Here is a 118,877-nt window from a genome sequence, read left to right on the forward strand (position 1 = left end):
AAACCACAATTCAATAATACAGCAGGTAATAGTGATAGTTACATCAGGATGTGATTAAATACAAAGTACTACAGGTTAAAAACTTGGCAGATTACAGTATTCTGAAGTACAGGATTAAATGCAGTAAAATAGGGGCTGATAAGAGCAAAATAAAGCACATTTACATGAAGGGTGATAGTGTCCCAGGATACAAACAGAGGAGTTCTACAGGTGCTCTTTGAAGAGGTGAGTCTTAAGGAGGCGCCGGAATGTGGACAGGGACTGGGCAGTCCTGACATCTGTAGGAAGGTCATTCCACCACTGCGGAGCAAGGGTGGAGAAGGAGCGGGCTTTGGAGGCAGGGGAGCGTAGCGGTGGTAGAGCTAGTCTTCTAGTGCAGGCGGAGCGGAGAGGTCGAGTGGGGGTGTAGGGAGAGATGAGGGTCTGGAGGTAGCTGGGTGCAGTCTGGTCAAGGCATCTGTAGGCTAGTACAAGAGTCTTGAACTGGATGCGAGCGGTGATCGGGAGCCAGTGGAGCGAGCGGAGTAGTGGAGTAGCGTGGGCGAAGCGAGGCAGAGAGAACACTAGGCGGGCAGCAGAGTTCTGGATGAGCTGGAGCGGACGGGTGGCGGACGCAGGGAGGCCAGCCAGGAGGGAGTTGCAGTAGTCTAGGCGGGAGAGTACCAGGGCCTGGACCAGGAGCTGGGTAGCATAGTTGGTGAGGAAGGGTCGGATTCTTCGGATGTTGCTCAGGAAGAATCGGCAAGTGCGTGCCAGAGTGGAGATGTGCTGGGAATAAGAGAGGCAGGGGTCCAGGGTGACTCCAAGGTTCTTAGCTGAGGAAGAGGGAGAGAGTGTGGTAGATTCCAGAGGAACAGAGATGGAGAGATCAGAGGAGGGGGAGGAGGAGGGAAAGAAAAGGAGGTCAGATTTAGAGAGGTTGAGTTTGAGGTGATGCGAGTGCATCCAGGAGGAAATAGCAGACAGACAGGTAGAGATACGGGAGGAGATGGTGGAGTCAGAGGTGGAGAAGGAGAGGAAAATCTGAGCATCATCAGCATAGAAATGGTATGAGAAACCATAGGATGCGATGAGGGGGCCCAGGGAGCGGGTGTAGAGAGAGAACAGGAGAGGACCCAAGACTGACCCTTGGGGGACTCCAGTTAAGAGAGGGTGAGGTGTGGAGGTTGCTCCACGCCAGGTTACCTGGTAAGTGCGGTTGGAGACGTAGGAGGAGAACCAGGCCAGAGCAGTGCCAGAGATCCCCAGGTCAGCAAGAGATGATAGTAGAATAGAGTGATCAACAGTGTCAAAGGCAGCAGAGAGGTCGAGGAGAATTAGGACAGAGGAGAGAGAGGCAGCTCGGGCACATTTAAGTGAGTTGGTGACAGACAGGAGGGCGGTTTCAGTAGAGTGAGCAGAGCGGAAGCCAGATTGGAGAGGGTCAAGCAGAGAGTGGTTGGACAGGAAAGCAGAGAGCTGGCGGTGTACAGTCCGCTCGAGGGTTTTGGAGAGGAAGGGTAGGAGGGAGACAGGACGGTAGCTCTGGAGGGAGGTGGGGTCGAGGGTAGGTTTTTTGAGGAGGGGAGTGATCGAGGCTTTTTTGAAGGCAGAGGGGAATAATATACAATATACAGTTTGCCCGTGGATAATATACAGAAGACCTTATGTGTTTAATGTCCCTGTCCTTAAGAAAAACAGCGAAGGCAGCTGACGTAAACTGCCGTCCGTTGTCACTGACCAGTTCGTACGGGTTCCCTTTGTCGCTGAAGACAGAAGTCAGAAAGGAACAAATGACATCTGATGTAACATGCGATGCGAAGGCAACCTCAGGCCACTTGCTATAATAGTCAAGTAGGGTAATCGCATAACGACAGTCCCAAGCGCCAGATTCGAAAGGGCCTACAATGTCAATTACAAGCTTTTGCCATGGCCCCTCAGGCAATTGTACTAGTTGCAAAGGCGCAACGTGCGTTTTAGCAGTCTTGTCATTCAGCTGACAGGGTTGACAGGACGCAATTGTAGCTTGAACTAGAGCATCCATCTCGGCCACCAGTAAAGATCACGTAGGTGCTGTTTAGTGCGCACGACCCCGATGGCTTTCGTGAGCCAAAGCAACAAGGGTCGGTCTCAGTGCTGTTGGTACAATAAGGCGGTTCAAGCCTCTAAAAATGTACTGGTCTTTTACAGCCAGTTTGTGTCGCATTGGAAAGTACGGTGCCATTTCTGGCGTAACAGTCTTAAGTGATTTTGGCCATCCGTGTGCAATCTGGTTACGTAAAGCACTCAGTTCAGGGCAAGCTGCACAAGCCGAAGCAAAATCAGAGACTGAGAGCGAACTATGCACAGTGGAAAGTAAAGCAACGAATTCAGATTCCATGTCCGGTTCCGAATCAGGAGCAGCAGGTAAAGGTAGTCTGGAGAGGCAGTCAGCAGTTGCATTCTGAGAACCTGGATGGTACATGACGTCATAGCTGAAGCACAGCAACCGTGCCGACCATCTGGCAATGCGCATTCCTGCGCGTCCTATGCCTTTAGTGGCGAGCAATGTAGTCAGAGCTTGATGATCCGTGCGAAGAGTAAAGCGGCTGCCCCACAAGTACGTTCTCCATTTTTCCACTGCCCAAACACAAGCAAGCGCCTCTTTCTCAGCTGTTGAGTATTTGAGTTCAGCAGCAGAAAGCGTGCAGTTCCATCCGTGTGTATCTGAGTTAAGACTGCGCCCAAGCCGTAGTCAGAAGCATCGGTAGAAACTAACGTTTGCAAAGCAGGGTCGAAAATAGCAAGTGCGGAACTGTACACAATCAGGTGTTTAATTTGCTCAAAGCTGCGCTGTGCATCATCAGTCCATACGAATTCCATCTCCTTTCTGAGACAAGCACGCATAGCTTCAACCAAGGTGGCATAATTTGGCAAGAATTTTGAGTACCAGGAGGTAAGTCCCAGAAAAGAACGTAGTGTAGATGCATCAGTTGGGGCAGTTGCATTAAGGATAGCAGCGACATGTTCAATGTCGGGCAGTAGTCCGTTTGCAGTGATCACATGACCGAGAAAGCGGAGACTGTCCTGGTGAAAAGTACATTTCTCAGCATTGAGTTGTAATCCTGACTCTTTCAGTCGTTGTAAAACAGCCTGCAGGTTACGGTCGTGATCAAGTGCACAAAGCCCCGCGCATCCCACCGTCTTAGGGTTGCTGGAACTGGAAGCAGACAACTGTAACACAGGTGCAGGCAAAGTAGATTTGGAAGACTGAATATTCCCTGAAATTTGTAAGTGTAAAGCAGTTACCAAGTCCATGCCTAGTAAGGGAGTGCCTAGCTTGACGATATAGAAAGTTGCTGGAGCAGTTACATCATCGTGCAGTACTTGTGCTGAAAGACAACCGAGCACCGGTAAGTTAGTTTTTGTGTAGGTGACAAGTTTCACTGTGGTGTCAGGGGAGAGTCACTGAAGTAACGCAGGTAAAGGCTTTCAGGCAGGACTGATACAGAAGCGCCAGTGTCAACAACAAGGTCAATAGGGTATGCGATTGCATCCGACGTTTGAATAGTAATAGTGCACACTATTTTATTTTTTCTTTGCGCGGTGTCATGTAAGCACAGAACTGTAAGCTCTGGAACTTCCACTTCATGCACTGGGAGTTTCTGGGCAGAACGGCACACTCGAGCAAAATGTCCCGTTTAAACACAGTTCTTACATTTAGCTTTCAGAGCAGGGCACCCCGGAACATTTGCCAGGTGATTTGCAGAGCCACAGCGGAAACAAGCGCGAGATTGCTGAGTTTGCTTTAAAGCAGAGTCAGAGCTTGTATTTGGTGTATGATGGAACTGCTTGTCCCGATGTTTATATTTGTAAGGTTTTGCCTTTATAATTTGCACTGGTTGCTGACGCGCCGGTACGATTGACTGAGCATGCTCTAAGGCGGACTCAATCTGGCATGCTAGTTGTATGGTTTTCTGTGAGGTTTTGTTCCAACAAAAGTCGTTCGCGAATTCGTGTACATGAGGACTTCTCAACAATCTGATCCCGAAGCATTTCGTCAGCCTTATCAGCAAAGTCACAAGAAGTTCACGTAATGCAGCAATGTATTGCACTATGCTTTCCTGAGGCCTCTGGGCCCTTTGTCGGAATGTATGTCGTTCGACCACAACATTCACTTTAGTGTTAAAGTAGGTTTTTAATGTAGCAACAGCGTCATCATACGTCGTACATGTATCTGGCAACGTGTAAAAGATCCACTGTCCTTCTGTCCCCAAGCAGTGAAGCAGGACTGCACGTTTTCTTGTCTCAGGCCAGTCATCCCCCATAGCATTGATAACAAGTAGGTAGTTATCAAACATCTTCATCCATGTCGGGAACGGTATTGCAGGCTCCCCAACACACGGAAGAAATAAAGCAGGTAGCGGAACAGCAGCCGTAGCCATCCTCATTGCCAATTTGTAGTGACCGAGTAAGTAAGAATTAGACAGAGCCAGGAGTACGAAAAAGCAGACAGACGTTTTATTCTCCCGCCATCTTAGCACTATATCTTTTCACAACGCTCGTTACATTTTCATATCTGATTTTCTACTAGCGCCCTCAAGCGGACGAAGCTGAATATTATTATTTACGTTTGTAGACACAACAAAGGGTACAGCGGCAGTGTCCCCCACCTGGGATTGAACCCACGACCCTCCGGTCAAGAGTCCAGAGTCCTAACCACTACGCCACACTGCTGCCCTGTACAATATTTAGATCAGAGATGCTGAAAAGAATGTCCATGAACATATAAACATTGAACCGTCTTGATTAAAGGGTATACCGTGTCTTTCCTGAATGACCACAAAGATAAACGCGATATCACTGTTTAGCTCTGTCACTGTATGCCTGCAGACACAGACAGTACACGTTATATTGTCGAACAGTACAATGGGGGAGGGACGAGTTGAATGTTTCTTGTCAAATAAATAAATGTTGTTTTTTTTCCCCAGGCTGGCAAGTATAGCTGTGTACAAAGTTGATCAGAAAGCAGGGAAGAACTTTTAACGCTGTCTGCTCCAGTTTCCTGGTAAAGAGGCGTTTCCTTAGGGGGCTTGTGCTTTAAGATAGTTTCTTTCAGAGACGTGTTGGGAAAGGGAGCGACATATTTGGACATGGATACCTGGCTAAAGCTGGTCCTGTTTGTAGCACTTCACCTTTCTTCTACCGATGGATACGACGGAGGTAAGGAATGCGTTTAGTTCTCCTGACCGTATTGCAAAAATCTCTGTTATTTAATTTTAGTTTTTATATAAGCGCTGCTTTACTATAGATTCTGCACAATCCACACAATTGTGTTATTATTTGTAGTACATTCCGGTTGTCCCTTACGCTTTTTCTACTTTCAACATCGCAGTATTTCAGGCTCCTGTTGGAATCGGTGGTTTTTTTTGGAGTTGTTTTGCAAAAGTTTCTACCAACCAATCTATACAATGTTTGCCATCATTCAGCTCAATTAAATGCTCTATTTTTTAACTCGTGCATTCTCAGCAATTTGTTGACGTGGGAGGAATTTTGACAGGAGTAGGGAGGTATGGAAAGTTGAATATTTTCTGGCGCGCGCAACTACTGTGAAATGACAACCGTATTTTCTTTGGATGGTGTGAAGATTACACAATTAAAATATGGACACGTTTAACAACCATAATAAGCTAACCATATACAGTAACACTGAATATTTAAGAAACTCCAGTTAACCCAATTTATACTGGATAACACCGTTGTGGTGATTCTGGCTTTAAATTAACTTAACGAGGCATTTGTGTGGTTCTTTGTATACAATCTGAATGCGTTTCTTTTAGTAGGTACGTTTAATATAATCTATGAACAACCACAGTATTATGGAGTGGACAAAATACATTTCGATATATCGAAACATTTCAAACATACATTACACTATGTTTTCAATGTGTAGCACTCTATGGGCTAAGTCGACCACCAATTTAAGTTAGAAATTGTAGCCCTTCCTATCTCCCCTGCACAGAAAATAGATTTGCATTATTTAGAAGGCTATAATTGACTGACTTTTTATCAAGATCTTTAACTAGCGTTAACAGTAAAATAAAGGTGTAAGCTGTGTTTCAGCTGGTTCAGGAGTCAGATAAATTGGTCCTTTAAAAACCCCTTTACTGCAAAGTCAACTGTATGCTGTCTAAACTCCTAAATGAATCTATTTGTTGTAAATTTATATGGGATTGTATATACCTGCTGGGTGCTAAGTAAGTGTAAATGAGGATTTACCACTGTTGCTTTTGCAAAAATCTAGACAGACTGTATTACACTTTGTAGGATTATGAAGTATGTTTCTGGATAGGTAAAGGACAGGTGCTTTATAGTATGGATGCTTTAGGGGCCTAAATACTGTTTCAAAGTTACTGTATATATATATATATATATATATATATATATATATATATATATATATATATATATATATATATGTCATGTGATTGTGAGATTTATAAGCTGTGGTTACTAATAAAACATTTTGATGGCTCTCCTAGATTTTGGGGTCTATTCCGATGATATAAACAATCTGCATTAACTCCACTTCATTCAGAGGGATGACAAGAGGGAAGCAAGCTACAGTTACAAGGCTGGCTCCTGTTGTTAAATGAAAAGTAATCCTCTGTTCCAGTCAGTTCTACTGGGGAAGGGTAGTCCATCATATCTGTGTCCTTAAGCTTGCCACCAGCATCCATCATGTGGAAACGAGTGCCAGGAAAAGAGTCACCTTGTGGTAACTTTCCACTGTGGAGGCCCGCAATGTTTTATATGACAAGCCAGTGAGAGACATTTTCTTGTAATTTCAGCAGATTTTCCTGTAAGTGAGGTGCGTAATAATAGGGCAATGGTGGCACAGCAGATGGTCATTTAACAGATTTAAAGAAAAATAATAAAAAAATAAGGGAATTGCGGTCCTGAAGTGCCATTCTACACCAGGTTGAACAGGTACAGTGTAATTCAATATTTAACTGCTATGGGACCCGGATAGAGGTTTAATTGGTTCAATTAAACAGTTAAGGACATGGTTTGTACAACTGGAAGGGTCAGAGTTGCTTGGACAAAGTATAAGGGAGGGATTGTACAGTACTGCAACCAATGCAGGTTTTTAGAAGATCAGTAAGAACTTCAGAAGCAAAGTAAATGTATGTCTGGTTTCCAGTAGCTGTTTGATCTAAATTTTGTCAAGTCGCTGTTTAAAGGATCCCAGTGGTTCAGCATTAAAGACATGGCTACTGTAGGTAACCCTTTCCATACCCTCACCACTCTGTCTGCACTTCATTTCCAGCTGTGTCCTCTGGGTTCTGGTTTCTGTTCTGTGCTTAAATTGTTGGCTAGGGTTAACTTTATCAACTCCTTTTAAGATTTTAAAGGCCAATTAAGAACTACCTCATTGAAATGTGTTCCCTGCTACAGTAAACCTCATAGTTACCTGAATATTTACCTGCATTAATTACGTAACCAATTGAAGACCTCCAGACTCAGAGTTTTTACTGGGTGAGTAACTCCTGTATTAACCGTATAGTCAGTTCAGAGCAGAACTATCAAGACCTCCAATTCACAGATTGCTGGAACCTGATAATGTTATTCCTTGGCTGTGTTTTCTCAGAGCAGGTCACATTTACATATTTGCTCCATTTATCCGTCCGCCATTTGACTGTTTGTTAGATTGGCACGGAATTAGGTTCTTTACTGTACAGGCTTTGTGAAAGGAAAAGAAAAGGTAATACAACTAATAACACACTAGTAACAACATTACATTTGAACAGTTTTATTTTCCTTTCAGAAGACTAATAAAGGCTTTGATTAAATTTGTCCACTGTGTACTAACCCTTTATATTAATGAAAGTGTTTTTTTTTTTCACCAGAAAGTCTTTGTGCTTGTAAACCCGTCTCCACATGCATACTGTATGTTTACGTCTGGGAAACCTCTTCATGATTAAGTTGCTTAGTAACCTGTTGCCATAGTAAATATCAAGACAGTCGGGGCTATGATTTACAAAAAAAATATTTTACGATCTAAAGATTTAATTCATGAAGGTACCCATAGTTTCAAAGAGGTAAAAGGGTAGTTAGAGTACATATAACTAAATCAAAGACAGCCCAAACAATACAGAGTGGCATTGACTGCACTTTTGTATATAATATTGATTATACGTTGGAGGTTTTAAAGAAACAGGAGCTATTGAAAATGTATTATAAGTAAAGTAAAGCTCATAGTTCAAATGGCACTAGCCATCCTCCTTGAGAAAACTGATGATATGACACTTACATGCTGGCATATGAACATAATAGTTGTGTCTGCATTAAAAGTTTATAAGTTCTTTATTGTGCTTCTAAACTCAGACAGAATGGGACATGGGTTTGGAAGTGATCAAAAACATGGGCTCAGTGACAGTGATGTGAGCTTCGTAACGCCAGCAAAGGAAAGCATCAAAAGAGCTGGCTGTGCCGCCTTCTATCATGACAGATGCCTTTATTCATGGTAGATGAGTATTTGTGGTATAAACATGCCTGCAAACACTGTACTGTGCTGAGACCATCACATATTTATATCTTTACCAGCAGGGAGAATTCTGTGTTAAGGCTGGAATGCACCTAGACCTTCTAAACTGCATTGTTTATTAGCAAACTCTTTTTGAAGTTCATGTCTCCGATATACACGGTACACGGGTTTTGTCAGTAGGGTATAAAACCAGCAGTAAGAAAAGGACTGATTAGATGTAGTGAGTGTGCAAGGCGTTACAGTTGTTCTGGGGGATACAATTACCTTCTCTAATTTCTACAGCAGAGTTGGGGCTGAATATGCAGCAAAGTCAGTTCTCCAAAATGACTTTTTTTTTTTTTTCGACTTTCCCTATAGAAGTACCCAGCAATCGAGAACCTGCAATCGACCTTTTATCAAAGGTTTGTTGTTTTTCACTCATGACTGGAGCTGACCCCCAGCAGTGAGAAGCAGCTTTTATAAAGGACAGTGTATGTGTCAGGGGTGCCTTTTGCGGTCATGTGAGGGACAGCCATTTCCATAAAAGTCCCTTTTAATAATTTTTTATCCAAATGCTGTACAGCCATATTGTGGTTGTTTAAACAGGTATGCATTCATTATTATGCATGAAAAACAAAAGTGAAACTGCCCGATTATTTTTATTTATTTATTTATTTATTTATTTATTAATTAGCAGATGCCCTTATCCAGGGCGACTTACAATTTTTACAAGATCTCACATTATTGTAGCATTTTTTGATGGGGAGCTTTTTGTCCTCTAGGCTCTAGCTTGCAAACGAGGCGGTGCTCCACAGAGTAAACTAAAACCACACCAGTCACTTTGCAGAGCAGTGTGTGTTAATTTGTCAACATGGATCTGCCTTTGATGGCTTGTCTGCGTGTTGCAGCAGGCCTTGCCTACAGTGTAGAACTCGTTTCTCATAAGTAGTGCTTGTGTTTGTTACTGTAGCCCAGCAGACCCTTTTATTCATTTAAAGTAATATCCAGTGTCTGTAATGTTTAGATGTATAGTACCTTCCCCAACCTGTGCTGGAATTGAGCCTGGAGTCGAAAGGCTTCTATTCCCATTACTGATCCAAAGAGCCACTGATCCTTTTATCCCTTATATGGTTAAATTGTACAATATTGAGTTATTCAAGATGCAGACTCGCTCCCCTGATACCCAAAAGCCAAAGGCACACAGCATAACCTCAGCTTTGTGTCATCGCCAAACCCTTAGGCAGCCACATCAGAACATGTTTCACTCTCCTTTCATCCACTCACTGCAGATCAGAATGAATCACACCGGGTCCAAACTGTGGATTCCTATAAAACCTTAAATTCATGTTTAAAAAGAAAAGAAAATATATGAAAATAAACTTACAAATGACAGCTCTAAATCTGGTCCTGGAGCACCATTATACACCAGGTTTAACAGCAATAATGAAGTATATAACTGCTGTAGGACTTGAACGGTCGTTTTAATTCGTTCAATTAAGAACAAGGTGATGATAAATTTGTAATATATATTTTGTATTATTATTTTTCTCTCTTTCATTCTTTGATATACTGTCTCAGATGTATTTCGATAGCAGTGTGGAATTGATAAGGAGATTAAGTTAAACTGCTTGCAATTACTTGCAGTTGACTGTGGATTAATTTACACGTTGAGCCTTCTCCGATGGGTGTCTGTAAATCTTCCTTGTTGCTTTAATAATCTAATCGGCAGCAGATTGTAATCCCCTTTGCCGCTTAGACAATGTAATTGGGCCCTTGTGTATGTTCTGAAACACACATTTAACACAATTAAAATAGGGGCCTGTCAGTCAGTTGCATTCTTTGTTCAACAAATTAAAACCTTGACATCTAAGTTTGAAACTGAACTTCCATAGGGTTAATACATAAAAAGGCCAATCTGTTAGTTGCAGTATACTGTTGGCATATTAGTAATTAATGAGTAATAGCCACAATAAAAAACAAAACAGCATAACATATAAATCAAGTTTAAAAAGAATACTCAACAAAAAAAATCATTGTATCCTGAAAGTTTAGAGTATCTGAAATCTACTTAAGAAAAACAGACCAAATCACAATACTTGGCACCACAACAGTCACTGGTGTTGCTTGCCAGCATCAGCTTCATTGGTAAATGGAAACAGATTTCAGCAGAGCTGAAAAGATTTGTTTAATTTCTTTGACCTTATTGGCTTATGCCTTGTTGAGGTACAGTAATCATATGCAATAAAAGCAGTACCGTATTCCTTCGAATTTCAGACACAGACACAGACTTGCAATCCTAACTCCGGGGCAGGGAATAGCTACTTTATCTTGCAGAGACTGGAGCAGCACAAACTGTCCCTAAAGCTATCATGGCGCAGCTGAATGTTACAGTCGCCAGGCCTGCAACCTGCTTTTCTCCCTGCCCGACCGCTACGCCCTATTTATACCCCCCGCCTATTCACTAAACCCTGTTTCGGACATGACCAAACCCAAGCAAGTTCACCACCTTACTAACCACACCTGTGCTTAACCTAAAATCACAGTAAAACAACCTATTAAACCTATTTTAGCAGGGGAACCTGTGAATTATTAACATGCATTTATACATTCCTACAACCCAATCCTCCGTTGAGAACTAGCTAGAGCTGTGCTGCCCATATGCCTGATTGTAAACATTATTGGGGTACCCTCCCGACATGCTACAATATTGAATTATATTGGAGCCAATTGATATATGTTAGTTCCTGATTGCTTAGGGGCTGGGGGTGCTGGACGTTGATTGAGGCCTGACGCTGGTGGCAGGATTGTGTTGCATGCACTCAGTTGACAACTAAGAACATTGCATTGCTTTTTATTAAAGTTTTATTTGGTGGTTTGCTATAGCCCTACAGGGTTTTTTTGTGTTTCGTGTTGTCACTTCAGCATTGCCCTGTGTACAGTACAGTGAGGCTCTGGCAGTTCTGTATGCAGAAGGCACTGCGTACACCACAGTTTACCTTTACTGTAAATGAAGAACTGTTGGAATGTTATATATCCCAGGTTGTTATATGCATGTGAATGATGACCAACAGCCAGAGTGTATTGGGAGGGTAGACCAATGATGTAACAGAGTGGGGTTCAAGTCTGTAATAATAGCTGATGATAGAGGGTCTTAAACGGTCCATAACCTGAGGATGTAATAGTTGTGACACAGCATCCGCATGCTTTAAATCCTCTTGCACATGGAGTACAGCAATCTGACTGGACAAGGGTAAAGGAACATAAAGAACATAAAGAATAAAGGAAATAAAAAGGAAAATACTGCATCCAAAGCTTGTCGAAGTATCTGCCATTTCCTTTCTGATCAGTTTTGCTCATGCAAAGAGCACAGGGAGGATGGTGATTGTTTTTCCTAGTGACAGGTGAAATGAAAGCAGAATGAAATTTAGGGAAAAGCCAGAAAATGCTGTACACCTTCCATATTATCCATTCTTGAAGATGTAATACAAGTACTGTGCTGCATGCCCTCTGCTGGAATTGAACCCTACAGTAATTGCTATATTTCATGTTTCATTCTGTTCAATTTATTCATGTGGCCTAAAGAAGAAAGGTGTTTCTGTGTAATAACTATGTAACAATTAAATCACATTACAATGGTGGCACAGCATTGTAGCTGCAACACAGTTAATATAATTGCACTGTTTATTCACAATACACCTTTAAGACATTTTGAACCACAAAAAGGCGATTCATTGACTCCATGTTGCTGGTTTGGACGGAGAATCCACGGATTCATTGTCAGGCATGTTTTCCATATTATACGATATATGGTCAAACCAGCACACCAGCACACCACACGCTTCTCGCTCTGAGCTCTGCCCTGTATTGTTTTAGGTTCTAAAGCTGCTTGCTTGTGATGCTTTTTTTAATGCTAATTCTTTTGTTTCTAGTTTCTTATTTATTTTGTGTTGTAGGATCTGGATATACAGCGCTAGAAGATGATGAAGATTTTCATGTGCGTATACATGAAGGTGAATGCTTTTACTAATCACTAATACGCACCTGTTTAAGAAGACAGTAAACTAAACCTGCATGAAGCCTGCTGTTTCTCCATAGTTGCTGTTTCTCCATAGTTGGTTTGAACCAAACTAGGGCAAGGGGAGTCGAACAGAATACAATTGGTCAGTATGGACCCTGCAACAATTAAAACAACCTGCTCCAGGATCATCTACTGCACAAAAACTGATCCCGTCATGTCCGCTCCAATAATCTCAGTTTTTAGCATTTTGCAATTACACATAGTACCAGGTTGGCATTGTAAAATGCAGTACTCATACCTGGTTAAATAAAGGGTTGATTGATATAACTATACTGTACCTACATGGTGTAGAGTACATGTCTAAACACAGTATTTAAAGGGTGTACCCAAACGTCTTCAATCTAACAAATGAATGTAGGAAGTGTTATTGGGCTGTAGGCCTTTGCTTGTCTCAGGAGAGAGGTGTACAGTTGTTTAATTTTTATGGTATCGATGTCTATTGTTTACAGCTCTCATCTTTTTGTCTTTTTACAACTGATTCCTTCAAACCAACTTCGCCACTTTTGTGAAATGTTCTATAGAAATGAATCTACTGTATATTTGTGTTTGAACTGTTTTAAATAGTTCTTGTTATTTTACATACCAGTGCTTTTTCACTGTTGGTTTCTTAGCTAACTAAAAGATCATTAGACTGGCAGCAAATATTCAAGCACTGTAAGAAAAAGAGTTGAAGATAAAAAAAACCCCAGCAGATTCTGACAGAGCTTGAAATTTGAGGTGTCTTTTGGCATTGGACTGCACACAGTCTAAACAGAGGAACTGTACAGAGTGGCAGCCAAGTAGCCAGACCACAAGGACTTACTTTCACAAATCAGAACTATAAACAATTATTATGCAAAAGCAGCCAAGAAATGAAGCTGTACGGGCAGTCAACCAGACACCAGAAACAGTTTATTTTCACTTTATACAGCAAGTAATGCAAAGTGTACTATTGACTTCTAGCCTGTTTTGAAGGCTTGACTTTGAACAGTGGGGAATAATGTATGGTGGAGACTATTGTTCCTATTGGGATTTGATCCAGCTTGAACTGGACAGCAAGTGGAGAAACGTGACTAGATCAGCCTTGGGTGTACATTAGTGGAATTTAGATGTTGCTGTAGCGAAAAACTCAGAGGTATTAAACAAAAAGTATATTGTCTGCTGGGTGTATTTCAATTACTCAGAAAGCAGTAGTGGTACAGAAAGATTTGAAGTAGTAGTGCTTTTTGAAATGGATTGGGTTCTGCTTTAACACATTGGGGACTATCCTAATGGTCTGAAAAGTGGTGAATCAATACATGACTGCCTTCAAACTTAAATATATTTCCATGTGATTTGTTTTAAATAAAAACTTTGAACAATAATTTAACCTCTATGAAAATGCTTGTAAGTATACAATCAAAAAGATTGTGTTATTTAGATGTGCCGCTGTTTATCATTAAAATAGACCCTATTATAATTAATTGATCTAAATCTCTTTATATATATAACTTGTTTATTTAGAAAATATCATATTATTAATGTGGTAATAAACTTATAGGGAACATCAGTTGTTTTTTTATTGTTTTGAGAACATTCCTGCACATTTTATAACCATTTATAAATGAAAACATATATTTTGAATTAATTAATAATAACCTCAAAGTTTGCTCTTGGCATGCTTCAGAAACAAAAATAACAGAACAGGTATGATACATTCAAGCCCACCTCCACAATATTATTCTGTTTGCTTAACTGATACTGTTTGGAACTGCAGTATGCAATGAGAATAAAGCTTATCAGGTTTGATATACTGTATTAATACAAAGAATTACATCTTGCCTAATTAGTATGAATTAGTCCATTTGAAATACTGGAGAATTAACCTGGAGAGCTAGTGGAGAAACTGTCCTTCAGAACAGATCAATGGGAATGAAGGCTCCTCCTGCTTCCCACTGTCCTGAACAGAACAGGTGGTATTGATCCTAAGTCACGGATCACACATTGTCTTCAAGAGGCTTTTTTTGCCTACTATTTATTGCAAAAATGGAGGATCTCCTTCTCACTTGACCTTGTTTTGTTCCTGCTGACAGAGGATCCTTGGTGCGCTCCCATCAAGGTAAAAAACGGTCAAGCCAGGTGTCGAACCCCCCGAGGAGAATACTACAAAAACGTCATGGGATCCCGGTGTAACATTCACTGCAACAAGGGTTACGAAATGCAGGGGCACCCGGAGGTCCTCTGCATGTTGAGCAAGCGGTGGTCAGGCAACTACGCATGCAGAGGTGAGCAAGACAAGCAGCCACTGCTGGCTGTGTACTGTATTATCATCAGAGGGATACAGTGCAGTGGACTGACTGAACTCTGAACCTTGCTGATTGATGCTGAGCTGATAGGATTGGTTTTTCAAATCTTACAACTGGACTGTAAGTTTTGTTTTCCGTTATAAAGTTGGATATTCAACACAAGACAATTCAAATGTTATACCTTGTGTAAAAATAACTAAATGGTTTTGGTTTAAGGACAAACGAGATTGATCCTGTCTGCCCCAAAACCAAGAAACAGAAGCAAGGCCCCACTGTACAATTTGAAAACCACGCCTTGTATCTCCCTTCTCTCTTTGGTTTATATCCTACTGATACAAATGTAAAAAGCAAGTGATAGTAATACTGGAAAGCTGTAAAGTATCTCTTGCAACAACAACACAAGGAGTTAAGCAGATGTCGGTATGTTCACAGACTGCACACTGCCCCCTATCTGCTTCCTCCGGCATGCAGCTCCAAGACTAGATGCTTAAATTAAACAGGGGGCACTGATTCATTCAGCTAGTGGGGAATGCAGTAAACCGCTGAATGTTTTAGAATCTTCGCAGTCACTAGTTTGAATGCCTCCATTCATTTGATGGTAATGAATGACATGAATACATTTGCCGCACAGACTTCTTCAAAACTGTACTGAACAGAGATTCTCTTCTAGGATTCCCCAATCCCTTCCCCAGCAATTCAAGAACTGGGTTTAATCTTTAAAACAGGAAGTTGGGCATCAAGTTCCCCTGTTACCGGCTCAGAGCAATTTCCTATCTTTCTTACCATATAATCTTGTATCCAGGGATTGGAATGTTGTTGTCACATTTATAAAATAAGCGTGTTCCATGTCTCTGTGTAAATAGACTTCAATTGAGGTTGCATTAGTACCCTTATAAAAGTTTACCACTGTATTTTTGCAGTTTTCCTATGCTTGTTCCCATGGTTATACCATAGTTTGTCATGTTTATTAATGTAATTTGCCATACTTTGCTGTTCTTTACAATGCTTACCTATGCTTTACCATGCTTTCACCAAGCTTTATTACACTGTGCTATGATTTTACTATGGTAAACTTTTGTAAAGGAAGATGCAACAAGGTATACTGTAATATAAAACTGCCCTACACTTGAATTCCAGACATACTAACTCTTTAATATAAAAAATATATAATAAATATAAAATATGGATCCCAGGATGCTGTTGTAATGTGTCCCAGGTCATTGTTTCTGACATAAAACAAGAACATAAGTTGACAAATGTTCTGGCTAATACTGATGAAGGTGTAAGCCAGAAAACTTGCCAGCTTAATTTCTTCTACTGTAGTTCACCTCAGGATTCGTGTATGGGTGGGTCTTTTGTAGTTATGGATGCTCCTGGGTCTGATATTGCCCCAATAAAAGTTTACCACAGTCACTTTATGCACTATGCTTTTACCACGATGTTCCACAGTACAATTTACTGTTGCTTGGTTTCAGAAATCCGCTGCCCAAAACTGACTTTGCCAGCCAATGGAGGAATCAAGTGTTCCGACGGTTCATATTTTAACTCCAGGTGCGAGTTCTTCTGCTCCCCTGGTTATCAGCTGAAAGGAGAGCGCTTTGTGACCTGCATGAGTAGCAAAGCCTGGACAGGGAAGCACACATCGTGTGTGGGTAAGTTACAACACAGCGCAGATGCTTCTGCTTACACACTTCGATTACCTTATTTAATTGTCTTGTGGAAGTTCAGAAGCTTTCATGATGACTAGATAATTAGCTGTAATTTGTTAATTATATGTTTGTTCCAGTGGTTTATCAATGTGAGTTTTAAATGTAACTGTAATTGCTTTAAAGTGTGCTAAAAGCAAGGGTGTAAGCAGACAATTAGAGCTTAAACAGATCTTTTTAATTCAAATTTGCCTGAAAAGTAAAACCAGCTTGATTGTTACAGCTCAATTTCACTGTAGACTTCATCAGACGCCTGTGCCCCACTCAGTTCAACACACATTGGCTCCTAAATGAATTACAGCACCGTCTCCTTCCACATTATTGTTGAGGCTTCTAGACTGTGAGGAAATCTGGCAGGAGATCTAGGCTGTAGATTTAAAAGACATTCGGATTAATAGAGCTCTGTGTTCAATTCAAGGATAAAACAAGCAGACAGCTGCAATTACATACAATGCAAAAACAATGCTAATGCAAACCTGACGTAATGGAGTTATTTTACTAATTTTTATTTTTATTTTTTATATATATTAAGAAAAGCATCAAAGTCCTGTAAGTCTGAGAGGAATCTCCTGAGCATCAATAAAATCATTCACAGTTTTTTTTTATAATACAATGGCACATTTAAACAGAGTTTTGAGGAATCCATTCTGAGTTGTTTTAACAAGGGAACATTAGTAATATGGAAATATTCTCCAAAATCAGTAACATTACACTTTTTAATCAAGTTGAACTCATGTTAATTCTAGTTCTATAATAAATATACACTCAAAACAATATTATTTCCCAATAATTAAATACATCAATAAGTAAAGACTTATTGGATCAATAAATGGGCCCTTGAGTCCTTGAAGAAATCAATATTTTTTTATTTGCAGACCTGGCCATAAAAAAAAGTAATTCCAAGAAAGGCCAGCAGGTGGCAGAAACGTCACAGTTTTCTTCAAGGCTGCAGTGTTCCATTTTAAAATTAGACTTTTTTAAAATCCTTATATAAATTTATATGTCGAATTGTATTCTAAATATATCCGTGCCTCACCTCATTCTCAGACAGAAGATCTGATTATACCATGGTAATATTAGGACACTGTTTTATCACTCTATCAAAACTCCAAGTCCTCAGCTGCTGTGCCCGTTTTGTATTACTGCTGAACTTGAGCAGTAGTGAAATGTTGTATGAATAGTATAGCCAAGGTAACTAGCAGCACTGACCTGGAGTGTCTGTCTGTCTGTCTGTCTGTACTTTATCAGTACACCAAGTAAGATATAAGCTAGAACAAACATGGGCCAACTGGACCAAAGCAAATAAGATGCTAATTAGAGGATAAAGACAAGATGCCAGTCTGATCTGGAAGAGGAGAAAATGACCTTTGGCATAGAAGAGTCTAATAAGTAAAATTCAGTAGACAATTAGAATGTAGGAACAGCTTTTGACTGAATCTCTCAAGGGTTTTTTTATGCCAATAAATCTTTTCTCACCTAGAGCCCAGAGTACTGGGTTGTAAAACTGACCTAACACAGTTTTGCACAATGGCTAGGTTAATGAATAAAAGGCTGAGATGTCTTGGTGACATTCCAGAACTGGTAAGCTGTCAGTTAAAACCCAGAGCAACCAAATTGCCTTCTGTGAACGAAATTACATCAACTGCTGAATACCAGTGTTGAACAAAAAACACAGCAGGTATCATCTGTTTCTTAATGTATTAAAGTCCATAAACAGATGACATTAATGTGTGTCATACAGTTGTGTAATACAGAAGTGAAGTGCTCTTGAATGTACCCGCTCCTGATTCGTGTGGTGAACACCCACCATACGTTGTCCTGCAGCTGAACTGCCTGATTTTGACACTCTTGCAATGCAGTTGACCTACGTATTGCTCACAATGCATATACATCCACAACCACTGCAATACAGGTTACTAGGACTTTAGTCTGCACTGAAAAGGTATACCGCTGGTGAGCCCACGGCTCCCTCCACAAACAGTGTTTCACTTCCAGAGAGAACAACACCTGAGTACTGGTGGCTTCCAAGGGAGGAAATATCTTCACACACGTTTCCTCTGTCGTGACTTCTCCTGCCTGTATGCAGACTAGGTATAGAATTTAATCGTTTCAGTCAAATTTGAGAAACAGTTGCTGGGTCATTCTTCAGGCTCTAAATGTCAGATATTTCCATATCTTTGCACAGCAGGAGTCTGTTCAGAATTGTACATTCTGTAGGGTAGCCTAAATAGCAATTCACTTTTGAAAGCTACCAGAAAAATCCTTTTTATGCATGTTATCATAATTGATCTGTTCTGTCTCATTGGGTTATACCTTGAGAAGAAGTGTTGAACAGAGATCATTTCCTCTGTCTAAATACAGAATAAAGTGTGCCACATGTTCTTATGTTGGTCCTTCACTGTGGAATTTCCTAACTTTTGATATAATTTGATTTAAAGATTTAAGGCACGCTGGTTAGACCGTTACTCATTTGTTTACACTGAATTATTATTTTTTTTAAATTCTGGGTTTGTATTATTTGTTGTCATTTGCCCCAGGATGTTTGTGGAAATTAGACTTTTGGTTTGAGGGACTTGGTATCTTTGGAAAACTAAATTGAAATGGAATTAGCTGGTATGGGCCTCCCAGACCCAATGCATACTGTTATTAGATGTTCCTTTGGACCAAATTATATATCATTACATAATCATTCTGAGCCCCCTAGATTAGAAGACAAAATAAATCAACAGCCTCAGTGGACTCGACGAAGGCAGCTCAACAGTGCTGGAAACACTCCATTTTAAATGGCAGATCTCTGTTTGTCATTTTTGTCTTTTCTTTTCCCTTTGTCCAGATGTGGAACCGCCCACTATCAAGTGCCCCAGTGTGAAAGAGAAGACCGCTGAGCCAGAGACGCTGACTGCCCGAGTGTACTGGGAAACCCCTGAAGGAAGAGACACCGCAGACGGCATTTTGACCGAGTCAGTCCTATCTGTTTGCTAGTCGATCTAGATAAGGAATACAGTATGGTACAATTCTGACAAGTCTGACCCTTTGAAAGCTGGAGGCATAAACAAACTTGGCATGTGTTGCTGCATGATAAAGGTTGAAATGCGCACCTTCCTTGTTGTTAGGCTTTCGACTGTCAAATTCCCTGACATGGACCTGTGCTATATAACCATTTCCTTACTAGCAAAAGCCATCTAGCTGCAATATCCAGACAAGTCTGAATTGGACCCTATGAAATATTCGTAATACTACACAACACTGCATATATACATGCATACCCATTTCAAATAATGTGTAGATTTTGTATCATTCTTGTATATGATACCCTTAGCAGAAGTACCACCATAAAGCCATGTGACCTGCATGTTTATTTGGAAGGGCAACCCACATACAGACCACAACTTCAATAACATGTCTCTCGCATGTAAAACCACATACAGGCCGTATCCACTAAATGTGGTTTTGCCTTTTTTAGTCACAATTTGGTTTCTTATTTCAGTTCCACATTTCTTTGGTAAAGGTGACCAGAACTCACTTCCTGTTTGTTTGTTTAGGTGCTCTGAGCTGGTTCTAAATGTTTCGTGGAATTTAAATCAAAGTTGTATTTGACAACAGTCAGTATGGGGCAATATAATGCTGCTTTCACCAACTTAATTAAGATATTATAGTGTTTAAAAAACATATTTATTTGTTTTAGTTTCCAGTTTAAGACACTGAAACTATGTATTACTTATCCCTGGGCAGTTATTTTGCTAACTTACTGAGCGCTGAAAGAATTACAAATAGAAATCTTTTTATAAAATGTCTTTGAAATGTCCTGTATTCTGACTGGCTGCTGGCATTCCAAAGCTATACTTGGCTTCACCTTACTGTCTCACAACGCATCCAGGGCCTGTGGTGATTTTATAACTACTGCACACTGTGCCATGTGTTCTTGCTTACATATCCTATACCCTTTGACTTGACAAGCATTGGCTAAGCTATGTATGTATGAGTTGTTTCCACATTGTAACACCCATAACTTTAGTAACTCAAATTATACAGTACATTTGTGTGACATATTGCCCTTTTCAGAAAGTATAGAAGCAATGCTTGTCCACAGCTCTTTGCTGTTGTGTCAGTTCTGCAGCATGAATTAAACATATCCTCAAAGATAACAACTCTTATTTTATATACAGCACACACAGTCTGTATTTTATTGCATGGTGAATAGTTGAAGAATGTTAACAAAGGGAATGCAGTGGTTTATTTCTAAAGGCTTTGTGTCTGATAATAGTTCTTCTCTTTTCCAGTGTGACTTTGAAAGGCATGCCGCCAGGCTCTTACTTTCCAGAAGGAGATCACAGAATCCAGTACACTGTGTTTGACAGAGCAGGAAACAAGGGCACCTGCAAATTCGCAGTGAAAGTGCGAGGTGGGTGTTCGGTCAATCGCAAATGAATATCCCTATTCAGGTATGCTTGCATGATGACTCAACTGTCCCCTTTGCTGTCGTGGTCTTACAAGAGTCTGTGTCCAAAACCTGAGCTGTCGAGGCATGTTGCAAAGTGTTACTGCGTGTGTTTGTTATACAATCAGGTAAAAACAAAAGAAAATAGGTGTTCACAATACAGGCGATAAAAAATGTAAAAATTATCGTCACATGGCAACACGAGACAAAAAAAGCATATGTACAAACAATAAGCAAGTACAGGAACTAGTGAAGCAGAGTTGCATAGTTCATGCTGTACAGAATATTTTCATAGATTTTCTGCTATCGGCCAACCAGATGAATTGCTAAGAAATTCATTCATTCTGAAATTCATTCATTCTAATTGAAAAACGTCTATGTTTTTGTGCCATCACCGTGATTATCTTTAAGGCAGGGATGTTGGTGGAACTGGACTACTTCAGAAAAGCTGGGGGAATTGAAGTTTGTTTGTATATTAAACTTCCCTGTAATGCATTTGGAATGTCAAAAAAATCCTTTCAGTTTCTTTTTCAAATCCATTTTGAATACAGCTATGAAAGTCGTCTTGAATTTTTTAAATTTTTTTTATTCAAATCTAACAGTGGCGTTAACATTAAACTTTAAACTAAGGTGTTTATTATTTTTATTAAGTGTGTTATCATTGAATTGTATTAGATTAAGTAAGTACAGTTTCAATATCATTTGAGATACCAACAACAATAAAGAAACCGAAGTGCATTGCTTTGAGTCCCAGTCCTGTTGTTTGAAAGTGACACTGCTTGTCCTGCAGCAGCTGCCTGGTGGTTCAGTTCTTCACATATTTGTTTTATATTTTGCATGACCTTAATAGTTTTGTGTCTTCTCACCTTTCATTTCACATCATAATGATAAACCATAGGTGAGAACACTGTCTGCTGTCTAAATGCAGTGAAATGAGATGACAGTCTCAGTAATTCAACACCTGGTACCTTGAAAGCTGTTTTTTTGTTTGTTTGTTCTCGTCTTGTTTGCCTGAGGATATCAATGAGAAAGCTTGTTTGTGCAAAACCCCTACATTCAAATGTATGTGATGTGGATATTAGAAATGCATTAATGGTTGGAATTCTAGCTTGTTTGTGTGCTTACTTCTCTAGCTTTATACTACTCATGTCCCCAATCACCATATTCTTTTTTATTTTAACTTTTAAAATTGTAATACATTTCTGATTAGGATTACCCCCTCCTTCCAATCTCTGGATTCACCTGTACAATACAAACCAAGTATATTTTAGAGCAAAGGACCATGTGTGTGTATCTGTGTGTGTATATTACACGTATGTTCATGCATTTCTGTGTATACACGGAACCCTATGGTTTGTTTTCCCTTATTCTCATTTTTTTACAGTACAGATGAACCCGCTTTATATCATAATTGCCGTGCAGGCATAATTTGTGATATAAAGCGGGTCATGATATAAACCGAGTTTCATGTTTGCCACGTTACGAGTGCAAGAAAAAAAGAAAGAAAACTAACTGAATTAAAGAGCAGTATTTTAACAATGTGCATTTAGTCGTTCTTTACATTTAAACAAATGCATTTTACTACAGGACTGTCACAAAGACGGCCGGAGTGGGTGGCGTCAGACCAGATGGAGGAAATAAATAAACAGAGAGATGGGGTTTTGGTAAAGCTGAGCGCGTGATTGCGCTCAGCATTTAATAACAGACAGAAAATAAAAGGTTTGAAACAACAAAACACAGGACACGGCACTTGTAGCCAAAATAAACAGACGAACAAAACGGACTAGACAGTGCACAGACAGACGAACAAAACACGGTGAGCAGATAACACTAATATTTACGTTCTTAACGATTTACTTTACTCCTTCTCTCTCTCCCGTTCTCCACTCACCGAACACCTAACCACGAGTGACTAAACGTGCATCTATTTATACTGTTGTGCTGGGATTCAATTACTAATTAATTACTCACTTGAATCCCAGCACGTGAATTCATTACGTGAAACCCCGTGTTCACATATTATATTTTAAATGCACGTGCGTGATGTGCAATCCCGTGCCTAAATACAAATATACACTTTTTAAATACACGTGAAACACAGACCCGTTTATATCCCGTGTACCAATGACTATACACCAACATTTACACACGCAACATACATACACATAACACAAATGCACACAGGGGCGGGGCGCTTTGCCACATATACCCCCCCTTGTGCGCAGCACACATGGCCTCAATGGCCACCTCCCCCCTTAAAAATCCAGCAGTCCAGGACAAAGTCTCGGGCTGGGAAGGGAGGCTTCAGTGGGCCCATGGCTGGCCATGCTGTCAGCACCCCTGCCGGTAGTGGCACGGCTGACAGCCTGTTGGTCCCGTCCTGCAGCGAAAAAGCTGCGGGGGCAGGTGGTCCCCCGACCTCCCCCTTCTTCGTAGCCGGCAGCTCCCTCCTGTGGGGCTCCGGCCACAAGAACTCCTGCAGCGAAACTGCTGCTGGGGAAAGTGGTCTCCAGACCTCGTCCCCCTTCTTTGTAGCCGGTAGCTCCCTTTGGTGGGGCTCCGACCACAGTACTGCCGGCAGCGAAGAAGCTGCAGTGGGAGCAGGTCTCCGGACCTCCCCCACGATCTCCGGCAGCGAAACTGCTGCAGTGGGAGCAGGTCTCCGGACCTCCCCCACGATCTCCGGCAGCGAAACTGCTGCAGTGGGAGCAGGTCTCCGGACCTCCCCCACGATCTCCGGCAGCGAAACTGCTGCAGTGGGAGCAGGTCTCCTGACCTCCCCCACTTTCTTCGTGGCCGACAACTCCCCTTGGTGGGGTTCCGGCCACAGTACTTCCTGCTGCGATGCGGAGCAACTAGCAGCCCCAAGCAATGCGGCACGGCTGGCAGCCCCAGGCGAGGGTGAAGCGTGGCAGGGAGTCAGGACCAGCCGGGATGCGGGTGTTGGCCCTCTTCTCGGCCTCTGCGACCAGGCGATTCTTACCCATGCTTCCCTCAGCAGCCTATGCAAGGGCTGCGGAGGGCCGCCAGCTTCACGCCCTGGTCTTTCTGGTGAAGGGAGAGGCAGCTCCTGCTTCTCTCCCCCTGATGGTGATGGAGGCAGAGGCAGCTCCCGCTCCTCTCCTCGTGATGGTGGGGAAAGTGATACCAGCAGGCATTCATCCTCTGCTGGTGGGGGAAGTGATACCAGCAGGCATTCATCCTCTGCTGGTGGGGGAAGTGATACCAGCAGGCATTCACCCTCTGCTGGTCGACAGGGACCCAGCAGGCATTCACCCTCTGCTGGTGGACATGGCGGAGGCAGAGGCAGCTCCTGCTGCTCTGCTGCTGCCGGTGGAGGTGGCGGAGGCAGAGGCAGCTCCTGCTGCTCTGCTCCTGCCGGTGGAGGTGGCGGAGGCAGAGACAGCTCCGGCTGCTCTGCTCCTGCCGGTGAAGGTGGGAGCAGCGTGTAGTCTCCTGGCGACGGAGGTAGGAGCAGCATGTCGTCTCCCCCTTTTTCAGGGGACTGGTGCTGCTCTGCCTCTCTTGCAGGGGACTGGTGCGGCTCTGCCTCGGAAGGGGAAACCAGCAGGCATTCTTCCTCTGCTGGTGGAGGTGGGACCAGCAGGCATTCTCCCTCTGCTGGCAGCTTGGTTCCTAGGGTTATGGAAGCCCCGACTTTCCTCTCTTTGGGCTGTGGACGCACCGACTCCTCCCTTTTGGGTTGTGGACGCACCGACTCCTCCCTTTTGGGCTGTGGACGCACCGACTCCTCCCTCTTGGGCTGTGGACGCTCAGGCTCCTCCCGCTCAGGTACTGGAGAGGGCAGCAGCTGCTCCTCTCCCTCTTGCTCACTGGAAGGCATCCCTCCCTTGTCTGCAGCTAGGTAACCCAGCACCACAATGGTGAGGTCACGAACGGATGCCGGGTTGTGCTGTTGCTCCCAGTCCTCCCATCGTTTCCCATCTCGCATCTGCAGTGCGTGAATAACCATGGGGAGGTCACTGGCGAAGTTCCCCTCGGGGTGCACCAGCCAGTCCCATATTTCCCGGGACGGTGGGGAACCCGGTGGCAGTGGGGGTAGAGGGGTGGCTACTGCCCCGTTGTGGCTGTCCTCCTCCCAGCCCGGCATGCAGGATGAGGGCTGCAGCTGTTGTTGTTGCTGCTGCTGCTTCTGCTGCTTCCTGCAGCTCTTTCTTCCCATCCTCGCTTTACTATTTTTTTTTTTTTTTTCCTCACAAAACCCCCTCTCCTGGTCTGACGCTTGGAGGCGCTATTATCCCACGATGACACCACGTGTCACAAAGACGGCCAGAGTGGGTGGCGTCAGACCAGAAGCAGGAAGTAAATAAACAGAGAGATGGGGTTTTGGTAAAGCTGAGCGCGTGATTGCGCTCAGCATTTAATAACAGACAGAAAATAAAAGGTTTGAAACAACAAAACACAGGACACGGCACTTGTAGCCAAAATAAACAGACGAACAAAACGGACTAGACAGTGCACAGACAGACGAACAAAACACGGTGAGCAGATAACACTAATATTTACGTTCTTAACGATTTACTTTACTCCTTCTCTCTCTCCCGTTCTCCACTCACCGAACACCTAACCACGAGTGACTAAACGTGCATCTATTTATACTGTTGTGCTGGGATTCAATTACTAATTAATTACTCACTTGAATCCCAGCACGTGAATTCATTACGTGAAACCCCGTGTTCACATATTATATTTTAAATGCACGTGCGTGATGTGCAATCCCGTGCCTAAATACAAATATACACTTTTTAAATACACGTGAAACACAGACCCGTTTATATCCCGTGTACCAATGACTATACACCAACATTTACACACGCAACATACATACACATAACACAAATGCACACAGGGGCGGGGCGCTTTGCCACAAGGACAATTACATTCTGTGTCATTAATTGGAATGAAACAGTTTGTGTCATTATCTTAAAAAGGCATGCATTGTTGACTGATGAGAGCTATCAATTAGGAATTGCAGTTGGTCTGTGCATTTCTATATCGAAGACTGACTATTAAAGAAGAAAAATTTGGCAACGTTGGTGTTTTGGTAACTGAACTGTATCCCATTAAGACCGCCCACGCAGCATTTGACAGGCTGCAGAAAATGTCGAGATGATTATTGGTTGTTGGTTGCGTTGAAAACTAACTTTACTTAGTAAAGCTCAGCCACACAGTATTTGACAGGCTGCACCAAACATGTAAGCGGGTTTGTGAGGTGATATTAAGAGAAGTCATTTCTCAAACAACATATGGTGCATGGTGAGTGGCTTTTGAAAAATTGTGATAATAAATGGGGTATGATATTAAGCGAGGTGATATGAAACGGGTTCATCTGTAATAATAATAATAATAATAATAATAATATGATAGGCACTTTAGTGTGTCTGACTTTACTCTATAAGAGCTCAATCATTCAACCCACAGATTAACATCTCAGCAGGGTTAGTGATTAGATTGCGAGGAGTGTGAACAGTACCTTGCGTATTGGTGGAGGAGTGTGTGGAAGCTCACACTGATGCTTTTGTGCTGTTGTACAAATTATAGGAAACAAACTTCATTAGACAAACGTTTTGAATGATGATTTAGTCGACTTGACCTGGTTTCTTATGCGTTTAACATTAGAATTCTGATTGAGCGTATTGAAGTTGCAAATGCTCTCTTTGCAGAATTTACCAAAGATAAATACAATAGGGGGTGTGTTTGTCATTCACTATGTCTCCATCTCATTTATGGATAGGGTCATAGGAAAGGGATACAGCTTTCAAATAGACTCTTCCCAAGCTGGCCTGTTTATGAAAGGGTTTGCAGCCTCAACACACAACATGCACCTGCCTTATTAATCAGTAAAGGGCTTTCCTTTTGTTACACATGATGCATGTTCATTTACAGCTAAAGGCTTCCCTCAGTCTAACACCCAAAACAAAAGGTGGATGGTGGATTTCATTTGCCAAATGTTCCTGGCCAGTTGCCGAGCTCAATTTGAACAATGTTGACATGGAAACACAGTCTGCATTTAGTAACCTGTATCTATTATCTTCTAGTTCGCCGCTGTGGCCGTCTGCATCCCCCAGAAAACGGCTACATGAAATGCAGCAGTGATGGAGACAACTACGGGGCCACGTGCGCGTTCTCCTGCATGGGGGGGTTCGAGCTACAAGGAAGCACAGCCAGAGTGTGTCAGTATGGATTGACCTGGGCCGGGACTGAGCCATCTTGTGCACGTAAGTATAACAGATATGATGAATGAACTGCAGGAAGAACTCTATATGCTATGGCATATACATTGTGTAAAATGATATTTTTTCTACCTTAGAACAAGATGAACAAACATTCTTATTTATTGGTCTGTGAAGAACATACTTCATGAATGTGCTTTTGAAAGGTTGCAGGCTCCATGGACAGCTCTGTTACTGAAATAGATTCTTTTAAATTGCTCACCATTTCAACACCAACATATATTTATACTACTTTGGCTTTTAGAAGAATGCCAAAAAGTTGATTTTACCCAATAACGGTACAATATAACCTTGCAGTATGTAAAATATAACCTTGCAGTCTGTATATATCTATTTCTATCTAGGCGACTTGACATTGAGTGTCATCTCATTACCAGTCCATGAGTGATTTTGACTGCCCCTTGGCATAGATTTAAACACCGTTGCATGTTTGTCTTGATCACTATAAAGCAGACTAGGCAACCATTACTATTCAACAGAGACGCAGAATGGTGGTCTCAAAGCATAGAACCAGATTATTCCAGTAGATCATCATTTACCTACTGCATCTCCCAACTCACTCAAAGGATTTCTTTGACTTTAGATTACAAGGTTTGAATAACCATGTAGTGTAATTACCTTGATTCAAAATATTCATAACATGTTCTTCACTGTAACTATCAATGGTTTTCATGCTCTTACATGGTAGTGTATTTGTGAAATAAGTGCATGACATGGAAACATGCACAAATACAACTACAAACCTATACCCGTATTCGGAGCAGCAAAGACGTGTCTTCTCCAATAAAAGATTCTATTAATATTAGTGTGACAGTGTAAAGAGGACATTGAGAATATGTAAATACTGAGTGGTCTCCCTTTGTTCAGTCAATGACTTCCCAAATATACACACATCCTTTTGATATGGTTGGTAATGCCGTGCTCTGTGTCAGGAAGATTGATTGAATAGTGCTGTTTCGCAGTTCTGTTCATTAGGAATAAATCCATTTCTACGAGCAATTTGTCTGTTCACAGTGTAAATATTCCAGAGGTGTTTTTTTTTTCTTCTGGTAAGTAGATGGAATCATAATTTTAGTTTTCTTTACAAGGAAAAGTCTGCAGGCGTTTTCATGCAAAAATGTTTAGGATATTGTATTATACTATTTACAGCATACAATATTAAACACACCGGACCCGATTGATCAAAATACAATTTTCACAGATTTTTTTTGGGGGGAGGGGGGGGGAAAGTAAAATAAAACTGTTGATTTTATATTATGTAACAAGCAACGCTGGAGTTTAATTAAAGGATGCAAAAGTGTGCCTATGTTGGTTGATACTAGTTATTTTAAACAATAACCATTTGGTTTTCCTTTGACTAAAGCAGATTTAAATTGTATTTTTCTGTAAAGACCTTAATGAATCTGGCCCACTAGCTTTTGAGATCACAGAGATCCTCTCTTTAGGTGGTAAAGCAGTAATCGCTAAAGCGCTTTCAATTTCATGCTGGCTTGCTAAAAGATATGATCTTTTGTGCCTCACCACTATTGTGTACAATAAGGCTGTGTGAAGTCAAGAAGCTTCAGCTTTCAATTTTTAGATGGCGATTAATGTACGATTGGGTTATTTTGCTGGGGAACCAGAAGGGGGTATTGGCAGTCGTTTGATTTTCATTAGGTGGTTAGGTAATGGTGTGTACTGCAGGAGGGATTTGGTGAACTCTACGTCCTGCTTCATTGCAGCTATGAATATAAACGTGGCGGTCAGGTCTGCGGCAGCCCTGCTGGATCAGTTCTATGAGAAGAGACGGCTGCTCATTGTGTCTGCACCCTCTGCTGCCAATCATAATTACAGGTTCCAAATGGGAATTCTTCAGGTATGTGACAAATCCAGCTAGTCTCTCAGTGTAGATAGAAAACCAAAATTCAACCCGGTTAGAAATAAAAATTGTTAGAACTATTTAAATTTTGTCTTGTAAAATTATTTTTATACTAATGATTTTGTCGTTATAAATGTGGAGCAGATTGGTCATTGGTTTCTAGCTCAAGCCAATGTTTTTTTTTACTACCTTAAAAAAATCAAACACAAAAAAGCAACTACAACTGAAACCTATAACCTTTAAATTCCATTCTTGTCAGAACAAAGTATATATAGGCACCACAGATTTTATAGCCTTGAGGTATCTATTGAAATGAGAAATGAAGTCCATCTTTTGCTTAGTTTGCATAAAATCCAACGTTTGTATGCAGCAAAACATTGTTATTTTATAACAAAATATGAAACATCTGTTCTATAGTGCTGTAAGATACATGCTGGTTTTCAGAAAGCCCATCGTGAGGTGGATATCTGCTTGTAATATACAGCACTTTATATGATAATCTTTAGAACTTGTTCCGTCAGTATTGAGTGGGCTCTCCTGTTTATCCTACTGTTTCAGCAAGCTCAGTGTGGGGTGGACATGAGACACATCACCATCATTGAACTTGTGGGGGTTTATCCAGCGCAGATTGGCAGGATCAGACACAGGCTCATTCCACCAGGCCTCGCCTTGCAATTGAGGTATGCAAATCTGTATTACACCTGCCACTGGGAGATTACTGATTGTATCAGAAACAAGATGCACCCTCATTAGAAGGTAAGCCTTATAAATGTGGCTTCCAACCTTAGTGTTTTAAAGAGGGAGCACTGTACACCCCTGTGAGGAAAGCTTATGTGTAGTTGCCATTCCACCAGCACTACTTAATCTGCTAATATGCCAAAAACCATTTGAGATGCTGTGGCAGGACGGCTGCGTGGTGACGTCCCCAGACCAGGAAGCTGACAGAGACACACAGGTACTGCGAGTGAAAGTGCTGCTGCAAGTTTTTATTTTAAATAAAAGGTTTGAGGAAGAAAACAACACAGCTCACAGCGCCAAGTAAGAGTTTAAACAAAACACACACGCACAACACAAAAATAATCCCTCCACCCAAACAAGTACTGTGCTGGTGCTTCCAGCACGTGTAGCAATCTTTTTATTTTCGTTTTAAACCTTTCTTCTCTCTCTCGCTCCCTTTCCCCCTCTTTGAACACCCATCTTGCTGGTTAGCATTTGTTAAATAAATACAGTAAATAAAGAGTGTTTCTATACATATGCATTTTCCTACTGGTAATACAATCAAAGGGTTAAAAGAGCTTCATTGTATGTAGATCCTGCTCTGATAATACACTTGTTCCGATCGCTTTCTATTTTGTTGTTTTTGTCATTGGCGCACATCCATTGCAGAATGGGATGGAAAACATACTTCATTATTCATAATGCTCCTGCCAGCTATCCATCTCTTTCCATCTCAGTAAACACCAACAGTCAGAAGCATTTTAATGACATTGCCTCATATTACCATCTGAAACAGGAATCTTAAACAAACTTGCAACTGCATAAACATGTAAAACAGCTGGCAGAAATGGATGGTGTGCATTTGACTCCCTAATAGAAATGCTTTACTATGATCTCAATTGAGTCACACTGAACCCTGTGATCTTCTAATCTATTGCAGTATACCATGGTAAAAGAATAGCAAAGTGTAGCAAAAGTACAAGCACAGTGAAAGCATATTAGACACCTCAGAACTTCAGAAGCACCAATCAGAAAGCTCAATTTCAGCCCACTTGCACATATGAGATAGAATGTCCAACTTTCATACTGACAATAAGAAATATTCAAATCTAGTTTCTCATTGAGAATGTATATATAAATGAAAATGATATATAGCTAGCGTATTAGCTTAATGGCAGTTTGCACACAAGGACAATATTTAGCCTTAAACTCCTGCTCTTAGTAACCTGCTTCTTTGTGTCTTCCAGGTTGTTGCTGCAGATCTCCCATACGAGTTACACCATGGTGCTGATTGACAAGCATGGAATGGACAAAGAGCGCTACGCGTTCCCCGTCACTGCGGCAGAACTCTTCACACTGATCGATACTTTCCCTCTCAGAAAGGAAGAGATGAAAGTGCAGGCAGAGGCTGGACAGACCTGTAATTAATTCCATCGTCCACTGTGCCCCGCACTGGGATCAAGTCGTCTACCTGAATTTACTCAAAGAAGCATGCCTTTTTTATATAAATATGTACAGAAAGTTATATACTCATGTTTGTCAGTATGCATGATAGGCTTAGCATTTTGGTTTTCTGTTATTTAAATGCTGCGACCAATCATTTCAGTTTTTTGTTTTTTTATAATGTGGGAGAAAATCTCATCATCTATGTGGCCCAAACAAAATGTTTGTTTTAATATTTATGTTTTGAAATATTTCAGTTTGTGACTTGTCTGATTTTTATACTGCCATTTATATCAATCCAATTGCAAGCAGTTGATTGGGTATTTTCTATTGGTATATCAGTAAATGTGAGACATTAAAATAACCTGCTTTCTTGTATTCCGCGGTAATGGCATCTTTCTGTGTATACACCATATTTAAAAAGTAAAGTTTTTTTCCATCAGTAAATATTTTTTGCTCAGTACATCACTGTTCTATGAAAAATCACCAGAAAGTAGCAATGGAATTTCATATTCGGAATAGGGTCTATTCAGTTGATTTGTACAGTGGATAATCTTAATACCACCACATTTTTAATCCATAAAAACAATCTTGCTTAAGTTTTATATTTGTATATGTAGTTACTGAAAAACATGACTTTACACTATAGTTTTGGTTGGCATAAAATAACAATGTTCTCACAGTGGTGGCGGTATTCAAATGAAACCCATGGGCCCTCTGGGCTAGATTCTCAAAGCAATTTACTCCAAATCGTCATCAGCACATTTTTTCTGAATGGGGAAAAAAACCCAATTAAACATCTAAAGTAAATAAGAAATGACGTGATCCTGCATTCAAGCCCGTTGGCTGAATTGTGTATTTCTGGTTTATTTTATTGGGTTGTTTAACTTTATTGGGTGCGTTTCTCCTTGCGGATAAAAAAAAGAGTTCAGCCCTCTGGTGTTTCAAAAGCACATTTTAAAGAAAACTGGATGTTTTCTGTATGCATTTTTGTTGTCATTTTCAAATGGTATTTCAGCTGCATGTTTAGTAAAATTCACATTTTTGGACCTTGTTAAACCTAAATCATCATACGTCAACACGGCAGCAAACAGTTAGGCAGAACACGTGGATTCATTTCACGTGTACACAAACTTCAACATGAGTTTAGAAACTCGAGCCATTAACGTTTCATTTTCCGTGAAATATATTTAGCTCTTTTTGTTATCTTATGAGAAAAGCATCTTGCACTTTGTCATGCCAAGAGCTGTCAGTTCCATATTCTGAGTGGAGTTGGACTGACGATTCTGACAGCTTCACTGACTCATGAATATGTTCATTGAAAACTTAAACTAATTTGCAGCTGGGCACTTCGGGAGATATATATATATACTGTATATATATGGCGAAGTGCCCAGCTGCAGCGGGCAGATGCTGAATTAACTTCGAATTTTATGTCATTTCGGCATCTGCCCTGGCTGGTCAATTGCCCACAGCCACCCGGGCGAAGAAAGATTTTTAACAGACACAGTATAATACAAATAGAGAGTGAATTACCTTTGTTGCCTTTAAGCGCAAAAGAGCACTGCCACCAAGCCACCCTTTGCAATGTTTATTTAAATAACTTAAATACTTTCTGAGAACGTTATAGTAACGGAACTACACAAAATATCAATGCACAGTTTGTTTTTATCATGGGTTAGATATAGAGGTTACAGTAAGGGGGGGGGGGAACGAGTCTGGAATAAAATGCAACAATGTTTTATTTTATTCTTATTGCAGTAATACAATACAAATTTCTGAGCAGAGTTGTGTTGATCATTCAATATCAGCAAAAGACTAATAATCACAGTTAAGTTTAAACATATAAAAGCCACCCAGTTAAACATAGTTACGTGAAACTCACTAAGAACACAGTGCCAAAACTAATTTATCATAGCAATATTAATTAATCATTAATCAACAGCATAAAGTTTGTATTTTTCTTATTTAGAAATACGAATGACAATTTGACTCAGAAGAAAACGTTTTCTTATAAAAAGTTTAGTTTTCGTTCTGTTGACATCAGATTTCAAACAATTAGACATTTGCCTCAACATTTCATTAAAATCAATAAATACAAATTAATATAAATGATTCAGTAAGTAAAATTGATTAAATAAAGATATTAAACTAACAAACTATTATTGAGAACTGCAGTAGATACCCAGAGGATGAACACTGCTGTGTTATTTTCCATTAGCCTTTCATTTGTTACAACAGGGCACACTAAAGTCTTTCTTCGCTATCAGCCCGGGTGGCTGTGGGCAGTTGATGAACTGCCCGGGCCGATGCTTAAAATTCAAAGCTAATTTGGCATCTGCCCGCTGCAGCTGGGCACTTCGCCAACGGTCCATAACATACATTTTATATATATATTGTGAGATGGCAGGGAGGGGGTTAAAACCTCTCTGCAGAAAAAACATGTGCGGAAGGCACACTTTTGTTTTGTTAATTGTCTTTTGTTAATTGATTGATCATTACCTGCACCTGGCTACTATTGAAAATTGGAGCCAGGTGCAGGGTTTATAAGGAGAGCAGTCAGTCTGCTCTGGGCAGCTGCTGAAGAGGGTAGAAGCCCGACTGTGCTGGTGTGTGGGTACAGCCGTAATTAAAAGAAAAGGTAGTGTGAAGCCTTTTTGTGTGTGTTGTTCTGCTTTGTTTTTGTACAGGTAAACAGCTTAGCTGTCCTGTTTTTAGTTAGGGTCCTGTTTTGTTTAGTTATTGCTCAAAGAGAGCGAGGTGTTTGTTTTTTTTTTTTTTTTTTTAAAGCGCGGTTGCGCAATTTTTAATGAAAACACAAAAACAAAACAAACAAACACCTCGCTCTCTTTGAGCAATAACTAAACAAAACAGGACCCTAACTAAAAACAGGACAGCTAAGCTGTTTACCTGTACAAAAACAAAACAGAACAACACACACAAAAAAGGCTTCACACTACCTTTTCTTTTAATTACGGCTGTACCCACACACCAGCACAGTCAGGCTTCTACCCTCTTCAGCAGCTGCCCAGAGCAGACTGACTGCTCTCCTTATAAACCCTGCACCTGGCTCCAATTTTCAATAGTAGCCAGGTGCAGGTAATGATCAATCAATAAAACAATTAACAAAAGACAATTAAACAATTAACAAAACAAAAGTGTGCCTTCCGCACATGTTTTTTCTGCCGAGAGGTTTTAACCCCCTCCCTGCCATCTCGCAATATATAATTTTTTTTAATGACGATAGTGATCTTTTTACCTACTTTATTCCATAAAACGTTGACCGGTCAATGAAAAGGGCTCTAATTCCTTTTTTAAATGTTTTTAATTCATCGCCTCTATATTTGAACCAGTCTAGGGAAATGAACCCAAAGGAGTTGGCTGTATTTGATTATGTATTTTAAAACCCAAAACACACAATTAGACTCCTGCAACAAATTCTTGTTAATAACCCTAACAAACACTTGTTTAGGCCACTGCTATGCAGTGATCTGGCTGTGGTTGTCATGGGATACAAACAAAGAGCTCATATTCCAACAAACAGCATGGAACACATGACATACCATATGTGCTGTAGACAAATTCCACTCCAATTTGGTACATTTGGTGCATATTTTGTTTTATATTAATCTGCAAACAGTTCTTTTTTCTACTACATTCCTTTAAAAATGAATGAGGTTTGCTGCTGCAAGATTAACACAAAAGCTTTAAAATGATATGCCTATTATTTTAAAATACAATAAACACACACACACACACAAAAAGGTCAAATTAATTATTTCCCCAGCCAGGCAACAGCACAGTATGACTGCAACATGAAAGCGGTTTAATGCTGCAGCTTTTACCACCACTATGGCACTAACATTAGTAACACTGGTCTATAACCATTATTAGGAACTTTACAATACAATCTATCTACAGTAGTAATGAGTAAACACTGCACATAGGAAAAATACATGTGCAAACTGAAGACATGGCTGCATCCTGCACATGGCTTTATATTATGTTATGTGCCACTCACAGGGACCCAAAAGAAACTAAACCTGCAGAAACTAAATCTAAATCCATGTATCCACTCAGTCACAGGTAAAGCATACACACATTGTGTTTTGTGCATTCCTCAGTGTTTTTACAATGTTTAAACACTTGTCTGTGTAATGGGCAGGGTTGTGTGATGCGCTGCCATTACGGATTCTGTCCCAGCTCTTTTGCATTGTGGTGAAGACTCTCGCTTGCGGTGTACGTGGGTCATCGGTTCGGACCCAGCCTCCACTCTGTTAATCAGCTTGACTTAGGGTTTGATTAGATCAACCTTCACACAGGCTTGTATAAGCCACAGCTGAATTCTTCTGAGCATTTTACAACATACCAGGGAATCCAGGTGAATAGCAGTATCAAATTATTTTAAAGGTAATCTTAAAAATGATACAGGATAGGTAAAGATAGATCACCTTTCTTATAAATCTACTAAACTAAAGCAAACAGGAGCTGCTATACTGGCTTGCGTCCCTAGGCATGGACCAAAAATAAAATATAAATATAAATAGACAGCTGCAAAAAAAATCTGATTTGAGGTCACGCAAGTCCTGATACAGTAAATAAACATATACACAAATAGTGAAAAGAGGCCACTGAGATTTTATAGCTAACAAACTCAACAAAAAGGTTCAGTGACACAGTGTCGCTTTTCACTAATAGCTCGTCAGGTAACAACTTTTAAAATCCTCTAAGACATTTTGTATTTCTTGGCATTTCTTCTCATCCCATAAGACAAAGTAATTGCAACATGTCTGGAACAGTCCAATGAATCCACAGTGAGATAAAGCTGCTGTCACTTCTTCTTAAAGGGAATCAGGGTACAGATCAATACTAAATCCTAGAGTCACAGTCATATTGGCTTGTCTATGAAATATATGTCTTTATTAAAAAAATAAAACAAGATGCTTTGGAAGGTATATTTGTACCATGTTGTGCCTATTAAATATTTCAGTGTATATACCCTAATGGAAAGGAAGAAGACCAAAAATGAACCTTGAAATAATAATCTAATCGGGCGACTGTTTATGTATATGTGTTATGTTCTCTATAGGATTTGTAACTATGATGTACAGTATATAATATGGTGTCTATAAGCATGCAGCATTTCCTTGTTGATAGAATTAAGTTACTGCTTGTGAATCCGGTATGTGATTTGCATTAGATTACAGTTGTCAAGTTTATGTGAATATAGATTTTTGAGTGAGAATTGTACAGTTGGTGCTTGAGTTGTGCACCTCATAAAAATGTGCTTTGTTCAATTGATTTTGCAATTGTACAGTATGCTGTAGTTTACTGTAAACCCACCTGTCCAAATGTTACATTATCATTCTTTCAACAACTAACCTGCATAACCTGAGAAGCAATCAATGCACTGTAAACCTTTCATTCGATATCACACCCTGTCAAATGACGTGTTTACTTAGTAATCAGTGCATAGTCACATTAGGCAACAGAACAGTGTTGCAGATGCATCTGTGCTTATTGTGTCTTACCAGTACATACTGGTGATGGGGTTTATATAACAGGGTTTATAAAGATATATAGTGTATGGTACATAATCCCAAACAGTATATTGATGGGTATGTCCGCAATATATATCGTTCGGATGAACGCAGTAACAAACTACCAGAGACAAGCACACACAGGATCTTCTCAAAGATGGGTTTGTATAGTATTGCAAGAAACGCTGGAAATGAAAAGGAATGGGTTGAAGTTTTCAAAGCTTGCGTTTCCCCATGCTCGATCTTAACATCAGTGTGCTCTCCACGAAGGCTTCGGGCTGGTCAAGCATGCATTGCCATAGATGCTGCTCCTCCCCTTGAGAGTCCATCCAATCCACTTCATTCCCGTAGCTCAACCCTGTCAAGCAGATAACAATAGCCATAAGCAATACAAATGACTGTTTTCATTACTGTAGATAGCTTTCTGAAAATGAGGAAGGAGGGACTGTATTAACAATCAACACAGCCGATGCTTGAGTTACCCAGATTCCTGCCATGTGACTATGCAGAGGTAAAACTCTGCAAACCCCAACTCCATTCCACAACACTAACTGAAGTGGATGACCAGTAGTTCATTTTCGTGGTCTTCTTTGGTCTTTTTAGCTTGTTGGAAGCTTAATCTTCCACTATTGTGAAGTTTTCAATCACAGATCCACAAATGGTAGAATACTAGTGTAATATTATATAAGATCTAGTATTTTTGATCAATTTAGTATTTTAATACACTTTTAATAATCATTTGAATAGCCTAGCTCTTTCTTGCTGAGAACTGAACTTTGTATGCATGTATTGTATGCATGTATGCATCACCAGCAGGGCCGGATAACACAAGTAAGCAGGTTGGTGATTCCCAGTCCTTACATAAAATATGCCTTTACCGTTAACAGAATGCATTATGCTACATTAATTATTTTTTACTGAACTTCAATATGAAATCACAGAAACATCATAATTTATAACATATTTAAATGCACAATAATTGAAAACTTTATTACTACCTGTAATTTTAGGCTACTTGAAAACTGAATAGAAATTGTTATGCATGTACCTTACATATTGTTAATGCTGTGCTCCTTTTTGCACAGCACAGTCCTTTAGTTCAGTATCTTATCTTAACCGTTTAGCTGTCACTCGCTGAAGCTGATTTTACAGGAAATCTACAGATTCTAGTTACTGACAAATACAAAGCTGACACTCATCTATATCAAATATAGGCATATAGGCCTACATTGCTTTAATTGCAAGTCTACAGAACGAAAGATGTTAAATGTTTATATATGAACATAGAAATACTGTATATACAGACGTGCTCAAATTTATTGGTACCCTTACAGCTCATTGAAATAATGCTTCATTCCTCCTGAAAAGTGATGAAATTAAAAGCTATTTTATCATGTATACTTGTATGCCTTTGGTATGTCATAGAATAAAGCAAAGAAGCTGTGAAAAGAGATGAATTATTGCTTATTCTACAAAGATATTCTAAAATGGCCTGGACACATTTGTTGGTACCCCTTAGAAAAGATAATAAATAATTGGATTATAGTGATATTTCAAACTAATTAGTTTCTTTAATTAGTATCACACATGTCTCCAATCTTGTAATCAGTCATTCAGCCTATTTAAATGGAGAAAAGTAGTCACTGTGCTGTTTGGTATCATTGTGTGCACCACACTGAACATGGACCAGAGAAAGCAAAGGAGAGAGTTGTCTGAGGAGATCAGAAAGAAAATAATAGACAAGCATGGTAAAGGTAAAGGCTACAAGACCATCTCCAAGCAGCTTGATGTTCCTGTGACAACAAGTTGCAAATATTATTAAGAAGTTTAAGGTCCATGGAACTGTAGCCAACTTCCCTGGGCACAGCCGCAAGAGGAAAATCAACCCCAGATTGAACAGAAGGATAGTGTGAATGGTAGAAAAAGAACCAAGGATAACTGCCAAAGAGATACAAGCTGAACTCCAAGGTGAAGGTACGTCAGTTTCTGATCGCACCATCCGTTGCTTTTTGAGCGAAAGTGGGCTCCATGGAAGAAGACCCAGGAGGACTCCACTTTTGACAGAAAAACATAAAAAAGCCAGACTGGAATTTGCTAAAATGCATATTGACAAGCCACAATCCTTCTGGGAGAATGTCCTTTGGACAGATTAGTCATAACTGGAGCTTTTTGGCAAGTCACATCAGCTCTATGTTCACAGATGAAAAAATGAAGCTTCCAAAGAAAAGAACACTATACCTACAGTGAAACATGGAGGAGGCTCGGTTATGTTTTGGGGCTGCTTAGCTGCGCCTGGCACAGGGTGCCTTGAATCTGTGCAGGGCACAATGAAATCTCAAGACTATCAAGGCATTCTGGAGCGAAACGTACTGCCCAGTGTCAGAAAGCTCTGTCTCAGTCACAGGTCATGGGTCCTCCAACAGCATAATGACCCAAAACACACAGCTAAAAGCACCCAAGAATGGATAAGAACAAAACATTGGACTATTCTGAAGTGGCCTTCTATGAGTCCTGATCTGAATCCTATCGAACATCTATGGAAAGAGCTGAAACTTACAGTCTGGAGAAGGCACCCATCAAACCTGAGACAGCTGGAGCAGTTTGCTCAGGAAGAGTGGGCCAAACTACCTGTTAACAGGTGCAGAAGTCTCATTGAGCACTACAGAAAACGTTTGATTGCAGTGATTGCCTCTAAAGGTTGTGCAACAAAATATTAGGTTAGCGGTCCCATCATTTTTGTCCATGCCATTTTCATTTGTTTTATTATTTACAATATTATGTTGAATAAAAAATCAAAAGCAAAGTCTGATTTTTATTAAATATGGAATAAACAATGGTGAATGCCAATTACTTTTGTCAGTTTCAAGTTATTTCAGAGAAAATTGTGCATTCTTCGTTTTTTGTGGAGGGGTACCAACAAATTTGAGCACGTCTGTAAGTAATATTTAATACTGTATTATGTAATAAATTATTGAAAACGTATATTTTCATAATTGATAACATGTACCGAAGTATGAAGTATGAAGTATGAAGTATTAAGGTAAGAAGTATGCTCTGTGGTTGCAAATACATTACATTTTGCTGTGGAATATACAATTTTTGCATTAGCTGCCATGGTTGTTTTGACCACCAGTATGTAGCCTGCTGGGGTCACGTGACTGCATGGATATGTTCGTTGTCTTCAGCATTATTCAAATGCTGGGGACAAAGTAGAATGTACAGATCAGCACAGAATAGTACATTTCTAATAAGACAGTGGAAAGTTTAAGCAACTAATGTATGTCAATGAAAATATTATAGAAAGGTTGGTGTTTCTTATGAGTTTCACTTAAAAACCGGACACTAGGGCGTCCAGGCTTGTTAATTCCTGCCACCCGATCACAGATGCCAATTCCCGGACTGTATGGGTCAAACCTGGACCTGGACAGGTGGCAACCCTAGCTCCACCCTTTTACAACAGGTATAATCAGTGGTGTTATGTGCTGGTTTATTATGCCACATAATTAGTTTTGTCTTGTTTACAATATGTGTTGCGATCTGCAGCAGAACTAAATGGTAGTGTTTGAGAACACAGCAAGGCTCAGAAATATCGCGTGTCCAGCGATCTTTGAAAAACTACATCTGCAAAGGCAGGGAATCATGCAGGGCTACAGAATTCTATGGAGTACAGAACTCTGCGTAACACCTGTCAGAACAATTTGATTTTGAGATACATGTCTCGGTTCGAATGTCAGTGAGTGAAGTGTTTTCCAGTTTAGGCGCATCTGTATATGTAAAAAAAAAAAAAAACCTGAACCCATAACCGTTTTGGGCCCCCCCTTTTCGGGCCCTAGTCACATGCCTAGTTTGACTATGCGTTAATCCAGCCCTGCTCAAGAGCTTTTCAAGATAATGTTATGGTACATTGAATTCTATGGGTATGTAAATCAGGAAACATAATTGAAAGGTCAGCGCAACCCGCTGGTGTCTGTTGCTTTTTCTCAGCCAATATACTGCCTGAGGATGAAACAAATTAGGAAAAGAGTTAAAAGAATAAAAGGTGAATTAGCGAGCATGACAGTGAAACTCGGCTCAGAACAGAGAGAGAGACTCCAGCTGTCCGACTTCCCAAGGAGAATGTGTAATATCTATTCTCTTTGACTGTTATGGCTTAATATAGGCTTGCTATTGTATTAGAAGTTAGAAGTAATACAATTTTTGTTGTTGACTACGATTGTGTCTGATTATTCCTCATACCTTCCAGGCATATTGTTAATAAACATTGGTGAGGTTTGAAATCTTACAGTTATTTGTGAAGATAGCTGAAGTATCTTCCAGTCTGGTGAGGAATTGTGCTTCTCACTGGCAGCACATTTTCATTATGAATCTCCCAACAGCTGGGAATGCCATGCTGTTGAACAGGAATCACCAAAGGGGATATTTCTATTATGTTTGTTTTGCAGTGTTTAGTTTCTTCCATTTTTACCAGGTTTTATGTGGTGTTGCCATGCTTGTGATACACCAAACAGTGTGGCAGGGTCTTGCCTTACTGTACACAAGGCAATGGTTGCACGTCAAATACACAAATCCTGTATAAACTTCATATATATTAATATACTGACCAGTGCCGATGTTGAGCCGCACTCCTCCCAGGAAGACGTTGCTGGAGAGGGACTCCTTGTCCCAGACGGTCAGCTCCAGGCACACGTTGTTCAGGTCATTGGGCTGCAGGCCGCTGTAGGTGAAGGTGTGGTTCCAGCTGGGGTTCACGCTCTTCTTGACCACAGGAGTTTTGTGCTTTGAAGACTTGCTGTTGTCTGGCAGCATGTAGCTGGTTTCATAAAACAAATACATAATTTATTATTGATAATACTACTACTACTACTACGACTACTACTACTAATAATAATAATAACAACATAAAGAACAAAGTCAGATTTTTGTATTTAAAAGTGGCAATGAACACACTAGGGTTTTATTACTAGTTTGCATGCATTAAGAACCACTTCAAATCCTTTCTGAACCCCTTTAATTAGTTTTGCCTTGTGTGATAATGGCAGATTCGTACACAAATTCGACACATACCGTTTAGAAAGTATTTATAATGGTTTTGTAAACATATCTGCCCTAAAATGCACTGTATTGTTAAAAACATATTCACCTGCAAGTGAAAAAAATAATTTTGAGTAATAATGAAATACTTACTGGAATGTATTTGCTGATGGTCTGAGTTTCAGTTCAATGAGTCGTATCATTAAACTGAAAGGTGTCCATGTTTAAAAGTGACACACTTACCCTTTCACAAACGCGTCAGACGTTCCTCCGGATTTCACAGCAGTCAAGTTTTTGGCTTCCTTAATCTGCACCTCCACCACGCCACCCGTCGGCAGCTGGGTGTTTCCTTTCTTTCCTTTCATGAAACTTTTTTTAGCTGCAAGAGAAAAAAAGGATGACAACTTCCAAAAGATCCAAAAAATATCTGATTTTGCCAGGTGTGGTTTGTTGAAGGCAGTGTGTTTATTGAGGGGACTGCTGCACCTGTATTTCACAGGAGGTAGCAGATGCTCATTGAGTCCCTGCCCATAGGCACAGGCCTGTGCCAAGCAACGAGTACAAATTAATATTCGTAACAAGTATGCCAATTTTTCCAAGTAATACACAAGTAGTTTTGCTATTGAAAAAAATAATTATAATATACATATATATATATATATATATAGAGAGAGAGAGAGAGAGAGATAGATAGATAGATAGATAGATAGATAGATAGATAGATAGATAGATAGATAGATGTAAGAAAATGCATTGAATCAGCTCCTGGACAGTGTAAGAGGACTGTGTTTTAATCCTAATAAAGCTAAGAAATTGTCTTTCATTGTTTTTGTTGTTGTTAGGCGTGGCATCTCAAGGGGAATCAACAGCCATTAAGAGTGTCTTGTAAACGCTTTTTTTTTCGCACACAAAGAACTTACTGTTTTATTACACATTTGATTGAAAATAAAAGACAATCTATCACCCTGTAAGAGGACAGGGCTTTTTTGAGTGGCATGTGATGTTAAAAAAGCTTTGGTTTTTTACTTGTGTCACATGTCTTTAAATTTAGTCTTCTTGCTTTAGTTAAACCAAAATAATCTTTAACATTACAAACATATAACCCTTTTCAAGGAGGCGTTTTTTCATGGGCGTATTTATTTGTCATTTCCCTTGTTATTGTATTTGAAATCAGGTGTATGATTTAATTTTGTACTAGTAGTTAAGGCTGCCACCTTAAACGTGTAAATGGCTCAGTTTAGTTTGCTACTGATAAACGTTTATAAAATCCATAAACTATTAATAACATTAAGCATCTGCATAGTCTGTATATCACTTATCCTCGACATATTCTTAAACAGCCTAGCTTGCAAAGACTGGCTGCAGATGTAGTTTTATATATACTTGTGTACCATGACTGGTATACTGTCTCTGAACAGAGAGGGGATAGGAAGAGCGGCATACCCTGAAATTGCTCCGGTGGCAGCGTGAGGTTTCTTTCAGGTGGAATAAACCGCATTGCCACTCTCAGCTCCCCTTTATACTGCAGGACTGCATCTGCCATAGAATCCGCCTGGGAAAAGAAGCAGGACCTTTTATCACAGAAAGGACCCAATGGTTGCTATTATGGTATTAAATCAGTGACTGAAGTACAGTTTTACAATGGTACTTTAGCAGCCAGTGGTTGCAATGACAATGTATTTACTCAGCTAACAACAGCCATGAATCCAGTTTATTATACATACAATGAATATATAAATTAACTTTAAGTTTAGGTTAGGTTACGTTTAACAAAAACAAGAAAAACAAAGAAACGCACCCTGTATAATCTCTGGGGATCCAAAATTTGTTATAAGTTGCGTCTTACTTGGACTGCTACAGCCAGAACAAAAAATACATTTTTACATTTTAATTTATTTCTTTATAATCCACTGTGGTGAGCTAATGTTGGTTTTGTTTAGGCCACCTTGTCTGCCTGGTGTAGCTAACTCTGCTCTAATGTTGCTAACATCAACATCAGACCTAGAGAGCTGCAGACCTGGATGTAGCTGTGGCATTGGTGGTATCCCTGGAAACAAGATGTTACATCTCAATGAAATCCTCCTGTACAAACACAGTCCTGTATTCTGCACTGCTGCCCTGACAGCAAGTGGACAAGTTCTCTACCTTGGGCTGCAGCGCAAACCACTCTTCAGTTTGGTTCTCGAACTCCCAGGACTCAAATGGGATTTCCACCTCCCCTAGGAAGCTGTTATGCCCAAACCTGTCGTAGTGCCAGACTGACAGCTGCAGAGTCCTCGTCTCCAGCTGCGAGTGGCTGATCACATACTGATAAGTGACAAGAGGAAAGATTGGGGCCATTATTGTTTTATGGCTTCAACACCAGACCTTCTTTTCCAACTAGCTTTGCTTGTACAGATGCCCTCCGGCCTTGTCTCATGTTGCGGCAACATCATGGCCATTTGTAGAGCTACATTAGCAGATTGTCAAGAAACGAGTCATTTAGCATTGCCAATTTACACCTGGTGCTAAGAATCATTGGGAAGATTTATTCTTTGCTAGTTTGATTTTGCTCTTCTGAGAGTCTATAGGAGATCTCTCCGAGGAGTGTGCTCAATCTGCTCTCAATTTTTGTTTGCTTCCTCTGATACAGAAACTACTGTAGAATGGACTATTTATGCTCTTTGTCAACTAACATTACTGCCACCATTCTGTCATCAACAATTTAATGCAAAGTAAATCAGAAAGGAATGAACTACAAGAGCAGTACCCATTTATAATGAACTGAAGTAAATTCCAAATGCTATAAATGAGCAAACGGAATGCTGAAATTCATTTACAGCACTAGGGAATATGCCATGACCCAACTGAAAACATTGCATTTATATTACAGTAGTCTCCGGCTAAGAGTGTGTTCTTACAGCTGAAGTGAAAAGAAACGAAAATATATATATATATTTTTAAATGTAAAACACTGATTGGAGACATGAGTAAACACATGATATGTAAGTATTACTACTCTACAATAATATACCACTAAATTTATTTGGCCAAATAAAAAAGCCTATTTTAATATTACCAGGACTCTAACTCCAGTCTGTGGAAGTTATTGACAGCAGAATACCAACACTCTGCTTGTGAAGGTATGTGAGATTTACTTACAACATATCTGAGGTGAAATTGCAAAAAAGCTACTGTACAGTATGTTTATAATGTAAAAACAATAATATATGTTCAAAATTCTAGATGCTAACCTTAAAATTCAGTTTTATTATAAAATGGTTTCCTCTGATTTCAACATGGAGCCACATATTACTCATCACAGCACCTCATTAGCATCTGAATAAGGTCAAAAGGGATGAAAAAAATACGCGTTTCGGAGAACATAACATGAACTTATCTATGAACTTCCAGTGTCATCCCAATTAAAACGATACCACGCTAAGCCTTCCACTGGCATTCTAACTCGCTTTGATGGAGGGTTCCCTACCTTTAAGGTTTCATTGTAGACTGGATTCGTTGTGTTGGCTTTAAGCTTTGTTTTCCTCTTGCTCTGGCGAGACTTGTCTGGAAGGAGGTATGCCTTCACGTAGCTGCAAATAGAGAAAAATGAATAATAAAACAAAAAATAATATAAAAAGACATGTACCAATTCCTGTGGGCTGTATAAATATTCTAAAATACAAATAACAAACAAACACACTATTTCCTAGTTAAGCCTTCGGGCCTTTTAATTTGAATGGGGCCAGATACACCCCAGAACCCCACTGTAGACTTGTGAGTTAAATCCAGTAAATTGTCCTTACGGGTCGGTTTTTTGTTTCTTCTCATCGGCGATGGCCAGATTGCGGCACTCTTTCACTAGTATATTCAGAGCCCCAGTTTTGTAGTTATAGGTGATGTTGAGGAGGATTTCTCCACTAATGCTCACATCCCCATAGTCACCAGTCTCGCTGTACACACTCATCATGCTGTTCAGACTTGTCTGCAAGGCAAAAGGAAGCGTGATGAATCATGTCAAGCTACATAGTTTCTCTGCTCAAAAGGAAGGGCAACCACCTGTAAAAATCACAAAATAAAATTCAAAATGACAATTTCACTCTCCAGGTGAAATGACCAAGAAAGTGCATGTTTATGACATGGAGATAATTTGCTGGCTATAATAACTTAAAGAATGAACACCAAAAAAGCGTAGTGTAATGACACATATGACTCTGAAGACACACAAAAAGAAGAACTAATTAAATTACACAAGCGAAAAAAAAAACAAGACAAGAGGACACAAACACATTTGTGCCTGTGGGGACATGAAAGGTGTAGAGAACGAAAGATTGTTCCAGAGGACTCACAGTTTCTCCGTCACAGTCAGGGACATTAAGGTAACTCCACTTTCTCTCTGAATCAGACTGGACAGCCTTGCAGCAAGCGAAGCAGAGGTCAGAAAGGAAGCAGAGAGGTAGAGATTGGAAAGACACAACATGATAATAAAAGCCTCTTGTGCAAGCTGGCTCAGAGCGAACCCCTTTGACCTCAGATGTCAACAATGGTAGCAAACCGAGTTTCTGTTACACTCTGCTGGCAAAGAAGTGAGATAGGTCAGAAGTAACAGACACAGCAAGCTGTTGTAGAAGATGATTCTCTTAAATGAACTGCAAAGGAGCTGATAAACAATGCAGCCACCAACAGTTGCTTTTATAGTACCAGCCATGTGCAAAAACTATTGTATTGAATTTTTATTACTTCTGTTTTTTATTCACATTTATTACACATGTGTTACACAGGCTCACAGCGCAGTTGATATTTCTTGATTTTACATTCAGTTTCAGGTTTCAGGGAAGTTTTGTATTTAAATGTTTCAGATGTTTTTTGTTTCTTTTGGTGGCACCACCAAATACTAAAAGCCAAGATGAATTTTTACGAAAATAAAACGTGATTCGTGATTCTTGGATTCTTGTATCAAACAATAAAATCCAGTAAGATTTTCTAATAGAAACTGCATCCCTTGAAAATAAGAAATACTTCCAGGAGTATGTTGATTTGGTCATTTTGGACACATTTTGTGTTTCCAGTTCCACTTCTTCTACAAACAAGTAAAAGGCAACTTTATTGGGTGGTTGTGTTTTTAAATTCTACCAATGTTGTTAGTTTAGCTAAAAGTTAGAAATGACAATATGAGGCAGGCTGGCTGCCTGTCTGGTGGGGAGGTTACTCCTCTGACTGGGCATTCTACTCATCCTGTTTCTGAGTTCATTCAGCATGAAAATAAACGGTGGCACTGCAATACATGCTCAGCTTTAAATCAAAGTGGTTTAAAAAACAGGACTTGTAAAAGGAAGACAGTTACATATTCTTGGGGGAAAAAAAAACTAACGATGAAAGTATTAATCAGGAATTAGGGTTACAATTAGTTCTGTGAATTTGCATGACTAAAAGCCAAGCTCATGGCGCACTGTACACTTATAGTATCAGGTATGCGTTGGGACATTGTGCTGACAGTTACAACATCATGAAGAAGACACTTATTTGAAAGTAGGATTGATTAAGCAGCTCAATAATATATATTTCTAATGGTCCCTTTTACAGTATATCTGTCTTTGTCTAGATTTACACTTCTTTGTTCCCTGCATTACAACATAAGAACATTGATCACAAGGATTTATCAGAAACAATATATATTGGCTATGTATAGTCACTTCTCACTTAAGAATGAACTGTTTCCAATGTTTAAAATCCACTGTTATCAATTCAGAACATGCACGCTGTTTTTCAGATTGGTGGCTTTTTATTGCTATTGGTTGGTTCTGATTATAAAAGCACGGCAAAGTCAGGAGATTAACCAGAGGTATAGTCTGAGGATTGTCTGAGGTGAAAATAAAATAAACTAGATCAGGTAGACAAAGGTTTTGGCTAAAGCGTTAATTATTCTTTCTTTAAAAGTTGTACCTCAGAATTTAAGATTGCGCGGTTAAAGCCAATAATATTAGTGCTTACATCACTGTAACACGAGCAAAAAGGACACAAAGACAGCAGCGCGAAAAATCAATCTGTGATCAATTTGACTTTTTAAAAATAAAAACTTTTTCCCTCATTTGATAGATACTTTGAAACCCCACATTCATGATCTGCCTTTTGAGATGGTACTGTAAAGAAACACAAACACTCCATCTGTTCTTCGTTTGAACTAAAGGTCTTACTGTGGAGATTCCACCGATCAAACTGCCTCTGCTGGAAGGTGGGTTTAGTGCCATCATCCTATCTAGGTCATCTTCCTCCTAAAAACACAAAACAGGAGAGGTACAGTGTGTTAGCACAGTCAGGCAGTCTGGCAGGAGACATCACAGCCTCACCTTGTTACTCTGCCAGTGTACCTAACTCCCACCCTGAACACCTGTCATTCTGTATCTTTGTGCTGGTTTCGTAATGTGGACTAATGTTTACTGGAGTCGTATAATGTTTTTTGGAGTCGTATTTCAAAAACTGTAAATATATAGTATGTTTTCCACTGGTGCTAATAAAAACAGTAACACAGCTGAATGTGTAATAATAAGAAACAATGAACACTAAGTCATTCTAAAATGAATGAAACAAGGAATCTAAAACGTAAACATTCAAGAGGGGTTTTGCATACAGGGATTACATATGATAGAAAGTTTGAGTTGTAGCAGCTGGGAAGCATGACCTACACAGATAATGAAACCACTACCTATGCAAACAATCTTTAATGGCCCCAGGGGTGCTGACTGGTGAATACATATGCACGGAGCACATGATTTGGAAAACAAATGTTGTTTTCTTGCAAAAGTATAAACCTTCTTTTCCTGTAACACACCCGTTTGCTCGAGGGAGGTAAACCGGGTGCATGCAAAAAGGTCAAGCACTAACTGAAAGCCAACCTGAGATGCATTTTTCTATAACAACGAGAAGGGAAAGAAACTGAAATAAATGTTTGGTTTTTTTGTATTGGAACTACTGGATATAGCGTGTGTTTACATCAATGACAGCTAATATGACATTCATATCAATGTTTTCAGGTATGTCCTGTTGACAATAAAATAAACTCCTCACAGGTTCTTTCAATATACTTTCAATATGTAATTGAGACTAAGTGTTATTCATTATAAAACTGAGTGAATCAATAATTACTTAAAAACCTGATTATGATGTTTTTTAGTTTGAGATAAAGGTATTCTAAATAAAGGTTCCATTATTCAGCTTCAGGTGCAACATTTCCTATTGGGTAGCCTTATCAAAGCATATTGAATGCGGGGGCTCCCAAGTGGCGCATCCGGTAAAGGCACTCCACGTGGAGGTCGCTGGTTCGAGTCCAGGCTATTCCACTGCTGACCCTGGACGAGAGCTCCCAAGGGGCGGCGCACAATTGGCTGAGCGTCACCCGTGTGGGGAGGGCTCAGCTCACCGCGCACCAGCGACCCCTGTGGACTGGCCAGCGCCTGCGGGCTTGCCTGTAAGCTGCCCAGAGCTGCGTTGTCCTCCGACGCTGTAGCTCTGAGGTGGCTGCATGGTGGGTCTGCAGAGTGAAAAGAAGCGGGCGGCTGACGGCACACGCTTCGGAGGACAGCGTGAGTTCGTCTTCGCCGCTCCTGAGTCAGCGCGGGGGTGGTAGCGGTGAGCTGAGCCTAAAATAATTGGCTATTACAAATTGGGAGAAAAACGGGGTAAAAATGAATTGGCGACTACTAAATTTAAAAAAAAAAGAAAAAAAAGCATATTGCATGTTAGTAATTACTCACACATCAACCACAAAAAACCCTGTGAGGAAAAGATTTTTGATTTGCAAATTGGCTGTGCGCCAGGAGGAAGTCACAAATAATGGCGTGATTTCAAGAAGCATGGCAACTGAAGAGCATTTAACAACACATTAAATAAAATGCTTTCTTTGGACATTTTAAACAGAATTTTATGTGCAGGTATAGTGAGGAATGGTCTGATAAAGATTTTTTTTATTTTTTTTTAATTTAGTCATTGCCAATTAGTTTTTTTTTTATTATTATTTTCTCCCCAATTTGAAATGCCCAATTATTTTTTAGGCTCAGCTCACCGCTACCACCCCTGCGCTGACTCGGGAGGGGCGAAGATGAACACACGCTGTCCTCCGAAGCGTGTGCCGTCAGCCGCCCGCTTCTTTACACACTGCGAACTCACCGTGCAGCCGCCTCAGAGCTACAGCGTCGGAGGACAACGCAGCTCTGGGCAGCTTACAGGCAAGCCCGCAGGCGCCCGGCCAGACTACAGGGGTCGCTGGTGCGCGGTGAGCCGAGGACACCCTGGCCGACCTAACCCTCCCTCCCCCGGGCGACGCTCGGCCAATTGAGCGCCGCCCCCTGGAAGCTCCCGTCCACGGTCGGCTATGGAATAGCCTGGACTCGAACTCGCGACGTCCAGGCTATAGAGCGCATCCTGCACTCTAGCGAGTGCTTTTACTGGATGCGCCACTCGGGAGCCCAATCTGATAAAGATTTTGTCTTAATATATTTACTGTATTTATTTTACCCCTAGTAATTACAGTATGAAGGACACTGCAATTAAATTCAATCATCCAAACAGTAAACCAGAACTCTAGGCATTCAAGCTGAACAGGAAAACAGTATAGAGCCATTTCAAATGCAATTCACAACACACAGGCATAAGGAAGTAGAGTCATCACTTACCAAGCTATCATTGAGATCGTCTGGCACTGACTTACTCCTGATGCTTATGGAGTCCTCATTCATCTCTCTGTAAGGTCCACTAATATCCAACTCAGACCTGCTGCGATCTGTGACAATGTTACAAAATGAACAAGGCACAGTTATATATGCTGGGATGCACAGTCCAGTGGTACAACAGTGTATTAAATGGACTGTCAATTAAGGAGACCACTATGAAATCCCAATAAGATAAGTTCCTTTTTTTTTTTTTTAAATATGAATGAACTCATTCGGGTTTTGCAGAGTAATGATGTTCATAACTGGCAGCATTGTGCTTTAAAGCAGGCAAGCTTTAACACAAAAAATGTTGCGCAATGTAATTAAAAAAAAACCCACACCACTGAAGGCATTAGTGAACGGCAAACTGTTTTAAACATGGGGAAACATTTTGCTTTAAAAGTAAGCAAACGCAAACAAGATTAATTAGGCTACAAATACACAGTGTTGCTATGCGGTTTGCTATAAGCCATCTCCACGCAAAGCTTTAAAAAAAAAAAAATACAAAACAAACAGTAAATGTACAGTAACCTGCAACTGATGGCTTCTTTCTTAACTCTAGAAGTCTAGACAATCAGTATTTCTAATTATAGCACTATTGAGTGTTTCATAAGGATAATATCATACTGCGTGTTTTGTGGATAACTCAGGTTTACTAACTATTCCAACTCTGGTGTTCGTGCACAACGTGTGGCTTCAGCGCCTAGCTCAGCTTGATATGCTTTGCTGCCTATCATCAGAGTCTAGCTTTTTAGTGGAATATTTTATTGAAACGTCACAGCTACACGCAGCTGACTGACACACGCACACAGCCCGTCTCTCTTAAAGGGGAATGCACCAAAAGGCTGATTGCTATAATGCTTTCTTTCTGTTTCCTTCGCGGAAGCTGCATTTGCTGCCAATGCCATTACTCTCATAGTCTACTTTTAATATTTATTTATTTATTTAGCGAGGCCGTCAACTGATCAGGGTGGTTATGTGACGGTCGGATATGCGACATTCTACTGTAGTAATCCTGGTAGTCATATTGAAGAATACTCGGATCGTGTGGTAGAAATAATGAGCCATATACTGTACCCGAGGACAGAGAGGCTCTGGAAATAGCTATTGAAGGCGCTGCATATGATTTCGTGTGGTTTCTATTTGACTTGTTGTCTGTGAAGCTTTCACTGCAATGGAAACTGGCCACACTCTCTGCGCCATCAGCCTGGAAGAAAGAGGAAAATGAATGCCTCATCATCATCATCATCATCATCATCATCAGTGATTACTTCTAATGATCTGACGATCATTAGAAGTAGTCATAGGCCCTTATTCTCTAATCTTCTTTGACAGTCAATTACAATCAATGCATTTATTTATTGTCTTATTTTAAATGTACTTACCTGCCTTGCCTTGCTGTAATGTTTATTTCTAAAAGGCCTACAATGATTATATAACAAGCAATACTCTATTTACATAATTATTACATGAGAGGTAAAACAGAACGTATTCTTGAATTTCGAATTCTTATTCCACAACAGGGTCTACAGTACTGGGTTCCAAACAAAAGTGCCCTGGAATGCTTGCACATAAAGGGCGCTATATAAATTTTTTTTACATTATGCAGTGCCCCCCCTTATACAGTGGCCCTTTATTAAGTGGAATCAGTTAACTTATAAGGTGACATGGTCGCGGCTTATTGGCTCCACGATGCCATTACAGTAGCGCTTTTGTACTCATTACAAGGTGGAACACAAATAGCATGGTCTTGTATCAATGGCTCCTGACTATAGAGTTATAAAGGGGGAACACTGTATATTCATTCTCTCCCAGACATGATGTTGAAAAGTCTGTGAACCCAAGTCAATTGCCTTTTAGGAAAAAGCACTTTCATTTGATTAAGACATCATCGATAAGGTATCAAAATAAATATATCTCCACATCCACTTTATTGATTGCGTAATTTCATATTGTCAGAACACTTTATTTCCCAGCTACAAGTTCACTGTTTATAGGACATACCCTTCTGCTATAGCCGGAGGCTGCGCTGCGTTTGCTGAGAGTCGGTGATTTCCCAGGAGCAGAAGATCGGAGATTATTGGGGATCGTCTGCATCCCTGAGGATTCCAGCGCAACAGTGCCCCCTCTATTGATCAGATAAAGAAATGCACTCAGTAAACAGGCATACTGTATTTTTGATCACTTGTGTTGCAGGATGCATAATGCATTCATTGCATTGCTCAACATCAGGTCCAACATGAGGTGTTACTATGCAGTCTCTGCTGTGACTAATAAAGTCTAAAAACTAACCCCTGTGTATTCTGTGCTCCTATCAATTGTGTGGCTTTGGGAATCACCTAAACAGTCCTAGTAGGGGGGTAATGCTCAATTTACAATCAAGTCTAATCCCTCCAGTATAAAGTACAGTACTAATGATTATTACTGGTAATTGCATGTTGAGGTAACACTAAAGTCTGTACCCTCTTTCCTTACAACACATATTGATTTACAGTTTCCATGTGGTTTGGTGTTTAATATTGCCTTATCCCTTTAAGACATGACACTCCAGTAGCAAAAAAAAGTATAAAACAAATGATTCAGTAACATTGACAAAGATACTAATCTCTACAGATTTAGTGGAAATCACTCAAAACAGTAGATCAACGAAGATTTGGATACTTTGACTCGTCATCTTGTGCATGGAAAACAATCAATAATCAATGCTGTGAACTGTCAATTTGAAATGTACAGTTGACCATGCAGTCTATTTAACTGATACAGTGCTAGATTTAGATACATTATTGGGCATTTCAGGAATAGACTGGTGATCAGTACATACTAATTTACACAGTGCCTATCTGAGAAATTACTTGCAGAATAGATTCTTATAAGGCTCAAATACAGTATGTGGAAAATCAGGTGATCCATATCACACTGTAAACTTAGTATCTGAAATAAAAAGAACAATGGATTTTAAGGAGGGGTTACACTCTGGTTTAGCTAATACAGTACACTTCAGTTTATACATGATTCTAATGTGAGCTGTTTGGAGACAACAGGGCTCTTTAGACTTCTAAGCCATCAGGATTAAACCAGAATCTAAATAACAGAATACATTGGTTAAAACAACTGTGCTATTTCATACCCACACCAAGCTGAACTCTGAAAACAGGACAAGAGCAATCAACCAGGATTCAATATAACAGCTACTATCAGAAGGGATTATTGTGAACTGAGCCATTAAAAGCAAATTGAATTAAAAAGAGCTTTTAAAAGTGCCTTCTCTCCCAAGGCACTGTTTTGTTCTCAAATTCATGTCAAGTCACGGTTCAATCCAAGGTCAGCAGAAAGGCAAAATGTCAATCTCAGGGGTAATGCGGAGAAAGCTAGGGAGTGTTGGGGGTCTCGGCTCAGATTCTAGCAGATGTGTCTGTATCTGTCATCACAAGACCAGCAAAAACGCCTTCATGATTTGTCTATCTCTCAGCGAGGGATAAAGATGGAACAGTGCCTCATTCCACCTGGGTGACAATGCAAGAGCCTGTAGCTGTTATTTATCACACAGCTCAGTACTGTACAACCTATCTCCAAGCACCGTGACAAACCTGCCTAACACAAATCATCTCAATTCATGCTATTAAAAAACCCTGAGGGGACATTTGTGCCTTTCTAACTAACCATCACGCACCAAAAGTCAGGGTAATTCTAACTGTAATGACTGCCTTATATAACTTAACTATTCCCCACCACCACCACAATCCACAGGCACAGACACTGGAGGCAGTCCTCACACACTTTCACTTATCGTTTTAGTAACTCCAGGAGTATCAGCGGAGGTTCTGACCCTAAAAATGCCATTGCTATGAATCTGTTACACTCACTAAACATTGCTCATGCAATCAATATCATTAATGCTGGATACTGATTGCTTGTTATCTTTTTTCTTATCCAAGGTGATTTCTTTCCCCTTTAGTTTGAATGTAAAAGACAGTAAGATGTCATCACAATAACCTATAGGCCAGGCTGCAAGGTGTTCTTCACATTAAATATTCATCCAAATTGGACTTCAAGGATGCATTGTTCTGTATTTCTACTGTATATTGCTGTTTTGTATACTGCGTGCAAATCGGGCACATTTCACCTAGATTATGGATACAGTTGCAAAGGAATCATAAATATTAATATTTATTAAGAACTATCGGCCTGTGAAAACCCCACTGGGCTTCTCATATTTACAGTGAGCATTTAAATAGAACACATAAAATTATATTTTAAATACTAATAAAAAGGCCTCTGTACTGGTACTGTTCTCTGTACTCTGAGCAGTGTACAGTGCTCTGAGCTCCATATTTTGGGACCATTTGCAATGCTTTTTACACCTGGTGAAAAAAATAGGAAGATAAACCATATGCATTCAATCAAAAAAGTCTTCTTTGACTTGGTAATTTTAAAAGAGATTTTGAATAGGCCATTTCATAAAAATTCACAAAGCACTTTACCACAAAGTTTGAACCACTTTTTCTGATGCAAAAATGTAACGGCTAATGTTAATGAATTAGTAAGAAACAACTAAGGTGCAGTTTTTGTTTGAAATTGTTTTAAAACATTTTTAACAACTAATTTTTCATGTTAACTTAGCATGGTAGTAAATGCTTTGTGAATATAGGTCATAATGTTCAGAGATTACGTAACAAATAATAACGAAAAACATACAGAACTTACAGGATACATGTGGCAAATACTGTATGTCTAGGATTAGTTGAAATGCCTGAGATCTGGCTACACAATGTGTAGTTGTAAACTAAACTGAAATGTATACATGTGTAAATGATGGCATCCTTATTTATCAGGATCTTCCCTGGTACTGTGTCCCTCATTATCCGGAGCTCAAGAGGGTCTTGCCTAGGACTCTCTGCAGGGTTCACATTGCCAGATAATTCATTGTCAAGAGATTACATTGTTTTCTGTTGGAAATTCCAAGTGGTCATTACCATGCGTGCCTGATCCACACGAAGGCCCTCCATAATGAAAGTAATTTCCCTGATTCACTGTGGCTGTCAGACATCAATCTCAGCTCCAGTAAGTAAATTACACATAAAAGGCGAGCATTTATATTTCCAGAGCGGTGATCCATTACTGATAGCATACCTCCATTGTGAATATTTACTTTCTGTACCTTTGTTTTTCAAAAATGCATAGCAGATTTGAAACTTTGCATATCTGTCTGTCTATTTAAAACAAATCGAGGTTACTGATAAGAGCTGTTGACATACTTCGCGCATGATTGTTTATTTTCATAATTTTAAATCATAGACTTGTTAAAAGGAACAGGCTTCAACATACACAATACAATACTACAAAGCACTGTACACTATGTTGAGTAAGTCTTTTTACTTACAAGTAAATTGTGTTTTGTGCAAATGTACTTAATTACAAATTTAATTTGCACACCGCTGAACCAAACAAAACAGAAAATGACATTCAAAATTAAATTAAGTCAGGTTTTAAAGTACATTTACACAAAGGTATCCTTACTACAGCTTAAGTCCACTTACTGTAGCATTGAAAACTAGACCCACTGATATTTCTTACCTTACCCTTCAAAAGAAAATCCTCTATTTATCTCACTTTATATTTTTAATTTACAGTGCCCTATTTTCTCCCTGTTTTCTCCCCAATTTGGGTGTCCATTACCAAGCCAATTGCCCCTTTCCATTGAGCAGCTCCACAGCAAAGTGTTTCCTCACAGCTTACCTTGCAGAGCGACTTGCTGAATGCGTACTGTGCACACTGTGTGCGTCCAGATCCGAAGCTGAGCCAATGCTTCTTGAGTCCTCTGGCTTCAGGTCTAAATTATTTCCATTCCCAAGTGTCAACCTACTGCCTTTCTTCTCTGCTCTGAGCCTATACCGGAGAAAAGAGACAAAATTGTGACAAATTAAAAGGTACATTTTCACTGATTGTCCTTGATCCAGAACCGGTTGTACCAAAACAGTTCCACAAGTTGGAATCCTTTTCAGCCAATCAGAACACATGTTTTACCTTATCCATTTTGTAAGAATAACATCATTCACAGTGTACTATGTCATACATAACTTCATATATAAGTTGTATATATACAGTATAGCATCCTTAGCGTGCTGAAAGTAACTGCTGGAATAAAAATAAAAAATAAAAAACACCTGTGTTTCTTACCCTCTGTGCCTCGAAGCATCTATCACATTTCTTAGGGCACTTCTGGTGGAAGTGGGGGTAACAGATCTCTCTTGACCATTCTGATCCGACTGTGCTTTCAGGTTCACCTTTTCATCTTTGCTTTTGCCTGAAACCACAGGAGAAGAATACATCAGCACCCAGAGAGGAAATAACTTTCACAACCAAACCATAATGCACAATGCAGCAGATTTCACAAGTGAGTTAAATCTTTGTGCACGCACCCTTTAACGCACACTTCATTTAAAACGTGTGTTTGTAGATTGTGTTGAAAAAAGGTTAATAAAACCCCTCTTTAAGAACAGCCCAGAAGATCTTTATAAAACAAAAACTTGTCCACTCGTTATTCATCAAAACAATCTTTTAAATCAGGTGCAAGATAAAAGTTTCACGAGCAGGGCCGTGCAGGTTACAACCCTGCACATTTGAATTCTGATGAACTGTGACTGCAATGAAATGCCCTCAGTGTCTGCCACGTTCTGTGAGATCTGGAAGCTCGCATCACCTCTATGTGATCAGCAAACCCTAGGGATCCAGGCTTGCATTTTTCTATTACAGAGGGGAAAACCTCAGCAGAGCACTGCTTGATAATTATAGAGACCCCATGGCAATATTCTAGGGGTTCAAACACAATCTGCAATGCAGTATACAGAAGAAATTCAATATCAAGAGCAATATAATCTAGGCAGAAAGTATTGAGGCTTAGAATGATCATGGTGCCATTCCGAGGAGAGTGGCATCTTGGTCTGAAATGACTACTGATATTTTTTAATTGCCTTTATCTGTGGTTTTATGTACATAGTGTGTTGTCTAGTTATTGGGAATTGTGCACAATTTTGAAGAACAATAAAATCATTATAAAGTCTTGGGTAGGGTTAAGTAGGAGAGTAAATAGGTAGTGAATGCGTGTTCCACCAACTATAACTAATCAGAATTCTAAGTAAACAAACGTTTCAACTAGTGCCTTCTTCAGTGTATTAGATGCATAATGTATTACAATTTGGAAATGTATTGTGATTTTGTCAAGAGTAATTTAACAACAGCATTTCTAACTAGTACTAGTTGCTCAATTGAAAATCACAGTTGAAAATCCCTGATAAATTTTCTTTTTTTCCTGACCAAACAGGATTTTGGATTTTATTGACCTGACTATTGACCTCAGTCTGTTCTGATCTGACTTTCCAATCCAAAATGGAACTGCACTAAGCCATTTGTTGCTTGATGGTAATTTCTAAATAAATAAAGAATACTTATTGACTTAAGCATGGTTTCCTGTTGATAAGCATGGTCTTAGAAAAATACATATTTAAATTCCACTCTCGTCTGCGGCTTTGCTTTAGCCTTATTCTTTGTAGTTCAGCCTCATTTTTAATTCAAGGTGTATTATGCTGTTTATTTATTTTTTTACTTTTGCTCTGTTGTGATCTCTCTCCTTCCCTGCTGAACCTCCTGAGAGTTTAAAGATGTCACTCATGAAAACTGCAGAGGAGATCACCCCACACCCTTAATTGCTGGTATTTTTCTAGAACTTCTATAAATGATTATCGCCTTTAATTCCTTAAGTGAAGCTAGGGGAGAAAATCTGCAGCAAAGTCTCTTCTTCTGAATGATCTACTTGGAAGTGAAGCTAATAGATTTCTGAGACGATTGCTGACATTGTGTTATGTGGAATTCTAAATGAAAATTCCATAGAGCGGAATGTTTCACCTGTGTCAAGGTATCTCAATGTTAGAGCCAGGTGCTCCCCAGCTGGGATAGCTTGTCTCATTCCCGTATTCTGCTTTTCAATAAGGAGCAAAGCCCTCTCTTGCAGCTCATTAAATGAAGCTGGATCCATTCTCAACCATCTCCTAAAACTTATGACATCTTCTCTCTGTAGCTCCATCATTACATTATTATAGCACCCCAACTTTTCATGTCTCCTAACCCAGGCCCGAACCCAAAACTTTCTATTTTTCTACTTTCCTATTCTTCCTCATCTAACATTGCTATGAAAGCAGCGGCAGCAACCTTCCCTTGCAGCATGTCGACGTCTCGTGACAGAAACGTGCATTACGATTGGGTTGCATTACGTTGTTGCCTGTGTGTTGCCAGCTTGTCGACCGCATGCTTGTCTCCCGTGTGACCACCACAAAATGCAAGGCAACACGCAGGCAATAAATGTGTTCCTCTTGTTACCCTGGACAAAAGTCGCCCGTGTGACCAGGCCTTAATGGAGAGCTTCACATGATGGCTTTTTTAATTGTTTACAAAACTTCCCATTATGTTAAAGTTGAAACATTTAAATGTTTTTAACACTACCAGCACAGTTTAAACATTTAGATATTTAAATTGAATATAATACCCTAATTGCAACTCGTTCCACCAGTTTATTTTCTCAAATTGACGCTATCACAAAAAAAAAAATTCTCCTTTTATCTTCAAAACTCCACAAAACCCATTCCTTGACCCCTAAACCCGGAAGTTAATTCTGCTCACCTGGCGGAGCCCTAGCGATGGACTGCTTCACCACTTCACTCCCCTGGCTGATCCCCTGCATGAACCGCTTTGATCTCTCCTCGTAGAACCACTCCCCAGTCACCACCCTGAGTTGCCTGGAAAGCAAAGAGAATTCAGACTCCAAGGAGACTGCATAGCACTCTTTTGGAGCATGCAGAAACCAAACTGGTTAAAGCAGTATTCCTGGCTTATTGGTCACTGTATTGCTATGTAGTTAAAATACAAAGGTCAAATTAATGGTGCTGATCAGAACACACCACTGCAAAAGTGCCGGGGAAATAACACCTGTCCTGTTTTTATTGAGTAGTGGGGTTCTGAAAATATAGTGTTATATGTCCCCATGTGTTGCTAGAACTGTTTAAATAACGTACCTGTCATTTTTGTTTTTATTGTTAACTTTAAAATCGATTTCAAAGCTCTTTTCAAAATGGCCATTCTAGTTCACTGGAGTTTGAGATCTGTCCTCTAAAATCATCATGGATCATTATTGCTGTGTTACCTGTTTGACAATGTGGGCAATAATCCTTACACTATCAGTGCACTAGAGCGGCCATTTTGAAAAGAGCTTTGAAACAGACTTTAGTTATAAGTGTAAAAAAGTCGTCAGGATGTTAACAATAAAAATAAATAATTGCAGGTACGTTATTTAAACTGTTGTAGCAACACGTGGGGACGTGTAACGCTGTATTTTTCGGAACCCTGCTACTTACTCTTTAAGTTCATAGCAAACACCTGGAATAGCTCAAACTGCTATTCAATGGGACTCCTATATCCATCCCTTCTGTACAATATCCTGGCACACGGTTTTCCTGTTACAAACAGCAACATTTAATCCTGATCAGTTGGAAATGGATCTATTTAAAATATATCTCTAAAGTAAACAGAAGATTCTATCTTCCACGCAGTGCCTCAGAACTAAAGGAACTGCATATATTAAATAATGCAGTAAAACTACACTGTACAGATATTATATAGATTAACTGCACTTAGTTAAACTGTAGTCACTGGGAGAAACTCACAGAACGGGGGCTTTCAGAACTACAAGCCAACTGAAAAATTTACATTTTAATTAACAAGCACATCAACTACAATAGAAAGGTCTTTACACAATAGCTAAGTAAAGAAATAATCATATTTATATATTCTGTATACCAGCTGCTAAAACCAGATAAGTTTAGTTTTTAAACCAACATGGAATGAGACATGAAGCCTATAATGTAAGTGTCAGACTGTATGGCACAACAAAAGCTCTTGCAAAGGAAACAATATTGATTTGTTGCTGGGCTGTTAGAAGAGACTCACACCTTTTTTTGTGACACAGAACAAGATACTGTAGCTAGATGTACTGTGAGACAAAAGTGCAAGTAATTGTTTGGATTTCAAAGAAGTGTTGATTCAATAGGACTAAGTCATACTGGAGTCTCTACTCCATATAGGACTCTTCTGCTTCTTTTCAATACAAGGATAATACTGAAGTAACAAGGACGAATTTTAAATAATGTGCTCCACTGTGACTCTGTGTTCACAATACTTTTGGCATTTTATTTTATTTTAATGTTTTGGCAAAGTTCATGTTTTTAACATGCATACTGCAAAGACAATGGGCCCTATTTTCCGCAGTGTTGTCATGTAAAGCATGACTTGTTTTGTTAAATGACATGCATTTCCACATTGGATGTGCCTTAAACAAGGATGCATAACTTAAACGAAGGGGCACTTTCAACACAGGGGGAGTGGAAAATCCAGCCTGAAAACTTTCAAGATAGTAACTATGAAACACTAGCCATTGCTCAGACAGCTACAAAACTCTTTACTGTACGCAGTGTGCTGTCTTTAAAAGTAAGTAGCTTCAAATGTCACTTTAACTGCTTTTTCTTACATTTCCTTTACAATTATATGTTGCTTATGCAATGGGCAGTACTGTGTGACACACTGCTGTTACTGATTGTGACCCCTGTTGGTGAGATGAGATGAGTTTAAAAGCTCTAAAACCATGAATGCAGACGAGCCCGGCACTTTTGCACAGTGGTTAAGACGTTTGCGGTTTGTGTGGGGTCGCCAGTTCACTCCCAACCTCCATCCTGTTGAATTTATCTGGCCTTGACCTTGCCTAGAGATTCTGGCTACCCACATCTACTCTCTCCCAATCCATACAGATTCACCCCTTTAAGTTGCTTATCCCAAAAAGCCATAGCAATTAAACATTGCTATTCCACCTCTTGTTAGAAACATGTTAACATTTTGACTTTCAGATAGGAAAACAAGCATTTGACAACTGTTGTTCAGGTGACTGTTGTTTATTTGATGCAGCCACAGTTCTTTGTGTTCTCTTTCCACCGTGTTCTATTGAACTGGAAAATAACCAATTAAAAGATCAAACAATGTTTTTTTTTTATTTAGTATGTCCAATTATAATCCCCCCCTCCCGATTTTCTCCCAATTTGGAATGCCCAATCGCTTTTCTCCTCACCGCAGCAGTTCCCCACATGGCTCAGGAGACCCGAAGATTCAGTGGGCGTCCTCCGATCCCACGACCAAGCCAGCTTCCTTTTTCACCCAGGAACTCAAGAGTGGATTTCAGCGAGCTACCAACGTGTGGAGGACAAAGGCCAGCACTGCAGGTGTCTGCTCTGAGCTCACTGGGCACCTGGCCAGCAGGGTTTGCTGTAGAGCGATGAGGAGAAACAGTCCCTGTCGGTTTTACTTCCCTAACCCACAGGAGCACCAAAGCCAATGCGTCCCCAGCGAAGACTGGCCTACTTCACACAGCCAGTACGCAAACCTGTGCTGTATGACTCACCCTGCGCAGAACGCGGCTGTGCTTTTAAACTATGTTTTTTTTTTTAATATATACTTTATTCACTGCAGATGACCACTGTTTACAGAGCATAGTTTATTTCCCTCAGTGAAATACACATCAATGGTTACATAATTGTGCTGAAACCACTGACAGAAAAGTACCATGTACTGCCCGGTTTGGACAACTCTGTTGAACAATTCAAACCCAAACCTGCTGTTTAATCGTCTTATCTTGTAAAGCGCTTTGTGATTGTGGTCCACTATGAAACGCGCTATATAAAAATAAAGATTATTAATATTATTATTATTATTATTATTATTATTATTAATGCCTCCCAAATCATGAATATTATATTGTAAACTGCTACATTATATTGGAATACAGAAAGTGACATTAATTACAATGAACATATGTAGCTGTACAGTAAATACTTTGCTAAATACATGTTTCGTTTCGTAAACCAGTTTTTAAAAACGTAATTTCTTTCTACTGACACGTGAAGTTAAATAGTGAACACAGTAGCAAGTGCACTTTGCTGTATGTGATGACAATGTAATCAAATATATCATTAATGCCACTTAATCCATTATTTGTTCCCACACATTAGAGTACAATGTCTTAACAAAGTTTGTTCCGGCAGCAGTGTGGAGTAGTGGTTAAGGCTCTGGACTCTTGACCGGAAGGTCGTGGGTTCAATCCTAGGTGAGGGACACTGCTGCTGTACCCTTGAGCAAGGTACTTTACCTAGATTGCTCCAGTAAAAACTCAAATTGTATGTAAACATAATGAGATATCTTGTAACAATTGTAAGTCGCCCTGGATAAGGGCATCTGCTAAGAAATAAATCAATAATAGTGCAAGCGAGCGCCTTAATTAATATGCAAAAGAGCCCAGCTCGTCAGCATGGGGATATAGAGCTCTCATTTCACAGACAATGGTCAGAATCCATAACGGCCTGTTACACTTGCGCTGTAAATGTCTTTTCCTCCTGTCCTTACTTCCCTTGTCTGTTCATGAGACTTACAAGATTTTAGCGCAGATGGTGCACTTCCACTTGCTGTTCTCCAACACTACGCGGCATTCCTTGCACACTCTGAGCTGGCACTCCTCACACACATCCCCTCGGTCGAAGATGAGGCCCAGGCTCTTCTGGCAGCGGACGCACACCCGCTCACTCTGCTGCTGGTGCTTGTGCCGCCTGGTCCCACCCTTCCTGCGGATCTCCAGCAACTCGTTCTTCAGCTTCCTGCGAAAAACAAGCAAACAAACACAGTCCCTGTAAGATACAAACACAGATCAAAACCTTTGAGAATGTAAAGCTGCATTTCCATCTGCCACCGGAATTGACACTGATTTTCATCACCAGCAGATCATGATCAAATCGATTTCAGCTGGAACTCTGGCAGAACTCAATAGCTTGATACATACAGGTGATCTGTGACTTTTGTGTAATTTCCGGATTGTAGTGTAGATTACAGATGAAACCAACAGCAGCCCCAGTTTGATATTGGAACAAGATGAGATTAAGTTTTACAGAATGGTTTCATGGCATAGATGAAAATTATAAGGTACTGACAGGTATTAACCTTGAAGTTATTGGTTAAGCGTTATAACCTGTGACTGAATACAGAGAACCTGCTTGCAATATGTGTGTCTGACCATTTCAATCTCCCAGTTCAGACCCCGGACAAGGTCAAGAAGGTCCTGTACAGTAATATATAGCCACCTGAACAGAAGGAAGAAAAAAGGGCCTTATCGATGAAATCTCCTTCGATGTCAGAATCAAAGACAAGTTATGCAGTCAGTAGACGCTGCACAAAAAAAGCACCCTCCTACCCATCCACTCTTGATTCTACAGAGACATAAGATTTAATCCTCACTGCCATCTTGCCATAAATATGGAAACAATCAGTGACAAATAGCTGCCGTATTCACCAGGTCAAAACCAACTGGATGATTCCATCTAGAAGTTCTAAGAGGAAAGAGATATGAAGAGCTTTAGCTTCTAGATGCGGTAGAAGCAGAGATTTCTAAGAGTTTGAAAGGGATGTGACAGCGAAAGTCAGACTACTCACGACATCTGCAACTGTATCAGGTAAAGCAGGGATCATTGTGCCATGCAATTTGAAGAGATAAAGAGGGGAATAGGACAGCTGCAGACAACTGTGGCATTAGTGAGCAAGCATTAGTATGCACCAAAACAGTGCACAGGGAAAAAAATACTTAATGTATTTACACACAGTGAGGCACACTGACTAAAGCTCATAAACATCTCATGCAATGGACTGTAAATTATCTCCGGAATTAAGTGCACTCTTCTCTTTCAAGAGGTTAGTGAAATGCTTTCTCACATGGTCGAGGTGTTTCATTTGGACTGGGGAAACTACATTTGCAATATGAATGCCTTTGTCGCCATCAGAACTCCCAGTCAGGGGCATTTAATGTCAGGGGATCTGCCTGTTATTTGCAAGTAATAAAGATGAGTCTACCTTGTTATCTCAGTGATCGAGATTCTACATGAATGCACTTGTCTACTTGAAATTGAAATTGCCATTGTTCCTAAAACATTATTTTATTAAATAACACCATGGAGCTTACACAAATGTGGGTTTTAAAGTGACGTTTTTTTTTCCCAATCCACTGAGATTTTAAACATCTTAGTAAAGAAAGTTTAATTTCCGTAAGCAAAAGCATTATTTAGATGGGATGTTCTTGTGTGAAATATTAATACAAAAATAACTCCAACCATGTTAACTTGTCTTAGGTGACATTTTAATATACATAGGTAGCTGATGCTCGTTATGCAAGCAGAAAGAAAAAGGATGGTGTTACAGTATGCAGTGAATTCAAAACAGGCGTATTCTTCAGGGCGCCGAACAGGTCCAGGATGCTTTGGAAGACACTCAGGTTTGTCCCCAGAAAACACAGAAAGTACTTTGCAAAACTACAGGATATTAGAAAACAATTTAGTATCATCAGCCAATCAGCTTCCAGCTATAGCGGGCATTAATACACAGTAGATACCTGCTGGAACGTCACCACATCACCTGCAAATCAAATTTGAAATCAATCTGCGCAAGTACTGACCTTTCCATTTTGACTTTCTGTTTTTAAGCTTAGTTCACATCTATTGGACAGCAAATACTAAACAAAGAGGTAATTGGTGCTAATTTATTTTTATTATTATTATTATTATTATTATTATTATTATTATTATTATTATTATTATTATTATTATTATTTATTTATTTATTTATTTATTTATTTATTAATTAATTTATTAATTTTTTTCTTAGCAGATGCCCTTACCCAGGGCGACTTACAGTTGTATACAAAAAAAAATACATATCAATAATTACAGTACAATTAAGAGCAAGATACAAAATACAATGACTTCAGTCCTAATAAGAGCAAATACAAAATTGGGGGTAGTTCAAGAGCAGATAACAGTGTTGATAGTTACATCAGATAGTTATTATCCACCAAAACCAGCCAAACAATAATTTGCACTGACAAAAGCAATCAACCCTGTACCCGCAACTGCCGCATCAGCCAATCACAGCCAGTTTACTCGGCTAGGGCTCAGCATTTTTCAACAGCAACAAACCGATGCATGGACAATTCAGCAAAAATCCTTTTCTAATCGCGATAGCGCCCTCTTGATGAAGGCTCTACTATATGGCCTTGAATTTCGTTAGCGCCCTCGCCTTCGGCCCGGCTACGCATAACTCCAGTCGTGGTCAACTACCACGCAGTAGAGTCTTCATCAACAGCCCCTATCGCTTAAATACTGTGCTTTTATTAAGAAACAAATCAATTCCCATTAAAATTTAGCAACAATAAAGTGGATGAGAGCTACTGTAATGTAAATCAGTTAATCATTAAACAGTTTTAGATACTGTAATGTAAGTTTTAAAATATCTGTGATCTTGAGTTGCTTTTGTGCCTACTTATTTTAAAACACAGTCCTTTCAGCTATGTATTTTTGACATTGTATCTTTTTTGTGATCTCTGAAAAATGGGCAAGGGTTGGAACGGGCCAAAATGAAATAATCAAGATATGCGTCACACACGTTTAGTCAAAATTTTATAGGGTCGGATATGTGAGTGCTGACTGTAATATCATACCAGTACCCCCAGAATCTTATGTAATATACATTTTCTCCACTGTTTCAGTTAGGAGATTTTTGTTCAAGTAACTTGTAACTGTAGCAGATTACTTTTTAAAAATAACTTCCCCAACACTGTCCATAACTATCCAATATATTTTACTAACATACTACATGGCCACAATTACATCACCACAGTTTTGGATCACAGCATCCTTCCCGGATCCTCTTTTTGTTTAAGTAACTTGCAATTGTAACACATTACTTTTTAAAAGTAACTTTCTCAACACTGTCCATAACTATCCAATATTCTACTAATGCACTGCACAACCACAATTACATCTCCCCAGTATTTGGATCACAGCATGCTTACCGAATCCTCTTCTCTTCCCGTTTTCTTAGGTTTTCATCTTTCTGCAGAACTCCAAGAATGATCTCCTTCTCGTTATCCAGGAGGAAAGACAGGTTGATGATCTCCGAGGTTTTAGCCATGTTTCTTTACTGTTTATCCAGATAATACAGCTCTCACAGTATACAGAGATGTCAGGGAATCAGAGAACCACAGATGGATCGAACCAGGAGATACTAAAAGGAAGTCCAAAATGTTACATCATTTATTAAAAATCCTGAAACGTAGGGTCTAGCTGCTTTGTCTTTGGCGATGTCATCAGCGTGGGGTGCACAGAGTATAGGTTTCTGCTCCTGGTCAGTGTATTTTAATCCAGTCTTTGGCTCTGGTTGCTGGCATTGTGTTCACAGTGGGCATCGTGCTCTAAAGACTGCTCTCGAGCTGAGCCGTGTGGTGAGTCTTGGACCATCGGCAACTGTTATTGACAAAAAGAAAAAGAAAACAGAATTAATGAAGCTAGTATAGATAAAGAACTAATAACAATCCTTAAAATTATAATAATAACTACAATGAATATAATTATTAAAAAAAAAAAAAAAAAACCACTAACAAAGCCATTATTTTTTGGCAACAATTAATTGATACACTTCTGCTTTCACTTCAGTTTCCAGATTAATAATAACCTCTTGCTGAGTCCTTTAACAAAAACGTTTACCCAAAGTGGTATTTCATTTTCAGAATTCCACAGATAGCTGGCGTAATGCCTGCATTGCTCTGTTTCTCTTAGTGTTATGTCAGAGTGCTCTCCTCACATGTAAATTGTGGAGGCAGCCTTTCATTCCTTGATGTACTGCACTGTACTGTACATGTATGAGGCACACAATGCACTTGGATTTGGCAAAACAGACAGAGTGCACACAGCCGCCAAAATGTCCCCGCCTCTCACTGAGTGATGAGGTGGAATGAAGACATTGAGGATAATGAGTCATACATTGCATACAAATGAAATGCAATGACAACAATATCAAGGGTTTTGTAGCTTTTGCTAATGTGTGGGAGTATTTTATTAAATGTATTATTTATTCATTTGTATTATTTTCCTAATTTACAATGCACTTCCACTTTAAATACGTAAATTACAAAATGATATATGTATAATATAAATAATTAATGTTGTACATTCTAGAAGGAAAACAAGCAAAGCTTATACATTTCCTGACCAAGACCAAGTTTCCACTGCAGTCTCATGAATTTTTGCCTCTGTCATATTCTAGTTGACAACCTAATAATTTAAATATGGCCTGGTCATATTTGAGACGCTGCGGGCCTCAATTTGGGAAGGAATGAAAATATCAAACTAAGGCAATTATTAACAGGAATTTGTTATGGCCCTCTACAGTGTTGAGATTGGACATAGAAATAAAACAACTTTTGCAGTGAGTTATATCAAAGTAGAGAGAGTTGGTTATTTCTGAAATCTACAGCTGCTCAACACATTCAGGTGTCACAGCGACACTGAAAATAGTTTCTGTTCTTTGACAATATAAATTACACTCATTTGTTGTTTTCTGCATATTTTACAAATTGCACACAGTGGGTCTTTTCATCCTTGACGCAGTTCTGATTTAGAGCATGATTCTTATTGTATTACTTGTATTGTAACGCTTGAAATGTTTTTGCTTACGATTGTAAGTCGCCCTGGATAAGGGCGTCTGCTAAGAAATAAATAATAATAAAATAATAATGATGAAATAACGTGTGTAATAGATGACAACAAATTGCATTACCAAACAAAACTGACTTTCAGTGACATGAAAATAAATGCTTCCACATGCATAGTACATGCCAGATTCATGGAATAACCAGGCAAATAGTGTGCTTTTCAGGTAACATAATGCAGCTGGGGCCTGCAGCCCATCATGTCACATGCTGCTACCAAATGCCCCATGAGATATCATTTTTAATTGTCAAGCAGGCGATGGGAGACATTATTTGTATTTAACGATCAGAAAAGAGGCCCGAGGGGTCAGACGTGAGTCATTCTTTACTAACGTTCCATCAGCTGCACCTCAACCCGGGTCGATTTAATGGGGTACATTTTGTACACTGTACAGGTTGGCTGAGTTTTTTGGTATAATACTACTAACATACTAACAATTGTAACATACTAACATACCAACATGTTATCATACTAACACACTTGTTAACAGTGTCTGTTGATTTTGTGGATTCTGCTGCTGTTGTGACATACTAAACCCAAAGCACAACGGGGAGTAAGTCTTACAGGTAATGAAGGAGCAAGACTTTTAAGGTAGGCGTGTGTGACAGAGACAAAATGATTCCTGGTGATAAACCTCCCTCCCAACCTGTGAGGGCGCTGTGTAAAAGGAACAGAGTGCCCTGGACTGGATGGCCAGACAATTCGTTCCCAGGGTTAGACGGAAGTCAGCCATCTAGAAAGGGGGCTGAGTTACGGTACACTAAATCATCGATAACCAAGGGGTCATGATTGACGGTACAAAAGGGGACGTAGCGAAGTGATCTGTTCCTTTATAGATGATGTGTCAATTATAACAGCAGAGTTGATAAGGATTACATTGGCATTGCAATGGATTGGAGATGTCAAGGTGAATACAGCAGTCATCTTTTCAGATTCCTTATCAGCATTACAGGCGATTAAAAATGGAGGGGAAGGTGCAGGAAATAATGTATTTATTTTCAGAATGCTGCTATTTAGGTTTATATGTAGTTTTAGTATGGATTCTGGCTCATATATGAATAGATGGGAAAGAGAGGGTGGATAAGTTAGCTAAAATAGAAGTGAAGAAAGAGGAAGTGGGATATGGATGTGCAGTATGGTTTAAATGAATATTATAGAATTATTGAGAAACAGATTATTAATGAATGGCAGAATAAAGGGGATAAAGATAAAAAGGTAGGACATTTTATAAGGCTCAAAGTAAGGTTAAAATAAGGGAAGGGTGGTACGGGTGGAATAGGAAGGAGGATGTAGCATTAATAAGGCTTCTTATAGGGCATTCAACATTAAAGGAACACTTATATAGAATTGAAGAGCATGAAAATGGGTTATGCATGGAAAATAGTGCAAAGGAAACCGTGGTGCATCTGATGCTTGTTAGATATAGGAAGGTGAGAGAAGATATGTGGAAAGAATTAAGGGATTGCAATATTTCCAATCATTTTTAAAAAAAATGGTATAGGTGATGGAAGAAAAATAGAAAAAGGTATTATTGGCTGTATTGCAAAATATATTAGGAAAACTGGAAGATTCAAGAATATGTAACATACCGGTACAGAGATTTTAAAAGGCTAAGTGTTCACAGCAGTTTTAATAGCCAAATCTGAACAGTAGGTGGCGACAATAAATTTCGACAGAAACTTGGTGGCCATTAAAGGGGAACTGTACTCAAAATAACAAGGCTTTATAAATGCTCGGTACACATAACAAATGAGTCTCGCTGCGCCAATTTTGTTAAAAAGTTAAGTGTTTGTCCAGTATTTCAATTTTTGTGTCAGGTTTCTGGTTCAGCTGGAAATGCAGGCAGTCGCCATTTTGGAACCTTTCTGACGCTGCTGTTCCATCATATCGTTGACAATCACCCACACCACTGAACGCCTGCAGAGTGAATTATGTCGGAATGCAAAGCATTCGGGTGCAAAATAACAAAAGGAAAAACAGTAACAAAAAGTATTTGTGTGCCTAAGCCTTTAAACCAACAAAGGGCGGCCATAACAAAACAATGGCTAAATAATATAGGAACAGGACATACGCTCAATAGAATACTGTGTGTGACTATAGAGAGAGTCAACGACAGGACGTCACATGGAAGAGAGCTCCAATAGATTTAATGTTCATTTGTTTTAATGGTTTTTATATGATATACTGCTCAAGGATAGGCTGAAAATGCATCAAAAGCTTTAGTTAACATGTTTTCTATTGAAATGGTTATATATATATATAAATTTGCAAAACAGAAGAAGATCTGTTCCTTTGTATAGTTAATACTGAACCGGAAGGAAAACCTGTATTGTTATTGTGAGTGTTTTGTTTGTTTGTGTCGTGTCTAATTATACTTGTTTGTTATTATTAGACGGTTAACACGATCCGGAGCTGTCGCCAAAGGCCAGCACTTACCCGGATAACACTGCACTGTTGTTCACGATTAACTGTATTTGCACCACAAGCACTTTAGCACTCTGTGTGGGCTTGTGTTTGTGTTTTGTGTTACATGTGGGTGTATAAGATCAGGACTATTATTTCGGGACCAACCTGTGGATTAAAACAGTGCAATACACGCCGCTGTATTGCCTGTTGTCATTATTATTTACTGTCTTGTGTCATCAGACCATTGGAATATACAAATAAAATACCATTGCACCTGGATTATCGTTACCTGTCTGTTTATTGCTCACCGCAGCACTCCTGCACCTGCACAGTTAACCACATTGCCACAGTGTGACATCAACTCTGTGCTAAAAGCTGGTTCAAGTAAAATAGAAAGAAAAAACAATATACTGTAATAGGAAAATTAAATAAAAAAAAACACTGAAAAATAGAACAGTTTATTTTTTGTGCTGTTATCTAAGGCAAAAAGTGTCACTTTGAGAATTCTTTCGTGCTTGTGTTACGGTTGAATAACATAGCAGAGGAATACCTCTATGTCTGTACTACACTGTAATTCATTATATAAGTCCTCAGGCTTTCATCTTTAACTTGTTTAAGTTTCATTGCAGATCAAAGGTGAGCACTAGAACGAAGCCGATCTTACAAAAAAAGATTTACTTTCCTTGGAATTTATTAGTTTCTTCTAGGTGTGGTCCTGTGGTTAGTGGAGACAGCTAGACCCCAGGGGAGTCTGGGTTTAATTGAGAAGAATATTACATTTACAAATGCTTTCCTGAATGTGTTTTTTTTTTGCTGTCATGTCTCATTGAAAAAACTAAATTCTGCCTCAGGGAGATTCAGCATTTCTCACACACATTATATTTAACACATGCAATCTAAGCTCAGGGTTAATAGAATTTCAAATTGGATAGACGGTTGTATCTCCCAGTAATGCTAATGAGTATAAAATAGATTTTCACCTCTTTGTACAGAGCTGTATTGTAAAGTTAGCTGCTTTGGTGACAAAGTTCCTTACCACACTCAAAGTCTCATTAATGTACTATCAATACATCTACTGTAGGATTAACATGTGGTTGATGTTTTATAAATCATCTGGATGAACAACTTGAATCCAGTTTGTTGCAGCTCACAATACAGTAAGTGCTGCATAGCTACAGTACCCAACATTTGCATGTTGCTATATCAAGTGGAGTCATCAATAGCTTTAAATTGTGGGATTGTCAAAAATGGACCTTCTAACCTCTGGTACTGTCAGTATAACAAATATGTGAAAGGTATAATAGTAGACTTGACCAGCACATTTTTTTGTTTTAACCTTCAGAACCAAAAGAAACACAAAAAAACAACAGAATGTTCACAAAGCCTTCAGCTTCAACCTCCCTGTTCTGTGCAGGTTAACAATGATGTGCAGTGAGCAGTATCAGAAAGACAATAAAGTTCATAGGGGCCACTGTTGAAGCCCATATCACATGGTTAATTAACAATAAGTGTTAACATCACAGTTATATGATGCTAAATGAATGAGGCCTCAAACACATAACTTGCACAAACTGTAGACAAATGTTGTGGCTAGTTCCTATATGAATGAGCAGCAGCTAAAATGTGTGTCTATCTTCAGGACGTTGTGTTGCATGTATACCTAACCACCCCCAGAAGTATGTATGATTAGAACCTTTTACAGAATCTAAAATGCAACATTGAAAAGTAATTTATTAAGACGCAAAAACTAGAAAATTACACACAGATGTCTCCTGCAGTACTGTAGAAACCCAGAAACACAACTCAGTCACCTAAAATCATATATTGTACCCTTTTTATACCAGCCATATCTAAATTATCTATCTAAATTAGTACACACGCATTTCTAGGTTAAACCCATGGTTTTCAATTGATAAAAACTGGTGGATCTGGCACTATTTAAATGCTAAAAATAGGGTTAAACCTGAAATTTTAAGATAAAAATCATTGAATTCGATTCTGGGCTTTTACAATGCCCCCTTCTTTAAATGATTTAAATAGAGGTGGTATATACAGCAGATCAATTAAACGGTTATTTTAAAAATGTAAGTTTTCTTCCTGAACTAACAGAGAATGAAGATGTTTTTTTTTTAAACTTCTACTGTTGCAAGCACTGTAAGGTTCTAAAAGCATCTGACTAATATTCTCTGTTACCTTTGTTATCACCTGACAGCAGCTCTGGTGAAAAGATTTATGTTCGGATTCTATTCTATCTTGGTAAACACATTTTAAAAAGAGATATGCCATTAGTGTTTTTCAATCACTACATATTGGCAGACAGGAACACTGTTGAAGACAGCATGCCTTTGTGAAGCAGGCTCTCAGATGGTTTGCATGCTGCTGTTATCAAAGGGCATCATCACCTTCAGTGTTAGCGCTCCTGTTACATGATTTACAGCATGGACAGTATGGAAATCTTCACCTTTTTATATGTAGCAATTGAATGTCACTTATTTTAATTCAGGAATTTCTTCTGTAATTTTGCCAGAACACTTTAAAAATGAACGTGTACATCAGATACTACAGTAAACCTAGTATCCAATACTGGCTATTGTAATGTCTTAGATTTGCTTCTAAATTAGGCATGAAAACCTTGTCACCTTACCTCAATACCTTTCTTAGTCCAAAACAAGCCACAACAACAACAACAAGCACACCAACTACATTATGAAACACAAACAAACAAACTAAAAAGAAAATAAATATATGAACCAAACAAACGTGACAGTACTTCCCTGCTCAAATGTTTTTAAAACATGTTAAGCGTAAACTCTTACCTGGCTGAAATAATGTCTTTTCAAATGAAGGACCCTGCTGTGAGATAAAATGTGTTCCCAGTCAGGTGTCCCTGATCCTGACAAACCTGTCTAGGCACAGTCGTCAGCAGTGGAATGCACGCACACACACACACACACACACACACACGCACACACACACACACACACACACGCACACACACACCCAGGTGATTAATACTGTACGTTTAGAACTCCCCTACGTTCTCTACAAGCCTGGCAACGCCTTTAAAGTTCAGTAAAGGCTTTCTCGCTCTCTTACAGTAAACTGCAGGTATGCTAATGTGCAGAAGAACAGTCAGTACACCACATGCTGTGCTGTACACAGTGCTGTGGGTATATAGCTGTTTTGCTAGATTTTACAGGTCAATACATAAGACCATCAGTACTAGATGTACATTAACACAGACTTTTTATTGAATATGTACAATAAAAGTCTGTCTAATAAATTCAGTCAAATACAATGGCCCAATTGACAGAGTCGGGTTTAATTCCTATTATCATCTTTACCTTATTAACACAAGACAGCATTTCTTCCACTTCACAACAGGTCCCAACAGTTTTAAAATATGATTAAAATCTCCAGAATTAATATTTAATAAGTGTTAATATGATCAGATCTTCAGTGTTAAAATCAATCTAATTGCTACATATTTAAAGAATGGTTTTGCCAAATCCAGGCTAGCCTAAAAAGAGTAGATGTATGTGTTTTAGCCTCCTGTAATCATCCTCTTATGTTTTTTAAAATTACTAAATGGATTTTCTCAAAGCTACATCATTTTATGTATCCACATGCTGTAGCCTTGTCACAGTGAATATATAACCCCTGTGGGGACAGTAGCACATACACTTAGTAGTAGTGTATGAGGTTATGCAGGTATGAGGATATGTTTAATAATACAAAATACCGTAATAGTCTTCAGCATATTTAGAAATGATGTAACTGATATACGATAAACTCAACAATAACTTATGTTTGGAGTACAAGAAACAGACTGACCCTGGAATGCACAAGGAAATAACTGCTTTGTTAAAACAAGGAAACCTCACAGAGTATTTAAAAATATAAATTTTTGTGAGGAGCGTATTGGGTTACATAAAAACAGAACAGAGAAAAATCTTTGAAAGTGCAAAAGAGCTTAAAGGCGTTTCTTATACAGTATATACGTATGATATGATAATCTAGCTAAATAAACCAAGCTGTTTTAAGGGTGCTATACAATAAAATGTTGTGGGGAATGTTGCTGAAAGGAATCATGAATGGTTATGAGTCCCTCAACGGCACTCTGAATAGGGTTGTATGGTTGTATGAACAAGAGCATATTTACCTGGAGAGAAGCTGCTGAAGCATCCTGTCTTATTTAAGGGAAAGATGACATTCATCCTCTGCACAATTTCTACTTCTCAGTGAATCTTTTTTTTTTTTACTGTACATTGGCAATCGGACTGTACAGTGGCTAGCGCAGTGTCTCTGGTGCATGCTTACCCTACAATTGCATGCATGGCTAACTGACATGTTTCATTAGGAACTGCAAAGACAAATACTGCTTGGGCCAACAGTATGAACGTGGAATTCTGGAGAAAAACAAACTCATATATCATTTAATTGCATGCAATATGAGTCATCACTGCAGCCATTGGTTTAACCCTTCATTGCACTGTGCCAATTAGGCTTTAATATATTTTAGGTTAGTAAATATTAAAGTGTTTATAAAACATATTGTTTTCCCATTTAGTCACAGATACAGCTATGGGCAAAAGTTTAGCATCACACTATAGAATTAACAAATGTTGCTTCTTAAAGTCGAATTAAACCTGCTGAATAATGTTACATTACCATATTGAATTATATATTGCTTTGTAGTTTTCCATATACTTCACAAAAAAATGAAAAATGTGCCATTTCAAAATCTAACATGAAATACTGTACTACTTCAGCACTGCCTAATCATGATACTGATAGTCGGGATTTCTGCTTACATGGGATACAACTCCCATTTAAGCAGTTCTTCCCATCTATTTATGTCGTTTAATTGGGACGTCACTTTGTTTAATTGGGATGCAGTATTTTCAAATGATGAACGGAGATCGCTTTCACAGCACAGATAGCACAGTGCAGTCAGTACGTGATTACCCTGTGACTTGCGTAAACTGTGTAAACCACGTTGAACTCTTGAAGGAGGACTCTCCTGTGGTTTCTCAGGATGCTGTGGCAAAGAAAGTTGGCATGTCAACATCGCAGGTGCCTCGCCTTGTGATGTGATTTCATTCTTTTTCATTTCATGTAGAAGTATAAAACAGCGATTAATTTTGTTAAGGAATAGAAAAAAAAACATTGAATCGTATTTTTAATTATGTATTTAAAATGTAATCATAATGTGATTTTCTTTTCTTTTTTTCTTTTCATTAAGAATCAAAAAGGTGTGACTAAGGTCGTCTCAACTGCCTCTCGTTTAACTGGGACAGCTGCTTATTCGGGATATTTTTCCTTCTCTCGAGGCGTCCCGATAAAGCGGCGCTGACTGTATTTCGGTAGACTTCTGCAATATGATTTCGTAGTTTCTTTGATTACACGATGTCAGATAAAGATCTAAATTATGTTTATATAGTCTTTTTTTTAAATGTGGTCTCAATCCTACAATTCTAGGTGGTGCAACACTTTTGGCCATAGCTGTACAGTATTACTCCCTGACTGTCATTATATCAATACATTCACATTCAGAAAAGAAAATATCCCCACCGGTAAAAACCTTGAAGTTGCTTGGATTACAAAACATGATAAATCGAGGGTAGCACTTCATACTGAGCTTAAAGATACATCTCTAACTGACAGCGGCCATTATGTTGTGCAATTCCCAGTTTGCTATTTTTCCATATCAGTAGGGTATTATGTTTCTACAATGCATGGCATTCAACCTGGAACTATCATAAGAGCGTTCCTTTATGGGTAATAATAATAGCCAAACATTTTGAAAGGGACTTGAAGCTTCTTGACACCAACACTCCCGCGAGGCAGGCATGGTTCAATTGTTTTCTTTATTTATTGTTGCTGGCTCACCAGCATAATTTATAGTCCTCAAGATTATTATTATTATTATTATTATTATTATTATTATTATTATTATTATTATTATTATTATTATTATTATTATTTTCAGTTGGAGTACCCAATTATTTTACCCCTGGATTTTCTTCCAAAGTTAGAATGTCCAGTTATGTACAGAATTAGAAAAAAATGACTAAGGTGCATGCAGGAGATCTTAAATGAAAGCTCCTGAGTTATTTATTTGAAAATAAAGTTTTGTTTTCTTTTTAGCTATGTCCCATTCGTTTGCAGATTGAAGGTGACTCATTCCTTTCTGTATCACTCCTTGAATGGTTCTGACGCTTCACTCTGTTCAGTTTGACTCAGCCTTTAATCCTGTCTAATGCTGTCAAGCATACATTGCATTTGTTCAATTCAAACAGTTTCCCCTCCAGCTCAGGAGCACACAACAAGAAGATGTTAAAATGATTGTACACAATACCCCAGGAGCAAGCCTGCCAAATTCTTCAAACACTTCCATTGACTGCTAATGCTGTATATAGCATATTCCAAAGAATGAATATATTAAATAAATAAGATGGGGGTACAGTACCTGTACACACACAAACACAAACACACACACACACACACACACACACACACAAACACACACAGCTACACACACCATCCTATTCAATGTAAATACATCCATATGTAATGTAAGTGCTTTATGTGCAATCCATTTTATAGGGGTGCATCATTTTCCTGTACAATGAATATCACACAAAGCATTTGCATCTATTAACAAGCAGCAGCATTTTAGGGCCCATTTTAAATGCAAAAAAGGCAAGTTATTGCCAGAAAGTACTGTATTCCAATCCACAGTTTATATTATTGGAGCACTTAAGTGTTCTGTTATATGATGACCTGGTTGATAATCCCCATAGAACAGGGCTGAAGGTACATTGAACTGACTAAACTGACATAAAAACAATTAATATATAAACCTTATGGATCCTCTCAACTAACCAGGCTCCCAGTACAAGCGGTCACTATCCCAGAGGTAGAAGTCCTCTGAAGCTAACAAGACTTTATTGGCGAGATAAATTTCAAGTGATCCAGTCCAATATATAACCTAAAAACACATTTTAACAAATGTCTTCACAGAGAGAAAAATCTATAAACATTTGGTTTATAATAGTATTAATAGCCTCCTTACCGGTCATTACCTGGAGATATTAACTTTGTCTTTCCCCTCAGGGACACTTAACTCTCACTGTGGTATCTAGCAGGTAATGTGTCAGACAGGAATGCTTAGTGGAAACCTCAGAACGTTCATCCACCAATCAAGGAAGCTCTATTCCAGGCACTACCACACGGCACAGTAGGTGTATAAGGGACAGTCTGATAGATTATTGAGAAAGGATCACAAAAGGAAAGAATAAGTCTTCATCAAGGCTGCCTTGCTTTATTAAGGAAGAAAAGTTACCAATATAGACTCTCCTTATCCAAATATAGTCTGTACACATGCACAAGTATAGATGTATTGGGTGTGTCACCTGCAGTCCTGATTACGTGCAAAACCTCCCTAAGTACATAATATAATGTTCCCACAGCTGCTCCTCGGTCTACACTATATGTGTATGTGTGGTGCCTAAAGTGCTTAGCGTAACTGAGAAGAACATTCATATATACAGTAGTACATGCCTGCACATTTTACACCACTGTATATCACTTTCGAAGTAATAACTGTACAATTAAGGTACTTTAAAAAAAATAAATAATCCACACTACTTACACCAAAGCTTATCGTTAAGCCTTTGTAGTTTCATACTGCATATATAATTTCATAATAAAATTCTTGCAGAGTTACAATTTTAACACATTTAGGGTGGAAAAAAAGGCCCGATTAATATCGACCTTGCATGTGCTTCAGTGGGACAGGCTCTTGCTGGCTGCAGTAAACTACTGGGCTCAGAATCCCCGGACAGATTTCTCTTGAACAGCTACATCAAGCTGCTGTCAGATGGAAGGTAACAGTGCATGAAATGCATACCTGCCTCCCTGAGGGATGTAAGCCAATGTGCTGGTAATAGGACAGCCACTGTAAGACACAAGAGTTATTTTTTTTTATCTTTAAGTCTGGTACAGAACTGGGTCTAAAAACACAATGACACATTATATTTTCTAAGAAACATGAGGGAAATGTTCTTCCCAAATTATGTAACAGACAGAAATTCTGTTACATGCCAAGTGGAATCGCTGTGTCATTTACTTTCTTTTGGAAACTAAATCCTGTTATCCTGTAATAACACGACAGTGTGGAAAACGTTCATTTAATCTAGGACACAGATTTCTCTGTATCCACTCAGAAGTCCTCGTACACTCAATATGTCCAATCGTTATCACTTGAGCACTGCTAAAAAAAAAAAGGGTTCAGTTTATCTTTAAAAAAAACTTGGATATCTTTATTTATACAAGTGTTGAAAGACATCTCATTGAATAACTTCAACCATACAGAGTGAAGTTATTCATATGTTATACAAACATAATGAAAGAACACAGATGGTATGTTCATTCGTGGAGTACTCTATGTAGAATCCGTTGGTCATCTAATGCACAGTGACTACGGGAGTCCAACATCTCTGTACAGTTATAGAGGGTACCTTTCTGTTTAAATGTGCTTTGAAATTACTTCACACCAATGCATATTGTACATTGATGAATGCAGAAAATATGTATGTATGATCACCGACTTCTTCTGACTAACTTTATTATTCATTTTTTCAATGTATGTAGCTATAACATTGTTGAATCACTGTTTCAGTTAATAGCTTCAGTGTCTGACTCACCAGCAGCGAATGTTGCTGCTGGATTAGCCCGTTTTTATAAATCTCTTCTGAGATTTTCTTTTGCCTGGGTAGGTTTTAGTGTCAGTTTTCCAAATGTTTAATTCTTTTCCTGTTTTAATTTATAGGTATACAAAATGTTGTTTTCAAAATACACCTTTCATTCTTTGTTTTTATGTTTTTTGTAGCGCAGGATAGCTGAAGATGACATGGATGACATGGTGTGGCAGTGTGCCCCGCCCCTGTGCGTATCTTTGTGATTCATGTTGTCTGTTATAGGTGTATATAGTGGTGCACGGGATATAAATGGGTATGTGTAGCACGAGTGATTTAAAATATATAGTTGTATTTAGGCACGGGGATTGCACAATCACTTGATGTGCAGATAAAGTGAATAATTAATATAGGTGCATGTTTCACTCACTCGAGGTTGGGTGTTTGTGAGTGGAGAACGGGAGAGAGAAGGAGAAAAAAAGAATTAAAATGATTAACAATTGCTACTCGTGTTGGAAGCACCGGCACTTGTTCAGTGTTTTGTTTTCTGTTTAAACCTTTTCAGGTTCCAATGAAATTGGCGCATCAGCGCGTTTCATACCCCAGCACTGTTGTCTGTGTCCACTGTCTTCCGGGTCTGACGTCACCACCACAAGCTATCCGTGACACATGGGTAGTTAAGAGAAAGCCCCAAGATTGGTATTGCGCACCCCAATGCATTTCAGACAGTCTGCAACACTAACATAAGCTGCAGCAGTGACATTCAGAGGAGTCAAAGCACTGGAGTGAGAAGAGAGCGATCTGAAGATCAATACAATCATTGACCTAATTGGAGGGAAAAACTACTGCATCTACTTCGTTGCCCTTAATAACAAAGAGGGAGGAGGTGATTACCAGAGAGCCCAAGGATGCTGATGAAGAAGGAAGTGAGAGCTTCAGCGTTTGACAATTACAGGGAAAACAAGCAAGAAAACGCTGCTCTTAAAACCAGCTTACCACATTCTATTGACCCTCAAACTTCACTACAAACAATACCTGTTTAAAGGTAATATTAATTAGTTCAGATACTGTATCTTACAGTTTTTCATTGTGTAGCTCTGGAAGAATATGTAAGCCACTAATATATAGACAGCTGTTGTGGATCCACCACTGTTTAGATCAATTGAATAGCCCCCAGTGTGTTCCTTAAATTCACATTTCAAAAACCCTGGTGTAAATTGTAGCAATATATTTATTTTGGCACACACATTGTATTGTGGTATGCTTTACCAAAAACAATATTATTTACTGTAAATACCCACTTGTGACAGGGTACTCCCTGTTGCTGGTTCTTGAGTGGATGTGTGCCTTTATGGAAGCAGCTGGAACACGCAACAGGGGACGCATTGCTAGGCAACCAATTAGGCAGGTCGGTTCACCCGATGTTATGGCAAATTTTGCCCCCCTGCCAAATTTCGTCCCCCCTGTAGTCCTAAACGAGTCACGTGGTGATTTCTTTTCGCGTATGTAATCATAATGCCCCAGGAGGCTGTGTGGAGCTCAAAAAGACGGATGCTTTGTTTACATCCAGGAGGAGAGCATCTGCTCTGCTGGGCAACTACTTCGGAACCCCTCAACTGCAAGACGGTGCCTGTGAAAGCTCTGCTCAGCCAGGACCTGGTAGGTTAGTTTAGGGGAAGATGATCCCAAACAGTATAGAGGGTTTTCGTAGTGTAGTAGGTTCCTGGAGCGGGATGTCTCTTTTAGTGAGGCTAGCGCTCGCCTTTTATTTTCAGTTCTTTTTTTTTTTTTAATCTCCTTTTTCTCCCAATATTAAATAACCAATTGTAGTTTTAGGCTCAGCTCACCGCAACCACTCTTGCGCTGACTCGGGAATGACGAAGACGAGCACATGCTGTCCTCTGAAACGTGTGCCGTCAGCCGACCGCTTCTTTTCACAGCAGGCCCGCCATGCAGCCACCTCAGAGATATAGCGTCGGAGGACAACGCAGCTCTGGGCAGCGTACAGGCAAGCCCACAGGCGCCTGGCCAGTCTACAGGGATCGCTGATGCACGGTGAACCGAGGACACCCTGGCCGACCTAAGCCTTCCCTCCCCGGGCAGCGCTCGGCCAATTGTGCGGCGCCCCCTGGGAACGGTAGGCAGTGGAATAGCCTGGACTCGAACCGGCGACCTCCAGGCTATAGGGCGCATCCTGCACTCCACGCAGAGCTCCTTTATCGGATGCGTCACTCTGGAGCCCCTTTGTTTTCTTTTCTTTTCTTTAAATCTGACACTAGGGCTACTTTGCTGGTACCCTGGTGGCAGCACACATTGTATTAAATCTGCGGGCCTGTGCAGCGTGTCAACATCCACTGCTCTGTGTCTGCCTCAGTATTATTCAGTGACGACCCACGTATGTAACAGCCCCCTGTTACACCACCCCTTTTTGTACTTCTTGTAAAAAAAAACATTTCAAAGTTACTGTACTAAGGAGATTATTTTTATTAGCGCACCAACCACATAATTATTAAGCAGTCGGTCCACAAGCACTGTGCAAACAGGCGTATACTGGACGTATACAAAACTAGTCATGGGAAACACAATGAAGCAATAAAATAAATTGTCCATAAGGGGCATGTCACGTGGTTTTCTAGAAATGGGAGTATTTATGAAAACAAACACTGTATGGTGGCAGATCCCACTTGTTTACCTTTCCACTGCTCTGTAATTTCCTGTATTGTGAATAGGTCAACATTAAATCCCATATTATTATTTCTTTTCAATTGAAATGTATGTACTGCATTTCATTGTGAGTTTTAATGTTCCTAGGTCTTTACCATCCATCTAATACAGCACCAAAGTTATTTCAGGAAAAACAGGAAACAGACTTCATAATACCATAGCATCCAATTGCTACCAATTGCACCAGAGCATTAAAGGAATATTAAGTAATTAAAGGTATACAGGGATGAGATTTCAGAAACAATGGGCCTTATTCACCAAATTAAGGACTGTTTATGGGACAAAGCAGTTGCAGGCGATTAAGTTGTGCAATTTCGAGAGCGAATTGATCGCTGCGGTGTGGACCCGGCTTCACATTATCAGTGCACTAGAGCGGCCATTTTGAAAAAGCTTTGAAACAGACTTTAAAGTTATAAGTGTAAAAAGTTGTCAGGATGTTAACAATGAAAAACAAAATTACAGGTACGTTATTTAAACAGTTGTAGAAACACCTGGGGACATGTAATCTTTAAGACAGACTTGCCAAAAACTGAAAAACGCAATATTTGAGTAAATAAGAACCAGTCACAATGATGAGAAGCATCATGAAAATGTAAAGGGACAGTACAAAAAAATGTGTTTGAAAATACAGACTCCTTAAATAAATTCAGGTTTTTCTGACAGGATTGGAAAAGGGGAGTGTATTCATTTCTAGTATCCTTCATGGTTGGTTGTAAGATATAAGATGTGCTTGGGGAAATCATTTCTACAATCAATCAAATATTAAGTCTCTTATCAGGCTAACCTTGTTCTTTTTTGAAGCATTTTCATGTGAGCATTAGAATCCCACAGTTTGTTTTAGGAGGGGTAAACGGTTTTTATCCTTGCTTGACCTGGTCAGGATCCTAAAGGAGATCTTCTTCACCCAAGCATGTTGAACAACTTCTGTGTGAATGAGCTACATATTGTAAGAGTACGCCAGTATCCAGCAGTAAACTGAATGACATTAATAGGGAAGGGAATTCCTTGGTGCATTGTGCCTTTAAGCTGTTCTAAACTAATGGTCTGCGGGGAGTAAGAAAAAACCCAGAAAGATGAGTGAAAGGCTACATTTTATTTAGGTAATGGCACAGTGACAGCTTATTATTTTATCTAAGCTACACTGCAGTCACTAGATTAATTAGCCTGCACCTTAATTTACTTTTTTGTCAATAACCAACCTTCATTGACGTCAGTAAGTAGCAACCAATATGTGATACTTTGTCTATATCTACAATACAATGTACTTTACCACTCATTTAAAATGACTTATTTACTGTATGTTTCTACAAAACAGAAAAACCTAATTAAACGCGTGCTTTTCCCACTCCAGCATTGCCAGGATGAAACATCAACATTTATAGTAGGTGACGCCACAACAGTGGCACTAAAGGTCAACAGTAAGGTAAGCACGCACAGTGTGTTACATCGCTTACCCTTGTGGTGTTTTTAGTCACTGACTATGCATTTGCTACATCATCTTCTACAATGCAGTGTCATCCCATGGAAAATTGTAATTTTGCAGATTCCATGTGCTTTCCCCATAGTTAAATTATGCATTTACCATAGTTTACCATGGTTTGTCATGTTTTTTAATATGCTTTACCATATGGCATGGTGGTGCTGAGAAAGATGTTGAACTAAACCTGGTGAGAAAGATAACAAGTATCCGGTCTGCTCCAGCGGCATGTTGCAGAGTGCCCTGAGGAGAGTGTGCTTGTGTCCCTTGTACAATAGAACTCTATTCACACGTGAATGTCCTGGATTACTGGACTCAAGGCTAAGAACCGGTCGGTATCGTAATCACAGACTGCCATGAAGAGTAAGTAAACCCAACCAACCTCTTACAACCAACCAAAAGGGATGCGAAAATGAATACACTCCATTTGTTTATTTTTTTCATTCCCTTACCATTTCATTCTGTTTGTAATATGGGTTCTCATATTTTCTGTTGTTTCATTTTTCTTAAATCAGATCTTACTTATTTGCCTGGAGAACCCTAAATGCTGGAACTGAAAAGCCGCCTTCATTCTGTCAAGACTGTGTAACCTTTCAACTCTGCCAGGCCCAAACACTCTACATTTATAAACAGAGGTACTAGTTAAGAGAGACAGACGCCAAAAACCTATTGTCAATAATATCATGATAATCAATTGCTGTTCCAACCTTAGATCATATCACATGCAACACTTTCACAGGAACAAGGCAACTGTGGTGACCACTAGGTTGCAATGAGTCACGAATGCTTGCTTTTTGACAACCTTTGCTGATGGCTAAATTAGTATGGTGCAATATTTTTGTGTGCTTACAGTATGAATGAATATACCTGGGTTTTGAAATTGTATGTGTCATAATTGTATGGAGTAAATTTCATGTAAGGCACTTCTGAAGAATAATCCCATGGGAATGAGTTTTTCCTAGGTAGTGCTGTAGTAATTGGATTTCTCAGTTACCCAGGTCAACCCCACTGTGCTAGGTGAACAATAAGAAACCTTTTTAACAAAAGTAAAGTCACAGAAGGAGGCTGGTTATAGACAATGCTGTTTGTAAGGTGCCTTAAAGAAATATAATATGAATAAAATGTAGCTAACAGGTGTAAAAAAAATATTCCTCTTCCCTGCTTCCAATGAGTAATTATTAATATTTAAATATATTTTCAGTCTTGGACTTTAGTTCAAGTCACACTATGTGTTTCTGGAAATGTTTGTAACATCCATGGGTATTGGGACTAATGCAACTCACTCATGAATAAAACAGAGTAAAGGTAAATGGCAATGAAGCTCTAACACAGCCCACACTGAGCAATAAGGCTAATTGCTATTTTAATTGGTTTTTTGATCAAAAAAGGAATCAACGTGACACCATATTGATTAATGAAAGCTATTGCACTGGTATGTGCTTGTATTGAGTTCCCCTACAGGGAACAAATTAAACATTTGAATTGCAGCAGATAATACCCAAGATGGAAAATGAACAGAACATCTGCAATTGAATACTGTCAATAGCTGTAAAACTCACACACTGATTGGTTAAAACCTGGTCCTGGTAACCTGGCTAAGCAGAAAATGCTGGAAATGGTATCCCTGCACTACAAGAACAAATAGAAAAATCAACTACTCCCGTTTAACGGTACTGAGCACAAATTACTTGATACAGACTACATAAATGGCTTCTTATAAAGATTGGGGTGGTGGAGAGGGGCTCTATGTTAAATCTTTTAATGAATGCTACTCTTAGGGAGGCACTGTTAAGACTGACACATTTCATGCCATATTGTTATTGTTGCTAAAGGTGTTTGTGACAGGATGGCAAAGGGTTAGAGAGACTCAGACAGTAGCTGTTGGTTTAAGCACTGGGGCGCGCATTTATTAAACACAATAAATGAAAACACTGCTCACAGATAAAAATAAAAAGGTTAAACAAAACAAGTCACAAACACAAAAACATCCCCAAAAGAAAATCCCTCACCCAAGTCTTCCACTATCACAGTGAGTTTTATTTTAAATACAGGAGCGTTTGTCTCTCTACATGTGGCACCAAAAACCTCCCTTTTCCAAACACTCTCTCTTCCACACACTCACTTACTTACTTACAAACACTCTTCTCTATCATGTAGCTGTTCCCAATTAGCACCAATTATCTAATTTGGAAACAGCCACATTCTCACATGTATTTGGCAGGGATAGGAATTAACCCCATCCCTGCCAACCAACACACAAACCACACTATTTACACGCAGGGCTCTGACCTGCTAGTGTTAAACAAACAAAAATTGACTTGAGGCATATCCACACATAACTTTACGTTGGATAGATAAACATTAAAGCATGTAACTAATAGGCGATTACAACAGGTAATTACAAATACTGTCTTCTACTGTATCCCCAGTTAAGACAACATTTTTTACAGGATTAAAACGGCCTGTTTTTGGCTCTCCTGATAAAACCTCATTATGCTGTGAACAAAATCAATTGGCTTCAAGCTCTGAGATACGCGATTATTCAGCTCTCCTTCAGCTCTCCTTCAACGTCTAATTACCCTTTCAGCCAAACTCTGTAAATAAATAAATAACTTTGTTTTGTTGACAACAATTCCTTTTAGATAATCTGAAGTGCAAATAGTAGAATCCAATTGTGCTGTAGATTCAGTCCTAACTGACTTCATAGATTCCAGCTTTTACCTTCCTGACCAGATCTTTGTTTCAACTATGTTCCTAATTGTTTAGTTGAATCAATTAAACCTGCATCCAGGCAGTTACTATAGCTGTTAAACCTGATGTTGCCCATGCCTGCTCTAGGCTATACTCACTAATGAAACAACTATCATTAGATTTGCATTGGCTGAAAAGTTTTGAAACTCAAATTGAAATCCAGAAATAAGCAAGTAATTAAAACATATTTTAATGTGTGGTTGTTATTATTATTATTATTATTATTATTATTATTTATTTCTTAGCAGACGCCCTTATCCAGGGCGACTTACAATCGTAAGCTAATTAATACAATTATAAAAGGTCCTCTTTCTATCTTACAACGCTCTCCAAGGCTATGGGCCAAGCAACACCTTATACTTCTGATCTTACTGAGGTCCACAAATGCAGGCCTGCTTGTTCCCATGGTGAAAAAAAAGCCACTCTGTTTCAGCTGCTGTGTGCCATCTGAAAATCTGTTTCTAGAGATATCAAAAATGGCGCCACATTCACATTTTAAAATCTCGACTCAAAATGCATTGTTTTCTACAGCTTTAAATTAACTAGTCGTGCTGCATGGGGTTGTATTGAGTTTACTGTTGTATTTTTAAAGCTATTTGAAATGTTTTGACAGGCACTAGTCTGAGTTCTTGATGTTTTTACATTAAACTGGAAAAGGAATAGAATTCCTACGGCCCAAGGAACCCTCAGATAACAAAAGCTAAAGGAATAATAAACAAGGCTTAACATTTGGCATTGACAACATTAGCACTCCTTATTTTTGTGACAAATATCTTTTTGTTCTTTTTTAACTTTAATTGGGGATATGCAGATTCTACTGAAGAACCGCTTCATAGCTTGTACTCTCCCTGGTACACTTTTACTTCCTTGGTCAGACTTGACCACCTGGCCTCTCAATATGACCTTTTCCTATACCTTTACCACAGAAATCATATGGTACCTGGAAGAAGGAAGCAAATATTTTTTTGTGATGTCATGTGGTGCTTGAAATATTCAATTTTAAAGTAAGAAAACCAACAAGAATAAAAAGAGGGTACCAGTGATACTCATGCTAACAAGAGGTCAGAACATCGAAGAATCCCCTTCCTTTTTACTATCTTCTTATTGAACTGCTGTTTATTGCAAAATAAGGCTGGGATGATGCCTATTTTCACTATCAATATATCGTTCTCCAAAAAAGCAGATGCATCAATTTATCGACAGTATGAAAGGGTAAAAAAAAACACCTGCAGCAATAGATGTGGAGCTGTGGATTACTGTGTAACATTGCTAGTAGCGCTTTAAAAACTATTATGCATATTAAAATTGATTACATGCATATTGTAATTAAATATATAATTTTTTATTTTTTTTTTACCTTATTCGTGTTGATTTGTACGAGTTGGGGGTCAAAGCAAAATCCAAAAAAAAAAGTTGTTTAAATCCATAACAAGTCAGAGTAACAAGCAATCAAGAGAGAAAAAAAAGAAAAAAATATATTTTTAAAAAGTGATCAAGTGTATTATATTTGAATTGTGTTAAGGAAGATGATAGTGTCCACATTTTGTTTTAATTTAAGCAATGACTGGCACTTGCTTACAATTCTGCCCAGCATTACTGAATACATACTAGGGACGAATGTTGCCAGGATGCTTCATACTTCTGACCAAAGATACTTTTGGAACGATCTTGGTTGTTTTTCTTCATTTCTACTCCGGGGTAGTTCAGATTAATTAATGCAGATTTTGTTTGAAGTTTTGTAGGGTGTCATCTCATTAAATGGTCACGCAGATTAGTTGTGTTACCAGAGTATCCCAAACATTACTTTCTTTACTTTACCTTCTTGTGGTCTTACTTTAGAAAATAATTGCCAAACATCGGAAGGCATTGTATAGGCATTGTAAACACTCACAGGGGCTGGGCAGGGGGGAGAAGGGTTAGGGTTAGGTCAATCGCATGCAGATTCAGTGAGTCAGACCTGAGGGGAGCAGAGAAGCTCTGCGCTTAATGAAAAACATAATTGCAGTTTAATAAAAAAATAAAAGCTTTCCTTTACACAAAAACGATGCATAGGCTTGACTATCGATAGTCAATAGCCTTATTGCCACCATAGAAACCAAAACTTAGATTTGCTCTCTAAATGGAAAAAGAAAGCTTAATCTCTGACCAATATATAAAAACAATGTTACTTACAAAAGGCAATGGGTTACTCACAAAAAATCAAACAACATAGCCAGCTACACTGGAAGTCAAGTTCAAGAAATATGAAATGCATTTTAGATGACCAGACAAATCATTTACACTATGCGATAATAAGCATTGAAGCTTTGAATCTCCAAGGTCTAATTTGCATTTTGAGCGCCTGCTCTCTCACCACTGCAGCCTTGCATACAACTCTTGTTAATGGGGCACGCTGTGACTCACCTCAGGAAACTCTTACCAGTGAGTAACAAACACAGAATATGTTGTTTGTTAGAGACACAATTAGGAGTGAGAGAAAGGAATAGCAAACACATTTGATGCATACTGGTTCCCATCACCTTAATGGAGTGGAAAGTTAACCCATAGAAAACAGGAACATAAGACAGTTAGAAAAAGAGATTATGGAATGGGTTACCTAGCCATTATGACGATTTTGAGTCATTGGCTTCCTTGAAGATCCAAAATTTTGAGATCAAGCAGCTACTAGGAATGAATGGGTTGAATAGAGACAGAATGTCCATTTTATTTTGTTCTTATGATAGTACTAAATGCAAAATGTAAATACAGCAAGCTATTTTACAGCAAGATATGGACTAGCATAGCAGCAACAAGTTTAAACGCAATAGTAATTGATTTCCATGCTGTTGTCACACAAAATTTGTACAGTAGCTTTGACTTTAGTGAGACATGAATGATTTTATCTTTTGATGCCATGCAAATGACAGAACTGACATTTATTCTGGAGTCTCATTTACTTACAGCAAACATGCATTTTCATTTTCATTTTTCCCATGAATGCATGAAGCCTCCATTTAAAAGAACAAGTTAGAGCAAAGGAAACAAATGGAGTTTCTTAAAAATGAAGTTTACTGACAGCTAACTATCTTTAGAAAACTCTTCATTGTTACAATAAAAGCTTCCATATACAGTACAGTATTACAAAGAGTATTCAGAGTCATTTTTCGAGCACCTTATTGATATTCAGTCACTATCCGCACTACCAACTCTCATGTATCTGTATCGACTATCACAATCTCTATGTAGGAAGCAAGATGACACACTTAAAGACGGATTGTCAGAAGGCCTGTGATAACAACAGAACAGCAGAGTTCAATCTGATTAGAAGTCACTGTCTGCACCAGTATGTGCGACTGCCCTGATGTATGTACGGACAGGGCATTCTTTAGGGATTCAGAGAGTGCTTTTCCTGTATGGTGGGACATCTGTCATTCTGTATGTCTCTAAGCAAGAAGATATAATTGGATCTACCAAAAAAGGTTTCTGTAAAGCTACATTGCTTTTAACAAAGATCCCTCAAAATGCTCCAAATATTTTGTATAGCATTAATGCGTTTTTTCCAGCACATTTTTTTACTTCTAAAGATAAAGTATATGAACTATTTTGGATGGTGGAACGATACATTACATAAACTTCTATTTAAAGTTTAAAATCTTATTGTTTTTTGTTTTCTTTATGTAAAATAAAAATAGAGCCATTTTGTAGGTACTATAAGACATATTGGCTTATGGCCTCATGCCTCATACTTAACTTAGTTAGATTCAAAGTGGTCTGTCAATGGACACTATCATTATGTGGGGGGGGGGGGGGGGTTGTAAAGGCTGTGAATCTTGTTTTGCAATTGATTATTAGGTAAACTCTGAATATCTGGCACGCTCCTATGAAGTGCATTATGCATACACTTCACACAATTAACTGTGTGCTCTGCAAGAAGCAAAACAGCAAAAAAGACACGCGAACAGCACTTAGCCTTGACAGCTCAGAAGAAAGAAATGCTGGAATTCTTAGTAAGCCTTATTAAAAGAGACCAGTATAGTGCTTTTTATTTTTATTTTTTTAAATGTATGCCTTCAACTACTCAAGTACTCGTGACAGGGGGAGTAATGAAGAAAACAAGTCCTTTCTTCTTCATTTTCTTTTATCTCAGATTACTGTTCTGTGCGTACAGGTGTATGCTGTGCATAACTGTTTTTCTGAACTAAGCTATTTTTAAGAAAATGCCCAACCTGCGGTAGCTAGATCACTTAAGAACCCTGAGAAAATAATTTGTGTTTCACAGCATCAGATACCTAAATCTATCTAAAAAATATATATGCTCCTTGTGGTAAAACAAATATATTCAGAGAATAAACGTGCAGATTTTCTTTGCTCCACTGCCGCAAGATATTTCTGTAAGAAAGAAAAATATTTGAGGGGTAAGGACAAGTACTGTACCTAACACACAAACAGCCATGTTCACAAACCATTTACTGTAACAAGTTTACACCTATTTTCTTTTCTAATAAGAAAACAAAATATTAATGTTAAAAAAAAATGATATTAAATAAATCAGGAGGTTAAATTAAGGTCTCATGTGTGCACCTAGCTTTTTCACTAACATAAGCAGTTTCACCTCACAAACAAAATGTTGGAAACTTAGCATGGAAGGGAAGGCTTTGTGAACATGGTCCAAAGACACGTCTCTTTGACCTCCTGAGGGCTTTCTCTCACTTTTCAGCAAAGCTGACAGCTGGCGCAGTGTTATACTGAAGGGAAGTACTTGCATGGACATGATAAATAGTTGTTTTACAAATACATATGTCTTAAATCCATTTGGATGCTAATGTAATTTGGCAATCCCCCCACCCCTCTTACAGGTCACCTGTCCTGCCTGCTGGCATTCACTAATTCCTCACCTGCTCATTTATCACTCATGATACAACCTGTACTAAGACTGCTCAGACGGATGAAGCCATGGACAATTTGGAAACAAGAAAAGGTAAACCTATCAAGGCTTTTACCTGGTTAGCTGACTACAAGCCCCAGGGCAGCATTTATTCATTTCTTGGATTATCCTAATGTTTTAGCTGTCATAAATCCGTCTAGCTGTGACAGGATAGCAGAGTGATGACGTCCCCAGCCCAGAAAGCTGACAGAGACACACACACAGGAACGTACTACGGGTGAAAGTGCTGGTGCGCTGTTTTTATTCAAAAATAAAATAATTAAACAAACAAACAAACAAAAAGACAACGCTCACAGAGCAAAAATAAAAGGTTTAAACAAAACAAACTCTCGAACACATAAAGCACTATGATATCTAGGTCAGGCTGGGCAGTCGCCTTCACTGATCCTATAGCTGGTTTATTTGACTTTAGTTTTCTCCTTGTTCTCTCTAGCTCTCACACACACTCCTCCTTTCGAACACCCACCCTGACCAGCAAAAGCTGCTGGTTTTTATACCGGTGACCATCTCTAGATTAGCAATAAATGAATCAATTAATCTGGAGATGGTCACATTCTGCTCGGGGTTTTTAATATCTGCGTGGTCAACTCTGTTAATTAATTTGCTGCCGACCATGCAGGCTCACAAGCTGTCTATCAGAGATGAGCTGCTAACACCGCCTCTGCCAGACCACACTTAAACTAAACAACAATAAAGAAAATCACTCTTTAAATAACACAAAATACATTCAAATCATACCACTACCTCACCCATTTAAATAAATATAAATACACCAGATAATAATACATTTTAAACCATAATACAAATCACCAGCAACCAATTATTTTAAATAAACCCACAATAAACATATTTAACAGCACAATACATTTATTAACATGGAGGGCTTTGCCCTGCCCCCTCTAAATATGTGCAGGGAATTTCCTCTGTCCTGCCACACTGGCTTTATGTAAACATTATGGCAGAGTCATAAATGCTGTATCCAGTAAATCCAATTGAATTTCCTGTAATTACTCGCGGGTGACTCCTCCTTCTAAATGAGGGTTGACATACTGAGTTCCAGAGAGAGGAGGCCCAGGTCTGCAGCTGGCTTTGTCAATATGTCAACAGTGCTAACATCCGTGAGCACTAAATCTCTCACCCACTGATAATTAACACTATGGATACTTGCAGAAAGATACATGGTGTACATGATAGGGAATAGGAAAACCAATTGGGGGTTGTCAGCATTACGTTTTTTTCGTTGTTAGCCCATCTCCTACAATATCTTCTCTCTTCCCCATACATTATAACAGCCAGTTACTGTAAGTTCGACAAAGAACTGATTTTAAAAATGTTACTTTTAACCTACAAGCAGTGCTGACGAGAGGGGGGAAACTGTACCGGAGCCCCGAGTTCAGGTGTGCCCCCAAAAATTACAAGGTTTTATTTCTTTTTTTATTTCATATTTACACGATAACTTAAAATAGTTGGTAAAATAATGTACTGGGCTCCACATTTCTCTCGACGGACCTGCCTACAAGGCTGTGAGAGTCCTGGTCCTGTTTTGCATCTAAGATTTACTCCTATCCTACTCAGCAGGTCATTCCTATTGACCCACAAGCAGGGTTGGAAAAACTTGCACGAGACACATCTGGCAACAGGGCGTTTGGCTGTTACAAACCCTTGACTCAACCACATAGTACATGCTGTACATGCAATAACAGCTTTGTCCATTGGTTTTCTTTCCTCAAAACACACTTGTTTATAAAAATAATAATAATAATAATAATAATAATAATAATAATAATAATAATAATCTTTATTTTATAAAGCCACTAAATGTGCGTATCTCAAAGCACTGTACAAAGGTATATTCAAAATGGCTGACTAGTGCACTCTGGTTTGAGATCTGGTTTGAGATCTGGTTTGAGAGGTATGTCCTCTCTGATACCTGGAAGTGTCATTTTTTTTCCTTCCCGTATTAGTGACAAGGGTGTGTTTGTTATCTATAGGGCAGCAGTGTGGAGCAGTGGTTAGGGCTCTGGACTTTTGACCGGAGGGTCGTGGGTTCAATCCCAGGTGGGAGACACTGCTGTTGTACCCTTGAGCAAGGTACTTTACCTAGATTGCTCCAGTAAAACCCCAACTGTATAAATGGGTAATTGTATGTAAAAAAAAATAAATAATGTGATATCTGTATAATGTGAAATAATGTATAATGTGATATCTTGTAACAATTGTAAGTTGCCCTGGATAAGGGCGTCTGCTAAGAAATAAATAATAATAATAATCTATCAATCAATCAATACTTTATTTACATAGCACCCTTCATAAGTTTAGAATTCAGTTTAAAAAGCTAATATAAAAAACAGAAGAAAATCCAAATATAATACATTTGTATAGATGATTAAAATTCAGTTTAAAAAAGCTAATCTAAAAAGTGTTTTGAGTTAAAGTCATAAGCTGACGTGGCTCCTCTGATATGAGGTGGCAGTGCATTCCACAGTCTGGGAGCACAGTGACTGAAAGCTTTTGTGTACACTTGTGGGAGGCACAGAAGGCCTGCATCAGCTGGTTTTAAATCACGAGAAGGTATATATGTGACTAAAAACTCCTTTATATAATTTGGTGCCGTACCTTTAAGCAGGGCTCGAATTAAAGATTTTTAGGTGGGGAGGTGGGGGTGTCCAAATATAACATGTTTTGTTTCCAAGCCTAGCAAGGTTAAATATCAAGGTTAAATATCTTAAAACTAACACAGTGACAAAGCAAACAAAATACAAAAAAAATACACAAACAGAATAAGGGGTCTTAAGAAAAAATACATTTATAAGTTTTTTTTACTAAGTCATTTGACTTAATATAGTGTGAACTTTGTGGCAGAAAACATATAGAGTTTGGGGAATGGCTAGAACATGTAGATTTGCGAACAGGAGAATTGTCTCTTACCTCGCACTCCTACACACTTCACGCCTCATCAACAAACATCTCCCGCTGCCTGTTTACCCCAGTAGTGAAACTCTGCTGCACTGATGCGCATGACAGACAAATCTGTCTAGCCCGAAATTAAAATAATATTCTACAAATTATTTTTTTTTTGCTGTCGCCAAAGCGTCATGCCGTTAGGGAACATGTGATATGTGAGTGTAACAAGTCACACGATAGTGGGACTATAGTTTGACCTGCAGGGTTTTCAATTAGTTTTGAAGTATGTGGCACTTACAAGGGCATCGAGGAGCATTGCAGTGAGGGGGGTGTGTGGGACACTGGCAACATTTTGAAAAAAGGGATACAATTTGTGCATTCTGGCACATTTTTGCATGATTTAAGCATGTGCTAGACTAGTACTGGTCTGTTTGTAGTGTATATATATAGTAACACGGCAGGGAGGGGGTTAATATCCTCCCTGTGCCAGAAATGTGTTTTTGTTTATTTATTTGTTTAATTGTCTAATTATGATTTATTAGTTAATTATCACCTGCACCTGGCTACCATTGTAAATTAGAGCCAGGTGCAGGGTATTTAAAGAAAGCAGCCAGTCTGCTGAATGCTGCTGTGTGAAGGAGGCCATTTGGAAATGTACTCAATCATAGGGGAAAAAAAAAACAAAACAGTATAAAGCCTTTTTGGTGATCGTAATTTTTGTAAAACTGTGTTTTGTTTTGTCAAACCGGTAAAAAGCGTACCTGTCCGGTTATTAGTTTAGGTTCCTGTTTGTGTTTAGTTATTGCTCGAAAAGAGCTAGGTTTTTGTTTGTTTATTTTTATTTTGTATTATTATTTTGTATTATTAAAAATATTGAGCGTAAGCGCTTCAAAACCTCAAGTTCCTGTGTCTGGGTCTGAATTTAAAGGGGCAACGAACCGTGGAGAGTGCAGCCCGGTTTATATACAACAACCACACCCTCGTCACTAACACGGGAAAGAAAAAAAAAGATGTCTCCAGCCTCCAGGCAGAGAAGACACCCTCTGATCTCAAACCCGAGTGCACGAGGCAGCTATCTTGAAAATACCTGCGAGACAGAATTACAATTTATAAGTGTAAAAACTTGTCAGAATGTTAACAACGAAAAGAAAAATTACAGGCATGTTATTTAAATACCGTAGTTGTAGCAACATTGGTAGGCTACCGGTAGTTGTAAATCCCCATCAGGTTCCGTTGCTCTATACTGACAGAATAACTGTCTTCAATGCAGTGACATCATAAGCTGCATTACAATAAAATAAATACAATTTATTTCAATATAGTCCTTCACAAACTACAGTAACTAGTGCAACAGCAAAATTAAATATGTATATACAGTATGTTCTTACTGATGTACGCATTCGTGATATAAACCAGATATGTCATGAAAAACTACAAATTACGGTACTTAATATCATGGGTGGTAAATAGCGGAAGGATAAGAAACTTGCCCGAAGGCGTGTTTGTTATCGCCACATCCGCCAATGACATAAATACCATAATTCATGTTTTTTCATGACATATCCTCTATGCGTATGTATTTTCCCATTTTCTGAAACCCTACTTTAACAGCCTAAAACAAGGTACCAGTAGCTCAGATCAATACTATTCCTCCTCGTGGTTTCTTTCTAGTCTTGCTTTTATTCCTTTCAGAAAATGTACCTTTGCCCTTGCGCTCGTTAATAAATAAGGGCCCTTGTCTTTTTCAGTTACTGTCATTGACCACATATACTAGGTGAAGAGTTCATTTATGTCCATTGACCAGACTGCCCCCATTACTCAGCTAAGCTAACTGCATGACCTGTTTAAATGGGAATGCTACACCTCATTGTCACTGTAAATGTTAGATATTATTGTAGAAAAAAAGTGAATCAGATTTTGTATCTGAAAAAAGCACATTATATTCTGTTAGCGTCTGAAAGAAGCACTCTACATGGGAAATACATTTAGACCTTTTGTTTACTAAAACATGTTCTGAATTCACGATTTTATTATGGGTTTCAAATCCCTGGATTAGCCAGTCACCAATACTGGGCTTGTCTGGGTACATCAATTAAATACACAGGAACAACATCCAGATGAAGAATGCCAGAATGGAAATAAAACAAATACGTCTCTGGGACTTTTTAAGAAAACTGAATTTTACAAACAACTCAACCGTTTTCTCCTGGAATTGTGAGTTTCCATTATAGTACATCCAGTATTTCCCCTCTCTTCAGAATGTAGTATTTCTTGAATTCACTAGGGGCAGAGTGTTGCAGGGGGACAGGTTATTGGTTACACCATGGTGTACCTAATGCACTGAGAGTTTACATTCTGAGAGGCCACAGGGGTGCTTTAAAGTCCTCAGAGTGACAGAGACAATCATACAAACTCTTTCCATACAAAAACATTAGTTGTGATAACAGTTCAAGTGCAAGTAGTTTTTTCAAATAACATTTTCACAGTTTTTTTTTTTTTTTAACCTTCTCTTACCTTTTGATGATATTTTGGGTAGTTTGGCATGTGTGACAGTCCTTTGAAAATTCCAGCAAAATTACTCTTGCACATGGCTGCCAGTGGTGTGTCTATTTAGTTTGCCACCTCGTTGAACCTGCTTTTTTGTTTTGTTTTTGATTTAAAGTGGAGTTATTTGAGTAATACTTGATGTGTCAATTTAATTACGGTTAGGGTTAGGGTTCGGGTTAGTGTTATCGTAACACTGTGTTTACATAATCTGCTTTCCTGTCCAGTCCAACTTGTACTTGTTGGAACAGGTATGTCAATAACAGAATCTGATGCTTATTAATTTTCAGAGAGATGTCACTGAGGGGTCATGGGGTACTACACTAGCTATGGAAATCCACTGTAGAATAGGGAAGCGAAAAATATATTACAAGTTCTGGCAGCTTCGATGAGTTACTGGTCTTTTCAAAACAGTTCATAACACTTTCCCAGGTCTTAATAAAAACATGAAAAAAGGGGGCTCCCGAGTGGCGCATCCAGTAAAAGCACTCGCTAGAGTGCAGGATGCACTCTATAGCCTAGACGTCGCCGGTTCGAGTCCAGACTATTCCACAGCCGACCGTGGACGGCAGCTTCCAGGGGGCGGCGCTCAATTGGCCGAGCGTCGTCCGGGGGGAGGGAGGGTTAGGTCGGCCAGGGTGTCCTCGGCTCACCGCGCACCAGCGACCCCTGTAGTCTGGCCGGGCGCCTGCGGGCTTGCCTGTAAGCTGCCCAGAGCTGCGTTGTCCTCCGACGCTGTAGCTCTGAGGCAGCTGCACGGTGAGTCTGCACAGTGTAAAGAAGTGGGCGGCTGATGGCACACGCTTCGGAGGACAGCGTGTGTTCATCTTTGCCCCTCCCGAGTCAGCGCAGGGGTGGTAGCGGTGACCTGAGCCTAAAAATAATTGGGCATTTCAAATTGGGGAGAAAATAATAAAAACTAATTGGCAACGACTACATTTTTAAAAAAAAAACATTAAAAAAAAAAAAAAACATTAAAAAAAATGTAAAACTCAATATTACTGCGACGGCACAACGCAGAACAATTGCAAATATAATTGAAAGGTAAGGAAAAGCAGAAAATGTAAACTGAAGCTCTTAAACCAATTTGCTCTTTAAGCTGTTTAATTGAAGTGGTATTGTTTCATACTGTAAGACTGTCAAGCTCTGGATATATTTCAATGTAGTTCAGTCTAATCATTTCAATGTAATAGAAATGTGTTTTTTTTTTTGTTGATTTTGACTTTAGTGCTCATAAAAGATGAAGGACAATAGCACACTGGCTGTTACAGTGAATGGACATCCATTCTTAATTTTTACATTTTCTATTATTCTTTCACCTACATGCTATATATATATATATATATATATATATATATATATATATATATATATATTATTCACGTGCACAAATTAGCACAGGGGGCATTACATATTTTCAGGAAACCAAATTAATTTGTCAAGCACAGCATTAAACAGTAATATTGTAGTTACCTTCGGTACAGTTAATCATCCTGAGGTTTATACTCTGTTGGTGCATGTACTGTTTTATAAAATTACCATGATATTCAAGTAAAGGAGGCAAGTAAAAATGTGCATTATAAATATCATATCGGAGATACTGAAATTGAAGAAGGAATCTATGAAAAAGACCTAGGAGTTTATGTTAACACTTGAAATGTATTTGCTTACGATTGTAAGTCGCCCTGGATAAGGGCGTCTGCTAAGAAATAAATAATAATAATGTTGACTCAGAAATGTCTTCATCTAGACAATGTGGGGTAGCTATAAAAAAGGCCAACAAGATGCTCGGATATATTGTGAAAAGTGTTAAATTTAAATCAAGGGAAGTAATGTTTAAACTTTACAATGCATTAGTAAGACCTCATCTATAATATTGTGTTCAGTTCTGGTCACCTCGTTACAAAAAGGATATTGCTGCTCGTGTGTACGAGGCCTGTGCCTTCTACTGGAGGATTCAGTACCTAACACATCCTACAACAGCCAGAGAGCAACTGCGTGTGTTGCAATTAGTTTCACACTCCTTAAAATGGTTTGCTAGACATGCAGTAAAGCAGAAACAGATATTTTACTATATTTGCTTTCTTACAGACATTGATAATGTTATTTGTAATTCCAAGTGCAATAATGAAAGGTTGTATTAATAGGTCGGCATCAAAAAAGCTAACATTTGGAAAGTCTGCTCCTCAATATTTGAGACTTCCATATTTATAATGGGTGAGCAGATGGGAATAATAATTGAAATAATTAGTTTACACTCACAGCCTCTAATTTGTCTTGCACAGCACAAATAAGATGCCACATTTATTTTAAAACATACACAGTATTTACAGCAGAAGCTGAAAAGTACTGTAGATTCAATCACAGCATTCATTTTTAACCTATTAAATCAAGCTTCTAGTCATAGGAACACACCATTACATTACCTAAAGTAAATAATCTGTGCCAACAAGATGGGGGAGGGGGGACGGGGGACACAATGACACACAACTGTACTGGGGCCCCGAGCTAAGGGGGGGTCCCAGTATGTGTCAGCAAGACAGCTAGACATTCCTCTTTGAATCATTAACCTATCAGGCGTTGTTTAGAAGTTATACGGGTGGGAATAAGTGATGCACATTCAAGGTTGACTGGCCCGTCTCTGTGCCGCTGTCTTGCTGCTCTGCCTCTGCAGCCAGTGTATCAGAAGCTGCAGAGCGAGCGGAGGCCCAACACACCAAACAATTCTGAACGTCTGTAGCGGTTTAGTTTTTTTAATGTTGTAGAGCACAAATTAGGGATAAACAATCACACATAAATCAAAACGATATACATTGAATCTATAACACTTGAGCAATAAGTATACATGGCAGTATGTCAAACAGGTCATATTTGATTCGTTTATAAAAATAATTAGTAAAAAGCTTACAATAAACTATATAATGACTTCAGTTAAATGTGCATAAAATAACCTCCAAATAAATATTTATAAAAATAATATAGCATTTATAGCAGGGGTTTCAGATTCCTGTCCTCAAGGGCTGGTAGGGTCTTCTGCTTTTCATTCCAACTTAACCTCAATTAACATAATGTATCTCATTATTTGTTCAATTGGACATGTTTAATATTTTTCAAGGTCTTTTATCGTTGATAATTAAATGCACTTGATTCAAGGTACACTACCTATAAAACATTTTGAGGCCTGGAGAGAAGTGATAAATTTGTGCAATTGCTCAGATAATTAGACCAATTAAGTAATTAAGAGCTCAGCTGGAACAAAAGCCAGAAGAGTTTTACACTCCTGATTTATAGTGTTGAACTTATTAAGAGACGCCTTCATTTACTTTAACATAAGCATGTAATGGTCATATTTTGATATGTTGTAAACAAAGCAGTACCCTTTTAAAATGACTCCTACGCGTTCGACTGCAGTACAAACAGAACTTTTGAGAGTTTTAACAAAACAATGCAGCACAAGTTCCCTTTTTTATTCGAATTGTGATGTTATTTCTAATATAATCATTTTTATTTCTTTAACTATTGAAACACAAAGTTAGTTCAGCGTGCATAATAAATCCAAGTTGGACTTCCTATTAAATAAAGTGGTGATTTTTGAGCAGTAACACTATTAGCATTAACTACCAATGCGGTCAATTTGACCATTCGCGGTTTTTAAATTGAATTTACTCCGCCTGTCTGGCAGATATGGGGCTGTGCGTTTATGACTTTTCCTAAAAATATTTTGTCCTGACAAAGTATGAGACGCGGGGTTGCAAAAATAAGAGAGATATAATACCCTCATACCTAAACTACCAGACCAGTCAAATTGACCGCTACATAGAAAAGAATTGTATTTTGCTTATACAGTACAGTATTCCATTTTATTATTTGTATTTCAGTCAGGACTGCCGGGCGATGCTTGAACTGTGATTAGATCAGTCGATCTAATCATGATAGATAATATACCTGTATATACACTTATTTCTGTTCAAATGTTCATTTATTTACAATGTTTCGGTTGTGCAGGTGTTTTATATGACGTGCCTGAATAAAACTACGATTTATATCTGATTGCTTGTCCTTTCATTATAATATTTATGTTGTTTTTAATACGATTACGGTAGTTTTAGATATGCATATAGTTCTAGTGTTAAAAGGCTTTTTTAATGGTTTAAAAATGTTTTGTTTCAGATATCTTTAAGTTACTGGTACGTTAAAACTGATTAATAAAATCAATTTAGATTTATTTGAAATGTAAAAATACGATGGACAGACGGACGGGGTGAGAAGGTGGGGGGGGGGGCATAATTAAAAAAAGAAATAAACAAACAAACATATCTATGCTAATAGAAACATTTATTAGAACAGTAAAATAAATGTGGTTGCTTACTTTTTTTATTAGATTTACCCATTAGAGGGACTGAGCTAAAATTCTAAAGAATATGGGTAACATGTTCCTAAAGGACCACAGGAGGCTGTGTGGTCCAGTGATTAAAGAAAAGGGCTTGTAACCAGGAGGTCCCCAGTTCAAATCCCACCTCAGCCACTGACTCATTGTGTGACCCTGAGCAAATCACTCAACCTCCTTGTGCTCTGTCTTTCAGGTGAGACGTAGTTGTAAGTGACTCTGAAGCTGATGCATAGATCACACACCCTAGTCTGTAAGTCACCTTGGATAAAGGCGTCTGCTAAATAAACAAATAATAATAATAATAACCTGTATGACAGAATATGGACAAAGTGGCAATTAAGCTACACTCAGCACCCTTCAGAACAACTGTTTGAGAGGAACCGACTCCACATACTGTACCATTGTGAGAGTGAAACAACGAAAAAAGCATTTAATGAATCACATGTCAAGAGGGCACCTTTAATATCCCTTTTTATTCATCCTTACCATGCTGTGCATGTGCAGCACGTTCCCATACTGCTTTCATTTGTTACAAGTATTTCCATGATTAATACAAGCTGGAACTCTGTGTAGAACAGTGGCTGGTGATTGATGTTCAAGGACAGCTCAAGGTGAGCAAAGCCCTGACTGGGGTACAGACTTTCCAGTCAATTTAAAACCAGTCATCACGCTTGTATGCTCATTAATCCATCACTCCCATTTAGCCGTCAGTCCGCGCTGTAACAGATTGATTATATTATAAAATACTACATATACTTAATGTCTATTCACACATTTGGCATCAATACCTAAAATTAAAGATATGTATGGAAAATATTAGTACAGTAAGCTGTCTGTGTAAAACATTATATAAAAAAAGGTATTTAAAATAAATTACATGTCATATGAATGCTTGCAAAACAACGTAAATCACCCGGAACTGGCTTGTCTATTAATATTTTTGCAAGGGTATCCCACAGCAACAAGCAGAAACTCCAGTGGGGGAGTAGCTGTAGCTGTAAAGATAACAAGTGTAAATACCGCACATATATTTAGTATTTTATCAATAGTATATCTATCCAGCATACTGTAACTGTAACTTGCATGGCAAGGCTGATTCCTGGATGACAGTATACTGTATTTGTTGATGGGGGTGGAGTGATATTATCTACAGTATATGTATCTTTCTAAATTCGAACACTGTCATACGGCGATTGGTCTTGTCACAAAGGCTGCAATTAGTACATCAAGTACAGCATTTTGCATGAGTTATTCACGCTTCAACGATGAATACAAAAACGGTACTCAAACTATTAAAATCATGAATAGTTACTGCCCACCAAGGGGAATAACATATTAAAGTGCTGGTTTCACAGCTGTTTAGCTGTTTAGATTAAAAAGCTGACCCTGTAGCAATGTATTTCTTCATTTCAAATAACCCATGAACCTCATTTGCTATTCATGCCTGTGGCAGGGACAGGGTTAATGTGTCTGCCAGGAACCACAGGTGTGGCCACTCTCCGGGGTAGTGCTGATTGATGCTAATTGGGGAGTGGACACCTGCAGAAAAGCTGGCAGAAAGCCGCTGGTTGTGGAGAGGAGTAGGTGAGTGGGTGTTTTTTTAATTAAATAAAATCGGTGTGTTTTTGTGTTATTGTGTTTATTAAATGTGCACTTTAGCTCTTAAACTGCAGCTTCCTGACTTCCGAGTCTCTTTCTTGACACTACCCTGCTACAACGCCCTTTTTTCCCCCGTAGTCTAAAATGTTTAATTATGTGCTTCAGTGTTAAATGCTCCCTAGATAATCAGGCCCAGGGAATGTGAATGATGTAATATCTCTGTGTACTTAATAATACATTATGAATTTGCTTCTCACGTTTGTGTAGGTGAGGAGGAGAAGATCAAATATATTTACAGCACAACCTTGTCTATTGGTTTTTAGTTTTTACAGTATTAAGTAGCTTCATATGTCAGTGTATTCATTCTGTAGCGTCAGATGGGATCATACTATCATTCTGTGTATGAAAGTAACAGAACTGAAATATACAGAGGGGGATTTTAAGCCATTCTCTTTGTCTGCTTGGTTTCTGGTGACAAACTCCCCCACTGACAAAGAATGCTTTTAAAGAGTCAAACGATCTTCACGATCACTGAATGACTCCTTTGGCGCCGCAAGCCAGACAGTTCTGGGTGCTTTGACACCTAGGACAGAAAACAGTCCATCTCATAAATCCAGCCGACAGGGGGCGGAATAGTGGACCAGTGGAGAACAAGGGGCCTCATTGGAACGAGAACAACCAATGAAAAACACTCCACGTGGACTTAGGCATCGCCCAAAATAACCAAACTATCCAATCACAGGGGTAAAGAGAAGATTACAAAAGTATGAGCTCGACACTCAAACAGGGCTCCTGACACGAAATCCAAGGTTCTGATACACAAACCAGTCTTTGAACTGTGACAATCTGGAGATCCAACCTGTGACCAGCTGGAACAGAGATACCGTTTTCAGACACTCTAATACGAGATAAACATTCTAGTGATTGCCTTGGTGTGGGAGTCTGCTGCGTAAGATGTCTAAAATCATAAAAGTACTTGTAATCAAATCTCTAACTTAGCCACGATTGATCACGGGGGAAAGATTTGGATGAACATTTGAAGTCGACATCAATTGAAATATATTCAATTTATTGAGCTAGCAGTGCCGGAGCTTTGCGGTGGAATATCCCAGACATAACCGGACGAAGAGTGCACATGTTAGTGGAGGAATTGCTGTTTCAGTGGAATACCTAAATAGTTAATGACTCTTGTTCTTTGCAAAGACGTTTCTTTCGTACCCTTAAGTGGAGACAAAACGCGAGGAAGGCATACCCCGGAACCTGGACCTGTCCTTGCCAGCAGGAGAGCCTTCGAGCAGCAAACGTCCGATAAGTATTCAACGAGTAGTGCTTTAATCCTCGTTATGAACTCGAGAATAAGAAGACCTTAAAGTAAAATTTAATGTTTTGTTTTAGGTAGAATGTAAGAAAAGTATTATTGCTTTCAATTCATGCTTTGAAGTTAATGAACACTATAGTAACTGTTTATATGTGATTTATACAAATTGATGTGGGTTTTACAAGGCAATTATCATTCTGTGTTTAAGGCTAGAATCCAAATTTAGCTGTCTGGATAATAGATAAGTCTTGATAGGTTGTCTTTATCCCGTAAGAGTCAGAATTGCCTTCTGAACCAAAACTATATATATATATATATATATATATATGAGACTGATTTAACAATGCTTTGATTATCAAATATTAACGAAAGTAAATTTAGTTTGATTTCTAATAAAACTGTTCCTTTTATATTCACTAGAAATGTTGTCCAGCCTGATTATTTTGATAAAGTTGGGTTCTACATGATTTGAAATCAAATGAGGTATTATATTATTACAACTTAAACTAGTCAAAATATACTACAATATACTACAAATATACCTTGCACACTACATTTCAATATACTGTAGTGTACAGTATTATACCCTGGGGTAGGTATACATTTTATTAACATCTTTGTTGGTCTCCAAACTTTGAAATGATTGTCCCACAAGGTGGGGGGTATGGAGTGTGGGGGGGGGGGGGGGGGGGGTGTTCAGAGGGAGGAATGAAATTCCCTCCATTGTACATCAACATGCTTCCCCAGACCGGAAACAACAATCCATTCCATCAAATACATTATTACTCAAACACAAACGTGCACAGATTCTCAAGTTATGATTAGATTTACAACACCACTCAGCATTTATGAACGAATGAGTGGTTGGTTGGTTGTTTCACAGCTGAGTTGCTTATTGGCTTCTTTTATATCACAGCCCACAAACCAGGCTGCTTGAAAAAGTTGTTTTAAAATTAAATATATTGTTTATTTTCAAGTGCTTAAAAAGTACCAGGCGCACTTGAATCACAGCGAACAGTTAAAAATGTTTTAATATCTTGCCATCTCTTATTTAAGTGATTTAGTTTAGGATAGTAAACACGAAGAAGTGGATCAGTGTTCAGTCCCAGGACACATATAGAATGTTATTTTTTCATGGGTATGCATATATATATATATATATATATATATACACATATATATAAGCGCAGAATATGCAAAATGTAAGATACCTTGCAACACACTCTATCCACAAGCTTTTGCTAAACCATGATCAAGCTCTTTACATAATGTAGCCTAATTTTATAACTGAACACAACACTTCTACAATATAGGGCTGCTTAAGATTATATATATATATATATATATATATATATATATATATATATATATATATATATATATATATACATATAAGCAGAATATGCAAAATGTAAGATACCTTGGAACACACACACTTTATAATAAGATGTACTATACATGTATACCATATGTACAGTACATGGAATACCTAAGTACACTTTAATTGGCTAATGTGTACTCATAAATCGCTCCAAGACACTTGAATTTCTGAATATTCTATGAAGGTTGCTGTTGACCTAGTACAATACTTATCTACTTATCTTAGTAGCTTACACACACAAACAAGCTCCAAAGAAATAGGTGCACAAGGTCACAACAATCTTGGAAAACAGGCAGGAAAAACTTCTCAAGCATGTGACAATGTAGTGGAAGATAAAACCTATTATCAGATAAGCAGCATCCCAACGGAATCCCTTGTACGGCAATTCACTATTAATGAGCGTGTGGCGTGTATACTGTACATATCCTCCCCCTCCCTTCAAGAGGACTTCCTCTGGATACTGCAGCTGTGGTACTGTGGAAAACCTTCCTGTCCATTATTTTAATGTTTCTGAATGACACAGCCACACAGATAATCAGTTTTCAGTTGGTTAAGGCCATCTAACATTCATGCTTTACTGTAAACCGATCTGAAACAGGTAAACTATTTGCGGGGAATATGGCAAACATGTGTTGTTCCAAAAAGTGATGTGAATTTATATTTTAAAAAAAGGATGGCTTGTGACTATAAAATATTTAATGCTAAAATATATATATATATATATATATATATATATACAGAAAACTGTGTATCTAAATTAGAAATAAAGGGAGAACAAGATAAGGATGTGTAACATTTTCTCAGTCGTACAAAGGAAGACAGAGGCTGTAATCCGTTAATCAGAGCATGAATTTGTGGGGAGGATTTTCCCTGTCTCTGGTTAGAAATGATTCCAGCAGAAGCCCAGACAGGCCAGATAAATAAAAGACAAGAGCCCACATTGAGATACACATTGATTTCATAATTCAAAAGCCTGTGTAATTCACTAGATATACTGTGGTTCCAAAGCCTTTTTAATGCTATAATTTATATTTCATGCACCCTTAGGATATACCATTTCCTGACATACTGTACAGCTGTGTTTTGTACTTGTATTTTCTGTCCATAAATTTTGTCTAAAAACCATTTTGGATACATTTATTACAACAGTAATAAACACATTCCTAATTTGTTGCATTGTGTTTTACAGGACTTCTGGGATTTTAATGTAGTGGCAACCCATAACAGCTTTCAACATCCCGTGAATCAATCAACTCAGACTTGCAGCAGGAATCCTGGCAACTCCACGAAGCTCATTTCAAAGGGTGGGTGCTCTGTTTGCTCCTGTAGTTTCAAACAATAACCATCCCTGGTTTTATATTATTCCAACAGGGAGCCTTCACTTTCAAAGTACTTCAAACAGTAAAAGCGTATGATGCACTCACTATCAGCAATATTCCTTATAAGTTATACATTATACAGAAGTAAGTTAAATGGGTTTATAATATACGGTGGACCAGCTTTCAGTGACCCATTTGCGCACAAACCTTATCAATAAATGACTCACACTGGTAGGTGAGTCATGAAGCAGCTAAAGGAAGAATGTAACCGTACTTGATAAGTTAAGAAACCAAAAGAGAGATTGCAGTAAAATGCTACATTCACCAACATACTGTATGGATAAAGCACGTGATAACAGTCCCTACTTCACCTCTAAAAGTATGGATGTGTTCTGTGTGCCATGTTTATTTAGACGGATCATTTGTTATACTCCTTTATTGAGTAATGCAAAAACAGAGGATGGGTCTACATTCTTGCACATCTTGGATTTACTTCAAAAGCAACAGAAACCAATTTAGAGATTGAGGATCAAATGTTACAGTCAAGGACTGATGAAAAGCATTATTTTAGTACATTGTTAAAAGCTACATTTTAGTGTGCTGAGTCATAATTCATGTGGGAAAACATACTATTGCTGACTGAATATAAATGTGAAAAATAAGTGTAATGAAACTGATTTCCACCTTGAATTATATATTTATTCTGGAAAGAGAAACAGTCTCTTGGATTATCTTAAGCCATCAATATATCATATAAATAGTAAATGCATATTAACATCTCCTCACCTTTGCTGTGTCAAATGTCTTAATATGCTTTATTATAACATTTGCTGAGATTTCAGTTTTTTTTCTTTTAAAGCTGTGTCATTTATGCTTCCTACATGTACTGTACATTTCCAATAATGCTTCCAGAAATACCCCATTGATATGTAAGATATGTCTGATTTACATTTACATAGGTTCCCTAAGGACATCACAGAAGCCAATGCGTGCATTATACAAGTGTGGAATACAGCACAGTTATAAGCCTAGCTTGCATGTCATGATCTCAAAATAGCAAAATTGTTAAAATCTTGAATTTTAGTATTAAATCAATATATAGCTAAATATGTCTTTGTAAACACCTTGACCATTTTACAAGTGCATTCAGTGCTTTGTCCAGCCGCTCTATATTGAAGTGGTTTTATAACAATAGATAATAGCAATAACTACTGCGACCAGCAAACTCCTCATACAGTTAAACTGGCACCCTAAAATGCTTTAACAATGCTTATAACTAGGAGGCCTGAGAGGCATCCTGAGGAAGGAAAAACATCCAAGTACTGCAAGGGCCCACAGAAAAAAAAATCATCTTTCTGTGAACACTCATCTTTCTAAGACCTTGGAAGCAGAGGTCGACACAGGTAGAAAATCCAGAGCCGAGTACACGGCATGAAAAATACCTGGATACCCGGGTCTTTTTTGGGTAATGATTAAACAACAAAATCACAAATATTAAGTGCATTATACATATTTAAATACTATATAGTACAACTACATTTAGTCCCTTCAGATCTGTTGACTTGTGTAGCCTTTTTAAGTACTGGAAACATCAAAATAATAATAATAATAATAATAATAATAATAATAATAATAATAATAATAATAATAATAATAATAATAATAATAATAATAATAATCTCAGTTTGAATACACTTATTAATGTTAAATGTTGTTTTATAACATGGTATCCAAGCAAAGCAGCATTGGGTTGAATTTCTTTACCAAAGCAGGAGAAAACTGAATTTGCAAACTCTGCCAAGGAAACATTTCATTCAAAGGAGGAAGCACTACCACACTTACTTAATGTGCTCCACAAATATTTTTTATTTAACCCAAAACAAAATAAGTGAATGTTTTGTAAGTGTGGCCTTATTTTATAACTGAACACAACATTTATATAAGTGTGCAAGTAATGTTTTTCTCATGCTGATTTAGCTGTGTACTTTGCACCTTATGCATTTTGGAGCGTGTATGCATTTTCTTTGTATTTTTAAATAAAGGCTACTTATTTGATCTCTTTGGTAAGAAACTATATCTGCACAATAACTGTAGATAAAGCATTCCGTATTGGAAGCCACACTGTTATTATTATTAGTGGATCACAGAGTTATCACTGACATAAGCCCAACAAGATGTTGTTATGTTGTTTTCTTTCCGATTTAGTTCCTGAGAAGGATACTTGCCTCAGTTCTTATTATTGAGGTGTACTTGCTGCTGTGTGTTATTGTTTTCTGTAAAACCTTCATATACTGTCAGTTAAGAAAAGGCTTCATGCAAAGCTTGTTTTATTAACATTGTCTTTATTACACCGGCCAGAGACCTGCTCTTACAACTGCATTGTCATATTTTCTACATTTTCTTTAAATTCTCAAATTAATAATCGATACCCAGGTAGTAAAAAGAGACCCGGGTCGGGTCGGGTAATTTAAAACCCAACGGGTACCCGGGTTTTCGGATACCTGTGCCACCCTCTACTTGAAAGTACATCTTGACAACCAAATGTCTATTTGACTGTCCGATTAATTGGTACAATATAAACTGCTGCAGACCTTTAAAGATCTGTAAAACTAATTTTTCAAATTCTGTTGTTATCCGTGTTGGCAAAGTTTTGTCTTTAAGCCAAATGTTTCTCAATTTCGTTTGCTGAAGGTTGATTTATAGAAGGCAGTTAGATGGCAAGGCCAGCCTTTAACAGCTTAATTTGATGTGTCGTGAACAAGGCCAACAAGGTGTTTGAGTAAAAGATAATGCTTCTTTTGGATTTTATATCAAGTAGCCTTTATTAACATCTCATAATATACAGTATATAAACTACAACATTTTTTCTGTTTCCAGTAATTTTAGAGAAAATATTGAATTCTTGGTGTTTTCTGAGGTGTTTTAAGTCATTTCCGGAAGTAGCTTTTAAGGGTTCTTTTATTTTAAAGCACCCTGATGCAATCATGCACTGGTACAAAAAATATTTTTTTAATAAAGATTCATAATATTTATAACTTCTGCATCGGAAGAGCACATTTTGTCACGGTAGATTATGTAATGTGATGCCTAGCAGTTTTATTTCTTAATATAAGGTTAAATGGCTCTCATAAGTGCTTCATACTCATATAGAAGAACGTCTGTCAAGCGTAATATCACCCAGAGGGATATTGTTACAGCAGCACAATACACAGAACATAGCCCAACAGCTTTATTATATCATAATGCCAGAAAACAGATGAGGAATTATTGGGGGGGGGGAGGGTGGGGGGGGGGGGGTATTCTAGCTCGTCTGGTTTGGGATCTAGAGGTGCTATCTTGCAGGGATGACTGCTTTGCCAATTTTTTTTAGTCAATTGGCTTATTCTTGGTTCTGATTTGTCGTGTTGGTACAGTACAGGCCATTTAGTGTTACATGTTTTTTTCTTCAAAGTGCTCCAGCATTTTTGTTCATACTACTGTATGAAAGTGAACAATCATCTGTGTAGTATCCTCAACAATGTACTAGTTAAGAACTAAGAGAAACGGCACACGTACACTTGCTGTAATTAACTTTCGCTTGTTTATTTTCTGAACTGGATAACACTTTTTTGGGGAGTGCTCACGCTAGCCTGGATTGGAACTAGAATCTGAACGTGACGTGGCTCCCCATGACCCATGACCCCTTCAGCTATTGGAGCTGTTCCAGGGATCATGTTACAATAACTCAACTGGAATAAAATGTAACTAAAACCCAGGGGACTAAACTATCAATATTCCACAATCTCCAATAATGTGTTCCCATGGGCAGTTGGCAATTAGGTCTCCCTCAGAGGCCACTGCTTATAAAATTCACACCTTTTCAATAAAAAGAAAACCAGCAGCTGTATTGCAGAAGATTCAAGCAGCAGATTAATTCTAGTCTACATCTTATTAAATGAACTCTTCAGTCACAAAAAGTTTCAGTTACAGAACACATTAATGCATGCAGGCCCATACATTACAAATTAATGTGCACTGTAGTGTCGGGTTGACTGGGGTGCAATATTCATGTTTTGGATTTAGTTTTTCTCAAATCTGAACAAGTGATGGCCAGGTTATTTTGAATACCAAATGAGGGTTTTAATCCAGGATGGCATGTCATTGTAGAGATTATTGCAGAAACATGTGTTGCTGCTTAACATGTGTCAATAAGTAATGAGAACAGGGGTCTTAACAAAGAAATCAGTATACTGTAGTTCTCTAAAGCAGGGATATAAATATGAATACTCTAGTATCAAGATGAAAAATTCAAAGACCGATATTAAATGCTAAGCATTTAATAATATTTTCTGACAGATTCTCAGCCAAACCAGCTTTCCCCCTTTATCTTATAACCGATGAGCCATACTAACGTCAAGGCCTCTCTCGCCTGTACTGGTGAATTATTTGACAAAATATCCTCCAAGGCTAAAGTGACTCATTTGTCACCTTTGCAGAAGACCGTGAAAACACACTTGTTTTTTTTTTAGAGATTGTCCTGATTCAGGGTAACTCAGACAAGACTCCCATGACAGAAGGTTATATATCTGAGATCAGACCCTATCGGTTCTGTGATCATCTATGTATCCTGCATGTACAGCAGTTTGTGGTTTTAACCGGATTCATAGATTCCTGGCTGAGTTCGGCATGTAAACTCTGCACATTTCTTTCTGAATTCAAACAAATCAGCAAAGGAATCAACAAAGAAAATCTTGCTGCTAGGATTCTGCAGTTGATTTCTATTTAAAGGACAGCTCATGCTTTGAAAATATACAGTAACTCTGGATGCCTTCTTTGCACTGGCTACCTTGGTTGCAGGATGGACTCCTAATTTTGACTCCATGCATGGCCTGACCCTTAACTACATCATGGAATTCATTATACCCTAGACACCCACACATACTGTATCTTCCTCTGACCTTGTGCTACTGAGGGTCCTGACTAATCTTTTATTATTCCCCACACACTTCTTCCCATGTGTAAGCCCCACTGTACAGTTTTGGATATACAGTATCCAGAGAACTGCTTCCTCAGTTGTGATGAAACTTGCTAATGATCTACTGTCTACCTGTCGTACATGTGGAGTAACTTGTATGACATCCATGAAATATCTCATCACATCTGGAGAGTGGTGCTGAAAATGTATCCTCCATTAACCCATGCCCAATACCTTGTGCTATGGGAACTGCAGAACCAAGATTCATCACAACTGGATGATCTTGACTGTTCTCAAGAGGTAGGCCCTATCTAAAAAAAGAACAGGCACCTCGACCATATCCTAATTGCTGGGAATATGGGGCTTTGCTAAATCAGCAGGGCATTTAAAAATGGTCCGATGCAAGTTAGTTCTGATGACACAACATGGTGACAGCTGCTGAGCTAAAGAAAAAATAATTAGAGTAGATTAGGGTTGCCACCAGTCCGGGAATTGGCATCTGTGCCAGGTGGCAGGAATTAACAAACCCGGACGCCCTAATATCCGGTTTTAAGTGAAACACATAAGAATCAACAACCTTACTTTAATATTTTCTTTGACATACCGTATAACGGGACATTTTGGAGTGGAATTTATTTTGTCTTTATTGTCGGTTTGGATTGGATCGCCAATAATACTTCCACCAATCAGAGTGTGGCATGCAGTGTGCGATCCCGCTCTCTGACAGACTGGTGGTATGCAGCACAGGTTAAAGAAGCACGCTGTTTATGCCAGACTATCGACTGTGCAGTCCCTGAACAATATGTTAAAATAAATTAGTTCTGCACCGTATAAAAAAGCCAGATTTTGCCTATGCTTGCTAGTCTATTAACCAGTTTGAAATTTAAAGCGTTTTAGTTTCAGCTATATTGTTGAAGTTTACACACGTGCAATACTGTCCTACAATTACTAAATGATACTGTGTTCATTCCACTGTGTTATGTTAATGAACCATAGCTCAGATTTAAAACTGAGAGTTAGCAAATGCCTGTCATTAAAGTGTACTGCAGTTAGTAATCCATTCCAATTATTGATATCTTAATATCTTAAAATTGAAGGGCCATATAAGAACGATCATTGTTAGAAGGCCTTTGTTTTTATCCAAGTTGTGACATTGTTGATGCTATAACTAAATGAGATACTGTTTTAGCAGACACATTTAATTAAGTAAATATGTATTTGAATGTTTTTTAAATCAAAAGTAGAAATACAAAACTTACTTTTCTTTGTGAACCTGCTAAGTGATAAATGACTTTTTCAAAAAACGTCAAAATCTACCAAGGTAGCAAATCTGCAAATGTAATACCAGCCAAAATGTCCAGTTATACGGTACATCATTAAGGATTTCCACTATCTTATTAGAAATGTACTGTTTAGCACTGATCTGTACATTCTACTGTGCCCGCAGCATTTAAATAATGCTTTACATTACACTGATCTGTGTGTGATTACATACATAACCTTTACAGTAAAATATGGGTTACTTACTATATATAATGGTAATTAAACCACATATATGTGTGCGTGCGTGTATATATATATATATATATATATATATATATATATATATATATATATATATATATATATATATATATATACACACCATTAGTAACATTGAAAAACCCTAACCAAATTTGAGTACATTTGGACTCATTTTGTGTCTTTTTACTGACACACAACCAATAGTGCCCTAGTTTTTAACCCTATTAAAAAGGTTTGTTAATATTTGTTGGGGGGTGGCAAAATTTGTCATGGGATGGCTGTAAAATAATTCTGACCGTCACAAACGGGTTTTTCAGACTCAGGTATTTATTTGTAAAAAAACAAACAAAAAAAAAACAGGTAGACAGGATCGTCGCTTCAGAAATTGCATTGATTTACTACAGCGTTACTCATCACCACAGCTAATTGTCTCAGGTAAGATTAGCCTCTAACCTACCATGCTATAGCTACTATTTTTCTGGATTGCCAGTCTGATTGCTAGAAATATCAAGAGCACTACCGTGTATAGTGCATGAGTATTGATTTGTACCGAGATCTGGTGGTGTTGTGTTAAACTGTATTACAGTATACTCCAGTTGTGATAGAGCTAGGCTGAATGAGAAACATGTCCGGGTTTGATCTGTGGAAAAGGTAGCAATCCTAGAGTACATCCATCTGAAACATGGCTGTTCATTCAACACAGGTCAAACAGCCTAATAACTGCCCATGTAGGCCTGCTGTCGATGATAAAAGACTCATTTATTACAAAGGCAAATTGGAATTTTGTTTGTTAGAGTCTTTCCATAAGTTGTCTATGTACGTACATTGTAAAACAAAGCAAAACAGGAGTCTGCTTCAGTATAGTCTAACAACAAATTAAATGAAGATGCATTTACACCCGAGGCTGGAATCCTGTATGCATTATTTACCAATAAAGTCACAAGCTTCTGTTATTTATTAATAAGAGGAAAACTCGAACAAAGTGATGCAATCGTGTTTCTTCTTTTTGTTTAATAGTTTACGTTATAAATGACAAATAAAGACACCTTAAAACAATTCTGAAATAACTCCAAGTGACAACATTGAAAACTGTCAACCTAAGTGCTGTAAAAACTTCAGAAACGGAATACAAATTAACAGCAGCAAAAACTGTTTATAAAAATATGCTAGTATTGTACATTCTGCGGTGTAGTTGTGACAAATGGATGTGGTAACTTTGGTTTCAAACACCTGCTGCACAGTATTAAGCTACAAAAACAGCCATCATTGTACGACCCTCGTATCGTTGTTGGAGGTACAAAATGCAGCTCATATTCTACTTTGTATATAGTCCCGAGAGTAGAGTGCCGACTAATATGAAAACGAAAGCGTGAATTGGACGTCACAGACGATCCCTATCACTGTTTTGAGTTCTATCCAAACTTTTTTTTTTAAATGACAGTCACTTAAAAAAAGTCTTCGTTTAAAACAATTCCAAAAACACATGAATAATTACCCAACCGTATAATTACCTAACCGTATAATTACCCTCATTCACAGAACACTACACTGGCGTGTCAGTGCGTTTTTCATCCCAACTGGAACCAGCAGACCCCGGGACAGTAGTGTGCAGTAGTGTGCATTTGCTTATGCAGCCAACAAGAATGCCTTCTATATCTTATCTTACCTGCGTGTTTAATCAAAACGCATCCAGCGGTCTGATCGAGACTGCAGTATACTGAGGTAAAAGGATGAATTGCTGTCGTTTGTCTGCCCTGGTTTTGATAGTACAATCCCGACTTTGTTTTTACATCCACTCTTTTTATTAAACCCTATTGCTCTGAATGCTGCACAAGCTCCCACAGCCGGTTTCTTCTAGGGGCGTGTCTTGTTACACTTCACAAGAGAACCCCCCCCCCCCCCCCAAAAAAAAAAAAAAAAAAAATTCTGTTTATGTTCAGCGCACCGAACCTTGCAGAGCTGCAGACCATTTCTAAACAGATCGCTTTCTTTAAAAAGAACCCCAGACTTGTTTAACAGAACAGAGCCTCCCAAGTGTTCATTTAGAAGAATTCTGATGAATTAGTGTAGAGTCAGGGATGGAGTTAGTTACCTGTGGGTGATGATGGTTTTAAAGTCCCAGCTCATCCCTCAGATGTATGGGATAGAGGACTGCATCCATGGCAGGTGTGTGAGTTTCTGATTCATTCTCCTGTCACCCCACGCAATGTAAAAAGTAAAGCACCGCGGGATGCAACTGAAGCACATGCATGAGTATTGACTGTACACCAACAGGAGTGACTGGACCCAGACAATTATTTGCAAGGAAAAACATATTACTGTATTAGGAAAATTGAAATATGTCTCTAGTACTGTAGATTTCATACTTCGCTCGGGTAAAAAAAAATACCGATGTGATGCTAGTATTAACAGAAGATTGTATCATGTGATCTTGAATAAAAACTCATTAAAATGCAATAGTAGCAGCAAGTTGGGTTTTACGAGGCATTCATCACTGTCATCAATTACTTTATTTCGATTTTCATGCATGTACCGGCAGACCACAATGGTATAACACCGTGTAACAATTTTTATTTATTTTTTGGTTCCTGGGTAGTAAGTGTTATTTCCTAATTGCTTATGCCTCAAAAGTATAGAAAATTGCTATTATTCCCCACAAACTTTGCTTTTGTGACCAGGACAGTGATATTTTGAAATGTACCTATTTCCAATGAGAAAACAGGCGAATTTGTGTCTTTTCGTGCACATAAAGTCAGAAAAAAACAACATATGAATCCAAATTAACATGTATTTATACTAAAGTAATACAAAAATGACTACAAAAGATTTAGAAGTGAGTAGTTTTTCGAGATTTACAATTATACTGTAAATCACTTTCACGAATCGGCCCCCAAATGTAGTCTCCCATCATGTTCTCGTTATACTGTCCTTGGTAGCGGCGTTCAAAGTCCAGTATATCCTGGTGGAAGCGCTCGCCTTGCTCCTCCGAGTACGCTCCCATGTTCTCCTTGAATTTATCAAGATGAGCATCAAGGATATGGACTTTGAGGGACATCCTACAGCCCATTGTGCCGTAGTTCTTCACCAGAGTCTCAACCAGCTCCACATAGTTTTCGGCCTTGTGATAGCCCAGGAAGCCCCGAACTACTGCGACAAAGCTGTTCCAAGCCGCTTTCTCTTTACTAGTGAGCTTCTTGGGGAATTCATTGCACTCCAGGATCTTCTTTATCTGTGGTCCGACGAAGATACCGGCTTTAACCTTTGCCTCAGACAGCTTAGGGAAGAAGTCTTGAAGGTACTTGAAGGCTGCCGACTCCTTATCTAGAGCTCTGACAAATTGTTTCATAAGGCCCAATTTGATGTGCAGTGGTGGCATCAGCACCTTCCGGGGGTCCCAGCCGTACTCATCATACTTCAAGGCGTCCAGCAAGGTCTTGATGCTGTTGTAATCCTCTTCGAGGTGCACCGAGTGAGCCAGGGGAAGAGACGGGTACTTGTTACCATTATGGAGCAGCACGGCTTTGAGGCTCCTGGATGAGCTGTCAATGAAGGACAGTATAACAAGAACATGATGGGAGACTACATTTGGGGGCTGATTCGTGAAAGTGATTTACAGTATAATCATAAATCTCGAAAAACTACTCACTTCTAAATCTTTTGTAGTCATTTTTGTATCACTTTAGTATAAATACATGTTAATTTGGATTCATATGTTGTTTTTTTCGGACTTTATGTGAACGAAAAGACACAAATTCGCCCGTTTTCTCATTGGAAATAGATACATTTCAAAATATCACTGTCCTGGTCACAAAAGCAAAGTTTGTGGGGAATAATAGCCATTTTCTATACTTTTGAGGCATAAGCAATTAGGAAATGACACTTACTACCCAGGAACAAAAATTGTGTTACATTAAGAGTTCTTTTGAAGACCCTAGACAGGCACTCAAATCCTGGCTAAAGATCTATTACCTCAATAAAAATGAACATTAAATATAGGCAGACAATCCTATCACTTAAACAAACCACGGTAGCTTTTGTTCAGGTACAAAAATAAAGTAAAACTAAAAACAAAACACGTTACAATCTCTTAAAAAAAAATCCACACCATCGGAGGGTAAACTCGTTTATTAATCAAATAGGAAGGGAAGAATTGCTTTAGTAAGTCACATTAGGCCTATATTAAGCCTTATACAGTACTAAAAGACTCTTAAGAATAACATATTTGTTATTGTGCTCAATCGTGACTCCACTGTTTGATTATTCACGTATGTGTTTAATTCACTGCTAAGACATGTTGACAGTTCATCATGGTACATGTAACATACTGTACTAAAGCGGTATCTAATCACAGTCCTGAAGAGCCGTTCCACTCCACATGTACACTTATCAAATTAAATACTTCGGGGTTTGGATGGGGGTTTAATTGGTACAAAGACCAGGAATAGAAGGGCCAACTATGGCCACCCCTGCTGTACTATGTAAATATTCTCCGCTAATTCACTGTCCTCAGCATTTCAATATTAAACGAGGTCACACTGTGCACTCCCGCTGTTGTGGTACTTCAGAGAACATGTGCATTTGCTTCTGACATGAAGTTAGGGGGTGGGACATTTGTGGCTTTCTTTCCAGCATTCGGAACCCCTTCCTTACAGATTATCTTGGCTCCCATGAATAGATAGTTGCTTCCTCTTTGGACCTATGGAACACAATGTCAAGTGTCACCCGTGTTTTAGAATAGAGACCAACCCGGATAACGTTTCCCTACTCGAACCCTGTCGTTATTACATTGCTTGGTATCCATGGATACTGCGGGTAGTTCCATCTTCATACAAATTCGTTTTACATGAGAAATATCCACAAATGCAATGGTGCCAGTTTAGAATGACTAGGAGAGACACACGCTGTTCATTTTATCCCTATGTGTTTCTGCAATGGTGCCTATACTGACAAGACAATTTCAGAAAAGTAAAAAAGGCACCCAGTGAAGTTACAAAGACAGAAATGAACAATGCAGACTTTTCACTTAGGCGCTTGTACGTAGTCTTAAGTTGTTGCATATTTTTTTTCAATTTTTTTTTCTTGAAGAAAAATAAATGGCATTATAATGACTTTATAATGACTAAATGTCTTTTGAGAATCTCAATTTTTACTGTCTTTAGTGTTTCATAGCGAATTTAATAATAATAATAATAATAATAATAATAATAATAATAATAATAATAATAATAATAGCACTGTTTTATGTCCCTGTTCTATGCTAGCATTCAATGAATGAATGGTTAAACAGTATGTGCTTAAGACAATGTAGAATTTTTTTCAATTGCATCCACTAAACTCTGAATGATCGCAATACTAGTAACCATTTACAGAGTAATTACTAGACTACAGTAGCATAGCACTATTTCTGTTAGATTAGCGTCCAAATGTTTTGGTTTGGTTCCCCCTGGCGTTCAAATGAAGTAATGTCAACACTGAATGAATGATTGCCCAATCCTGGTCCTGGAGGGCCGATGTCCCTCCTGGCTTTTGTTGCAACTGTGCCCTAAATTACTTAATTGGACCAATCAAGCCCTTATTAGAAGCTTAATTGGTCCAATTAATCAATTTAGTGTACAGTTTGAACAAAAACCAGGAGGGCATCGGCCCTCCAGGACAAGGATTGGGCACTCCTGATCTAGACCCATCTATGCAATTACACTGTATTTACATTGTAACAGAATGTAACATACATGAACAAAATATGAAATCTATTCTGCTAAGAAATTATAATAATAATAATAATAATAATAA

General features: G+C 38.7%; 2 protein-coding genes across 5 annotated transcripts; one reads left to right on the forward strand and one right to left on the reverse strand.

The window, feature by feature from the left end:
* Positions 1 to 4,897: 4,897 nt before the first annotated feature.
* On the forward strand, positions 4,898 to 31,848 carry LOC117405490 (sushi repeat-containing protein SRPX-like). Of its 2 annotated transcripts, XM_034008586.3 has the most exons (10): positions 4,898 to 5,181; positions 12,439 to 12,495; positions 14,615 to 14,806; positions 16,303 to 16,479; positions 19,367 to 19,493; positions 20,814 to 20,935; positions 27,031 to 27,210; positions 28,947 to 29,080; positions 29,642 to 29,763; positions 31,048 to 31,848. In XM_034008586.3, exons 1-10 carry the CDS (start codon positions 5,112 to 5,114, stop codon positions 31,226 to 31,228), a joined length of 1,362 nt encoding a protein of 453 aa, XP_033864477.3. In that variant the 5' UTR covers positions 4,898 to 5,111; the 3' UTR covers positions 31,229 to 31,848. The 2 variants fall into 2 exon arrangements, with proteins under 2 accessions (XP_033864477.3, XP_033864478.3); XM_034008587.3 differs by lacking the exon at positions 12,439 to 12,495 and having other exon boundaries at positions 4,900 to 5,181.
* A 4,300-nt stretch (positions 31,849 to 36,148) lies between these two features.
* LOC117405751 (synaptotagmin-like protein 5) lies at positions 36,149 to 114,910 on the reverse strand. 3 transcript variants are annotated; one of them, XM_059030091.1, is made up of 18 exons: positions 114,754 to 114,910; positions 66,475 to 66,925; positions 63,017 to 63,238; positions 59,172 to 59,287; positions 56,676 to 56,802; positions 56,235 to 56,384; positions 52,503 to 52,626; positions 51,576 to 51,705; positions 50,463 to 50,569; positions 47,988 to 48,065; positions 46,143 to 46,208; positions 45,600 to 45,778; positions 45,284 to 45,386; positions 43,960 to 44,121; positions 43,258 to 43,366; positions 42,058 to 42,193; positions 41,385 to 41,593; positions 36,149 to 37,141 (listed from the first exon to the last, which is right to left on the reverse strand). In XM_059030091.1, exons 2-18 carry the CDS (start codon positions 66,591 to 66,593, stop codon positions 36,999 to 37,001), a joined length of 2,280 nt encoding a protein of 759 aa, XP_058886074.1. In that variant the 5' UTR covers positions 66,594 to 66,925; positions 114,754 to 114,910; the 3' UTR covers positions 36,149 to 36,998. The 3 variants fall into 3 exon arrangements, with proteins under 3 accessions (XP_058886074.1, XP_058886075.1, XP_033864997.1); XM_059030092.1 differs by lacking the exon at positions 114,754 to 114,910 and adding an exon at positions 73,393 to 73,507; XM_034009106.3 differs by lacking the exon at positions 46,143 to 46,208.
* Between the last annotated feature and the right edge of the window lie 3,967 nt (positions 114,911 to 118,877).

This window comes from Acipenser ruthenus, chromosome 9 (genome assembly GCF_902713425.1).
Source record: "Acipenser ruthenus chromosome 9, fAciRut3.2 maternal haplotype, whole genome shotgun sequence".
Taxonomy (NCBI): Eukaryota; Metazoa; Chordata; class Actinopteri; order Acipenseriformes; family Acipenseridae; genus Acipenser; species Acipenser ruthenus.

Excerpts from the sequence above, each read along its gene's own strand:
- LOC117405751 (XM_059030091.1), bottom strand. The coding sequence starts at position 66,593 with ATGGCTAAAACCTCGGAGATCATCAACCTGTCTTTCCTCCTGGATAAC. Across the intron at positions 59,288-63,016 it reads ACCATCTGCGCTAAAATCTT|GCAACTCAGGGTGGTGACTG; the intron begins GTAAGTCTCATG and ends TTTGCTTTCCAG. Across the intron at positions 52,627-56,234 it reads TCAGCAAGTCGCTCTGCAAG|AGGGGGCACTGTTGCGCTGG; the intron begins GTAAGCTGTGAG and ends TCTGATCAATAG.
- LOC117405490 (XM_034008586.3), top strand. The coding sequence starts at position 5,112 with ATGGATACCTGGCTAAAGCTGGTCCTGTTTGTAGCACTTCACCTTTCT. Across the intron at positions 5,182-12,438 it reads TACCGATGGATACGACGGAG|GATCTGGATATACAGCGCTA; the intron begins GTAAGGAATGCG and ends TTTGTGTTGTAG. Across the intron at positions 12,496-14,614 it reads TCATGTGCGTATACATGAAG|AGGATCCTTGGTGCGCTCCC; the intron begins GTGAATGCTTTT and ends TCCTGCTGACAG.